The 144,179-nt window shown below is 32.8% G+C and overlaps 1 protein-coding gene across 5 annotated transcripts; it reads right to left on the minus strand.

The window, feature by feature from the left end:
- Positions 1 to 36,531: 36,531 nt before the first annotated feature.
- Positions 36,532 to 63,784, minus strand: LOC124361812 (UDP-glycosyltransferase UGT5-like). Of its 5 annotated transcripts, none has more exons than XM_046815801.1 (7): positions 63,626 to 63,783; positions 61,604 to 61,842; positions 57,030 to 57,634; positions 56,642 to 56,864; positions 55,767 to 55,875; positions 53,650 to 53,760; positions 36,532 to 36,560 (listed from the first exon to the last, which is right to left on the minus strand). In XM_046815801.1, the coding sequence occupies exons 2-7, from the start codon at positions 61,830 to 61,832 to the stop codon at positions 36,557 to 36,559; spliced, it is 1,281 nt and encodes a 426-aa protein (XP_046671757.1). In that variant the 5' UTR covers positions 61,833 to 61,842; positions 63,626 to 63,783; the 3' UTR covers positions 36,532 to 36,556. The 5 variants fall into 5 exon arrangements, with proteins under 5 accessions (XP_046671757.1, XP_046671755.1, XP_046671756.1 ...); XM_046815799.1 differs by lacking the exon at positions 36,532 to 36,560 and adding an exon at positions 51,234 to 51,709 and having other exon boundaries at positions 63,626 to 63,784; XM_046815800.1 differs by lacking the exon at positions 36,532 to 36,560 and adding an exon at positions 52,266 to 52,425 and having other exon boundaries at positions 63,626 to 63,784.
- Positions 63,785 to 144,179: the final 80,395 nt, after the last annotated feature.

Here is a 144,179-nt window from a genome sequence, read left to right on the forward strand (position 1 = left end):
TTAACATACAATAAATCAATGTTTGTTTCAGCGTCATATTTTTCAGAAATTTGTAACGGAAACAATGTTAATATTTTCATCAAAACTGTAGACATTGATAGACATTGTTGGATACTTATACTTGGAATTGTAGCTTCGTTTTTCAAATATTTGTATATCTTTCAGAGACATTGGATACTCAAAACCTGAAAATATTTCGTCATTCACAAATTTTTCGTATTGCTTTACACGTTCACAGTCTCTTTCTGGTTTTTCAATAGCACATCTTATTGAGTAAATAAAGCAAAAATCATCTCTATTTTTTATATTTATACAAGCTTTTTTTATCTTTGATATTCTTTGGTAAATCGATGTATGATCCTGCATTCATCATTTCGTGTTTGTTAAGGCTCAAAACTAGTTGTTTACAACTTTTAAATGTCCATCGTGCCGGAACCTTTTATTTGGATTATTCGTTTGTTCTCGATGTGTTAATTTATTAAATTGCTTAGTAATAAAGTCGTTTACGTCAAAGATTTCGTCTGCTTTGATAGTAAAATACATTAGACATGTTTGCGGTTCACCATTCACTAAAGTTCGTTCGTATTTACATTCCAAAGAGAGATAGCCCTTCATATTTTTAACATTTTCTTGAAATTTCTCGATTAAACTTTTAATTTCTGACCGCATAATTGAAAGATATTTGTAAATTGACATGGAATTGTCGTTCAAGTTTGTTAAAATGTATTGCTTGAAAAGACCGTGTATTGAGGATAAAACTTCTACATCAATGATATTTTCGGATTTTACTTTAAGAGTTTTATCAATTTCTTCGATCATTTCAGACTTGGTTTTATCGTTAGTACCGATAGCCAACTTTTCAGCTATTGAATGAAGTTTTTCATCATTAAATAGGTCGAGATTTTCTTTTCAACTTTGAAATTTCTCTTTAATTCACGTAATTTCTCAATATTAAACATGTTTTCGTGATCGGCAATTTTATTTTCTCTAGCCCATTGTCTTAAATAATTTAGTTCATTATCGTAAATTTGCTTGTTTTTTTCGTGACTTTTAGAATTATAATGGCGATCATAGTTTTTTCTTAAAATTTCTTTTTTTCAGAACGGACATGATATTTTTTCGCGCTCCATTTAGATAGAAAAATTTATTTAACTAAATGGTGCTTGTAAACCAACGATTTGCGCCTCTCACGGCGTGATATCACTACGGATATGACGCAGGCGAAGCGATTATCGTGATGGTCGGTCTGTAGTAGCACACCTCGACTGTCATTGAAGATTTTTCCTTTATTCGTAGCAGATTTGACAACATTTTACAAAGCACAGCTTAAGAAAGTAGAAGCAAACAGCTGTAGATTTGGTTAATTTTTCATTCCACAGAGTAGATAGTAATGTACCGATCGCTTTTGGAGACGAACGACTGTAGATTCGGTTTAATTTTTCATTGAGATTTGCTGTGTTATTTCTCAGCTTCCTTTATGGTACATTGAACAGTATTTTACATTGCTTTTCGGTCGGCTCCGAAAGTGCGCCAGGAACCCCATATTACTATCTACTTACAATTAATAACACTGATTTATAGTATTGTTGACCAAATTTCTTTGTTTGGACAGAACACTTATTTTGTAATATTTGATAGATTGTATAACATCTAAGGTCTTACAAGAACATCCAGGAAAAAACCCTACTTATTTCATGTAAAATAAGTTTATTTATAATAGCACAATAGTTCTGACCTAATTTTAGTGGTTCTTCATGGGACAAATTTATAATAAATTAATGTATATTTTAAAATGTAAAAAATTTAATTTTTACTAACTAGTATTTCTCCTTCTGCATTTAAGTAAATAGATGTTTTAAAATAAAAATTTTGGTAAACAGCATTCTAAAGTATGTCTTATGATTAATATGAAAATCAAGGATAGATAATCGCACCATAAATCGTTGAACAGAATTTAAATCTAATCTACCAGGGTGCACGCTACGCTGAGCGGAGTATAGGGCGTAGCGTATTTATGATTAACGAACTGAAGGCTTTTTTATTCATTTACCAACGGCAAGCAGCCATTTTAGCATGTGAAAATGTGAGCGTGTTTAATATAAAAATAAAGTATTTCCGAAATTATTATTTGTAAAACTAAAAATTAATAGTAACAGTAGGGAAAAAATATATACAATAATATAATTAAATGCAGCAAGAATAAATAACGTAATATATAAATAAAACAACGATGGAAATGGCAAGGAATTAATATACAAAGAAAGTAATAAAAATATATCTAGTAAAAACAATATAAAATGCTATAATAAAATAATTATAATAAACTTTATTTAGGGTCTTTTCTAATATGTCCCCGCATTCACAAAGATCGTAATTAAAGCGTTTAATTCATTGTCAATTGAACAGAATCGCGAGTTTTGGCCACCTCCTACCTATATAAGATGCATTTTCCACTCGTCTTATCGTATCAGTGATAAACGCGCGCCCGCTTGATCTGGGCTTGGACTTTGCAAGATCGAGTTAATTTCTTTTCCAAAAGAGTAAGCAGCGCGAAGCGCTGCGCAGCGGCGAGCGGAGCATCGCGCGTGATCTAAACCATTCTGAAAATTTTGTTGATCCTACAACAGGAGCACACACACAGAGAATCGAATCGCTCTGGGCGTCGGCAAAACGGCGTAATAGGAAACGAATGCGGTACAAGTCGCAACTTGCTAGACTCATACTTGTGTGAGTTTCTGTGGAAACATCGCCAACAAAACACAGATTTGTTCGAACAAATCCTAGAGGACATAAAAGCGTTCTGGCCATCAGAATAGTATATTATTTTAAACATCTTTCATTAATAATTTGTGTTTTTTCGTACAAATTAATAAACTCGTTTTTTCAATTTGTTTTTGCAAATTATTGTCAAAAACCTAGCTTATCCTAACCTCAATTACCTTTAGAAATTACATTTGTAGCTCTAGTAACGTAATCTAACTTATAGAAATTAAAATAGAGAATGCGGGGACATACTAGAGAAGACCCTTTATTTATCTCATTAACTGGAGGATGCTGCAAGGAAAACAGTAACAGATTAATTGCTTACAGGTCACGTGATACAACGTCAATCAGCTGTCCACTACAGACACGCCACCATGACGTCATTGTCCCTTTAAACTCTTCACTTGTGTAAATCTACAGTTCTATGTGACAAGTGTCAAACGGTCAATACACACCTGACGCTAATCAGATACAGGCCGCTTAATAGAACGGCAATCAGCTGTTTAACTGAAAAACACACCACTATTACGTTATTGTCGTAGGAATTGTCCTCTTCACTTGTGTAAGTACAGTTCTATGTGACAAAGTGTCAACGGTCACTACACACCTGACGCTAATCAGATACAGGCCGCTTAATAGAACGGCAATCAGCTGTTAACTGAAAACACACCACTATTACGTTATTGTCGAAGGAATTGTCTCTTCAATCTCTTCACTTGTGTAAGTACAGTTCTATGTGACAAGTGTCCAACGGTCACTACACAACCTGACGCTAATCAGATACAGGCCGCTTAATAGAACGGCAATCAGCTGTTAACTGAAAAACACACCACTATTACGTTATTGTCGTAGGAATTGTCTCTTCACTTGTGTAAGTACAGTTCTATGTGACAAGTGTCAACGGTCACTACACACCTGACGCTAATCAGATACAGGCCGCTTAATAGAACGGCAATCAGCTGTTAACTGATAACACACCACTATTACGTTATTGTCGTAGGAATTGTCTCTTCACTTGTGTAAGTACAGTTCTATGTGACAAGTGTCAACGGTCACTACACACCTGACGCTAATCAGATACAGGCCGCTTAATAGAACGGCAATCAGCTGTTAACTGAAAACACACCACTATTACGTTATTGTCGTAGGAATTGTCTCTTCACTTGTGTAAGTACAGTTCTATGCGACAAGTGTCAACTGTCACTACACACCTGACGCTAATCAGATACAGGCCAACTTAATAGAACGGCAATCAACTGTTAACTGAAAACACGCCACTATTACGTTATCTTCATGGGAATTGTCCCTTCAATGTCTTCACACTTGTGTACTTTACTCTTCTATGTGTCAACAGTCACTACACACCTGACGCTAATTGGTTATATCTATTGTTTACCTGATATAGAGAAACATATTTGGCAACAACTCAATAGAAAAGTATATAACGACGGGCAATAACCGTTCTCTCGGTAATAAATATATTGAAACCCTTTTTATGTTTTAATATGTTACATTTTTAAACCGATATATTTATTTTAATAGCGTATATTATCAATGTTAACTGAAAAGTGTTAAATATTTATATATTAATAATTGTTTATATATGTAATAACACTGGACGACACGTTGCAGTAAAATATGTTAAATTCTAAGCTCTTCCAGCAAACACATAAACAGGATTTTTTATGGTATGTGATTAACAGTAAAGTGAATTCAAACTTTTAAAACATGTTTTTGGTGCAGTCCACAGGTAACATGTACATAATTTTCTTCGTTTTAAGTTAACTTCAGAACTTTGAAGTTATTATTCAAAATATCGGTAATAAGTAGCATAACTAAATATAAAGTTCAAGAAAAATTCTTCTCTGCAATACACTAACCACTCTTACAAGTATTGTAGTCAATGATAACGTTAAATAAAAACTAATGCAATCTTTTAGTCCACAAATATTGTGTTTCCTAATAGTTAAGCCGTAACTAAAATCTGTTGCAATAAATAAAAATAAAAAATTTCAGCTTATGCAACTTTACTTAATCAATTAAATCTTTGAAAATGAAAAATATCTGGATAACAAAACAACCAGTTTTTAATTTTAACGCGAAAAATGCTTTATGTTTTGTGCTTTCTTTATTTCCATCGGTTTAATAATTTTGGACCGCTGTTCCAAAAATAATGTTTAAATAAAGTTTTTTATACTTTCAAAATTCTGAACATCCTTCGATTAATGCTTAAGGTCAAATATGAAAGATACTTTACAAGACTTTGGTAATAGTTATGGGTATGAGAAGCGCTTTAGAATGTCACATTGAACTAAATTATATTAGATTTATATTTTTTTTTAAATTCGAGTACCTCTGTAACAATGGTGGATGTGTAATATAAATGGCATATTATAAGATAAGTAGTCCCCATAAGAATATGTTTAAATCATAAATTCCATATAAATTGAATAGTTCAGCAGAAATATCCTGTTCGTCCTTTCCACTACAATATTCCTAGGCTCCTTGGTGTTGTGTGTTCTGTGTACTTCTTCTTCATAACATGTCAAGCATGCATACCAAGAAAACTTAGAAAATTCTCTGAACGGCCACTAATGAGTTAATACACTAAAGCCGCAATCAAATTGTATGAAATACAAAAGGTACCGATTCTTATAAGTAGATCAAATCCATATTTCTGTTGATTTTTATTTTAGAATAGAAATGCATTTCTTAAAGAAAAACTATGACACAGAAACTATTAAATATAAAAAATTAGAAAATCGAATAAAATATAAATTCCACCAACTATTTTTTTAAACGCCTGGATAATGACTACTCTAATGTAGTATAAATTATATTATAGGAATTTTTATGTTTACTGTTATATAATTTTTCAGATAGAGAGACAACTACCTGCGCACACAAAAGAATATTGTCATACTTAAAAATTAAGTCAACAACTCTGTTGCAAATCGTGGGTAATCCAAAATAACTATTACTGATCAAATTAAACAGTTACAGGTTTCCCCTGCTGTTAACATTAGCAGGTAACACGCAATACAACGACTCCGAGGGGCTGTTGAAAGTTAAGTTTGCTCTTTGCAAAAGTTAAGACCCCCAGTGGCGTATCTGTTCCTTAATTCGATTATAACTTTGCACGTTAACTGGAATAGTGCATAATGATGTAAAGAACTGTTTCTAACATTGTTTTAAAGTTCCATTTTACATAATTATTATAACTATAATTCAGTATATGATCGCAATATGGGAACTTGTTTGTCGAGTTTTGTGGAAAGTAAGTGGAAAAATGAAACCAATGTATTTTACATAAAATTACAGGGTTTAAATCAAATCAATTAATTCATTTTGCAAGCACATAACAAAATGAATAACAGTATTCAAAGTACTATATGTAATTATAACTTTTGTTAAATATCCACACCACATTGAAACCTCACTCAAACTTACAGTGCCCTCGCTCATACCACATTCATCTTTGGCAATTTTTCCACTTCTAGTGCCGGTTGTCAGTGTGCTGATTTTGTAGTCACCAAGTTCTATGCCATACACCATTCAACGAAGCATTTTTAATTGATTGTGGTAACTTTATCACAAAACGAAATCCTGCTTGTGAGGGTAAGTTTTCCTAAATTACAGTCCTGTATCTGTCAGTTCGATAAATATATCTGCCTTTTGTTTCATACGCATATATGTCTCGACCACTTATCATGGTACATTTAGACATGCAAAATAAAGAGGCTCGAAAGAGTAATCATATGCATTTTTCATAGTTTCCTTGCAAAATTCTACATTGAATTATGCGTACTGCTTGCTTTTGCATTTTAAATTCTCTATAGAACTGGCTATTTGCGCTAGCTCCCCAGAATTCTAAGCCGTAGGTGGGATGCGGGTAGATCAGGCCGTAATACGCCGCCATCAGAACCGGAATAGAGCAGTATTTGGCTAAGGACCTCAAAACGTAACAGCTTAAGGACAATTTATAGCAAACATTATCGATGTGAACGTTCCAATCCTCTATCAAGGACTATTCCTTGGATCCCTTCAGACAAACATGACTCCAAATTTCAGGAGTCAGGTCTGCAACAGCATCAGATTGTAGATGCTGCACGCAAGAGAAAGGTGAGCTTAGCTAAATTCAACATGCATATCGAATCAGCCTTTCCAACCATAGCTGCTTTATGTGTATTCCTAGGAACATTGAACAGTTTGGTAATCATCTTTTTTACAGTTTTGAGTTATACTCTCATGATCTTTATAAAGCATACTACAATTATGGAACATACATACATACTTTATATGGGCGCTTCCAGAAATCTATATGGCAAAGCCTTAAAACTCTTTAGCTCACACCCTCATCCCAAAAAGTTTAAATTTGGTAGAAAATGTGTAAAACTAAAGAATTTTCATTAAGATCAAGATCCATAGAGATTGAACTGGGGTTGAAACACTAAGAGAACTATATTTTGGTCTTCAACTTATTGATTTCATAGAAGGATAGGATTTTATACACATGTGTATTGTCCTCTCAAAAGACTACCGGCATCACAAATACCTCTCACCGGAAGTGGATTCAATGGCCAGAAAGCAAAGAAGACACTTCAGACCTCTTTTTTATATATATTTTCAATATGTATAATCTTTGGTAACTCATAACCTTTAACTCAATTTATATCAATGAAATTCGAACACTGTATTACTATATTATATACTAAATTACTAAATTAAAAATATTAAAATATTACTAAATTTAGCAAAGAGTTCCATAATATGTCCCGCATAGCGTTTTGTTGATCATTAATCTGTAATGTATCACCTATTTTATTAAATAATATTGTTATGTTATGTAAATACTTATCGTTATTTACTGCAATATTTTATAACATATTTATCATAATATATTCCAAGCCCTTGCCTTCACTAATAAAGCTAATTGAAATATGAAGTATTAGTCTGCGTTAAATAATATGGCATAGTTTGTTTACTAGAGTCAGTCAATTGGACCAAATTAACGATTATTCCAAATATAAATTTTTTTATAATGAATTATTCATACACGACTGTATTTATTCTTTATATTAAACTGAGTAATATATTATTAAACCTGTATTTTATTTTTAGTAAAACTAATTTATGTCATAAATAGTGTTATAACTCATTTACTCAGACGATATATTAAAAAAAAACTCAAAAACTTTCCATCGATTTGAAACCAATCAGTAATTAAAATTCTTATTTTTTTGTATTAGTTAGGAAATTAACTGAAAAAAATGATCGACTCCTTTAAGACTTTCTACGTTCTCCATAGTAATAAATGAAATATGTCTCATGTCCTTCAGTAACGAGGATTTTATATTGCATACTAATTTTAGTAACCTTGTACTACTCCAATGCACGCGGTTAGTTCGCATTGCGCCTAATCAAGTGTAGTTCCCAGTGCAGAAACAAAATATTGTAACGGGTCACGCAACCCTGTCAGGACTTGTGATGTCACAGTCACGTTGACAAGACACGCACATGCTGGTGGTATGGCTCTGTCACTCTCTTGTCAGCAGTTAAAGAGAAAAATTAATTAATTAATTATGAATACAATTTTAAGTATAAGATAAGACTCTTTCCTTTATTTCGTTTATTCGATTTCAGAATATCATGTTTTTGGTATATTTTATATACAAAATCGACCTATTGCAATAATTATCGTAATAGCACTTAAGAAACTTTCCACAAAACTTCACCCAACATGACTCTGGAACACTAACATCCCCAGATTACAAATTTTGTATATGTACTTTACATTTACCTTATAGCACGACGTGTGAAACGATAACTGTCCCAAAAAAGCCAAACAACTTGAAACTTTGTACAAAAAATTAACTTCTAAATATGTGGGATAAACTCTTTAGCCAGCACAGTACGTAATTTCCTTCCAATACGGTGCCCGATTAAACTTTTAACAAATCACACATTGCTCATCCCCTCAGAGAAAAATAAAAAGCGTTCTGGAATTTTTATAACACTTCCTAACCGTAACGAAAACGAATTTTTTATTTTTTAAATTTTTTACCTAATTCTTCTGACTGATCCGGAATGAACATACTATTCAGAATACTTTTTTTGTAAATAAAGAAAATATAATAGCACAATTGGATAAATTAATAAAGAAACTTAAATATGAATTATTTCTTGCATTTGAGTGAATAATCCTGATTTTATTCTTTATTTAATGAAAGTATTTCACATAAATTACTTTCACCATCAGCTATTAGGTAACAGTACATCTTACTCCTGCATCTAACGTATAAATATTCCTCCCAGCCCACTCAATCACCCTATTGTTACAAATATTCTCAATATGATTGCGCCCCTGGGACCAGATTGATCAGTACTAGGTTTCACGTCTAGTAAAAATAAAATAAAGTATATCATAAAATATTAAAAAATAAAGTTACATAAATGGTACTACATTTGCACAACTAAATTAGAACAATAATATAATTAAGGATTACTTTATCAATATATGTTTTAAGTTAGCCGAAAACAGGAAGTAATTAGTAAATAATGAATCAGTCAGATAATATTAATACTTGAGATAAATATTTGTGCCTTACTTTGTCTTCAATCTGGTTTATTTTATACAAATAGAAAATCTGATCATGTTACCTCAAAATAGCTGATAAATAATTATCACATTTGGTTTCACGAAACGATTGACGACTGGCTAGTTTATATACCTTCCAGTTGAACCCAACGCTGGATCTATGTTTCAGTTATATTTTGACAACTCTGTGGATGTCTAGCAGCGGCTCATCCACTAATGTAATTGTCAGTATATTTAAATCTATTTTACTGCTGAAAGTAACTAACGGAGCTCGCTTAGTGTTAAAGGATGTTGCTACGCGCTAAACATGATCGACTTCTTCTTCCTTCCCCGCTTTGACCGGAAGATGCTAGACAAAGCCTTCCCTGTTTTCTAAAGTGACATGACTGAGATATACAGCCCACGTATTCCTCCTTCTGGGATCTCGACAGGAGGTGACATCTACGCCCAACATTATCCGTTATAACTAAGAGCAATGAGAGGTTTCCTCGGGTTCTTTTCCTGAGTGATATTTATCCCTACTAAGAAATTACACATTAGGTAGTAGTACGAGCTATTGACTTCTTACATTCGTATGAAACTAACTTGTAAACATACGCCCGGCCGACTGCTGTTAGCAGAAATTGGGGTTATAACTTCACTCAAGAACATTAACAAGAATTAAAACTCTTATGTAAGAAGCTATATTTCCGGATTATTTTTATCGTAGCATCTGTAATTGTTTTAAGTACTCGTACATATATGTTTTGCTTATTTCCTTTAACTGTATTAATGGCTGGTCTAATGTAAACACGGTAGAATACAAGTGTTATGAATCTGAAAGGACAAAATAGTTACTTGTTTATTCCGATAAAAGTTCCGTAATTCCGTTATATAATTGCCAGTAATTACTATTTCAGGGTAGGTATTAAGTTTGACATGTGGAGTATAAAGGTCACTATTTTAAGATATTGTATCAAATTTTTTGAAATATTGGGGCTTGTTCATAGGATACATACAGCAATGTTTTGCTGTACTGTGTACATACTATCTTACACATGTACTAAACTAAAATAATCAATCATAACTACCGCCAAAATTTATTTCCAAGTATATGCATTTTAGCAATTTTATTAAACGTCTTTCTCAGATAAAACAAATTTGGGGGGGGGGGTAAAACGTAATCATTGTGGTTCGCTATGTGAGCTGGCCCGTATAAAATACACCAAATATGCTATAATAGATATATATAATAAATTAAACTATTCTAGAAATTATCAATATGTAACTGCTGGAAAATAATGAGATAATCAAATATATCAGACATAGGTCACGTTAGAAATTATTTATTATAATAAGAAAATGTTTTAGGACTTAAATAATAACTTGTGTGTGACTTTAATCTCTGGTATGTTTTGTTTACTTTAAACACCTAGATTGCATTCATGCATTTGTTTAGTCTTTTTACCTGAAGAAGAGATCAGATTGTAGATCTCGAAACATAGTGTTTCTGATTGTATTGTATCACTGAACGATGGCAAATGTGCTGAAAATCCTCTTTCCTTCACAATACTTCCATCGTCAAAATCAACTTCAAACAAAGAAAAAGGTTTTTATAGTAAAATCGTATACAGCAGCATGCAAATGTTTGAGGTTTAAAAGTCACACAAGTTACCATAAATATAAAATTTCACTATCTGCAGGGCAACAACTTTGTGTAAGGAAGTAAGCATTGGTGAGACCCCATTCCCAGATAACCCCATTTTATGTTCAACAACATTTACATACAGGTCTCTCCCTCCAACAATTGCAGGGGTCTTACAACGATAAGCCGAGATATTTCTGGATTGAGATTAGCCATTCAAACGTGGCTCTTGTTATTTATTACTATCGTGTTTCACGATACAACGTTAGTTTTTATAACCTCTATATACACGACATATATTTTTTACTTAAATAATTGTTATAATGTTCTTAAGAATGACAGTACACAACATTTCAGTTATGTTTTAAATTGAGTAAATTTCATTCAAATGTATAGAATATTTACTTTATTTATAAGTAGAGAAATTACATATTTATTGGTTTAAGATTTAAATTTATGATAATTTTATTCCATTGATACCTTTCATTTTCACTCAGTGTACGATATCGTAATAGTTGCCATAGTTAAACAGGCTGAGAATTCGTCCCCTTAACATGTCAGTGTTTATACCTAGCTTTTAGTTTTAATAAAAAAAAAAGTTATTTTGGATAAATGTTGTTAGTTTAAAATAATAACACAAATGCAATATCTCAGATAATTATAATTTTACTAATGACTATCAAATATAATTTCAATGTTATACGTTTAAAATTTATGCTCGTTAACAATAGCTTCATATATTGAAAAATGAAGATGGAAAAACGCGACCGCCCTAAGATGATATGATACATGGGATGCTGCACGAATTACCTGACATGTTGCCTTCATGAGATCCTTCTCTCCACATCTCGTCTTCTTGAGAAACTGAATTGTTTGGGATTTTATGAGTTCCAAAAGGAATTTACTCTTGTTTGGCTCATCTAGCCACCTAAAAAAAACCTCAGGCCATTCGATACCTCTAGCTTCTGCAATGATATATATATAATATTTGTTTCTTAAGTGCTTTCACCAATTACAATAAGAAAATATATTTCACTTTCTAAATCAAACTTGCTTCAAAAACTCTCTTTCGTCTTTTCCTAAACTTGGCCTTGGAAAACCTCCGATCACTAAATCTCTCTCCCTATATGAAAAGCTTAAGCAGTTAGGAGTAGGTACTCACTACCTTACAAAAATTATAAATCTACATTTTTAGATGTCATAACAGGAAGATGTTTTAGATGTCTTATCAAAAGAAGATTTAACATTTCCAGTCGGGTACGAATCTGCCAAAATCTAAATTTAGCAAAACGTACCAAATAAGTACTAAAAGATTCTATAATTATCTGGGAGATCAGAGGTCGGAATAAACACAAAATATTCCATACACGAAGTTTTTGTACACAAAATACCATAGAAGGGTAGAGGGGATAGATTCAAATCTTTAAAGTATTGTATTTTTGTAAAATATAACTATGGAAAATGTCCGAAATCCTGTTATCCTTTCATTACATTCTATGAAGAGAGTCCTTCAAAGATTTGCAGCTGTTGACCCTGCCAAGGTCATTACATTTGCGAAACATCTCTGTTTTGTATTCTAAATGTGTCCAGATAAGTGACCAAGCCAGATTCGTATAAGACCAGATGCAGGGAAAACTACCGAACTGGCCAACACAGAATATTGGTCTGTGAATGCCTGCTGTCGCAGGTAGGTTGTAATTTTTTTTTAAACTACTACACTGGATACAAAATGCACCAAAGCATCACAGGCATTTTACAAAGTAAACGAGTTTTCTTTCTGCATAAAACTGAGAGACCATCAAATCAAGATAACACTCCAGTACCTATAAATAAAATTGGACAATGGAAGAAAACCGAGTCAACGAAATATTGTTTGTTTGAATGTGGATTTTGATGAAGAGTGGAACAATGTTAATATAACGAGTAATTAAAGCATGGCATAGTATACCCCATGTTTATGTAATAAAGAGCTTGACTATTGACTATAGATTCCTTACTAAAACAACCAAGTAAACTGCTATGAATAGTTTATTCTAAATGAAATACCGTCAAATAAATTAAACTATAATAATAACTTAAAGTGGTTTCAAAATACCGAAAGACATTGAAAAGTGACTGTCAAAATTGTTTTTAATATATACGGCCCAGCCACGTAAACTCTCTCAGTCCAGGAGCACATATCTGCTGTAAACTCTTTCAATATATATGTAAATATTCTCCACTTGTCATGTCTGAAAGTTCAGCTCCTACCTACTTTTAGGCTTAATGCTTGATTTTATTAATTTCCCCTGTTATAGGTCTAGAGTATAATGTAATACTGTGAACATTATTTTTGGTTTTGAATATGTAAATTTTATAATTTAGTACAGTTTAAATCTGGAAATATCATCCTTTCAAAGATTATAGGATAATTTGATGATATGATAGTATGCAAAATATTATGAGACGATTAAAGTTTTTTCTATTTTATTGTCTTTGTAACCTGTTGAACATTATTTTATTTAAACCAGCGTACAGCTTTTTTATGTATTTATTAGTCGTTGTTTATAATGTAATATAATATACACCGGATAGTTGAATGCTATTAGTTTCTCTGCAGTATTTATGGCAGACCGCTATCATTATCTATATATTCTGATATATGTCCAGTCGAAAATAAACTCGTCAAATTCAAAGATTAACAGCAGAACTAGATGTACAAAAATAAAATCAAAATGCAACAAAGCATATTCTACAGACCAGAGAAGGTTAAATAGGATACATTGCAATTCAGATAATTGGTTATCATTGCACAACCATTGTTTACAAAAGTTACAATTGCTTGTGTTTACTATTATTTCAAATTAGAAAAAGTTTCCAGTAGCGTACAGTAAAAGACAAAAGGATCGCTACGTTATTAAATTGCCGTCTGAAACATTACGACAGTCACTCTGAAAGCGGAGCTCAATTTCCAAGAAACGATATATTTTTTGTTATATTGCAAAACATTATATACAATAAAAAATTATATTTTTTTCTGAGAAATACTTTAAAACCATTAAAATACATCTCAAAACAGCGATACATTTGTATTTCAATTTGTTATAGAATCGCTGTTAAGCACATAGTTTATTCGTGTAAGTTAATTAAAAGTTCTATGAAAAGTATGGTTAACTAAGTGAAGTTTAGTTAGGTAAGTAGGTTAACAGTACTTTTGTAGCAAATAATAAGTGTGCAATGCTTTGTTAGCATTGTAATGTAACTGTTTGATGAATTTGGATTTTTTACAATGTAATTAAGATTTTTTAATTCGTTGAAATGAGAAACGATATAACTTTATTTTCCAAAATGGGTTAGATTGATACAAACCGGATGTATGTAGTATTAGTTTTTAAACTTCAAATTATATAGTAAGAATTAAATTTTATCCATTGTTAAAGTGACTTTGTGTAGATCGAATATTAAGACAAACCCTTCTGCCTTTGTCACGGAATCTGAGATTGATGAAAAATAAATTATTCAAATATTTACAAAAAAAACCATTGGTTTTCATATTTGGGGCGAAAGCTTTCATTAAAAATGCCAGTAATAAAGTGTATATAACTCTTTGTTTCGATGGAATAATAGGTACTTGTTATTTATCTTTATGGACCATTGAGCCAACCTTTGTAAGTGATAATTGCAGTATTCATCCCGAGGAAAAATTATGAATATCCTGTCCTATGCTTACGTTTACTATTTTAATCGTATCCCTTGTTAACCATCTTCCGTTGGATGAGAAGAGTTACTAAGCGTGGTCCAGTACCAAATGCACACCCTTTATCTTAAAATGTCTTCACACTATACAAACAATTTAAAAATCGATTAAATAACGGAAAGCAATTATTTTGAATGTGTTTAATTAATTCATTGACACTGTTTTATGATTAAACCTTATTTTGAAGACACACTTTAGTTTTGGACATTCATGGTTTCACAAAACTTGCAATAAGTCAGTTATCTATTACATCACAACATATAGATGTATTTGTGTCATTGGGTAACAAGTGTTATCGTATTTTTAATAATTATTTTACAAAAAGTTATTTTTTTACGTCATTGTAAATTGTTTATTTTTAAAATATTGTAAACGGCAGTCACAAGAAATATTTAAACTACAATTTCGAACTGTTTTATTCATCTTGATACCACAGGTTTGACGAAATCTTTGCAATAATCACAATGAACCACACAAAAACAACATTAAAAGTGTTTTCGTTGTCAATTATTGGAGAAAATAAGTGGAAATTGCGTCATAAGGGTCATTGCAATCGGCATATTTATATAGAATCTAGTTAATATATGTATGTATATATAGTTACTTCAGTATCCAAATTTTAAAAGTGCATGTTCTATACATTATGCTTCTAATAAACTAATTTGCGAGATTTATTGTGTGTTTTATCCGTCATTTGTAGCACATTAAATAATTGTGTTTAAAGGAAATGTTCGTAAACTATTCTAAAACAAATAATAACATTTTGGTTAGTTTTATTAGTTGTTACTATTTTAATACTTTTTACCTATTATTACTGTTTTCTTAAGCATTATTTATCATGGTTTCCTATTTTATGTAACTTACAGGTTTACTATATAGTTTTTCAAGTATTCAATTAGGTTATTTACTTAATAGTGTTACTTAATTCATGGCTTATTTAGTTTTAACTAATTTTATCTTGCGTACAACTTTGTATAAAAAGGCATTGCCGTTGTTCGAATTAATAAATAAATTCAATAGAAGAAGAAGAGTACTCAAGATCAACTTTACATAATTTTAGGTCTATTATAAGTTAGAGGTTATCCACTACACTCTTGGTTTAGAATAACGGTTAAACTTTGACCTCGGCCTATCAGCCCAGACATTGATACCCGTGTAATGCGACTGCTTAAGGCTAAGGTTTAGGTTATTATAAATAACATTATTAATGCCAGTCCTATTAATTTCAATATGTTACGTCAAATACTTCACATAGAGGTTATCGATTTTACTTTGGTGTGTAATAACGGTTTTAAACTTTGACCTTGCCTATCAGCCCAGACATTGATACCCGTCTATTGAGACTGCTTAAGGCTAAGGTTGAGGTTGTTTATAAATAACATTATTAATGTGAGTCCTATTAGTCAATATTTAACGGTGCAAATACTTCACATAGAGGTAAGCCTCTGTAACTCATTTTGTAATATCAGCTCTAATGTTGTCAGTTAATAACAGACCAGCTTTCAGCTATTACTGCAGGTAAATCTCTCTAGGGTGCAACAGCTGGTAGTGACAGTAATAACTTATAAGTCCTTGACGGCTTTTTTGCCTTAACTACTTTCTGCATTTTCTGATGGATTACTTTCTATTATAACTGGTTAGGTAGTAAAGCTAACACTTCTAGATCACTACAAACATTTGGAAAAATTAAACACTATGCCACTGAGTAGCAAAAGCTTTGAAAACTATAAAAACCAGAAGCAAAAAAGGTTTGTCTAGTAGTATGAGACACGTAGATACTCTGCTGCTGTTGTGTGTAATTTTGATTGCTGCCCTTCAAAAATTGTTAACTAGCCTCTCACTCCACTGATGCAGGTCAAAGCGCTCGCCTTTGCTATGCCTTATTATATACAGAGTGAGTTTTATGTCCTGGCACACCTGGATATAATTTAAACGGCCCGAGATATCTATGTGAAACCTTGATCCTACCTATTAATTAACATATTTTTTTTTATTTTTCAAGTTGTTGAAAATTTTGCCCCCTTTTCTAAAGGGGGGCAACTAAACATTTTCAAATGCAAACCCCTAACATGTGACCCCTCATTCAAAGGGAATATAAAAAGAAATCCAATAATGCAAACTAGAGGTCCTCTACGTTTATTTTTAAACAGATGTTAAGACAAATTTACAATTATAAAATCAGTAAATGTCTTGTCCTGTTTATCGTAACATGAGTCAACACTAACGCAAATTCTAAAAACATTTACCTGTTTTAATGTAGCAGTTGTTCAATCTGTTCACCTTCGGCTGTTTGACAGTGTGCTAGATGTGTGAAAAAACTTGAGACAGCATTCACTCATTAACTGTCTTGTCCTGTTTATCGTAACATAAGTCAACACGCTTTGGAATTTCCCTTGTTCTTATCTTACCGGTTGCAACAATTTTACTGTTTGACTTTCTCTTTACTACTCACTTGCATTTCATCAGCTGATTGGTTAAGTTGCTATAAACAGCATCAGTTTTAAGGTTATTTTTCTGACAAATAGTGCTCCTTATTTTATTTTGCTGATGTAATACGGCTGATACCTATCTAAAAGATAAAGTGTTTACTTCTCCCTACTTGTATAAACCTAACTGTAAAGTGGTTAATTCATTTATTAACGGATTTCGTTAAATAAAAGAACAAATAGTTGGTATCTAGTACAATTTGTATAACTATACTTTTTTTTTATTTCTCTTTAAAAAACTTTTCTACAGACGCCATTTTTTTTAATATAATAGAAAATAACACAACTATTTTTTACTGTCCTCTTATCTATTCAACCCGGATGTGCAAAATTTAGTTTCTTTTGCTTAACAAGTTGTACCGTATATATAACATTTTTTATGCAATGAAGGCCAGTGGTTAATCGAGACATTTCTCTACTTAAATTAATGACATTTTTTTAATAATGAGTAATATTAGACAAAAAAGTAAGTGACACCCTTTTATGAAACCCTTGAAAAAAAAACTATATATTTTCGTAAATGCCATTTTTACAGTTTTTTATATTACAAGAACTGTGGCCGTGATGATATAACAAGCCAGGTATTAAATTCACAGTTGGTCACATAACGTTAATCCCTAGTATAGAGGATAACGTATTTTATAGCTATGCTGGCAAACATTGTTCTGTAACTGTAATTCTTCAAGCAATTCTCACACTCCAACAACATACCAATTTACACATTGATTAATAAAAGCATAAATATTACTTTGCTAATGACCAAAATCTGCTGAATGGTTTACTTATGGGATTGCCAGGGAAGTCACTGGTATGACCAGGTTAAATAAATGTTAACTCCTGAAGCTACGTACCCAACCTTGCAACAAGTGAAGAGATTGGACAGACAATACCCTGGACAATTACTGGATTGGCGTGAAACCTCGATTAACGTAACCAAGGATCAATGGCTTATCATAGGCAAACACAAGGTATTCTGTTTTTGAAGTTCTTTAATAAGGACAATTATTTCAGAAGCAGGAACTAAATAATCCCACAAAGAAATTGTCCCGTATTATGGTTACTTTCTAATTTTTTTACCAGATACCTTGAAATCAGTATTGTTCATTTCCTTCTAGACAGCAGCCAACTTTGAAGACTAACTCACTTTTTACAGCTTTTTCCAATTAACAGTTTTTGTTAACTAATGATATCTACATGTAATGAAAGTTATATAACTACCGTTTACATGATATATGCAGTACAATATTATTTAAGCATTGTATACTTAATATTTTTAATCTAAATTTTAAAGTAAAAGCTTCTTTTTTATATACTAAAAGCTTTATGCACAATATTATATGTATATAAATCTGCACTATGTGGGATATGAACATATTTCTAAACAGCAATTCACCGATCGCATCATATCAGTGTACAAACCTAATCGTCAGCCCCACTACTAAGTAACAGGTTTTCTTCAACATTGAAACACACATTATTAACGAAACATTACATAAATATAATGTAATTTTCCATTCTACTATAGAATATTTTGTTTTTTTAATTTTTTTCAGTACTGAGTACAATATGTCATATGTTAAAACAAGAACAGGAGTTTTTCCATAGATAAGTTAAAACTAAAAGTTATGCGCAAGGTGAGAGAGTTTTACTCGCTTCCATCAGGACCCTTTATCCCTTTAATGAAAACATACGAGTTATTACAATTGGATAGCGGGCCAGTAAAGGGAAGTGTCCCATCTCGCTCTCTGACCTTCTTGATTTGTTTCATTAAATGTTACACTGTCTTGCTAGATTTTTATTTTATCCAACAGAACGTTTCGAGGATTTGAATCTATCCTCTTCGAATCTATCAATGAAACATGTGTACTAACAAATTCCTCAACATACCTGAGTGATGAAAGTGGTCTAAAAGAAACATAATACAAAACTGCACAGACGCTTCTATACACACCATAGATGGTGAAAGGGGTTATATTCCAATCCTCGAAGCATTGAGCTATACTTTTAGTAACCATAACGATGGCAAAATGTCCCGAAATCATGTTATCCTTTCAAACCTCATAGAAGTTTGCAGTTATTACAGTGATATGGTTTTCTTTTTGTAAATACATACTTTATAATCTACAGCACCGTGATTTATGATCATACATGAGGCTTTATATACTACATATCTATCAGCATTACGTTAAAATTATATTTGTCTTAAAAATGTTTTTATTAATCAAATGTATTGTAATACTTAAAATAAATAATTTTCAGGAAAGTCGATATTATTTTCTCTTATTAGTTTTGATGAATAAAATGTATTACTGTTTTATTTTGGTATTTTTCACGCTAAATTATATAATGGTGTTCCGTCACACGTATGATGCTTGTTGCGCAATTTTTTAAATGAAAGTCAACGGTGTAACATAGGATAGAACACAATAGTCTTACATCGTCCCTTGGAGATCATGAGGTTGGCAAAAATGTGTAGAAAATGTGTATCTAAATCCTTTAGGTCAAGCTCAAGATTTCTTGATGAATTAAATTCTAAAAGTATATATGAATATTTGAGTATAAAAAATATATTGCTTTGCTCCTTTTTACTTGCAAGTTGTACCAAACTGTTTTACATATACTTGTTTGATGATGTTATTTAGTTTGATAATGAATATTAATATTCCAATCTATTTTTCATGGTCATTTACTATTCACTATGCCCACCAACCACACTTAATTTTCAAAGGTAAACAGGAATGTATTTGTGAATAAAGCATATTTTATGTATTACTGTACCGTTTTACGTCTAAACTCATTAAAAATTTAACAAGTGCATTTCACCTACGCGTTTATATGAGTACAATTCAGGTGTCACACGTGCGTATGTAACATTTTATGGGTCAAGAGTTGTTTGCAAACTTCCAACCTCAATCGTTAAAATTACATTTGCCTTCGTGCAGTAAATATATTGAAACTGGGTTCATGTTTTACATATAAAAATGTCATTTAGCTCCCTAGTATATTTTGTAAAATTTCTTTAAATCTATTTAAATTGCATAGCTTTACCTCATAACTAAGATTGTAGAGGAATTCATAGACAAATAAAATTACCACTAATTATAGTTTTTAAATTTTAATCTTTTAATTACGGACTTGACCCATCCATATATTTTAGCAGGTTTAAAAAATATGTATTTTCCATCGCATAACATTTACAGTTTCCCTGTGGTTTCTAAGTTTGATATTATTTCTTTAACAAATGGAGGAGTTCCTCCTCGGTTTTACAATTACATGTGTATTCATCTAGGCGAATGTAAGAATACTTTCACAACACATTGATACGGTTTACAAAATCAGTCAGTAAGGAAAGAAAATGAAACAGTCTAGTGTAAAATTTTGAGATTATCCCTGAGCAGTTAACCACGGCTTTCGCACCCGGATTAACAGGTTATTCCGTTAGTGTTAGGGGCTGTTTAGAACTTGCTCTTCTAATCAAACTCGAGATAATATTTCACCCTCGTGTAAACAAAACTAATAACATTCCCCTACATGGAGAAAATTAAACTGAACTGTTACACTATTTATTAGATAACAATGATATAAAATAAATACTTACAAAAAAACTATCTTACAAAAAATTAACAATATACTAAAAAAATGGTTAGATTTATATAGAATATGTGTAAAATAACATTATTGTACCATAAAAATTAACTAAAAAACTTAAATTAATTAAATTTATTAATTCCAATTTATTGATAATTTAGAAAGAGGTTATCATACTTATGTATATACTCACTCATCTTAACCATTCATGCCCCCCAACACACACGCAACCCTTAGGCAGCACCGACCACCCCCTACACGAACCCACAAGTCCATAGTCCCGAAGCGGTTACGTTCTCCCCTCAATAATCCTAATACAGTTAGGGGTGCGAATTTCATAGACGATAACAAACTTTGAACAGCACGTTAGCTATGCAGGTGACATAGTGTGCGAAATTGATAAATCGATAAGGCAGCATCAGGGTCTTGTCTAAGCCGGATTTAGTTGGTCACCAATCAACCCCAGGTGAGCAAACACACCTCTTCTTTACCGCCGTCTGTATCCGTTCAGTAAAGGTTTGTTTACCCTAGGATCAGTGTGGGCACTGGGTAAAACATCAAGATTAATTTTATCCTTAACTTTATAAGTGAATATCTTAAAGCCAGAATAACACTAGTAATATTTAAGTACAGACATGTTATTATATTTTTGATTACGTATAATGGTGGAAAATGTCAAAAAGTTCTTATTATACCTTCTCAAATAATCCATCTTACGATATCTAAAAAAAAAATCTGAAACAATTCAAATGATCTGTCAGTACAACCACCTGGTGTCAAGAGCGTTTTTTACACCGTTCAAGAGTTCGTGGATGGGCCATTGGTTAAAAAATAATAATATGTGGGCAAAAATATAAATTTATATTTAAAGTAAACCCTAATATTTTGTAATTATATAGAGAGATGCACTTTGACTTATTTAATAGTTTTAATATTTCTAGGATTTTTACTAGGGATAGATAGCGTGCTATGGAGATTACAATATTAAAATGTTCAATAAAAACCAACGGGCTATGTGATTTTAGAGACATGAGGTTATACGCGAAGGGACCAGATATTGCAGGCGAGTGGCGTGGCAGTCCTGATCGCCTCATTTCTTTATCATCGTCCAGTGTTTAGTTTATACTCGATTCGTTTTTCAAAATTTAAACCAATATTAAAAAGTAATGGCGGCAGTTGAGACAACTCTTACCATATTATTACTCACGCTCCATTCTTAGATCGGTCCAACTTTAAAGAAGTGTTGAGGCACTCAAGTGATCTGAGCTTCCTATGCATTCTATATTGTGCACGAGAAAGTACCGAACGTTTTTGGTCCTTGCTATCCCCCCCCCCCCCCACCCCCCCCCCCCCCCACCCCCCCCCCCCCCCACCCCCCCCCCCCCCCACCCCCCCCCCCCCCCACCCCCCCCCCCCCCCACCCCATTTTTATCAAAAATGAGACTTTGCGTCTTATATTACTAGAATAAAAAATTAAATTTACATGCAAAAAATTTGAAAACCAAATATTTTCCAAATTCTTAGTCCTCTAACGGGTGTTTTTTTTATAATAATTACAAAATGGTTTTCAGATGTTTATAGAAGTAAATAAAACATTGTAACGCTTGTTGGAGTAAAAAACAACCTAAATAAATAAAATAAACATAAACGTAAGAATTTCGGAACAAGAGCTAAAATACATAATTATAAATATAAGGAAGTAAAAATATTTCTATGAGGAAAAAAAGACTTGTATCGCCATTCAAGAAACTGTTTATTTCAAAAGTTTATAAATATATAACTTTCATAAAAAGATGATCATATAACACATAAAACTACACAGTAGTTTACCGATCAACTATTTCGCACTGCTTCAACAGGATATGAAAGAAGAACACAAAACTGCCAGGCGCGCTGCGAGGCAGTGACGTACGCATAAATGCGCTTGCGGCGTTGAGCAATACTACCAAACTGCCGGCTGTTCAACAAAACCGGTTCAGTATCGATCGTTAAAACTAAAAAGATTGTCAGGTGATGTGGTACAGCCCCTCTACACTACTGTAACATACACCCCTCACAGTCTAGTGGACAAACTCTGAACTAACAGTGCAAAATAGTAAAAACAATTTATATTGGCGTCTACGCGCTTACGGCGTTCAGAGCAAAAGTCCGATCCTCGCGCGCATATGCGCTTACGGCGCTTTAAGGGTTAAAAATCTTCAAAAATTACCGAAACTATGATTATTTTATATCCACGTTTTTTCCGATAAAAACTTCAATTCAGTTTCCGGTAAAACTACATTAATTTTGGCTTGCATCGCAAATTTATATTTGAAGTGAAAACAAGAATTTGTGTTCTAATATTTTTAGTGATATAGATTTTTAAATTAAACATAAGTATCATAAAACATCTTAAACGTACTGGCGTGTGATAAGTTAGGCGTTGCCTAATAAGTCTAGAGTTGATAAAAACTATGTATTGCATATATCAAGGTTATTAATAGTGTACCTTAACAGTTAAAAGTTTAATATTAATACAAAAAAACCCTTCGAGAGAAAATACTTTAATGTCTTTAAACCTTAAAAAGAGTCACACATAAACGGTTTTATCTTTTAAACTTCCATGGAATTTTAAACCGCAATAACTTTTCAGCAAATAAATTGCGAAAAAAGGACAAAAGGTGGAAAGGAAATAATCAGTTTGCCACGCAAATTTCCCAAGGGACGGAGACCAATCGATGAGTGAGATAACTGCATTGCTGTTAGCGTATTCATTACCGTTTAGATTACTTTGTCGAACAAATTAAAAGAAAAGGACAAAAGGTGGCAATGACATAATTAGTAACCGTGAAAATTTCCCAATGGAGAACAATCGATGAATGAGATAACTAGATTGCCGTTAGTCTATGCATTATCGTTTAGATTACTTTTTCGAAACAATTATCTAGAAAAGCACACATGTTGGAGTGAAATAATCAGTTTATCGTGCCAAATTCCCCAAGAGAAAAAAATCAACGAGTGAGATAACTACATTACTGTTAGCCTATTCATTATCTTTTTGGTTGCTTTATAGAACAAGTTATTTAGAAAAGCACAAATGTTGGAATGAAATATATCAGTTACCGCGCAAATTCCTCAAGGGAAAATAATCCATGGATGAGATAGCTACATTGCTCTAAGCCTATTTATTATACTTAGATTACATTAACGGACAAATTAATAAGAAAATCAGATAGAAATTACATTATTTAAAAGCAAAGATCGATTTAGTTTTGCTAAAACCGTATAAGACGGTAAAAGAGAAAATAATGTATAGTATTTGTTATTATATCAATTTTACAGCCAATTTCCCTGTAATTTCTATAGATTTTTAATTTGACCCAAAATTTGGTTTATGGTGTAATCAATATCAAATAATCCAAAACTGGTCTTGAACACCCCTTAATGGCGATTGAGTGGATTCGACAGTTCACAAAGACTAAAAAAACAAATCAGAAAACAAGTGCCGTTTTTCAGACATTTCTACACTGTGTTCTAAAGACTCACTATTTGTAACCAGTATTGGATACTCATCCTTTTAGCCTTAGTGGAGCAGCTGAAGGGTGTTAATAGATTTCGCTACTAACAGCGACGTTTAAAAACCGGACGGTTAGCGCACCAATTTTAGAGCTGGCAAAAGTTGTAACTAAGGATAGTTCTGTGGCGGTACAGCAAAACAAGGCAGGCCTAATGTGCTGAAGGTCTACGCTACTAACCGCGACGATAAACCGGACGGTTAGCGCACCAATATTAGAGCAGGCAAAAGTTGTAACTAAGGATAGTTCTATGGCGGTACAGCAGCAAAACAAGGCAGGCCTAATGTCTGAAGGTCTGCGCTACTAACCGCGACGATAAACCGGACGGTTAGCGCACCAATTTTAGAGCTGGCAAAAGTTGTAACTAAGGATAGTTCTATGGCGGTACAGCCAAAACAAGGCAGGCCTAATGTCTGAAGGTCTACGCTACTAACCGCGACGATAAACCGGACGGTTAGCGCACCAATTTTAGAGCTGGCAAAAGTTGTAAACTAAGGATAGTTCTATGGCGGTTACAGCAAAAACAAGGCAGGCCTAATGTCTGAAGGTCTACGCTACTAACCGCGACGATAAACCGGACGGTTAGCGCACCAATTTTTAGAGCAGGCAAAAGTTGTAACTAAGGATAGTTTCTATGGCGGTACAGCAAAACAAGGCAGGTCTAATACGTAAAGGTCTGCGCTACTAATCGCGATGATAGGTAATATAGGAATATAGGTAAATAGCACTTAATTAAACTGTCGAAAAGTATTGTATCGTGCAAAGTTACATAAGTTTAGATTCTTTATCCGCAAAAACCAGACTACTGTCGACCATGTTCTGCAACACTCTAAGTTTGTTGATGCAAGGCAACATTGAAGTTTCTGGCCACATACCAGTTTCGACATGAAAGATTTAGTAGTACTTTGAATATTCTCCTTTGAACGTTACAAGCCCATAACTAGCTTGGAGCTTAAGCAAGCATATATGTTCAAAAAGTTAAAATCCTCAAGGGATTGAAAGCTCCTATAGGAATAAAAATGTTAAAATTGTCTGCAATATGTAAATTACAGGGGCTGACCGTGATTTGTACCTCACATAGACCGAAGCCTTCAGTGAGCCTGATGCTTCCATGTGCGTGGAGCTAACAAAGACGAGAAGCTTTCAGAGATAAAACGTTGAAACAGGTCTACACTACTGTACAATGAAATGTAGCTCTCATATTATTATTTCGCTAGAAAACTGAAAACTTCCAGAGACATGGAGCATTGAGAGGGTAGGTGATGCGAAATGTCAGATTACTTCTAGAGAGAGATCACACAATCCGAACTGTTAGAAGTTGACGGCCTATGACAGTTTGGACCGATTATGATTTGAAGAATGTTATTTGATTACATTTTCTAATGTCGAAATACTTGTATATTTTACTCATTAAATCATAAGATATGGAAGCTCATTTAATTCATAAGTTCACAGTAAGAGTAACAGCGTTAGTAGAATACAAGTCACTTCGTCTATAGAACGTCAGTCACCTGTCACCTGCAGGCACTCCACCATGACCTTTCTGCCCTGAGTATTGTCTCTTCAATCACTTCACTTACGTGCAGGTCTATGTTGCAGTCACTGGACGTCTGGTTGTAACAGTTAATTATCTAATCTATGTGACTCAATCTATAAATCATTAGGACCACAAAGTTAAAAATCCAGTAGGTAGTTCCTTTACCAATGTTACTGAATTACTTTACGTTTTGCGTTGAAGTTTTAAGAATGCTTCCAACGTTTTAATTGTTTGATGGTATGCATTATATAGTTTGATTGAAAAAAAGCAAAATTTCGATTTGTATCCATTATTATTTATGAGCTTAGAATTTTGTTGTGTAAGTTCGAACGTACATAGCATTTAAAATTAATTAGCACAATTCTACAAAACATACAGAAGTTATAGTACGTGACCATGGTTATAGTGAATCTAAGTGCAAGTACTGACTCACAGTCACAAGTACGAGTATTTTGTATAGGAGTCTAGTGCATAGTTACTTCTCCTGATTTTTGTAAAAAGTTTTGGGTATATGTATATTCTACTAGACCAACCTTTAGGAATACTTTCCGTTTACCAAAGCCTAACTGCACCTTGTTTTAAACGTGTTTTGTCTATTTGTCATACATTTTTTTCAATATTGTTCCTAATTTTTTAATGGGCAATAGTTCATTTGGTGGATTTAAAAAAATATTTAAAACGGTTATTAACAAAAAAATTGTCCTGGAGTAGAATTATTTTATTGAATATAATCCTGCTTGTATAAGTTGTATTTTTCTATTTCTCTGCTTATATTTTGTCGTCATTTGCTGGTTTTCTATGCCATTTCGATACTTTTTTTTTCTTCGAACATGTTTTCCAAATTCTTTATCTTGCAATTTGAAAAAGTGAATCGTTTTCATGGTTGAAATTATGCTGGTTTGCTTGTGGTTAAATATATGTTTAACTGAGACTCCCGTCCTAACATAGTAGGTTAATCCTCAGTTGGGTGTTGTATTATTTTCTCTATTTGCAAGACATTATTTAATTATATTTTTAAATAATTTTTTGTTTTGGTTAATTTATAGATATTAAAGGAATATTAATTTTGTATAAATATATTAAGCCATTTCATCTATGAAATTATAGTAAATGTTTACGAAGAAAAACAAAGACTATTATTATTCTTATGTATAAATTTTTCCATGAACTTCAATGTTGCTGGGTATTATAAACGTAGTTCATTTATTAAAATGTTGTTAAAATTTCATGTATACTTAATTTTATGTCTTAGTTTAGGACAACCAAAGAAGAAGAAAGTTCACGTTTTTGAAACGTAGTATTTTATAAATATAAGTATATTTTGTGGGATTTTGTTGTAATATTATTCTCTTTGAAATTATCGATGAGGAATAATTTTGCATTATAAAAAGAATCATATCTCACTTATTAAAACGTTTAATAGTAAATCATAACGTTTTCCAGGAGTGTTCAGGCTTTGTACTCATCGTTCTAATATTAGCCTTTCCTCATTTTTTTCGTTTGTGAGCATATAATTATGAAAAAAATATAAACAATGACGTCAGTGACCACAGCTTTACCAATAACATGATACAGTATATTGCAATCCCACAACAGTAGCCGCAACAGCAGCTCATTACACGTTTATTGATGTCGAGCTGATAAACACTGCTGTAAGCAATATTACACGATGTGGTCAAGTGGCTAACCTCTTGTTGCAATATATTACGATATATCGTTAAGTGGCTGTATCTTGATTTCCGCCATTATACAACAAAACGTTTCTGACCACGATGATTTTTTTAAATTAAGCAGTATGACACTGGAATAAATTATACCATATTATATTATAATAAACAACTAATTATACAGGGTGATTAAAAAAGAATACGACAACTTTAAAAATGTGTATTTAATGGAAGAAACATAATAGAACCTTCTTTTATACATCATTACAAAGGGTATTACAAAGATTGTTTTAATTAAAAAACAAGTTCAGAGATGTTCAATATGACCCCCTCCATACACTCGAGCAAAACACCCGATACTTCAACTCATTCCACACTCTCAGTAGCGTATCAGGCGTAACAGTTTGGATAGCTGTTGTTATTTCATGTTTCAAATCATCAATGGTGGCTGGGAGAGGTGGCCAAAACAACATATCCATAATATACCCCTATAAGAAAAAATCACAGGGGGTAAGGTCAGGGCTTCTTGGAGGTCAGTGATGAAGTGCTCTGTCGCGGGCTGCCTGGCGGCCGATCCATCGCCTGTCGTTCAGGTAGTCACGGACAGATAAGTGCCAATGTGTTAGCGCTCCATCCTGCTAAAATATGAATTGTTGTTCTCTTTTTCGTGCTGAGGGAACAACCAATTCTCCAACATCTCCAGATACTGTAGTCCAGTTACAGTAGCACCTTCGAAGAAAAAGGACCAAAGACTTTATTGGCTGGAATTGCACAGAAAACGTTCACCTTAGGCGAGTCACGTTCATGCTCAACTGTTTTCCGCGGATTACCAGTGCTTAAAACACGGAAATTGTGCCGGTTGACTTTCCCGTTGGTGTGGAAAGTAGCTTCACCACTAAACACAAACTTCAAAACGAAAAATTCATCTGCTTCCATTTGAGCAAGAATAAACTCACAGAAATCTATTCTTTTGATCTTATCAGCTGCAGAAAGGACTTGAACCAATTTCAGACGATAAGGTTTCATTACTTACCTTTTTTGTGCGACTCTCCATGCAGTTTTTTTGTGGAAGTTGCAGCTCTCTGCTAACTCTTCAAGTCGATTGACCTGGACTGTGAACAAATGCTTGCTGTATGCGTGCTACATTTCCATCACTCACCGTCAAGAACATTTCCCTTTGCACAAACACCCATTCTATATAAACTGTTTATACCAACGTTTTATGCACCACCTATCAGCAGGTTGAACACCATACTTCCTTCGAAATGCACGCTGAACAACTGTCGTCGATTCACTTCTGCCGTACTCAATAACACAAAAAGCTTTCTGTTTTAGCAGTAGCAATCTTAGCATCAACTGACGCAGCCACCTTGCCAAAAGCGCCTCAAGCTAACAAATGAGCAACTAAATTAAACTTTAAAGCTTCCTTAAATTCGCCGACATATAGTGTTTAGCTCTACTTTTACTCTCTGCAGAGTTATAAATTTCTAAAGTTGTGGTATTCTTTTTGAATCACCCTGTATTTTCTCCAATTTTAGGATTATGTAAACTGTTCTAAGAGCCACCATGAATGGCCAATTTTTGATAAACCTTGACAATACCCGATAATATATCTTGCACTTCATATCTTATATAAGTCTGTATTTGTGTATAGTTATCTTAGGCGCTAGTTTGCTTGGCTTTCACTACGCTGTTTTTCTCAATATATGCCATTTTTATGCAATACGCTCGTATTTCCAGGCAAAAAACTCATCATAGATAACTGCTATCTACAGAATAATTGTATCTGTAAAAAGATAAATTATAGTAATATTTCCTTATTTCTTGGCTCTTCTAAAGATGCAGCTACAGAACAGTTCTGAAAATTCATGGTGTCACTGTTGAGATCGATCAAGCAATCTCCATGATGTTTGACATTATGCATCGATATCTGTGATACAACAATATTTTGACCTTCTATTACCTCCCGTTGGTAATTCAATCTGTTCAGTTTTACTTACAATTTAAACATTTATATCATAAGATATATACATGTTGCCAAATGCGTCAGTTAATTTCAATTGAATAGCCATTTTTTCGGTATAATAATGTAAATAATCCGCAACTACAGTCCTTATATATTACGCTACTACATACACACACCCACTAAACTACACTTTTGAACTGCAAAGTTTACAGAATTTTCCAACTAATCCGTAATAGAAAAATAATGGCCCAAAGCAACGTAGAGACATTCCACCAAATTGCGCTAATTTAGAGTGACCCAATGGCACGTACAGTCTACAATGTTCATTTTGCATTTTGTTTTAGGAAAGATTGTTGTAATCAGTGTCAATAACGAACTTCCTTAAGGCACAAAATGCTTATACCTACATTCTCTCTTAGCATGCATTTAAATTACGTGTACTAACACAGGTCTAATCAAGTAATAATACTAGACATCGCCTTACATGTCATTCCAATAAACTTATTTCTCAGAAGAGACCCCTGTTTTCTGTCTACGTCTACATCTCTCCGAACGATATTTTGAGGACGAACTGTCCTATTGATTTTGACTTTTCCACGAAGTTATTTTCTATATTAGCACCCTTGAATTTAATGATGGTGCATGCGACTCTATGCGGTTTTAGTGTTTAAATTGGCTGGAGAATAATGCAAAAAATGATGTTTTTTAACAATTACATTTATCAGCAAACCATAACTTACTACTTGTGAATTACAATTCGCTCCAGGCTGCAGCGTTCACTGCAGATACTTTATTACGCTTTATATTTAAGCCAAACATCCTTTTAAGAGTATTAGTTTTTTTAAATTTCATTTCAATTTTGAAAGAAAAAAATATACTAGTAAAATGTAAACAGAAACCCCGTGAGGTATGAATACTAATCCCATTATCAATAAACCAAACCAACTGCAGTATCATTACCACTTTTTCTTTTTCTGTACTCCCTAATTTTACTTCAGAGAAATAATTATTCCCAACTTGCCGCATATCATCTTCATAAATCTACGTGTATTTTAAACGCTTACCTCTCATTTCACTATCACAATAGTTTATTTTTCGTTTTTCTAATGACACATTAAGTTCGTCTTCAATTCGACCAATAATTTATATCCTTGTCCAGTTCATCATTACTGACTTGACGTTGTCCTACATTGTATATATTAGAGTTTATTTGAGATAAAAAAGGATAAATGTACGAAATCCTTTGCTTTAAGTTCTTTAAAGTGGAGTAAATTGAGGAGCGTAAGATTATCAATGAAGAATAACTTCTTGAAGGAGCATTAAGTGAGCTCCTGGATCCGGACAATCTCATTACAGTCACAGCACCACTAAATGTGTCGGTCCAAGTGTAATAGGCACACAGGACACAGGACTGCGGCAGTAGAAATGTCGGTCATGGCATTACCCTGCTGCCTTGCCCTATTTATAACATTTCCTAGCCCAACATGTATTATATATTCATAAATTGTGATAAGATATATACAATAAGATTGTTATACAAATATCTCCACATACAGCAGATCAAGTACAACATACAGTGCTAGCAGATGTTTGTCAAATCAAATTATTGTGAAGCTTACAAGCTAAAACCTGTCTAATACAGACTACATGTAAGAAACTTCACATAATGTTTTCATCAACGCAGCTTCATACTAGCAGGCGTTCCTAAGTTTAAATGTACAATCAGTTTTGGTACTAATGCCATGGGTTTTGACTTATTTCGTGCTCTTTTTCGTAAGGAATTAGGAAATATTCTGAAATGTTCTCAATAAACTCTTGAAACCATAGAGGAATCAGCGTAGAGCCTCCGGTGCGTTATATAACACCAACTTCGAATCAAATATGGGGTCACTTTTCTAACTGTTTTCCATGTAACATTGCATGTCAAACTTAGCCTAGGAGACTCTGGTTGGTTCTTAAGTATTAATAAAATAAATGCGGGTTACAGTAAAATCCGGCGTGTCTACAAAAACCAGAACCAGAAACGCTCCTTCATCCACTAAGGATGAGTAAGGCAGTGCTCGTTATTTATCCTTACGGAGGTGGCTCCTACCCCCAACCTCACCCATCCTGAATATATTCTAACTCCAGAATAAGCACTGGAGTCCTTTTAAGACTGTAATGAAATGAAATGAAATGAAAAATGTCTTTATTTACAGAGGCGAAGTTAGGACTTAAAAAGTCCTCTCTACCACTGAACCTCCAAACAAAACAAACAAAGTAAAATATAATCATACCTATTACAACATTGTAACTGACACTTAAACTAAATCACTTTAATAATTAATTAAATATTGGATTTAACATAATAATGGTTATTTTATGTTGAAAGTGAGGCCTTTGTGGTGTAATGGTAGCACATTCGCCCGGCAAGTGAGAGATCCGGGTTCGAGTCCCGGTGGAGCAAGTACTTTTTGCGATTCAATATTTTTGTTGAAATTAAATTAGGCTATTGCCAGTTATACAAATTTAATGAATGTAAACAGAAGTCATTTGACAGGTATTTGGTCTTCCGATCATATGTTAGTTTGGTTATTTAAACACATATGTGAAAGAAACGGCCAAGTACAAAATAATTGAATCGTTTAAAAAAGTGAGGGCTCTGTGGTGTAATGGTAGCACATTCGCCCGGCAAGTGAGAGATCCGGGTTCGAGTCCCGGTGGAGCAAGTACTTTTTGCGATTCAATATTTATTGAAATGTTTTATATATATATATATATATATATATATATATATATATATATATATATATATAAATTATAATTAAAATTAACCATTTCGATTAAACTCTAACATAAATCTCTTTAATGCAGCAGGCAACTAATAAAACTATACTATCCTAATCAGCATTTATTCCCCATCCACGCAACTTACATACAGTTACCCCAAGTGTGACCACAAGAACCACCAACCGTCACTCCCGGTTATATATCGGCGGGAGTGACGGTTGGTGGTCAATGTCCGGAAAAACATCCTGTTTCCTTCACAATCCTTCCATAATCAATTTAATAAACTAATAAGAAAGAAAGAATCAAACTTTAATAAAATAATAAAATTTAAATAAAATTAAAATAAATAAACTTATTATAATTAATCTTGTTGCTTTTATAATATTGTATAATTATCCATCGTCAAAAATAACCTTCAAACAAAGGGTTGGTGGTTCTTGTATATTAAATCAAACTTATATTTTAATGTTAATAATTATTAAATTTTGTTAATTATTAAAACATGTTCAATAAGATTAAAGTGGGTTTCATTTATAGGGGTTGAAGTAGGGCTGTAACCGATAAAATTACTACATTTCCAGCTTCCCAATTTCCCAGAAAGATATTACTTGACACACACATTTTTCATGACTTACATAGAGATTCAAAAGCATTTTTATGAGTATCAAACGATCCAAGGGGATTGAAAAGGGGTTTCAACCATTAAAAGATTATTTTGTTTTATTCTCGATGTGAAAAAAAGATTAAATTAAACATACAGTCTAAAGATCCATATTTAACGAATTCTGTATGTCTTGGAATGATGAAATTCAGCTCACACGTCCTTCATGACATAGAGAATGAAAATCCGTTCTTATAAAGATCAAACATGTATGAGTGTTGAAACTGAAATTGAAACCTTAGAAGATTTATATTTTCACCTCCCCTTGTCTTAGAAAGAGGATATTCAACACAAATATGCATATATAAACTACACTTGCCTAGTGCTGCCAACAGAAAAAGTAAAATTAATAAAATACAATCACTCATAGGAGCTGAAATAAGTAAGCCTCAAGAAGCTAAATATTTTGTTTAATAAATTGCTCCTCCCCTACAAATAATTACAAATCAATCGCCCATTCTTTCACTGAATTAGGCTACTCAGCCTTTTATATATTTTTTAATTAAAGCAACAAACAAACTCTCTACTATAACTTCTGAAATATAATTTAATACAACCAGAAATCCCTTTTCACATGCTAAACTCAAATAAGAGCAAGATGTAACTGTTTACCATTAAGAAGAGGAACACATTAAGAGAGGGGTTACTTAACAATGAACGCAGAAGTAATACGTACCACAAATATGTTTACTTCAGATTCAAACTTATTATATACCTGCAACACATTACAGTACTTTGTTTGAAGGTTATTTTTGACGATGGAAGGATTGTGAAGGAAACAGGACTTTTCCGGACATTTGCCATCGTTCAGTGAAACAAGAAATCAGTAACACTACGTTTCGAGATCTGCAATCTGATATCTTCTTCAGGTAAAGACTTTACCTTCTTTACCTGAAGAAGAGATCAGATTGCAGATCTCGAAACGTAGTGTTACTGATTTCTTGTTTCACTGAACGATGGCAAATGTCCGGAAAAATCCTGTTTCCTTCACATTACAGTATATCATAAGTTGCATGATTTCCTAACAATGACATTAATAAATTTCCTGCAATTATATATTTGATATTGCTCTCACTCAGATCACTACGGCATAGCTCTAATATAGCTTAAAACATTTTAAGTGATACTGAAACTATTGGAGCTTTTCCTTCAAATATTATAAATTTGGAGAGAAATTTGTGTATATCATTTATACTAATAAACAATGTGCTCTCTCCGACTCAGGACACCAATACATTGTTTTTATATTAAATTCCAACTATTCTGAGGTAGATCAGGAACTGGAATATCTTCCAATGACCATTTAATCAGGGCTGTTCATTTGGCCGTTTAAAAATACATACCTAGTAAGTACTTGTTATTCAATAGGCAATCGCGTGTAAAACTACAAGTAAATGCTACAAAATCTGTGTAAGTCTAAATCCGATGAGTTGATGAACAATGTCCACAACCACCATGATTGCAGCGACAACGGCCCGATAGCAGAACAAACGTAATTGTGGAAGCACTCGTGGATTGTGTGATTACTGAATTGTGTTTGTTTCTAACGGATAATACGTAAAGTAACACACTACTATCATACACAGCACTACTAATCAATATAAAAATTTTAAATATCTAGAATATGTCTTTAGTATAAAATGATGTAATAGTGATGCGACTGTGAATTTTATCGTATGAAATTGACGATGAACTTAAATATAAACTTTTATCCAGCTCTTGTATGCAGAAAATTTTGAAAAATGTTTCGCTTTCAAAACACCCAAAAAACATGTCACTTTCGATTATAGTTAAACTTGTTTACAAAATAAAGCTATTTACATATATACACCTTTTCTAACTATTCTTTTGTACTAATGAAATGGGTTCAAAAATCACGAGATAAATGAGTTGAAATGTAAAAATAGAACCTTTGAAACAAGATAACACATAAATCCATGTACCGTTTTGCATTTTTTGTATGTAATAAAATTAATGATAGTAATTTTGCCTTTCAAGAGAACTTATTAAGTTAAATATAGTCTAGCGTAGCGTTGATTTTTACTGTTCCACGGATTTTGAGAACATGACAAAGCACAGTGACGCTCGTTAGCGGCTGAGGGTTCAAAGTAAACAGCTTGAGTTAAGGATAACGCAGGATCTAATTTTCTTTGTCTGGAGGTTTGTTCCTTTATGTACGTTTATTGGTGTTCTTTATTCGCGCTACGTTTCTTATTTTACTCCATTATAACCTTTTAACAATAAATGTTGTACGTAATTTAGTTACAATCAATTCCACTCTTTCTGTAATTCTCTGAAATAAATATTCTTATGATACTTCATGTGAAATATTTTTATCAAGACCAACGAGGCTTGGCCAGTTGGCAATTTATTAAGTTTGCAGAAAGGGCTATTTATTTCATATTATGTTTTTTTTTAATAAAAATAAATAAATATGTATTTGTATTTCTGAACAATGATGTATGATCGCCAAGATGTTATTAGTGCTACTGCTTATGTAAAAAGAAATATACAAGAAAGAGGAATCTACTTTACTTGGATGAAATACGAATTAATTGGAAGTAAAGAAATTAAAATTACTCTATACTAAGGCGGGGTTTGGACATTTTATCCCTCTCTTCCACTCAACCTCGAAATGCCCATGCTGACAATACCACTCTTGTCTAATCGGCACCAACACCGGGGTTTTTTTTGTCAGAAACTTTCAAATTGGTCCGCAGACATTGTTTAAGGTTAATAATGTAGCAACATAGAGATTGTAGAATAACTTCAGGTTAATTAATGATAGACCATATTATTTACTATTATGATCGGTCTTAAAGCCTGAAAAGGCAACGCTTATTAAATCAGGTTAATACAACAAGCAGACTTGCAAATCGTCAGCTCATGTATGAGTGCAGTGCAGCAGAATCCATCGTGCACGACGCTGATACCAATATTCCATACGACGCGACGTAGCTTCGGTGGGAAATTGAGGATGTTTCAGGCTGTGGATGTGAAGCGCAAGACGAAGCAGAGATACGAGATACTGTAGCAGCAACTCTGGAAGCCGCCGAGCCAGAGTGTATTAGTGCGCAGTTGTAAGACTGTAGTAAGTGATCGGGGTACGGAGTACGCGTGTGAGTGGGTCTTTATTCAGATGATAGCAGACAGGTATCCGAGCCAGTATTTCCAAAAATTGGACTTTTTTGAAGACAATGTTCTCAAGATTATTGTTTGGGGTACAGGGTTAGTTGTCTACCAAGCGATAGTTGTCGAGTGATTGAATTATTAATGTAATTAGTAAAGGTCTGTTACAAGATTATATAGAGGGATAGGTAGATCAATCAGTTATGTAGGGCCAGGCCTAAGAACCTGTCAACGATAGGTGATTTCACAATCCCATCAGACGGAAAACTGTGTGTACTGCGATATTTATAAACGATTGCAAAACACGGTGGAGCAACCAAATTTGCTTCTAAAAACATATTAAGGTTATATTTTAAAAGGGACATGGAATATATTTTGTAATGGAGAGTTAGGAAGAACGAAAGTGTAAAATTAGTTTAAACTCACCTACCTGAGAATCAGTGAACACATCAAATTTCGTTTTAACCATGCACGGTGGTCATCTAGAACAATGTGAATCAATCACTTAACAACAATACTTTAATTTAATAAATAAAGAAACACAGAATAGTATTAATTATCACTCAATTAGTTTCGAAGAAAAATTAACAGGCATTAAAAATCACACTGAAGAGGTATGTATATAAGTACATATATAAAAATATATACATATATAAGTATATATATATACAGGGTGATTCATAAAGTTCTCCCCCCACTTCTACAGCACATTGTACTAGTAAAAATAATGAAAAAATGTCATATAAACATAGGTCCGAAACGCTTTGTTAGCGAGTTACAGCTAGCGAAAGATTTCGCCTGAATTCCTGGGTAAGAGTAAAATAAAGCCATACTGAACTTTTGGAAAGGTTAATTAAGTAAGAAATATCGTGGATTCTTATGTATTTTACCTGATAAAGCTAATAAAATAGGTTTCAGAACTGTACCTGTAGTAGTTTTGGAAGGGTTCAGGGTTAAAATGCAAAAAATTTGGGACACGAAACAATGTTTTTTTTAAGTTTGATGTACAATAACTTTGTTAAATTGGTAATAAATACATAAAATCAACAAACATTAATTGTAGAGAATTTTAATTCTGAGAAAATTGATATAATCAAAGTCTAAAATAAAACAGAAATAAGTACCAAAAAATCGATTTTATTCAGTATAATACATTAACTAGCTGTAAAGAAATACCGTACGGCATTTAGTTAAAATAAAACAAAAGCAAAATGTTTGTTCCTTAATGATGAGATAAATTGAGAAAACAAGATTAACTGTTAAATAAATTTGTTTTGTAAATAAAAATATCATGTTTTATTACGTTGTATTTTTTTTTTTTAATAAAAATTTACATCAAATGTTCGAAAATAAATGAAGCAAACATTTTCCCATTATTGTTTACTAATCATCGAAATGCAGTTTTTTTGTTTTATTAATTTCTAAGTTGGTAACACATGAATAACAGCTGATCAACAATGTTATATTCTGGACTGTTACGTTAGAACTGTGTATTAGTGGTGTTTTTGCAAAGCTACAGCAGGAGATCGGGTTCTGTGAATCGTGTTATTAAATGCAATTTTTCTGTGAGTTATAATTCGATTGTTTATTTAGCGAAAAAATACCTTACTTATTTACATCAGAGGAATATGCTGATATGGTTTTTATATTTGGTTACTTTAATGGTAATGCTAGAGCTGCTGTAGAAGAATATGAACTACGTTACCCTAATAGGAAGATTTCCAGATACCAAAACAATTTCAGGAACTTTTCGTACTCTTCGGGAAACAGGATCACTACCAAGTACTAGAACCAATTATGAACGAGCTGTCCAACTTGATGATGATATTGTTATTAATGCTGTTCATCGCAGTCCAGGTGTAAGTACACGACGTATTTCTAGGCGGAATAGGAGTTTCGCAGTCAACGGTGTGAAGGTCACTTAATCGAAACAAATTTTATATCCGTTTCATAAACAAAAGGTTCAACATCTACAGCTAGGGGATGGTCCGCTTCGCTTGGAGTTTTGCAAACTTTTTTGAATATTAATAATCAACTCTACAAGCGTATTTTGTTTACGGATGAGGCACAATTCATTCGGGATGGTTTCAATAAATTGCACAATGAACACTCATGGGCAGAAGAAAATCCACATGAGGTAGTGGAACAGAAACTTTCTTCAACACCGATTTAGCGTCAATGTCTGGTGTGGCCTTTTGCACAATCGCTGATTGGACCTTTCATATTACCTGGACGCCTAAATGCTGAGTTCTATTTGCATTTCCTTCAAAGAAGAGTTGCCGCAGCTGTTAGAGAATGTTCCTTTACATCTCAGACAAAATTTGTACTTCCAGCATGACGGAGCACCTCCCCCACTTTTCACGTGCCGTTTCTGCTTACTTAAATCATCAATATCCTGGGGACACTGGATTGGTCGTGGAGGCCTCACCCTTGGCCACCAAGATCACCAGATCTATCTCCATTGGATTATTGCATCTGGGGATGGATGAAAGACAATTGTATACAAGACAAAAGTGAATACTCGTGATGAATTAATATTTGCCCGTATTATGGATTCGGCTGTGCAGATACAGGGAAGTCCTGAAAAATTAAGAAACGCAACAAAAGCAATACACAAACGTGCTGCAAAATGTATTGATAATGATGGCCTCATTTTCGAACATCTATTAAAAAAGGTGCGTACGGTTGGCCCAACCTGATTAATTTTGCTTAAAACTAGCAATGTATTATACTGAATAAAATCGATTTTTTGGTACTTATTTCTGTTTTATTTTAGACTTTGATCATATCAATTTTCTCAGAAATTAATTCTCTACAATTAATGTTTGTTGATTTTATGTATTTATTACCAATTTAACAAAGTTATTGTACATCAAACTTAAAAAAACATTGTTTCGTGCCCCAATTTTTTGCATTTAACCCTGAATCCCTCAAAAACTACTACAGGTAAAGTTCTGAAACCTATTTTATTAGCTTTATCAAGTAAAAATACATAAGAATCCACGATATTTCTTACTTAATTAAGCTTTCCAAAAGTTCAGTATGGCTTTATTTTACTCTTTACCCAGGAATTCAGGCGAAATCTTTCGCTAGCTGTAACTCGCTAACGAAGCGTTTTCGGACCTATGTTTATATAACATTTTTTCATTATTTTTTACTAGTACAATGTGCTGTAGAAGTGGGGGAGAACTTCATGAATCACCCTGTATATATATATATATATATATATATATATATATATATATATATATTAAACGTGTTAATTAATCAAATGTTTCAAATGTTAAGACATAATATATGTTAAGTATACATGTCAGCAAAACATCATATCTAATCTATTCCCTATCCTAATATCGCACTCTGAGCTTGTTACAATGAGGTCCCTAATCCATCCTAATTAATTAAGTGAAATAGATGGGAACCTTGGGGATGGGGGTATTGATGGGGTCAGCTAGCAATATGGGAACATGGAGTTACTTAGTGAGAGGGAATGGTTAGTGTTAACAGTCTAATCTGAGCCTGTCTTCCCCTATGTAAGTGGCCGGATAAAAACCATTGACATTATCCTGTTAAAGGAAACCTACTTCAACCCTTTTTGGCCAGGCGTCTAGAATGGTACATATATCCGCAAACTTTGCCTCGATGTCTGGTTTGGTCGTCCCTGGTACGTCTCGAGGTATCTCTGTCCCGACCTGAACATAGGCTTGATGCCTCCATCCCCGTTGACCTGATATTCTTTCGAAAACATCCCTGGCTCATTGGGCTCCAGGCCCCTCGGTACGACGTAGATCATCATCTTCGAGAGAGTCTTCTTCGGACCCGGCTGTTGCTACAGACCACAAGATTCTCTGCTTGTTTCCTATCTTCTATTTCTATCGTTACCCACCTTTCAGAATCTTGGAAAGCTCGTAAATTCTGAGACCTAAGGTCTTTGGTTCCACAGTGCATCTAATGAAATGGCGGACTTCCTCAGACATTGCACCTCCCATCTTGGCTTAGACGAGCACGGTCTGAATAGCCTAGCTGATGAGGTGCGTTGATGGCCTGGCTGCAGTCTAGGCGTAGGAGAGTCCTGGGTGCGTAGCTGGTATATTCGTCGCTGGCGTAGCTGATGGTGTTCGTCCTCTCGTCCAGGAGGGCCTTAAGCGTCAAGTTCTCTTTATAAAGCGTTTAAACGCATCAGAGAGTGACTATAAGTTCACCCTCGGTGTCGTGGACCTTCTCGGAGGAACTTATCTAAGACTAGGTCGATGAACTCTCTACATCGTCGTACGAGGAGGTATGTTTCGGTGTGAAGACTCGCTTATCCATACCGGAGTCGTCAGAGTCTTCGTTGGATGTCAGACATAACCGTAGCCTTGGTTTCTTGACCTTGTCCTTCTTCTTGATACGCGCTTCAGTGTCGGAGTTTGAAGATTTCTTGCGCTTTTTGGAGACAAAGTGTATCCCTTTGACTTGTCAGTAGTTGTTGTCTCCATTTCTATCCTATCGGTTGTTTCCCAGGAGGTAGGAGGACTTACTCTAAGTCTGCCCCCCTCCCTCTCACGGCAATTGTCCCGGTTGTTTTCCGAGTGGAAGAATTTGCCAATATTGCATTAGTCAATTTGTTCTTATGTGGTAGTAATTTCAACAAACCCCCTGGATTTAACAAGGTTCTTGGGGAGTGGCTTATGGTGGGCGTTACAGTGGACCCGAAGGTTCTTCATTCCACACTCTTCTTGGGGTACACTGTCGCATTTGATCCAGTCTCCGGAGGTCTCCTTCTGACATTCTCTCGGCGCTTAAATGGATCTAGATCCATGTCATATCAGCTGGCTTAGGTAGTCCGATGTTTCTCTTTCACTAGCCTCTCTAGGAGGTGGTGGGACCCAGTTTAGCCGTGCTCCAGGAAAAACCGTACGGGACCGTGTCGTATAGATTCTCTTATTTCTCCCCTGCTACCCAGTCGACCTAATCTAGCAGCTCTCTAGACCTTATCCGTGGATATCAATCATGCGGTTTGACTCTTCTTAGACATCAAGGGTGCGTTTGACGGGGTATGGGGGCCCGCGGTCTTTATAAAACTCCGCTAGATGGAAGTTTCCCAGAACATCTACCGCATCATCAGCGTGTATCTGTCATAACTGACTGAATTCACGGAACACAACGGATACCAGGCCAAATCCCTGTCGAATATGATTGCTTACAAGAGTCAGTTGCCTGAATTTGTGTTAACCAGTTGCAACTGCGTCAAGATAGAGAAAGCATTATGTTCAATATATTAGATATAAGAGTATATAGGTGGATTGAAGCCTATACATCAGGGCAACAATGATTTCAGAGCTATTTAGGAATTGTGTCGGATGGATTAAGATCAAACTGTTTGTTCAAGAGTCATTCAGGAGGCTCATGAAGCCTTTTTAAAAAGACAATCCAGTGGAAAAACCTTCATTATTCAGTTTATTAACTTTCAAAACTGAAGCTAGGCAAAGCTGATATAAATAAGACCGAACCAAAGACTATATGCAAATTACTTAAATGATCATTTCACAGCTTCGATAAGAAACTTCATTGTTCAAACGTAAAATCTTAGTGATAAGGACTTGAAATACGTGTTATTTAAGTATCATTGTTGTCAGGACGTTTAAGATGGTAACATGTTATCAATTCTTTTGCAAGCTAATGGAGACAAACTATGTACGAAGGTTAGTTATAGAGAAACTCCATATTGTAATAACTAGATTGATTTCGAAATCAACCGAGAAACCTAGGTTGGGTATTACTAGGAGAGCATTTAATTACCATAGGTGGTGCTACAAAATTCGCAAAATGAAAAATAGTTTATTTACTTGATTTGATTATTACATTCATAAAAATATATATTATACTAGCGTGCATTAATTTAAAACAACTTTATGAGGAGTAACCAATTTCGAAAAATGAACGGCAAGCTGAATAATCTTTATACAAAATTATCCAGTCATCAAAATATTTTGTTGCAGTTGGATGGCCTGCATTAACAATTTCTTAAACATCAGGTACTTAGAGCTGAAAAAAATCATATGTAGTTTCAAACTATATTCTTTGTATATTCATATGGAAAAAAATTAATCTATATGACTTATTAGGAAATGTAAAAGGTAACATTAATAAGATTGCTATAATGTAGTATTTAAAAGTCCAACTTGTCCCATTTGTCAACATTGTTTTTCAGCACTATCTCTTCATTCCATTTAAAGAGACATGTCTAGCTTGACAGCTTGACAAAAAGACAATGCACAAATTCCCCTATTCTTCACAACGATTACATGTACTTGTCAGTAGTCAGATGATTTAGCTGTTTCACTTCATCCGGAACATTAAAACTACAGCTTGGAATATATTTAATTTTGGAATATTTTTAGATTTTTAAATATATTTATATGGTAGCAAATATTTTTGTAGTAATTATATTAGTCGAATAGTATGAGATAGTACAAGGTGTAATTTAAGCCCTGATACGCCTGATTATATTCCAAATGGATTGAGATATCGATGTAAAATCTTCACTGTACCTATTAAAATACTTATTTGGACTTTTTGGTGGATAAAAATATTTTCCCCTCTCCCCATTTTTAAATGGGTAGAGGGGATTAACTTTATATGATCAAATCGCAACCCCTATCTTGTGATATGTCATTTTAAAGGTCTATTCAATGGAAACAAAATTAAATGAACAAAAACATCTCTACGGTGATTCTAGCAAACGTTATGGGCTAATAATCCCTTAGATTGTAATGCCACCTAGAAAAAGACACCTCTTACCAATATATGCACACAAGAAACATTATATACTACATAAAAGGATATTCTGGGCCCCTCAACGACTTAATAAAAGATATCATGCATGCTTTGTGTTGATATGCGCTAGACATTGGCATTGCCCTTTTTTTCATTATTTGCCCATATCTTTTGCTAGAAATAGCGTAGAGGTGTTTTGTTAGTGGCATTGTGTTTCTATTGAATAGGCATTTAATATGGAATGTCACGAGATAAGGGTTGAAATTTGAAAATTTAAAGTTACCCTTTTCTATCCCCTTTGACAAAGGGAGGGGGAAATTTTCTTACCCTCCAAAAAGTTCCGACAAGTATTTTTAACAGGTATGGTATACATTTTAGATCAATATCTCAATCTGTTTAGAATATATCCAGGCGTATCAGGACCTAATTTACACTCTGTATGTTAGTATATGAGCTAATGGCAGAAGTTGCAGTCAATAATGGTAACATAATGGTATGCTCACCACGTGTTGGGTAACAGACATCACTGTGGTTGCATGGAAAATTTAAACTCTGTACTTAATTTTATTCCAACTGTTGACTAAATGTGTTACTATGCCACATTTTAAAATCTCATATGATTGTAATCAGTTTTCTTACAAATTTTAAACTCCCAATCACATCTTGGTTACCAAAAAGACAAATTTTAAACCACTCGGTAAAGCTCAGTTGAATATCGGGGGGGGGGGGGTAGATTCCCACATCGAGCCCAATTTCGCCGATAAAGAAATGAAGCTTCGTGCAAACTTTGTATAAAGGTCTTTGAGTTATTTTGCTCTCAATATATCATGTGGACAGACCAAAATAACGTTTATCCAGCCTCTGCAGTGATAGGTACACTAACGCTCAGCAAAACCATATTGCACAATGATAGTAATATTAATTATAACCCTGAAATATTTATTAGAATTGTTTATTAGTATAGTAGTAGTAAGTATTATACAAAGCTAGGACATCAAAAAGCTTTGGGTCTGTTTAAAAAAAAACATCAGGTATTAAAATGCTAGTTCAGTGCTATTTCTGAAGGACAAACCTAAACCCATCCCTGCCAAGACCAGAAAAAATGCACCACTGGTTTCAATTATATGTATAATATAGTATTATAGTTAAAATGGCCCATATCTATATCACAGCATATAACCTTGAATAACGTGCTTTGTCGTACACACGAAATTAGCAGAAATATAAGAATTAATAAATACGAAATACGGATACATATAGAAACGAGATCACGCAATGATAGGTGACGTCATCCACTTTTGAAATTGATACATACAACTTTAATTAGTTCTCATTTACGCAAATTATTCAAAAAGATGAAAATAAAAGTTTAAAAATAAAATCGTAGACATAATGGATAAAATTAGCAATAGTGCAGACAAAAATGTATCTTGAATATAACACTTTTGCCAATCTAGTGTTTTTAGGATTAAATGTTGATAAGGAATGTAACAATGGTAGATCTATTTGCTACTTCAGCAAACATTAGCGAGGGTAGAGCCACGATAATCTGCATTGCATCCTGATTAAGAATTTTTTATTTATTCGTGACTGATTATTTTCTTAAAAAAAACAAGAAATTTTCCAACAGAACAAACGTAATCATTGTTAACGCAATACGAGCAATAAGATTTACAATAGTTTATAATTTCTGTCTGCATGCTAACTTTGTGAATCTAAGACTATCAATGGATATTTTATAATGTATTTAGTATAATGTTTTTAAAATTTAAAAGATTTACATAGCAGCAATTTGAATACCTATACATGCATAAGCTTGTGATTCTATGGATTTTCTTTCAATACTTAAGGTAAATCATCTTATATCAGTGCAATTGGGTTTTATTTTATTTTTTTCAATTCAAAGGCACAGGTCGTTAAGATTTCCTGAAGACAGACAAAAGCTTGTTAAGTCTGTATATAAATGATTAACTCCCTATTAATTTGGAAAATTATTGGTTGCTTTGTTGCATTGGATAGTCTGATTTATGTTTAATCGGGTTCTTCGATAATACACTTTATCAGCCTATTTTCCTAAACACATCGTACTAATATCGATAAGCGTAAACTGAAATAAATATTGCATTATTTAAATATGTTTCTACCTAGTTTAATTAGTTATTCTAACTAGAAAAATTTAAATTAATAGACCACCCCGTTAATATAACTAAACTAAAAAAATAGTTTCCTCATAAATATCCACTGTTTTAAATTGCTAGGTAATTTAATAGTTGACCCTTCCGTTTTGAATAGTAACTTAATCAATCCTGTGTTATGCAACAGGTCAAAACATTCAAAGTTGTGAATAGAGTAATGAAACTTTCAGGTTACGTTTAAATTTAAATATGCAGCCGAAAATATGCAGCCATGTAAAACTCTCTCAGTCCAGAAGCACATAACTGCTGTAAACTCTTTTAATATACATGCAAATATCTCCACCCTTTATCTTCTGTACTGAACTCCATTACTCCGCTTCTAAGTTTGGTACTTGGTTTTATATTTTCATTATTTTTTGTCAACTGATTATTGAAATCTGAATATAGAACTTTGACTGTCCGATAACCGATAGTCTAAACTTTTAATAACTTCTGAAAGACATCGTTACATATCCTAGACTTACATTAGCACCGTATGCAATTATTTGCATATACATATATTTTAAGTTTTTACTTTACTGTAACACTAATGTTTAAAATTCATTCTTACGTATAAAAACCCATAAAAAAGTATACTTAAACTCTATTACACTAAAATTAGTACGTATTATTTATTCTTTGACCAAACTGTGCCTCGTAAATGCGGAAAAGCAAATTAGTTTTATTCGTTTATACTATTTGTGAATTATGCCGCAATCGACTGTCAAAGATATTTAAACTGCGTAAGCTTTCTTTTATTTTAAATTAAACAAGGTATCAAGCCCCATATAACAAGAGACAAAGGATCGCCTGGTCCTCATTAAATGCATAAAGAGATGTTCTAGAAGAGATAGGCTTTGTCGTTGTCGTGTAGCGAGCTACATACACCCTTCCGGCTCTCTTCTGATCCCTTATTACGATATGCCTTAGGTTAATTGTCCCCTTTGTTCTACAGCATTGTACTTCTTTTGGCCTTACGTTTGTCAAGTTATGGATAAGAGTACTTTTTGCAATGTAACGGTTAAAGTGGAGGCTTATGAATAAAATTACAATAAGGAATGTTTCAAAAACGCTGTAACAGCGACTCTGAGATTGATCAATGCAATAAACTGTACTGCCACAAGTAAAAACTGTAAGTGTATTGCTATACCCATACTTTAAAAACCTGACAGTTTTTTTTTTAGTTGTGTTCTATACTCAAATTGTACGAAAAAATATGTTAAATACCGAAAAATATTAACACTATATAAAAATTCAAATTTGAAACGCTCCTCGCATTAAATAAATAAACTGAAACCTGGAAATTCTTGTGTTATACTCAAATAAAATAAAATTAAGCACGCAAAGCTGAGGTTACCTCTTTAAATAGCAGTACATAGTGAGTCACTCGCCTACAGCTCACTGGGGGCTAGGCCCCTAGGCTCCTATTCAATCGGGTATAAGTGGAATTAGATGATTAGTTGAATTCGGAGATAAGGTTTGACTGGGAGTTTTAAGTAAATCGTATTGTTTACATATTTTATGGATCTAAGCAAAGCTTTCTCTTTAAAGGCGTTTTGTGGCTTAACCATTGGAGGTACAACAAAAATTGAGTTTTTGTAGAAAATTTCATTCTGGTATTCGATTTGGCCCGCAGATGTGAGATATAACCTCTCAGTAAGACTTAGGAGTTCCTCTGCCACATTTGTTTATTTGATATACATTAATGGTCAATCAATGTTAAGGAAGTTCATTCAGTGGCCTTTATAATAGTAATTTTAATAATGAACCAACTTTAAAATAGTAATTTTAATGAAACTATTATACTAGAAAGTTATTAACTTTCAACTCTTTCTTTGCCAGTATATAGTGAGTGAGTCACACTAATGAGTTAGTAAAGATTCGCTTAGCTTTTCATTCAGATAACTAGACCTAACAATAATGTGTTTCCCTTAGGATAAAATACATAGAGACTAAATGACTAGTTAGTCTCTCATTATGTAGATTTTGTCTCTAGATAGACGAATAAACAGAAAGATAAATGTTTACGTAAGATAACGAAAGATAAACGAATTTATTCAGCTCCAATGAGCCCTGGTAGAATACAAACAGAAAGGTTGTATTTCAGTACAAAATGGATAAAGGATGACTGTAGCCATTAAGCAGCAGAGTTAAACTCTAAATTAGCCCAATTTACTGCGTCAACGACCTAAGGCTGGTTTACATTCCTTCCCTGTTTTCTTTCTTTCGAGGAACTAATTACTGAAAACACTACAAAATAAATTTCCCTCGTAAGGAGCTAGGTATATTTTACCTTAGTTGATTGTAAGTTTTGGACCAGTGATAGGAACTTTGACATTAATTATTATTATTAAATTATCTGCATTAAAGTAATAGACCTCTACAAAATTATATTTAAATTAAATTAAATTAAACAGACGATAAGGATTTTGAATTGATATATTTGCTATCTGTGAATATAATAAGTTGTTACAATTAATTAAGAATGAAACTAATATGAAATGCGCATATAGGCAACAAATACGCATTATGCATGGCGTATTATACCCTTTTGTACATTTAGTAATGATTATTATCTTGCAGGTACTCAGACAAGGAAAACGCAAGGAGAATATCCATTATATGACCAAACTTAAACATTTCATGTCAGCGTGTTTACATCGTTGATGGTCTTAGCTCTGATAGTTGCTGTAGAAGTCATAATTTTTTATTTTCTTGTACACACTCACGAAAACGTTCATTAGTCCTTATTTCATTAGTCATGAAAACTTTCTCTTCTCACCACTCACTCTTCTCATAACCAAATAGTTATTAAAGATGTGCTGCTCTAGTATTATATTGAAATATCCCATTTTATTGCCTGAACCACATTTAGACATATTTAATTTATATTAATTAGGTTGAATACTATTCCTTGAAGTGTAGTTTTATACAGTAGTCTGTAAAAAATATATCCATATAAATCGTGTTTTTCAATCATTCGATTGGGAGTTACTTTACTTCGACTGAATTTTCGGATACAATTAAACTCCACTGAAGGCAATGTATCGTGGATCATAAAGACATACAGAATTACAAACACAAAATAACAGACACAAACACAAAAATAAAGGGAATTATTCTGTTTTATAGCAGATTCTTCGCAAATAGCAATCCCTGTAATGTTTAACTTCTAACTTAGCTTCTTTCCTAACGTTAGGTTGTAAAAACATTACATAACGCATCAGAACAATATAGAGTAATAATTATAAGAGGTGTAGGGCCTTAATAAAACTTCTAAAAAATAAACTACAATACAATAATTTTGTATCTTGTTTACACAAAGTAAAGAAGAACTGCTGTAACCTCATTGACACAATGTTTTTAATTGAACTTTCACATCTGGAATAATTGACTTTCTTTTATCCATCGCAGGGTGGATGAAGATGTCTATAGCGTTACAAAGAGATACCTATAGTATTATTATGAGTAATTATACCTCCTGGTTTACCAATAAAACCAAGGGTGTTTGTACAACAACAAGTAGTGAATATGGACTTTTATTGGAATATGGAATATGGAATTTTTTATACTGGAAAGATTTATTGCATATTTAATTAACTAAGTATTCCACATCTTTTTTAATCAATGATTTTTTTATCAAAGAAATTAATTTAGGTAATGTTCTTTAAAAATTTTAGCAAATCGAGGGTAATTTAAAAATTATTCACTGTATTTTTTCCGAAGCCTAGTAACGTTAGTAATTTTAATCTTTGAATTCTCAAAAAATAATGTTCATTTTTCATAACACGGCTCTTTTAAGTTGAAACAAGTAATACTTTTTGAAACCAGGTAATGTTATATTTTAAAAGTAGAGCGTAAAAAATTAGGACGTAATACAATAATTTGAATTCATTTCTGGCGAAAAATATTTTTTTATATTATACGTAAAGTACTTTTTGTATTAAACAAAAACATGCCGTCCCAGAGAGCGCGCGAGAGGCGTTTTGTGTGTCTTGGTTTAGTAATTTTTTTTTTATTTATTGAGAACAACCTTTAATTTGTGAACATCCTTTAATTCACTACACTGCAATTGCTTGGTTACTTAGGTTCGTCTTGAGAGAACGCAGAAACAGAAGAATCGGATGAGGATAAAAATATTGGGGAAGCTAAGCCGACACGACACATTCTGAAGTTTTGTGGCAGGAGTGACTTTGATGGCGTGGTTTGAAAAACAGGGTGAAAGAGCAATAAATCAGCATATTCTCCTTGCAGAACTTTACTACAAAATACGAACGAACAAAGTGGTTCATAACTCCATAAGAGATTATTTTTATTTAAAATGTTTCGTAATTTCATACATGTTTTTTTTAACTAGGGGGAATACATTTGCGCACGGAGTGTGGGACTCCCGTGCGGACTACCCACTAAACCCCCTACGGGCCACGGAGGACCGAGGCCGGAACCCTTTCGGATGACATCTTGTCTGGTCCGTGTGTCTTATGTCCCATCCAGGACAAAACTACTTGTTTCGAAAGCTAAGGGTCAGCCAGGCATCCGTCTTCACGCTTCTGATGAAGGATCGCATGTACATGAGCGGTGACTGCATTCCAGGCGTCCTCACTCTGCAGCATCAGCTCCACAATAGTCTCTGCCGAAACATCGCCAACTGTGGTGGCGAGCGTTCGCCTGGCCTCGGTGAAGCGCCCACAAGCGAAGAAGGTGTGATAAACATCATCATCCTCCTCCGGAAAGTAAGCACACCGAGGCGACCTGACTTTTCCCATCCTGTAGAGGTACTTCCTAAAGTAACCGTGCCCCATCAGGAACTGACACAGGTAGAAATCTATCTCCCCGTGGCCACGATCTATCTAGGGTTGAAAGTCTCGAATGAGACGGAAGGTCCAGCGACCGTCCGATCCTTCCGTTCACCTCCGCTGCCAAACCTGCAGAGTCTCCACCTTGGCAGCAGCCAAGGCATCCTCTCTACCCCGCTCGGCAGCCTCCCGAAAGACGGTCTGTCTCTCGTTGGCCAGCAGATCAATAGGAATCACCCCAGCCACGACCACCACGGTCGAACCGGAAACGGTGCGATAGGAGCAGGTGACCCTAAGTGCTGCTCTTATCTTTACAGCCTTGGACTGTATCGCCTTATCCTCATGACACCCGCCCAAACCTCTGCGCCATACAGAAGGGTTGAGTTTACAGTAGACATGAGGAGGCGTCTCTTACTTGACCTAGGGCTTCCTACTTTTGCCATCAGCCTGCCGAGAGACATAACCACCTTAGAGGCTTTGTCGCACACCGCCTGGATGTGCTTCCAAATACCGAAGACGGTAGTCGAGTAACACATCCAGGTACTTCGCTGCAGTCCTTGTCCGAAACTCGACACCCCCCACATTCATAGAGATCAGAGTGGGGATTCTCCGTCGAGTGAGCATAACGATCTCGGTCTTGGCGACCGCCAGCTCAAGTCCGTGGCTTGTCATCCAGGCATTGACCCGAATCATTATTTCATTACCTCGCCGTGATGACTGCAGCTACGAAATTGGCATAACCCACAAGGAAGACTTCGTGGGGCATCTCGAGGCAAACCATCGTATGAAACATTCCATAAGTCTGGGCTGAGTGAAATTTCATACACGTATTAGTCACAGTTTTACATTGATTACATTATTTTAGTTTTTTATAACCTAGATTTACTTTACTCAAAATATGACTAATGTGTTTTTTTTTTCTAAAAGTGAAACAATTAAGCTTTTATTAATGCAGTAATGAATAGTTTTATTCATTCGCTCCATTTCCGTAAACAACGGTGAGATTTATGCCCAATTACACATACATTTTCATAAGCTCTTGGTAATTACCTCTTATTTTGTTCATTGAGAATATCCGGACATTTCAAAAATACGGATGAGGTCCGAATTGATCCGGATTACTGACGCTCATATTAGCTATTGTAGACAAATCAATTTCGGCTGTTTCCAATAGCCTTTCCAGCTAAAATAATAATTGGCAAATTCGCTGTCATGTATATAAAATTATTAGTACTTAAGACAGTACTAACTAATAACGTTTATTATATGTATAATAACTTGCAACTCTAACTAAGCGTAACTTAACACTGAACGCGTAATCACTAAGAGAATTTGAATACCTATTTAAATAATATTTGTAATTTAGTAATATTTATAAAAGTAATTAATTATGCAAAAATAAATGGGGAAAAATAACAACAAGCCATACAAATTAATTCATTTTCTTAGTACTTGAAATATGTCTGGTATTACCAAAACAAAGACTTGAAACTCTCCTTATAATAAAGTAGCAAATAAATAAGATCAATGACGTAATTACAAACATAACCAAAATAACGTCCACCATTAATAGCTCATACCACCGAAGATACACAGAGGCAGGCTTGAGATGTGGAGCTCCGCCGTGTCTCAACACGTACTCTACCCAGAACACGACTGTGTCAGCTGGAGACATCGGCTGGTCTCTCACAATACTGGACACTCTCTTGGCGTTCTCCTGGTAACTGAAAGAAATCATCCGTCAGTAAAGATTTGTACTATCTACGATACACAGAGGCAGGCTTGAGATGAGGAGCTCCACCGTGTCTCAAAACGTACTCTACCCAGAACACGACTGTGTCAGCTGGAGACATCGGCTGGTCTCTCACAATACTGGACACTCTCTTGGCGTTCTCCTTGTAACTGAAAGAAATCATTCCGTCAGTAAAGATTTGTACTATCTACGATACACAGAGGCAGGCTTGAGATGTGGAGCTCCACCGTGTCTCAACACGTACTCTACCCAGAACACGACTGTGTCAGCTGGAGACATCGGCTGGTCTCTCACAATACTGGACACTCTCATGGCGTTCTCCTTGGTAACTGAAAGAAATCATCCGTCAAGTAAAGATTCGCACTATCTACGATACACAGAGGCAGGCTTGAGATGTGGAGCTCCACCGTGTCTCAACACGTACTCTACCCAGAACACGACTGTGTCAGCTGGAGACATCGGATAATCCCTCACAATACTGGACACTCTCTTGGCGTTCTCCTTGTAACTGAAAGAAATCATCCGTCAGTAAAGATTTCGCACTATTTACGATACACAGAGGCAGGCTTGAGATGTGGAGCTCCACCGTGACTCAACACGTACTCTACCCAGAACACGACTGTATCAGCTGGAGACATCGGCTGGTCTCTCACTATACTGGACACTCTCTTGGCGTTCTCCTTGTAACTGAAAGAAATCATCCGTCAGTAAAGATTCGCACTATCTACGATACACAGAGGCAGGCTTGAGATGTGGAGCTCCACCGTGTCTCAACACGTACTCTACCCAGAACACGACTGTATCAGCTGGAGACATCGGCTGGTCTCTCACAATACTGGACACTCTCTTGGTGTTCTCCTGGTAACTGAAAGAAATCATCCGTCAGTAAAGATTCGTACTATCTACGATACACAGAGGCAGGCTTGAGATGAGGAGCTCCGCCGTGTCTCAATAGGTACTCTACCCAGAACACGACTGTGTCAGCTGGAGACATCGGCTGGTCTCTCACAATACTGGACACTCTCTTGGCGTTCTCCTGGTAACTGTAAGAAATCATCCGTCAGTAAAGATTTGTACTATCTACGATACACAGAGGCAGGCTTGAGATGAGGAGCTCCGCCGTGTCTCAATAGGTACTCTACCCAGAACACGACTGTGTCAGCTGGAGACATCGGCTGGTCTCTCACAATACTGGACACTCTCTTGGCGTTCTCCTGGTAACTGTAAGAAATCATCCGTCAGTAAAGATTTGGTCAATACCAGATAAGATTTGGGCTGGACATACTATCAAAGTGCCTGAACATTTTTCCCAAGATTTCAACACTATAAGCATATCTCATAATCACCATACCATAAAATTTTTGCAGTTTTCATGGATTTTTTATGGTTAGTATATTTTGGGAAATGGACTTACCGTCAGCAAGTTATCCCCCTTGCTTTTTGTCAATTTGAGACCTAAATTGGGTTCACAGCCTCTTTTTGACCCATGGATAAACATATATATTTCCATATAACTATCACAGGGTTGGGCAGTAAAAACTGCTACGTGATCATTCGAGTCTCCATTAGTAAGATACTTGGTGTAAAATTCTAGTAAAAAGTGTATGCAAGGGATTTTTTAATGTACTATATAAAGACATTTTCTTACTGTTTTAAATCTGTGGAAGAAGTTTTTCATAACTAGGAATCTATATTACTAGATTACTAGGATTAATAGAGGAATTTGAATTATAATAAGCAAAAAAACATAAATTCTTTTAAAGTTGGAGTGTCCAAAGAAACGATGTAAACTAAATTTATCCCTCAGTGTAAACTTTTAATGGTTCTAAGGTTGGTTGATCTTAAGTAGTTTTGAAAGACTACCACTATATTTACCACCGCTTAACTTTTAATACTTTCAGTATAATTATTCTTATATATATTAATTCTTTTATACAGCATCCAACAAATATGAAAATGTTTCACTTTTTGAAAATTAAATATCTCCTTACCACAAATTAATCTTTAAATAATTACAAAATAAATTATGTAAACAAATATATATTCATTTAAAATACTTATATATTAATAGTAACTGTTACCGCCTTACCTTGGATTATTTAGTATTGTTGTTATTGCCTTGTATACAGCTTCCTCTGTGACGTCGTTTAGTTCTAATTTGATTCCGACCCCAAGACTTTCGTAAAACTTCATGTTAAATCTGTCAACAAGTTTCACAACAATGAGCAGTTTATGAGTTCATGATATCACGCCTTTTGAAACTGTAACAGCTACGCATAGCTCAAAATTATTGTATTAATAATTTAACTATACGCATTTAACCATATCCTTAATCTTATCTCAAACCTACCTTAAAGCCTTCTCTCAAAGAATGCATATAAGTAAAACCGTTCCTACTTTACTGGAAAGTTAGAATGATGATGTTTTATATATTACTTATATATTTGTTTTGAAAAAGAGCAATTCACGTTCCGGTTCCTGCGCGTTAGTTTTAATGCATATTCCAACCCCATTTAGTTTACACCTGTGAACAAATTTACGAACCCCTTACAAAAAGCAGAAGGAAGTAGTTATTAAGACTTACTAAACCAATTCCCTTTACGTGAACGTTCAAACATCCTAAGATAAAGAATTGAAACTTGTACGATTGAGGCTCCTAAAACAAATTTAATGGTTTAATTTTGAATTTATACAGACAGCTCTTTCTTAAAGACTACTTATATTTTAGACATAGGACGTTTCACAGCTGTCCCTGATTTATCCAGTACGCCAATATAAGAAAACAGTTAATTTTGCAAAGCTGTTTATATCGTTCTAAGTAAAATGTGGAAAATACACATATTAAAAGTAATTCTTGAAGATACAATGTCAAAATGATCGTTTTCTAAACCACTATTTAGATGTATCCCCAGATAGATGTATCATGTTATTAAAACACTCAATAATATGTGATAATGAACTTTTATTTCAAGTTTATCTAGGTAATAATTTAATTAAAAGAAATAAGGGCTGTGATAATTAGACTTTTTAAATATTTTATTATAACGAGACATATCCACTGTTTACTAAACTATTTTACGGTTCTATATCATTGAGTTCACTTAATTCACTAATAAGGAACGGGAAAGGTCCAAGAATTAAAATCTGCAGGATAATAAATGTTAACTTTACTTCAATCCTTATAAATATAATATTTGAGCAAACTTTGAGATAAGATGGGATCCATGTATTTTATACCATGAATATTGGATCTAGATTGTGCAGCACACAGTCAGCACTGGAAAGATTTAGAAAATATGCTGAGGTCACATTCTCATCTTTCCATACTATCGACAGTTGTTCCAAAATATTTTTGACTCTCTCAATAGTGATCTACTCTTACCGGTGATCTACAGATAATTAGGTACTTGCGTTACTTTGGCAATCCCGTTACTTAAAGGTTAAAAATCCCGATTTGAATTGTGATTTGGATTATTTAAGTAATTTTAAAATGTTTTAAGAGTTTATTTATTAATCCGTATATCTGATTCTATGAACTTTTTCAGTCTCTTTATGGTGCAAGCCACCTCATTCTCAGTGGTATGGTAATGTCTCGTTGAGTTTCTCGCCTTAAGGACACGATTATACACGAAACCTAGGAAACTTCAAAGCAGCAAAACTTGTGTTCTATTAAATTAATAGTCACCATATCAATGTGCTACATCTGCAATTTGAGTTTTGACCAAACCTCACACCTTAGGGCTACATGCAAACGTTAACTATCCCTTAGATGATCGTTCCCTATAGAATGAACAATATAAGTACCGTAATTCCGATAATTTCTTCACTATGGAAACAGAATTACCTTTTCTTAAAGCTCAATGCCTAAATTTAAATCATTTTAAAAGGTAAAAGCTTTTGGGATATTTACCATCACTACCTCTAGTGTTTGGATAATCATTCTAAAATTATATGCTCTAGTGCGTGTATCCGGTGTTTTTTGTGGTGTGGTGATTTGTTTGTAATATTCTGAATATTTTGACTTTAGTAACGGATCTCAGGATTTTTTTAAGAAGACCTATTTGTTAGTAAGTATGACTTTGGTGTCTTCATTGCCATGCTATGTTTGTACATGTGTTACTCATGAAAAAGATAACCGATACTATTCTTGAAACACAGTGTTTCAGTACTGTATTGGTTTTGTTAATTAATACTTAAAATGCTTACCTTTGTTCAGTAAAGAATGGTATCCCAACCACAGGTACTCCCGCATAGAAAGTTTCGTGTTGGCTAAACAGTCCTCCATGAGTCAGGAACAGAACACAGTTAGGGTGACCTGCACAACGTAAGGGTTATTTTGGTTGTATCAACTGAACAAGCTCTAACTGATACGTATTTTTATAACAAAATGTCTTTCGTTAAAACTGAGTCTTGGAGAAACTGAGATGTTGAAAGTGACAGACTGGTTATTACAATAACCAAGAAAGGTTGGTAAAAAATAAAGCGTAACTAAAGAAATGTGTACACCAAATAACAAACAAAAAGCCAATTGTTTCTATTTTGACTTTCCTGACAGTTTTCATCTCTTTTCGTTCAATATTAGTACGGACGATAACCTTGACTATACAACGCCCGTAAATAATTAATATCCCATGTAACATAATAGTTGTAATAAATGTAAATATGAATTTTCAAGTTTTCTTAAGGTGTAGGTATTTATTAGCTCATAATTATTCATATAGAGTGTTTTATTTCAGTGGGTTCTAATACAATACAATTTTCCAAATTTTTGTATCATCTACTTGAAGAAATAATAATTTATAAATTATGATAAATCTTTTTATTATATAGTCTATCCTTTCGATCTTATTGGAGAACATTGTTTCTCATAAGAATTTTCATGTATTTTAATAAATATATTTGGAATTTCTAAATTAAACAAGTAACTATTTTAAAACTTTGTCGAATTGTCCGTTATAAAACCCATTACAATTGTTATGTTTACACATGGAAGCAGTTTAAGGGTTGCTGTTTTCATTTGGGAATTCTTAAAATTAAACCTTGCAGTTCTAAAATTAAAATATAGGCTTCTATTTACCTACCCAACACTGTGGGCTGAGGCACCCATTTTGTGAGCTTCACGTTTTCAGGAAGGCCAGGAATATTTTCAATTCCAGTTTTCCACAGAACTTTTTGCGGAAGCCGTTTAAATGCATTTACGAACGCCTGAATGTATTTACTGGGCATGTTATGTTCAGGAACAAATGTACCCAAACTGAAGAAAATCAATCCTTGTTTAGCATTGTCAACAAATGTTTTTATGTCCTGAAAATAAAACAAAAAACTTTGAAATAAAAACTCTTTTACAAATATTGATAAAGTGATGCGGTTAATCGAAAAATAATGTATATTAAGCGCTTTGAATGAACATAAAAGTTTTTCTTTAAATTCTTAAAAACCAAATGAAATATAAATTTCATATATACGTACCTTGGGTAAAGGAGTCATATGAGTAGACATGTGGGCCCCTCCAATTGGTATCATATTAGGTGTGTATGGCCTGGGATATTCTAGGCTTTTTTGTGAATTTATAAAAGTTATTGAGATCTCTTTCAGCATCTCTGAGACATGGGGCATGCTGGGATCTTTGTAATATTGTTCCACTAATCTCTGTTGGTTGGGGAGGTGTTCAAAGTGATACGAGAGAAAAGTAAGAACTGTCGATAGAAAGTTCTGTAGCCTCTCCTTAAAGGACATTTTGTTTGTAAATGAAAAGGAACTCGCTTCTGGGATGTGTGAAATGGATAAGGAGTTTCCGGCAACCCAGTCGATAAGACTCCAGGTGGTGAATCCTTGGAAATTTATGATAGGAGCTTTAAACTTGTGGCTAAACACGGAGAGAGATTCTTGACCAAACGTGAATTCTAGAAAAATGAGGTCAAAATTTTGATCTGATTCAAGCAGCTCTTTTATATTTTCGTTCTTAAATACGTCTTCGCAAGCCGCCGTTGTTAAGGCAAAAACGCCCAATGCTGTACATCCATAAAAATTAGTGCTTCCAGCTATCTCATGGAACAGCTCTAACGTCCATGAATCTAAAAATGAAAAAATGTGTTACAAATTCAAACACCGTTATTAATAGCCTACTATTTGATACATTGTTACCCTACTAACCGATGTACACGTTTGGAGACATCTATAACCAAAGTGACATCAACTCTAGGTAGTTGGATATTGTGAGCAATTTTAAAGGTCAACGCTTTTCTTTAGTAAAATTACATTTCTTTCAAGGTCGTTGAGCGTTTAAGTAGATTTTGTAGTACAGTAATACTAATGGGATAAACAGACGACTAGTTTATGTTGCTGTACATAATGTGTACTTTTATCCCGGAAATGCTAAGAACCCTGTAGATCCCTGTTGTGTGGGGCGCCCTGTTTTCTAGAATTCCACGAAATAACAAATTACTAAAAGTGGTTAAAAAGAAACATCTATGAAAATATTTTTACTATTTTCGAACGCAATCCGACCATCTATGTGGGATAATAAATCTTAAGTAGCACAAGTAACTCAACATATTTTATTTATTTCACATTCCTCTGCCTGTTAATTTCAACGATAGACTTTCAAAATAAATCCAAAAAGAACTTAACATTGAGGAGAACACCTAATTGATGGTAAAAATTCATCATGAGAAATATAAATAAATTTTAGATTAATGTTTGTTAATTTTTAATATAAACCCTTCCTTTCTGCTTTTACCAAAGATACATTTTCCTAAAATAATTTCAAATCCTAATGAAAAAATTTCTCCTAAGTATGAAGAGATCAGATTTTGCAATTAATTACGCAATATTTCTTAAAAAATGTATAATATAAAGCAAATGTCTTCAGGAGGCAAAAATTATTTGTGATAAACAGCATGGTTTTTTATAAAAATAATAAACTACTAGATTTCGTCGATTTTTTAAAGAAGAGCTTAATCTGCCAAAACAACTTTTATCAGTTATTATTTATTAGCGTTTCACTTTGAAAGCATGACAATTTTAGAATTGAGGGCAAGTTATTTTAAGTGGCTTGAGAATTAATTATAATATAAACCTTTTACTTTAAAGTTGTCACACTAATTGAATGGATAAAAGTCACAGAACCAAGGAGTTCATTAAGGAAGTATTATAGGTTGAATTTTATATAGTATTTATGTTAATGGTCTTGAAAATTCCAATTATCCCCCATAGTAATCTGTATATGTATGCTAATGAGACTGAGATTGGTTTGGACCATAAGGACCCTGTTATCGCTGAACGTTATATTCAGAAGAATTGCACCAATTTACTAAAATGGGCTTATTGCAAAAATCTTTAGTTTTGCATTTTCATTAAACTCTCGAATTCGCCTCCTAGATCACCAAGTATCTGTAGTATTTATTTTCATTATAATTTTGTCTATGCGGCTAAGGTAAACGATTGTCAATATATAAAATTAAATTTTGTTCCTAACACAAGATATCTAGGGATAATCTTAGATTTTAATATGAAGAATGTCAAATAAATATTTTTTTAGATATATTAAAATCTATAGTGGCAAAACTGTCTTTTATAAGACAATTACTGCCAAGAACAGCTCTAAAATTCATCTATACATCTATGCTTAAATACTTAAATTAGGTACGGTGTTGAAGTGTGGGATAGCGCCTCTCAATCTGCGCTTGATCCCGTTGAAAGTTTCGAGAAAAGTACACTCTTCTTGATTTTGGTTTTTACCCATCACTCAATATTTGATGAAGGAGTACTTTTCACTAAAAATTTATATCGAAAGCTTATGTATGAATACAAATATCTTTCAAAAGTTTTATATATTCGTAATCTAAAAATTAGAGTTTTTCATAATTTTAGATCTTTATACAGTATAAATTTCTGCAATAATAATACACTTACGGAAAAGTTAATTGAGCTACATCCTTCCTTTGAGGTTGAGTGGTAGAAGGGCTTGATAGCCCTAACTCCGCCTCGTTTTAATAGGCATTTTTCATTTTATTTCATTTAATTCCGAAAATATTTAACAAATTACGGAACAGTCTAGAACATTGTTGCCAGTTGTACACTGTGAATCTTATTTAGTTTCTTCAGTTATTTGTAGACAGGACAAATAAACCCAACTAATTCTGATGTATTCAATTTATTGAAATGGACATATAGTATTTTAACTATGTTTATAAACTATACGGTAATTTTTGCGTAGTGTAAAAGTGATTTAAAATTTTTTTTCCTTTCAGTTGAGTTTTCTGGGATATTCCGCATATATTGTGTAATATTTTGGTAATTCTTTGTGTTCGCTAATTTTCTGATAGAGTATTTACCTGTTCTATCACCTGGATTATAAGATATAATATATGACCGCGTCGCCTAGAACCCATGATAGTGCTTAGTATTAGATTTACTTCACTGCTAAATTTATCAAACTAAAATTGGACACCCAATAATTGTTTTTTTTTTTTTGTTTTTTTGGGAACCCATTCTATAAAATTTCAAACGTTTGTTCGATTGATTATTGGTTAGCTTTTATTATTTAACTTTTTCAATATCTTTTGAGGTTTGAAGAAGGCAGCATTTCAACATTTGGAAAACCATAAGTCATTATTCATTATAGCGCACAACAAAAAAAGTGTGGTATAATTCTCAGGTCATTTCTAATAATGCTTTCAATACGTTTATTGTTACGTTTATATTTTCGTACAAAAAAATTTCAGGACTAATTTTGAACGAGATAAATGCCGTATTTATTAATGGATACTGACAAACCTTCGTACAGAGGCAGTGTTTTATATAGTTTTGATGTGTTTGTTAGCCAGTTTTAACCAATAACAATTTTCGACAAGATATTCCTACTTAATTTTAACAACTATTCAAGTTCAAAAATGACTGTCAAAAGTTATATAAGTACACAATTAAACCGTTTTAAGTGAATATATTTACACATGTAATTTTGGATTTAACTTTAACTAAATCAAGTCTAATTTTCTAAAAAGAAATATATATTGTCCAAGCAATTTTCGTCTATTAAGGTTTCTAGATTATGGACTTTCCATATGTTTGGAGGTTATACGATTATAATAACAAAAGAATGTTTCCTTAACATTAACAGCGCATGGAAAACAATGCGGCCTATGATAAGTATTAATTAAATATCTGTAACTGATAAGGTAAATACTACTACTTCGTAAAAACATACTATTTCTGTAACACTAACTAGATCAGATTTACCAATTATTTTTGTTATCATTGTCAATTATGTCTCAAATAGCACTTCAATCAAAGTGGCTTAGTCAATTCTATTTAGTTATCAACCTTTATTTATTCCTACAGCGACTCCTCCTCCATTTTAGGACTAAATAATTTTATTTGGGATACAAGGAAAGCTGGGTATTAAAAGTATTTTTAAATCCAAGAAAAAGCTTGAAACTTTAATAATCTTAATAATTGATCCAATTATTTTTCTTCGTACCTTTTCAAACTCCATAGAGTGGCTCCAAGAGTGCCGCAGGAATGAAATTTTATATTCGACTTATTTACTTTTATACAGTATATAATACGCTTTAGACTATTATCGTTAACACTTTTATTCACTTAAAGATATTTTCAAAGTACGAGAAGATACATAACACATTTGTATGTATTATACGACATCAGTTAGTATTAAAATGCGAAGTACTCTTTGGTCTGAACAAAAAATTAATTGCATTCATTACGTATTCACATTTCTCTAAATTATATTTTTCTACTTTACAACTATTTTACCATTGTCTCTTCATGAATAGTTTTTTCTCTTGAATTTCAATCATATGTTCGTAAATTTCTGTTTCTTCACGTTACTTTTCTTAGTTCCAGTTATCATACATACAATGTTAGCTAATATATTTCGTCAATACTTTTTGATAACACAAAATGCCGAAATACTATAATTAAATCAAAGTAGTTTAGTCTATTTCTACATGACAGCATTTGTGCATTTGTAGAACTTTGGAGTATAGTAGTAAACTGAACTACTGAAATAGTACTTAACTTACTAGTCATTTCTGTGAGTCCAGAAGGTAGATGGGTGTACGTCAAGTTGGCTATACTGTACGGAGGAGGGTAAACACTGTATACGACCACCTCATGTCCTCTCTGAGCCATCAGGTTGAATATTGTGTAGTGCATTATACTGTGGCTTTTGCTAGGAAATGGCAACACTGCTAGGATCCGAGCTCCATGAGCGAGAGATCCCAGGCTCATCAATATCAACAGTATCTTCATAGTTGTCCTGCTAAAATTTATTTCATTTACAATGTATCTCTTAACCATTAACGCTTAATTAATAATATTTACTTTAGTAGGGAATGACAACACTGCGAGGATCCGAGCTCCATGAGCGAGACATCTCAGGCTCATCAAAAGCAACAGTAACTTCATAGTTCTCCTGCTACGATTGATTTCATGTATAGTGTATCACTTGACCACTAAAGCTGAATTAATAATATTTAATTTACTAGGGAATGGCAACACTGCCGACCGATAACATGCTACAGGAGCCGGAAACAGACGACTTTTAAACGAAGTATGTTTCCTAGGGCTACATACGTATATAGCTTTTTAAACGGAGCAATAACGTCAGCTATACTGAAAGTAGGCACTTTTAACTGAAGTAGGCTATTCCGTCCTACTTATGTATATATGTTTTCTTTCGAATAACAAGGCAAACTCAACTATGAAATGCACTGGAAATATGTAGACCAGAATTATTATGACAAGGGCTGTAAGTAAAGACTTTTTGACCGAAGTAGGTTTCTAAAACCTGTGTATTTGTATTTTTACTCGGGACAACAAGGCAGACTCAACTGTGGTGTTAATGTAAACCACATGTATTCCTACACGTGCGAAATCTGATATAAGAGTGAACACTAATACTCTTAACGATGAACATTGAAATAATATCTATCTTGTGTATGCCAATGTTACATTTGAACATTTTCACAAAATTTTATCATTTCACATTATATAGGGACTTAGAAAATTGAGTGCAAAATCAACGGTTACAGCTACTCAGAAATAAATGTGAATATTTGTAAGCCAATTTCAGGTTAAAGCAGGTTACATGGTAGAAACAGCTTGAGAATTGCACAAAACATTGAACAAAATAATTCGTGTAAAATAAATAAATATATTTTTACATATATACAGCTATTTCAAATCTACAATATTTTATAACAGGTAGGGATAAAAATAATTTTAATTTGCTTACAGGTTATTGAAAGATATGAGCATTGTCGCCAATAATATGAACATATGTGGTAGATCTTATAAATAGGTTATGTATCTTATATCCTTAATATTTAAATACTACTAAATGTGCTTTGTGTTAAAATATTAATAATAATTATTATTAATATTTTAACATTATCTTATATGATTTTGAATATAATATTAATTAAAAAATATATTATAAAAAAAATAATAATATTATTATTTTTTTTTAATAATCATATTATTTTTTATTATCTTATAAATTAATATTATGTATAACATTATCTATTATACATTTAATATTATCTTACTTTTATATGATTAATCTCATTAAAATTTGGTTCTTTTTAGGAACATTTCAATGATTTTGAACAAATGTGTGTTTCTATTTAAAGCTGAATTTAAATAACTTTGTATTTACATTACAAATTTATCCGTTATTCATTGATAGTTTTCAGTTGAGGAAAAGCTTTAAAATTAACATTTTTATTCAACTTTCTTTTCTGGGAGAGGTGCAAACTTAACTATAGCTAAAACACAGCAAATGTACTAAACACAGAGTTTCCGATACACAAATACTATTTCAATAAGCTTATCATTTCCAGATGTTCGATCCTTTTGTCAGAGAGTACAAGACGAATCGAGTTTGTTGTTTAATTTACTGTCAATAAAACAGTTCATTATATCCCGTACTAACAATGTATAAGGTTATCACAGCATAAGAAATGTTTATAATGTTGTAATTTAAATGTTTATCACAAGCTGATATAGTGATATAGTGAGATATTTGTTGGCTATGAACTTACGTGAGCTGAAGTCATCTGACGGTGTTGAGAGCACTCACAGAATGGAGAGCTCTATTTGTGTACAAGGTCACAGTTGTTGTCATGGTTCCCCCACTTCACGTTCGAGTACGCGTTCCGCAAGTCACTGCCTCTTTCATATCAACAGTTTAGACTGTTTACATATATTTAAAACTACAACGGAGGCCTTATCTTAAGCTTTTAAGATTAAGATTAATCTACTTCTTAGTTGTCATTTAGTTCCTAACAAAGAAAATATTGATATCATTGTTTACAACAGCTGAGTTTGATACAATTTTTTAAACTATTTACAACTCCTTGTTTGATATCAAAAGATTTTATTTATGAGCACATATGTATAAATGCTTTTACTAATCAAGTTAAGAACTTATATTTTGGGGTTTCTTCACAATGGTATTAAATTGTTTCAAAATTGTAAGAACTTTTCAATAAAATACATGGAATGTTAGGTGAGAAAGTTCAAGTATGTATTGATATAAAACTGATACAAATTAGTAGTAGTATATGAGTAAGGCTTTCTAATTGAAAATCTGTCTAGAAATTCCACATCTCACTATTGTAACAGGCATTCCCTCATTAGTCGATTAGAAATCGGGAAAAGTTTCTCTAAACTAATTGTTTCCACTGGTCTGATAGATGACTTTTAAGATAAAATATAAAGTTTACAACAATATATATAAATGTTAACTTAATATTTTGTTTGTACTAGTGGTAGCACATTCACCCGGCAAGTGAGAGATCCGGGTCGAGTCCCGACGGAGCAAGTACTTTTTGTCATTCAATGTTTATTGAAATTAAATTCAGTGTGTACTGTTATATGTACAGTGTGTTATCTTTTTCAAAACGGTAAAATCTAAACAGTATGGTACTAAAATGATGCCATCCTGGTAATCACCTAATAGCTGATTACGCTTATCACTTATCACGTGGCCATAATCTTAAACGTATGTTATTATCCATGATAAGTCTAAAACTATGCATTTATGTTATAAAGTAGAGGGATTTGTCTCATGTAGGAGACTCGACTGCTACTTCTACCAGAAATAAGTAGTAACTATAGTATCTAAATGTAAAATTTAAAATTTTTAAATATATGACCTTTATTTTCTATTCCTAACGACTCAAATAGCTAGAAATACGAGTATCATTGTTATTGGCTGTTAAAATAAACACTTCCATTTAATCCTATAAAAGATGTGGTTACTCAATTTATCTGGCATTTACTTTTATTGCAGGTTTTCTTTCACTTTTAACTAAATATTTGTATTATTTTCATTGTAAGGTGATGACTTTTTGTATTTTTTTTTTTTATTTTAGTTTTCAAATTTTGTATGACAATTATTAATATAATTGTCTAACAGACATATCTGTCATTTTTTTATAGTTTTGCGATGTTAGTTTTAACATTTATTAATACAATTATTGTAATAATTATCTAACAGAAATATTTGTAATTTAAACATTGGTTGGCGATTGATTAAATAATGATTCTAAGAATTGGTTTGAGAGTATAATTCGTTGAAATTATTGAATGGGAATGTTAAAAAAATTGTTCATGCTAGGCGTTTTTGAAAATTTTGAGTTACAAATTTTTATTTATGTATTACCATTTTAATACTTTTAACCATGATATCAAAATTAACATTTACCAATAGCCAAATTTTAGTTTTAGCAATCCTACCATATTCTTAATATAACTACTCTGTATAAGAGAGCTTTGTTCATCAAAACTGAAAAAAATCATCCACTTTGAAATCTTTGAGTTGACGATCATACGAGTTGTAGTTCGTAAAGATGAGGGAAAGGTAGAAACATGTTTTGGAGGCAGAAAAGAAACTATATCACTTAAAAAGATGAGGATATCTTCAAAAATATATAATATTTAGTATGTTAATTAGTATGTAATTTAATATGTAGCATGTTTTTATAAGCAAATTTCCCCTTTACATTTACAAATGTACTTTATGTATTACAAATAACAGTGTGAATACATAATAATTATGGCCGATGGTTTTTTTTGTATTCACCAAATTTTAATAATACTCTTTAGTGACAAGCTTTATTGCTTACTATTATCAAGAGAGAGACACTATACGAAATATTACATAAATGTGTCTGGGATTTCCCGTATTATAATAATTTATGTCATGCACTTAAAACTATATTAAGTACGTCATATTTTGAAATACACAACGGAACTTGCTCAAACCTTCAAATTTATTGTGTAAGACCAAGGCGAGGGATTTTGTTCTCACCTCCATCATGACCCTTTATCCCCGTAATGAATAAATACGAGATATTACAGTAGATAGAGGCCAGATAAGTAAGTGTCCTACCTCACAATATGGCCTTTCTGAGTTACTTTTCCACACATTGTTTTAAGGCCATCGCTTTATCTGCTTCATAAAACTTCCATTATCTTTCAAGCACTTATAAGTGCAACTCTAGCGTCACTGATAAAATAAGTAAATAAATAAATATATATATGTGTGTGTGTCCCCTATTTTTGAGTCTATCAATACTTAGACAATATTGTTAATTTAAAAATGACAGTTTCTACATATTAATCAATTTTTTGTACAAAAATGTCTAGGGAAAATTAATGTATCACAATACAGACCTTGTGAAGTATTTACGAGTAGTGGACTGTATCAAAGAAATATAAAAATTAGTTAAAGGAAATATTTTTGCGTGAGAAGCACTAACCTAAGACTGTAAGTGGCGGCAGGTACACGCTTTCCCTGTAGAGCAGGTTGATGTGGGGATGACTAAAAACACTCGCGTTGTAATCAATTTTTTAAAGTTCAATATCATAAAATGCAAATAGAGAAATAAAATATTATTAAAATTGTATAAGTGTGTTAGCGGTAAGTAAAGTGTGCTATGTACATGGATAGCGGGAACGGGAATCACCGATTCGACTTGATAAGCCAATAAAAGCGCTTCTGATGGGTTTGTAAGTAACTATTGTTGCTTATTATGGCGATAGATAGCGTGATCAGTAATACTGGAAGGCATTAGTTAGACCGGCGATGTGAAGAATCATTTGAAATTTGTAATATGTTGCGTTCAATGCCTTAGTGTCTGAGGACGTTTTCCTTATAATCAAATCAGGGCATTTGATGTGTTTGAACACCAAATCCTGCTTAGCAGGAATTGAAAGATATGGAATGCGAGGAATTGCACTGAATTGGTTTCTTTGTTACTAAATTCGTCCAGTTCAGTGCGTCAAACTCTACTCATTTATCATAATTCTCTGTAGTCAAGACGGAATTCCTCAGGGCTCAGTGCTGGGGCCTCTTTTATTCCTTCTTTATGTAAACTATCTTCCTGATATCTACAACTAACTTAATAAGCTTTCTCTAACTCTATTGCTCTTTTTATGTGATTCTCAAACATTGGAATTATCAAGTTCATCCCATTATTTCCTTGATCCTTCCGATAAACTTCTACACCGTTTAGCTGCAACTAAACTCCATGTTGATCTAGCTCACACTCAACTCATGGACTTTCACTCTTAAAATACACATAATCTTCCACATTATTTTGTTGCTCATAATCGTTGTAAACTCTAAACAGGACACTTTCCACTTAGGTTCTTAGGCTTCCACGTATATTACATTCTTAAAAGTTATTCCCAAATTTATTATATTGTAAAGCAGCTTAATTCAGCAATTATTCCCCTAAGGTGTCCATCTTCATTTACCTACTAAAAAGATCTTTAAGTGGGTTATATTAGTTCATTAAAGTCAATAATTAGATACGGCATAGTGTTTTGGAGTTTTTGTAATCCTAGATAATTTTAAAAGAGAGATTCCTTGGGCTGTGAGAGTAGTTAAGGGATTAGGCGAACGGTTGAGTCGTAGGGAATTCTTCTGATCAAGTAGTACTCTAACATTTAATAAGCCCTTTAATCACAATTCTATTTTATATGTTTTAAAAACAGAAGTATGTTTTTATTTAAGGTCACTCTTACAATAAACAACACAAAAATCTTGTAATTAATAAATTTATACTATCTTTATTCAAAAATACTCTTTTTAAATCGGTTGAAAAATATTTAATTCTCTTCCTTAGTTCATTTAAAGGACCACTTGCCCGGAGAATCTTTATTAGATAGAGTGGTCCACGAGAGCCTCTAGGTAAGATCCTGATGTGATGCAGTCTGTGTACAATCGCTCTCTTAAATTTAGTTGCTTGTGTTATTTTTCTCGCTGTAAGTAGTCAATGTGAAGATGTGACTAATTCCATATGACTGTGCAACACAGATTGTTACCTGTCAGAGCGTTCCACTGCGCTTTGTTGACGAGCCGTAGACAATGTTGCCAACACTACCGCGACTGATAACCCGCTCGACGAAGCCACTCGCTGCAATGTTCCTTGGTTTAATTGCGGCTGGATTATCGTGGCACCTTCTGTCTATTGGCTGCAATACATAGCCTCGTTAGTTCAATATTCATTGTTACAACAATTCCAGGCGTAGTAGATTTATGTCATATTTATTGATGTTATTATACATTTCACCTTTATATAATTCCGCTTTAAATAAATTTGTTTATGTTTGTTTTTTAATATTGTTGGATATTTAAATTGTTTATGTAACTTTTTAATTTTTTATTGTTGCTAAATTATTTATTGTATATTGTTGATTTCTTATAATATAAGATTTCTTATTAAAACATGTTAACACTCCAAGATATTTAAATGCATGGGAGTCATATTACATTAATCAAACAAATACAGAAGATGTATTAAATCAAGAAGATGGACCAATACAAAATTCAATATTACTTATACGAAGACTACAAAAATAACATTCAAAATTTATATAGTATAATACCAGTAATAATTTAATTGTATTTACACACTACGCCACACAGGACATATTAATATTAAAGCACATATGTTAACTATTATTAATAATCAAATTTACTTTTTGTATTTACTTTTGTGATGTGTCTGAAGATGATAGCCTCGCTATCGAAAGGCCTCACAAAACAATAAAAGTTTTAAATATTGGTTTTAAATTACATTGTTATTTATTAGTTTTAATAAGTTATAATTAAAACCTTGATGCACTTTAGAAAAATTATTGAGTGAAGGTAGTATTATTTATTGATTTATTTGTTGTTAGCTTTAGTTGACGACAAATATTAATATTTAACTTGTTCATTAGAAATTATAAACTAAAATGCATCCAGTGCTCTAGGCGATCTTACTAACCATCATGACCAAGAGTTCCTTGACTACGCCTCATGTGATTATAGTGAACTAGAACTGAACTAGGACTAGCGGAATCAAGAGCGAGGGAGAGGCGCTCTTCAATTAGAAATGATGTTGACCTCCAAGCGGAGTGTAACAGTGCAAAGGTCACTCCGATATTCTCACACTCACCCACATGTACACCTGCACCTACTCTTGAACCCTAAGCACAAACTTAGAATGCATATGATTACAGGGTCCTCTCTACTATGAACACAGATCCCTCTTCGTCTCTACAAAATATGGTTAAAACTTTAAAAGATGTGCTTATAATAGGAAAATAACATTTTGAATTCATACTATCGAACATGATCTAACGTAGCTATTATAAACATGAATGTGTAGCTGTTTATAAACATGTATATTATTTATAGAAAATGTATGTGTATTTGTTATATTAACTTTAAGACATATAATCAAACATGAATCTAACGTAGGTGGCTTTTATAAACAAATATGTACAAATATGTAGATGTATATAAAAATGGATAATTAATTATAGAACATATATTTGTGTATTTTTTATACTGTCTTTAAGACAAATCATCAAACATGAATCTAACGTAGCTGTTGTAAACATAAATCTGTAGCTGTTACTAAACATAGATAATTATTTATATGAAATGTCTGTTTATTTATTTTATACTATCTTCAATACGTATTATCAAACATAAATTTAATGTAGGTGTTTTAAACATGAATATGTAGTTGTTTATAATCATAGATAATTATTTATAAAGAATCTCTGTTTATATTGTTTATACTATCAGTATTCATGCTCAAATAAAACTCTAATATTTATTTCATCCCATCTTGGTAGTTACGTATTGACTATTGTGATGTGGATTCTGAGATCACTGGAAGCTTGCCTTTTGCTGTACATCTTCAGAGTGAACTGCCCTGTGATGTTTGACTAATTAACATAATGTTGCGTATAACGATGTTAACCGAGAATACAACATTTCCGAAGTCCAACTAACTATCAACTGGCAGCTGTTATATTACAGCTATTAAAAATATTACTACAGTGACGTATATTTAGTCGTTTAGTGTAATATTCCAATGTATTTATGCACTAACGTATTATTAAATAAAATAATGTCAACAATGTACTATATATGAAGATAGTCCTAGTTGTTTATGTAAGAGTCAAATAAGCGCTTTAATGAGCCACTCCATACTACTTATAAAGTAGAGATTAAAAACAGCATAAATAAAGCTTAGTGGAAGATGTTTAAACCAAGCATTCATACATTGAGATTAAAGTACATGATTGGTTGTCATGATCTTCGTAGTTTATAATAAATATTGTACCACTTTATCAAGAAGAATACCAAAGTGGGGGGTGCATTGAGAGGCACGAGTAACATGAAAAATTTTGCTCTTCTTTAAGGCCCACTCGAGCCGTCCAACTCTCGAGCGTTACGCAGATTTACACAAAAGAAGTACCGATTTCAATGACGAAAAGAGCTTTCCATGTTCTTCAGCACATTTCTATGATTTTTTTTTACCTCTTAGAATTAAATTACTCATAAGTTGTTTTTAATATACATTTCAAACATCTACAGTAAAGAAAAGATAATATTAATATAACATATTTGGTATGGTGAAAATAAGATGCTTAATCTACAAGCTTCTTGTTATGTAAATTAGTGGACAAGATATAATAGAATGTTTTAGAAACAAGGTTTACTACGACGGTCTAATCTTGTAATGACAGTTGAAAGCTAAATATGTAAAGATTCTGCTTCTAAAATTAAGGGACATTCCGTGGTATAATATATTTATGACGTCAAAACAATATCCAACATGTGTTTGATTACGACATTTTAGAAACTATTTATCAGTAACAGTTTAACCTGATGTCTTCTGCAGGTAAAATTTCTAGTCTACAAATAAATATTAAAATCACAATTAATGAAAATGCGTGGCTTTCCACGATTCTCCACAGAAGGATTACGTAAGTATAAAAACCGTTCCTTATAAACACCTAAATTTTATACACATCTACGTAATAATTGATTTTATATAATATATTGTTCAATATAAGTAAGAGTTTTGATAATGATCATTTTATTGTTTCACATATATATCAAATTATTCCAAGAATAATCTTCTTCCTCGTAATTAAATTACTCACTTACGTTTAATAATATGAAATATCCTTGGTAAGTATGTTCTTTAATATTTGGTTCATGTTTATTGCCTACCCTAAATTAATAACAAGATTACTTATTAGAAATTATAAATATGATAAAGAAAATAATTGCCCTTTATAAAGTAGCTTTATGTTAGCTGTAAAGTTATCAAATTTGAGTATCGAGCACAAAGTGACCAAGAGCCTTTTAGCTGAACGTTTATTCAATACAAGTGCCACATTTCCGTTATGTTCCAACGGTCAAGGGTTTTATGCAAACATCTAACTTTGTAACCCTTGTCAATGTGTAATGCTGTAACCACGTGGTATACAGTACATGCATGGATTATTTCAACTGCAATTCATTCAAGTTTGTGCATTAGCATGCATTACAAGTTGTATTAGCGGAATTACAATAATCTGCTTATTGATGCTTCTAAACTTCCTGTACACATAGAAAGGTTAGAAGCATCAATAAGCAGATTATTGTACTTTCTTTTTAAATTGACAACCACTGATTAAATTTCGCATCAACTATAAATATTGAATTTTTATCGTTCAGCCCTGCACATACCAGACTGATAGTTGAATATCTGTAAAAACTAACTATTATCATTTTGTAACCGTATCAATACACTATAAGGTTTAACCTTCATATTAGTACTACGGTATGTGGTTATGGTTTATGGTAAATTTTATAACTAACAAGGACTAATGATGGACGGCTCAGAATATTTGCTTACCATATTATTTGACCTGTCGAATATTGACGCCATAAGATATTGTTACATCAGTTTGAAAAATAGAGCTTCTACGGCTACATTTTTGCCTCATTATTTAACTTAATTGTAAAGGGATTTTGGAAGAGATAAGATTTTGATATACAACTTGTATTTCTCAGGGCTTCATACTTGAGCCTCTTATTTTTGAAATATATTAGTTAATTTAATTCATTAATACAGCATAAGAAATTGGTCAATATTTTAACAACAATCTAGGTTTTAAAGATAAAATGACACAGGTTCGTAAAATAATCGTTTATGGAACTGAATTCTTGCCTTCAATTGTTCACTAAAACTACTTTAATAATTTGTTTTAAAATAAAGGTATTTATAATTTCATTTCAATCTAATTTTAACCATAGGAAACAATGCAAAAGTTGCATGCAAGCTAGGAACTGCCGTTCTTTATTTAATTTTACTTTTTGATAGTTCTTTTCAAAAGATTTTTCAAATATATAAGTTTTATATGGTATTAAAATTATAATTAATTAATTATATATATATATATATATATATATATACATACATATATAATTATTTATTTACACTATTATTTTTAAAAATTAACAATTCTATATTGTCACCTTCAAAATAACTTCCTTCTGAACCCTCATAACTTAATTACAGACCTTATCAATAAAAAACTGAAAATTGGTGAAAAATGTTTACAGTTCGGAGTGCCCTTAAAACTAATCATGTGACTTTTCCTGGTCGTATTATAAACAAGTTCAGAGACTAGAGATGCCTTTTTGCATGATGTCCTGTTATATTTAAATAGATCCACAAGTTATCTAAAAATGTTTCTTGATTGACAGATGACACGAGAAGATCATGCGGGTGAAGTCTATGAGTTTTAGCTCTAACGTATACCTGTAACACCCAAAGAAGTTGTTCCTCAAGTTTAGAAAATGGCATTCTTTAAAGATAATTCGCCCTCATTTAGTATTAATTCTAAAATGTTGGGGAAGAATTTATAAAAATAACAAAATATAACCAGATTAAAACTTCAAAGAGGTTACAAAAATAATAATATACAATGTGTAATTGTTCATAAATTCTTTTAAGAAGCTCTGATTGCTAATTGGTCACAGTCTCTTTATCTTTAAGATAATTAGATACTGCAGATCAGGATGTGTTTAATAGGCAGCAAAGTTTGAACTAACCACCATAGAATGACATTATTACATATTAAAAATTTGCTACAGGAGCCCTACCATAGAGGAATGCTATTCTCAACATCAAAAATCCAAATCTCGTCTTAAGTGCTTCTAGGTTTCCAAAGAGTTCTTCTTTTTTAATTATTTAAAAATTATCCGCTGGGATTTCTAAAACAACGGTTTATTTGAGGTTTTTGTAATTTGTTTTAGGAATTATTGGATACTTGTAAATATGTGTGTATATGCCTAGACAGGCGGTTTTATACTATGGAGGATTTCATAAAGACAATTATTATTAACTGACAGTCGTGTTGATACCATAATAATCTCTTATACTACCAGAAAAATAAACGGATATATCACGACGTAAGACACTCCATAGCAGAGAGATGTGCTGCCACCTGGAGCTGAAGTGTCAACTCAATCCAGTTTAGACAAGACCCTAAACTGCCGTATTGATTTACAATAATACCACACACTGTGTCACATATATGGCTATTATGATTCTGATTTACATGTAAAGTAATTAGATGAATTCATCATGTTATTAGAGCAGTTTCTTATATTTTCAGCTTGCATGTTACGTCTTTAAACTTAAAAATCGGAAGGTTTATCAAACAAATTTGTATTATTTTTATTCACAAAGAAACAATTAAAATTGTTTTGAGGTGGTTAAACTATAAAGTTCAGAGATATACTTCAGTATCATAAGTTCTAGACCAAGCGTCAAATTGGGGCCAGGTTCGGCAGACGAGTAATATCATGGAGAGATAATTACATAGTTTTTCGGAAATTATTATTAATATATTTGAGCCTACTCGCTTGTATGTATGTGTAATTTTTCCATGGAGAAGGTTTAGTCGCTATGCCCATTGATGTAACTCGCCACTAGGCGGCGCTGCAAAAGACAACAGTTTTAAAAACACCTACACATTATACACTGCAATTACTAAACAGTTAAGTATTCTAAATAGCCAATCACTATTTGCAGTTTCTAAGTTATGATTAAAATTCATCTTTAAAACTAATTTCTAGTGTTGAACTTAAAGCTTGAGTGTTAGACCACTTTATAATAAAATGTACGTGTACAATGGCTATAAACATACACTTTTGACAGATTTTCTTGATCGTGGCAACAAGAAAAACTCAACATCGGTATTCGAATTAAAATTCACTCGAACCATAAGTGCTCATATAAGGGCAACGCTTACGAAAAGCGTGCTAAGCCGCGGAAAACAGATAGTTTTATTTAAATTTTAAATTGATATTTCAAGACATGACTCAAAACGTGTAGCTCATTGTTCAGACCAAAATTATTATGCTCATTTTAAAGATCTGTTACCGTCATTGGGATACATTTATGCAGATATGGTCAATTCACTACAATAAAAACGAAAAGCTATACACCCTATTACCAACAATTAAATTAGTCTCGATTTTCCAGCAGTTTTCTGCATATTACTGCATATAAATAGACTGAATAATGACTGATAAAGTGTTATCATTTTTTCACGCAGTTTGAATCGTAACTTAAAATAGGATCAATAATTATGTTCTTCAAATTGTCATCTTTATTTTATCCACATTTTAATTAAAAAGTTGCTAAATTGCTTTAACATGAGCGGTGGCCTTAAAAAGCATGAGCGTTACTTAAAATGTATTGTTGAAAGGTAAGAAATAAATAAGTATTTATGGAATTAGCAGTTTGAAGAATCACATATGAAATAGCGGAACATGCATATGAGCAGTCTCTGCACGAACCAACCCCATTTAACACAAATCACCGAGAGTAATTTCAAGTAGCCCTTAGTCCAGTGGTGGGCGTTCCCTCCCTAATTAAGTCCAGGAATGTGCTATCTGGCAAAACGTACACCCCTCTGTGAATCATAAGCTAAAACAGCTTAAACCTTTGTTTTAAAATCACCTTATTACGAGATGTTATGAAATGACAAAAACATGAAAGATGACTTATTAGTATAAATGTTTGTATAAAAACGTATGTGCCCTCACATTTTGAATTCAGGAACAGTATTATTACTCAGGATTCTTAAAAAAATATTCTAGAACCTTTATTTAATTACCAAACATTTGTATTGAAAGGCGGTTTTATAAAGTGCCAAATTATCGTATCGTATAATATTGAATTATTTTTCTGATGTTAAACAACATAATATATGATTCCCTGTATAAACTAAGTCAAAAAACGTCATCATAATTACTCATTCTTGAAATTCAGCCTTGTGAAAACCCATTTTAAGACAATGATGTTAAACCGAACTGCTTATAATATATACCCACCTCTACAGAGCTATAGTAATTGGCCGAAGCTTATCCAATCAACTAATTGATGGCTTCTTTATCAGAGTCTGCCATCTATTTAACAATATGTTGCTCCGACTCTTGAAGGATCTGTTTTCTTTCTTGATTTTTACAAAAAGAGAATCTTACTAAGCACCTTACTAAGATACAGTAATGGTATATAATCTTTACGAGTAACTTTGTTTCGTTGAATTTTATTGCATGTTTGATTTTGTAACGTTTTGTGTACCTAATGTGTTCGTAACCAGAGTCAATATCATGATCAAGTACTGCAAAAATCAGCTGTTGTTTTGGATAAACTATACTTCAATTCATCCAAATTTTCGATGCAATTTAGCTGAAACACAGGGAGTACTATGAGGATTACTGGAAAATTCAAGACAACCTTTTCTATAACAAAACTCACTTACTATTATATTTCTCAATAACTTTTTACTATCATACCTATTTATAATAATACATCAGGATGTATTTAATTGCCTATCTTGGTATTCTTTTCTGAATAGGATTAACAATTCCATGCAATATTTATCCATTAATATGTACTTGCAATTGCGACGGCACCATTTCTGGTTGTTGCTAAAGTCTGTGCGAAATCTATTCACACAAGGAAGTAGTATTCTAATTTTATAGCAATTTTTATTATTGAAGTTTTAACGTCTGACACTGGTCTCTAATTCTCGTGTACAACTCTCCGATATTGGTAAGGCAGCTCTCGCGAGAGCCCTTTCTCCCCTTTAGTCTAGACTGTAGTCTTTAGCCCCTTTCACTGTCAGACTAGCCCGTGTAACCTTTATCTTGCTGTATCTCTTGTCTTATTATGTTCCCCTTCCGTCTGAAATATAAAATACATATTCAAATTAAATAAATTATTAATGTAGTCAATATTTAATTATATTTTTTTCTGGGACCTTGTCGTTAATGTTAATTGAGCTCATTCTCAGAGTTTACTACATCTTGATTACACTACCTTTGTCTAGCTTACTATGAAAATTATTTTATTATTGGATATAATGTTGATAGAACAGTACCCTGTTCATGTTTATCCATTTAAGAGTACTTTTTGTGAACAAAAATATGCATTCATACATTCATATTATTAATAAAGCGTATAATACAGTATAATACCAATCATAAATTTTAAGAAAACTTTCTCTAAAACAATGAAGTATATGATTCAAAATAGCTTTTATCTATTTGTCATCTTTACCTATTGAAGTTGTAAATATGCTTATAGTAAGGGTAATAAGGGAAGAAACTTCACCAATGGATGGAGAAGCGGTAAAATCCTTACTTCCAGTTTTACTAATACACGACGAGATGGAAAATTTACGGATAATCGATTATGAAACTCAGGCCGAAGCTCGTAGCCGGAGGCGGCACTATTTATCTCACATTTCACTGATTTTCTGAAGCATGAAATGAAAACTCGATCGTTCTGTACAACTTTTATATTTTGGATATGAATGAGTATTTGCATATTTACTCACCATTATAAATTATTTACCGTTGTTTATGTCCTCTATTTTACTGAAATATTACAAAAATAAACAATATTTAACATACCGAATGTATATTATGTAACAATTTACTTTATATTCCACTTAATGTAAACTAATTCATTCTCATAATAAATACACTGTACTTACTAACTTGTTATAACACCTTCTAAGCAAAGAAACAGGAACATAACAAGCTCCACACTACCACATACTTACATATAAATCCTATACTTTTTGTACAAACTATGTCATAAACACCACCATTGTTTGCGAGGTGTAAACTTCAAAAGCCTATCATATATGCATGGATTTAGATAAATAATGTATCAAAGAATTACATTTCATTGTTTTATATATTTTTCAACATTACGTATAATATTTTAAGTTATATACACTCAGATAAACATTCTTTTATGGTTTCCAACCTACAGACATTTTATAAAAACTGAAAAAATAAAAGGATTTAAATATGTACAGTATACACACTAATTCTTATTCTATTTTATACACACTATCAATATATTCTATTCTATTCTATTCTATTCTATTATTCACTTATATAATAAAAAAGTAAAAAAGCATAATCCAATTTTGCACCTTCTTTCAAGAGTTTTATAAATTATGGATTACATTATTTCCTATTTTGCTAATTTGCAGTGTAGCAGGTACAACGGTTATCGTAAGATAACCAGATCAAACAACTTAGAGCGTGGCTGCTGCTTGGATGGGTGACCGCTGAGCGATCCTGTCTTTGCAAGCAGCCCGCCTGCCCGGCCATTAGTGGTGGTTCGAAAGTCACCTTTAAGCCGTTGTTCCCCAGGTTGTGTTAAGAGAGGGCCCTAACTTCGCACGGTATAATAAGATATCTATTTTTTCATATTGTACGGTTAAAAAGAGCTGGGCGCTGGCCACTCTTCTATATATTTCCATTATACCCACTATTCTCTCGTTGTGCGCACTCCCGCATCAATATTACTGATCATTCTGTTCTTGCTGTACAGATCATATCACTAGCAGCAGGTTAACAGACTCCTGACTCACAAACCACTGTAGCAGATGGAACACACGATGCCGTGGGCAATGTTGGGTCTACTGTTAGAAGGGAATACATCCTTCGTCCGAATTGCCTTCCTTTAACCTACAGCGATCAGATGCAGCGCTTCTGCCCAGATCTCGAATACATACGTGTATTGAAGGTGTAATAAACAGATAAGCAATGTTTATTCACCACTTAAATCCCAATATATTTCATTATTATTCGGCACAGAGAGTTAGTGTTGTAAGTGCTTTAAGTTGAACAGTAAATAGCACAGAAGGGTTAGAAGTTCAGGGACAATAAGTCTATATACTTCTTCGCCATCTAACGATAGTAACCCATCCTTCACGCGTTTTTTAAACCAGTAAAGATTAGGTAATTGCAACACAGAAGCCAAGTTGTAACTCAAACACACGTTACGGTACAAAACTTGAGAAATATAATACAAATTTGTTAAGCTAAATAGCTTTAAACTGTGTTAAGTGCATGTTCATTGTATTATATTTTGTATTTATTTAATTTCTACTGTTATTTATTAAATGTTATATATTATATTTTAATTTATTAGCACTATTTATTTATGTTCGCTCTTATCAATCTTATAATTTCGTTAGCTAGTTGATTGCTTGTTCCTGTTGCACAGAGAGTTTTTATAAATATTTTTTCCTTTACGTAATTATTTATTATTCTACTTTTGTTGATATCTACCTATACTTTAGTTGTTTTTTATTGTTTTTTATGTAAAGTACAATTTATTTGAATCATTTTTCTGAGTTGTTTCCATACTTGAGTAATTATTGTTGTTTGTTAATATTTATTTTTATTTTTTGTTATGTTTTGGATATTTATGACATGTTATATCTTTGGATACTTATTATTTATTATCAAATTTTTGTATAGGCCTACCTATTTTGTTACTTTCTGTAGATTTTTCATCTGATTGTATTAATTTTTTCCCGCTGTATTCTACCATCTATGCTTGTCTTTGTAAATTGGCTGCTGCCGTTGGAAATAAATAAATAAAATAAAATAAATAAATAAAATGGAATCACCAGCACAAATTAAATTGTATTTATTAAAAGGGTTTTGTATTACAGGGTTATACAAAACTGCTGACGGGTGAAAACTGCAATTTATCAATATATCCATTGCAGTATATCCAGGAACTGCTGTAGACCCTCTCCCCCCCTTCAGATGTTTGTAATGGCAAAATAAATCACCCATTAGATACAATGTCCACATGTATACGAACAATCGTCCAGTCTGCACTAGGAGGAACTAAATAACTGAGACCCAATAGGTCACACGATGTCTAAACTATAGTTTGTTTTTCTAAAGAAGGTCCATGGCAAACTTCTTTAGAATGGTTCCCGGTGACTTCTCTGACGTGCTAAAAATCTCACATTTTTAAACGCTTACCGTATTAAAATATAGAATTATATTAAATCGGGAAAAACTGTTTACTGATTTTGTAGTATTCAGCCATGTATTGGAACGAAATAAAAATATTTTTTGTGTTTTTGTTAATTTTTATAACCAAATATTTGGAGAAAACAGAATTTTCTATTAAAAACGCAACCTTTCTCCAAATTAACTCGTCATTATTCAAAAGCTAGTGACAGTTACAAAAATTATTAGTTCTAGTACAGCATTTGTTGTACGTATCTTAAAGCACGACATATTAAAAATTGAGGGTTCTAAGTTATTATTTAATTAAAGGCGTAAAATTATTTTTTCTGTAAGCCCTTACTTTACGAAATCAGTTATTAGTTAACATTTTGAGATTGTTTATCTATATAATAATTGTTTTGTGTCATTACTTTTGGAATAATGATGACTTAAACTAGAGAAAGTGTCTACACAGAAAACAATATTTTTACTAATTTTTTGTTGTTATTATAATCCACAATAACACACAAAATATTTTTCACTTACTTGAAAACTTAAGTGAATATTACCCAAGTAGTCAAAAATTGTTTCTGATGTAATATAAATGTATATTTTAATATGGTACAAGTTTGAAGTGAGTGTTAAAGAGGTCATCGCGACCCGTCTCCGTCAGGGATCTTCTTTAGAAAAACAAACTATAACGTTCAGTAATAGATTAGCTATTCCATTTGAGACATGCAATCTGTTGATCGTACTGTAAACAGCCCAGACGAAGAGACAAGGGAGTTGAGAATTGTTTGTATGTCGTTTTTAATAACAATATATATTTTTGTTAATTTGCCTTTTAAAACGTTCCTAAATGTTTTCTACATTATAGATAGATTGACTAATTAAGTTTATTTCCATCGTTTACTCACAATGTAAATTTAAAAAATGTATAGGATTTTTCATCACATCGCGGCAGCTTTTTGGACGGGAACAAAAAATGCATTACTTTCCATTAACAATAAGCAATAAAGCTTTATAGATTGATAGCTCGAAGAATTAAATTTGATTAAGCATGGCGTAAAACCAGTTAGGGATTCAATTGTTTGTTTCACAGCCAAGTCTCCATGGAAATCTGCCTCACAGTCTACCTACTTGCAGCTCTACCTATAACTGTATAGCGTGTTGTATACATACAGTCTAGTTCAATAATCTAAGGCTAAGATACATTTTACCGGCAACTCTATGCATCATATTTTGTTAGCTTAGTCTCTTGTACAGAGTCAACGGTAGTGTTGAACAATTGGTAAGATAAGATACTCCTTTATATTCGGCCATATCTTCTAAATGGTTTTTTTGGAATTAAAAATGGGTATTTAAGTAAAATCTCTTTAAAGAAATTGTTAGAAATGGGTTTTCTGCATGTAGTAAGGAAACTCATAAACTTTGATAACTTACTTTCGTTTACTGCTTGTTCGGCTACATGTTTACTTTTTTATTTAAATTTTGATATTTTTAAACCTAATTAATGAACTCTAACTAAAAAAACCTTTTAATAGCTCGCTAAGGATCTGGCTGAACAGATATAAAGGTTTCGTCGTACTAGGTTTGCGGATGATAGTTAAAATTTAAATTTAAATTAAAATCATTTAAATCATTTCAACTGAAATATGTAAGAAAGATTCGTTTTAATAAAATTACTAAAATAATTGCGTATAGAAACTCTTATAAGTTACAAGATGTAATGACATTTTTCCATTTAAAATTCAAATCGTAAAGCATTGACTTATTCTAAGTTTAGTCCTACTTAAAGTACCTACCTTAACTACCTTAAAGTATAGTCCACCTTTTAAAGTTTCTTCACAGTAAAATCAATATTAAAACAAAACCTCTAATAGGATCTTATTACTATCTGATAGTAACTAATGAAAACTATCTCAACTATTACGACCAGATCAGGCTTTCTCGTATTTTAATGCTACTTTATATATATATATATATATATATATATATATATATATAATATATATATATATACAGGGTGTATATTATGTCTGGAAACACCCAAATATATCCTTTAATAATTTAAATATAAATTTGAAACCTCTTACAAATCGTGATAGAGATTGGGCATCTACTTTTTGGAACAATGTTTTGTTATGTCACACCAACGGGGGACGTCCTGCCGAGGGTATCGTGAATATTCTTAATGGAAGCCTATACCTTGTGATACATAATTTTAAAGGTAATAGCTTACTGAATTGAATGCCACAAACCGCATCTCAAGAGGAATTATTCTATCAGAAAATAGAGCATTTTTAGTATTGAAAATTTACTGATGTTCAACAATGTAATTTTAACATGGTTCTTGCCACAAAATGTGTTACACTAATTTTTTTAGCATTTTTTAAATGTTCAATTAAAATAAAATAAACAAATTTATTTTTAAGCTGGTTTCATTAGTACAAATTTACCAGTTTTTATTACAATGAATAAAACTTATGAGTCACTTTCTCTGATTACTTATGAATCTGTACTTGGTGTTTTCCAGTCAGCAGGAAGGTTTTAAAGAGACAAAGGTCACTAGCCTATGAGAAAACATTATTGTGTTATTAATCATCTGGTCTACAGGTTTTCAGTTTGTTGAGCATCGGAGCTTTCACTAGACAGGTCTAAGCTTGGGAATTACAAATGGACAAAGGTCATATCATTCCTGTCGAGTTAATCAGTGTCTCTGAAGCATTGCTGTCAACAAGTTATCTAATTACAGTAGTTCAGTTTTTATTTGGCATTTTAATGGAATTGTCTGAAAGAGAACGCATTAACTCTGTTGATGATGCGAGGATATGGCGATCGTCCAAAGATCTTATCGGGAAGTTTGTAATTTGTTTAATGACACTTTCCCAGAAAGGAATCCCATAAGTGTTTCAACAATATCAAAAACTATTGAGCGTTTTGAAATGACAGGGAGTGTTACGTAATCGGCCAAAGTCGGGTAGGATACAATCTGCAACAGATGAAGAACATGCACTAGATGTTTTGCAAACATTTATTGAAGACCCACATACATCGCTCAGAAAAGCTGCACAGCAACATGATATGCACCCTATGTCTGTGAGTAAGATTTTGAAAATTAATAAATACAAACCATTTAAAGTTCATTTAGTCCAGCAGTTAAGTGAAGGATGATTACGACAGAAGAGTTGAGTTTTGTGAACTTGTGATGCGCAAATGTGATGACAATAGAAATTTTCTGACCAACATACTATTTTCTGATGAGGCAACTTTTTTCCTAAATGGCAATGTTAACAGGCACAATTGCCGTTACTGGGCTAGTGAAAACCCACATTGGATTACTGAGTCCCATTCACAGCAAACCACAAAAACTGAACGTATGGTGTGGAATTTTTAGGTAACAAAATTGTTGGACCCTTTTTCATCAATTGGAAATTTAAATGCCGAACTTTACTACAATATGCTCCAAAATGAAAATAATCCCAGCTATTCAAATTGCATCAGGAGAATACTTTGATAATGTATGGTTTCAGCAGGATTGGTACTCCACCCCATTATGGGAGACAGGTAAGAGAGTATTTGGATTTAAGGTTTCCTCATAAATGGATTGGCCGAAGAGGAGAAAATCGAATGGCCTCCAAGATCTCCGGATTTGTCACCAATCGATTATTTCCTATGGGGTCATTTAAAATCCAATGTTTATAGAAGAAAGCCTCATAATTTGGAAGACCTAAGAAACAGGATTATAGAGGAGATTGCTTTGATAACTGAAGAAATGTTAGGCAACTCTGTCGAATCATTTTACACAAGATTGGCTCATTGTCAAAAACCGTAGAAGGAACACAGTTCGAACAATTGCTTTGGACACCAAATGCAGGTAAAACGTTTGTTGTAAGACTTTTCTAAACAGCATACATTATTTTTTTTATTTGTAATAAGAAATCAATAACATAAGTATTTCCATAATTGTACTGTAATAAAAACTGGCAAATTTGTGCTAATAGAACCAGCTTAAAATGAAATTTTTTGTTTTATTTAATTGAACATTTAAAAAAATGCTAAAAAATTAGTGTAACACATTTTGTGGCAAGAACCATGTTAAAATTACATTGTTGAACATCAGTAAATTTTCAATACTAAAAATGCTCTATTTTCTGATAGAATAATTCCCTTGAGATGCGGTTTGTGGCATTCAATTCAGTAAGCTATTACCTTTAAAAATTATGTATCACAAGGTATAGGCTTCCATTAAGAATATTCCACGATACCCTCGGCAGGACGTCCCCCGTTGGTGTGACATAACAAAACATTGTTCCAAAAAGTAGATGCCCAATCTCTATCACGATTGTAAGAGGTTTCAAATTTATATTTAAATTATTAAAGGATATATTTGGGTGTTTCCAGACATAATATACACCCTGTATATATATATATATATATATATATATATATATATATATATATATATACAGTATAATTGTTGACAATAATTATCAAAACACACATTAATTTTATAATCTATTATTCACTGAGAATATTTATCTGATTAAAGTGTCAAGAAATTAAATGCAACATAACGACTGAGTTATGGAAGAAGTTATAACTAACTTTGCAGATTACTTTAGGCTGAATTTCTTAACTCATATCTAAGCGCTAATATATTCCACTGACTTAAAAAAGATTACATTCTATCGTTAAGTTTAATAATTGAATATTGTAGCATAATATACTCGTGTAGTTACCAAATACTTTCGTATACTAGTATAATTAATAACACTGATTTATAGTATTGTTGACCAAATTTCTTTGTTTGAACAGAACACTTATTTTTTGTAATATTTGATAGATTGTATAACATCTAAGGTCTTACAAGAAACGTCCAGAAAAAAAACCCTACTTATTTCATTTAAAATAAGGCAATAGCACAATAATTCTGAACCCATTTTAATGGTTCTTTATGGACAAATTTATAATACATTAATGTTATATTTTAAAATGTAAACAATTTAATTTTTACTAACTAGTATTTCTCCTTCTGCATTTTAAGTAATTAGATGTTTTAAATAAAAATTTGGTAAATAGCATAATAAAGTATGCCTTATAATAATATGAAAATCAAGGAGAGATAATCGCACCGTAAATCGTTGAACGGAATTTAAATCTAATCTAATTTCCTTACCGTCCAGATCAAAATTTTAAAGGTTAAACTATTTAGAAATTTTCAGCAGCGCTTTTAATATCTTCTATAAATCCGAAAATGTGGTTTCATGAATTTAATTAGAATTAGTTATATAAAGGATACATTATGAAAAAAATACGTTATCTTTCATATTACAAATAATAATAATCATAATACTAAAAACATGTAACTAGTTGTCCTTAATATATATTAAATAACATATTAAATAACTTGTATATTTATGTAACATTTCAGAGTCATTGCCAACATGAAATTTTGGCATGACTTTGGCATGGCAAATTGGCATGACAGTTGCTTAAATTGTAGAGAAATAAATATGTTTAGAGGCCTTGTGAATGCAACTTATTAAATTATTATATACTTATAATTATTAATATTGAACTTCAAAACTTAATTAATTTTATATATTTATAGGGACCTAACACATTTACGTCCGGGCGAATAAATCAACGCTGTCCTGCAAATATCACGAATACGTTTTGGACAAGCTTGAAAGTAATTTTCTGCTTGAACGAGCGAGAAAAATCTGAGTTAAATAACGGCGCTCCGGGCCTGAGCCGCTACCCTCCCCCCGCTCCATCGAGACCAGGGTGCACGCTACGCTGAGCGGAGTATAGGGCGTAGCGTATTTACGATTAACGAACTGAAGGCTTTTTTATTTATTTACCAACGGCAAGCAGCAATTTTAACATGGAAAAGGTGATGATGTATCTTATAACAATACAGTATTTTTGAACTTAAACATTAGTAAGAGTATAAATAAATAGATACCGTCAAAAAAGTATAAATATACAGTAATAATATTAAAGATAAATAAATAAAGTGATACATAAATACAACAACTAAAGAAATAGCAAGAAATAAATATACGAAATAAGTAATAAGAAAAGAATATATATATATATATATATATACATAAAGTAAACATAATATAAAATAAGTATGCAATACTATAATAAAATTAATAAAATAATAATACACTTTATTTATTATATTAAAGGGATTAACAATAAATACTGAGGATAAAGATCATTTACAATTTGTGACAATCTAATAAACAATATATGCAACAGAAACAAAACAAATCAATATATGAGTAAAACAGGCAAGTATAAGGATATAAACTGTAATAGGATAGAATAAGAAAATTTGTATTTAAAAGGATAATACAGCTGATTACAAGGGTAAGTAAGAAAGGAGTCGATAAATAGGCAGGCAATTAAGAGCTCATCTTCTGACTAGCTGGAGTGAGTCATTGAAGAGATCTTACTCCGATGCAACTATATTCCCCAGACGTACTAATCTTGCAAGTGGACTATTTAAATCGAAGTTGGTAGCGTGGTGTACCCCTCAGGAGATGTATGGATCCTAAGGTTGATTTCAGCCACGAGTTCAGGACACTGCATATGACAATTGATAGTTTTTAATGGAAGTAGAACATCACCTACGTTGCGCCTTGAGGCGAGAGATGGAATATTGAGTTCGTGAAATTATTCTTGCATAGGAACCTCCAGATAGTCGTTTAGCCATACGGTTTCCAACCAGACAAATAAAGAAAAAAATAGTATATAGTCAATAGAAAAAATTTAATCCTCTAAATGTTTTCCAAATAAGGTACTGTGACTCAATTCATATTGAATACATTTCGTTAAATTGTGGATCACAAGCTGAGGAAGCTGCAAGGAAACAGTAACAGTATTAATTTCTTACAGGTCACGTGTCATAACGTCAATCAGCTGTCCACTGCAGACAAGCCACCATCACGTCATTGTCCTGGATATTGTCACTTCAATCTCTTCACTTATGTACTTTACTCTTCTATGTGTCAATAGTCACTACACAACTGACGCTAATTGATTAAATAAGATTGTTTACATGATATAGAGAACACATGTGGCAACAACTCAATAGAAAAATATATTACGAAGGCCAACATTTGATCTCTCGACTAATAAATATGTTGAAGCCCTTTTAATATGTTTTAATAATATGTTACATTTTTAAACCAATATATTGATTTTAATAGCGAATATTATCAATGTAAACTGAAATGTGTTAAATATTTATAAATTAATATTTGTTTATATATGTAATAATCCTGGACTACGCGTTGCATTAAAATATGTTTAATTCTAAGCTCTTCCAGCAAACACATTAACAGGATTTTTATAATATGTGATTAACGGTAAAGTGAATGCAAACTCTTTAAAATTCGTTTTGATGCAGTAGGCAGGTAACATGTAAATCATTTTCTTCGTTTTAAGTAAACTTCAGAACTTTGAAGTTATTATTAAAAATATCGGTAATACTGTAATGAGAATAAACATTTATTTCAGCATCTAAGATATTCAAAACAAATTCAAGAAAATCTTCTCTGGAATACACTAACCACTCTGACAAGTATTGTAGTCAGTGGTAGCGTTAAATAAAAACTAATACAATTTTTTAGTCCATAAATATTATGGTTCTAATAGTTAAGCCGTAACTAAAATCTGTTGCAATAAATCAAAATAAAAATTTCAGCTATGCAACTTTATTTAATCAATTAATCTTTGAAATGAAAAATATCTGGATATCAAAACAACCAGTTTTTAATTTGAACGCGAAAATTCGTTATGTTTTGCGCTTTCTTTATTTCCATCGGTTGACTGTTTATTAATTTTTGACCGCTGTTGAAAAAAAGAATGTTTAAATAAAATCTTGGATACTTTCAAAGTTCTGAACATCCTACGATTAATGCTTAAGGTCAAATATAAAAGATACTTTACAAGACTTTGGTAATAGTTATGGGTATGATAAGCGCTTTAGAATGGCACATTGAACTAAATTATATTAAATTAATTTTTTTTTTTAATTCGAGTAGTACCTATGTAACAATGGTGGATGTGTAATATAAACGGCATATTATAAGATAAGTAGTCTTAATAATATGTTTAAATCATAAATTCATATAAATTGAATAGTTCAGCAGAAATATCTTGTTCGTCCTTTCCACTACAATATTCCTAGGCTCCTTGGCTTGTGTACTTCTTCTTCATAACATATCAAGCATGCATACTAAGAAAACTTAGAAAATTCTCTGAACGGCCACTAATGAGTTAAAAATACACTAAAGCCGCAATCAAATGGTATGAATACAAAAGATACCGATTCTTATAAGTTGATCAAATCGATATTTCTGTTGATTTTATTTTAGGATGGAAATGGATTTATTAAAGAAAAACTATAACACAAAAATTTTTAAAATAAAAAATTATTAGAAAAGGATTTTGGTTTAAAAATTCAGTTATTGCTATAGAATAAACTATAAATTCCATTAACTATTTTTGAACGCCTGGATAATGATTACTCTAATGTAGTACAAATTATATTATAGGAATTTTATGTTTACTTTTATATAATTTCAGATAGAGAAAAAACTAACTGCGCACACAAACGAATATTGTCGTACTTAAAAATTAAAAGTCAACAACTCTGTTGCAAATCATGGTAATACAAAATAACTATTACTCATCAAATTAAACAGTTACAGGTTTCCCCTGCTGTTAACATTAGCAGGTACACACAATACAACGACTCTGAGGGGCTGTTGAAAGTTAAGTTTGCTCTTTGCAAAAGTTAGACCCCCAGTGGCGCATCTGTTCCTAAATTCGATTATAAGTTTGCACGTTAACTGGAATAGTGCATAATGATGTAAAGAACTGTTTCTAGCATTGTCCAAAAGTTCCATTTTACTATTTATTTTAAGTATAATTCAGTAGATGATCGCAATATGGGAACTTGTTTGTCGAGTTTGTGGAAAGTAAGTGGAAAATGAAACCAATGTATTTTACATAAAATTACAGGGTTTTAAATCAAATCAATTTATTCATTTTGCAAGCACATAACAAAATGAATAACAGTATTCAAAGTACCATATGAAGGGCTAACGGAAAGAACAGGCTAAGTCCATTTTGAGTAATTTTACAGGAGAGCGTTTTTTTAATGTTTAAATGTTAAATAAAACCTTACCAATGGGTAATAACTACAAGAATATAAATAATTATGCCTAGTAAATGTTGTTTTACATTGCTTTAAATTAACAAAAGCTTCATTATTGTATTGTTTATTCCCAAAACTCGTACTTAAAAGTCATAAGTACAAAACAGAACGGCAAAAAACAAGTTCAGTCCATGGGCTTACCCAGTTTTTTTACCAAACCTGGTAAAATAAAAGCCACATATAAATAGAAATTTATGTTTTTTATTCAAATGAAATAAAGATACAAGGTAAACTCTACTTAGGCAATCTTAGTTTGATGTCAGATTATTCATGAGGCAAACTTCCATAGTATTCTTGAGCTTGTGGGCCACAGAATTTTTTCAAGGCTTGCAAAATCTTGGTACTGGCCAATGGAATCGGTAGAAGACCTAGAACAACAAAAAACATGTATTTTATGTCATTAACCTAAAACTATAAGTTATAACTGAATAAGGAGGTTACGTCAGTGTAGATTAGGTAGCTACACCACCAGGTGCTAAATGAGTATTACTTTAATTGACATTCAAATGTATTGAAAGTATAATAAACTAAGTTATACAACCTTATATAATAGTTAAAATTGTGTCTAGTGGAAATAATATTGCTTACCTTCATATGAAAAGTTTGGTAGGTTGAATTCTCCCCAATGTTTTTCCATGTGGTGGCAGATCCATTGTGGTAATGGATGCAAGTTCAAAAGCACCATTAAAACTTGTTCTGAAACTTAACTTTCTTCTTGAGATTTATTTCAAATACAATTTCTCTGACAGGGCGGGTGGCAAAGGGACACTTTTTCTTGTAAAACGGTGCTAAGTGTGTGCAGTCCATTGACGAAATGTATCAATCGTGGCTTCGTGCACGATAAAGGGTGACGGATTTGTCCGAGCTGTTTCAAATACCTCGATCCAGTCATGTGGAAGCTCAGTACGAGTTTTTTGGTTGATTAACCCTAAGTTTTTGTCAGTCTCAAGGTAACTATGTCCTCTCACTGGAAAACTTGCTGTTATTAGTCAAAGCGTCGCTCAGTATGAACTAAATTGTGGAAAAAACGTACCAATGTATAATTTTTGTTCTGTCCTGAACATCCATCACAGAACACTTCCAGTTTCCTTACTCTTTCGTCAATTCATCGTAAACAAATTTGTGAAGCATTGAACATACGTCATCGCTTCCTTTTTTTCCTGAACATTCTGGGTAGATGAAAAAGACGCTTTTTCTACTTGCTAATATATGAACGTTGAAGTTGTAAACAGACAATTGCCTTTTATAGTACACATCGTTAGTAGGGATGTTGGGCAAAGACAGGTTTTTGCCAAAATCAAAAGCAATAGCTTCATAATCTGCATGAGTCTTACTAAACTCTTTAGCATCTTTTTTCTTGTTATAGAATGCGCTTGCTTTTCTTTTATGGACTTGGTTTTCAACATGTAAACGTTCGATTTCTTTATTAATTTTTGTCAAACAATTTTTGTCAGTTATGTGTTTTTTTTTCATTTTCTAATACCTTAACTTTGGCTGAAAATTCATCACAAGTACTGCACGTGTCTGTGCGAGGATATCCGAAAGATATGTTGAATTCACTTGAAATAGATTTCTCTGTAACACTGGTAAGAAAACTTTAACTGATGGGTATGCTTCTTTAAATAAATTATACATCTTTGTTGTATTCAGCTCTTCAGAAAGATAAGTTTATTCTTTGAGTCTTTTAATCCATAGTGACTGCCTCGTCTGGGAAAAGATGCAATGTGGGCCTTGATGGAATTTCTAGTTACGTCTGAAAGCCTCCAAGGCCTATTATCGTGTTTACCCCGTTTATCTAAAGGGGATTGACCACTTGACCTCAAACTAGACACTAAATACTCAACTTTGCCTTTAGTTATGCCATGAAAAGCAATGAAAGCTTTGCGACAAATTACAGTATCCTCAACAGTTCCATTAATATTCACCCTTACTCTATATTTGTAGAGGCATTGTTTTGTCGGGCATTTTCTGCATTTCTAGGCCGTCTACGTTGAATGGGCAAGACTGAAATTAGGCCACACAAGTAACTATTTTGCATGTCAACAGAGTTTAGTAAATTAAATTCCTTTAAAATACTATTTCTAGTCGCCTCTGGGACTTTCTCAAAGCACTTCAAGGTACATTGGCAATCTTCACCCATAGTATGTGAAGATAGGTTAAGTTTCTTTCTTACACTCTGACATCCTACCATACCTTTTCCCTTTTCTTCGAAGTTTCAAGCTTTTCATTGAGAACCATCAGAGGGAATGTCACCTTCCATAGTTATTAAAAAATATCACGTAATATTAATGATAATTAGATACTAAACTCACTAAGCATTGAAAACCACCACTCTATAACACCTTAATTTCACATTAATTCAGTATTCAAGTGTAAAGAAGTCAGGTGGTGCGCGTAGTGGCAGACACAAGCACTATGGACTGAGCTGTTCTTTCCAATACTGGATGGACTGAGCTTATTCTTTTCCCTTTGGTGTTTTTTTTAATTGTTGTTTTTCTCGGGACTGAGCATGATATTTCCCAAACTAGCACATGCTACATATGCCGCAACAGGAGTACCAACATATAAGCAAAAAAATCAAAATTGAGAAAAAATGGACTTAGCCTGTTCTTTCCGTTAGCCCTTCATATGTAATTATAATTTTTGTTAAATATCCACACCACATTGAAACCTCAGTCAAACTTACAGTACCCTCACTATACCACATTCATCTTTGGCAATTTTTCCACTTCTAGTGCCGGTTGTCAGTGTGCTGATTTTGCAGTCACCAAGTTCTATGCCATAAACCATTCAGCGAAGCATTTTTAATTGATTGTGGTAACTTTATCACAAAACGAAATCCTGCTTGTGAGGGTAAGTTTTCCTAAATTACAGTCCTGTATCTGTCAGTTCGATAAATATATCTGCCTCTTGTTTCATACGCAAATATGTCTCGACCACTTATCATGGTACATTTAGACATGCAAAATAAAGAGGCTCGAAAGAGTAATCATATGCATTTTTCATAGTTTCCTTGCAGAATTCTCTAACATTGAAATGTGCAATTATGCGTACTGCTTGCTTTTGCATTTTAAATGCTCTATGAAACTGGCTATTTGCGCTAGCTCCCCACAATTCTAAGCCGTAGGTGGGATGCGGGTAGATCAGGCCGTAATCCGCCGCCATCAGAACCTGAATAGAGCAGTATTTGGCTAAGGACCTCAAAACATAACAGCTTGAGGACAATTTATAGCAAACATTATCCATGTGAACGTTCCAATCCTCTATCAAGGACTATTCCTTAGATCCCTTCAGACAAACATGACTCCAGATTTCAGGAGTCAGGTCTGCAACAGCATCAGATTGTAGATGCTGCACGCAAGAGAAAGGTGAGCTTAGCTAAATTCAACATGCATATCGAATCAGCCTTTCCAACCATAGCTGCTTTATGTGTATTCCTAGGAACATTGAACAGTTTGGTAATCATCTTTTTTACAGTTTTGAGTTATACTCTCATGATCTTTATAAAGCATACTACAATTATGGAACATACATGCATACATTATGGCTCGTACTTTATATGGGCGCTTCCAGAAATCTATATAAAAGGCAAAGCCTTAAACTCTTTAGCTCACACCCTCATCCCAAAAAGTTTAAATTTGGTAGAAAATGTGTAAAACTAAAGAATTTTTCATTAAGATCAAGATCCATAGAGATTGAACTGGGGTTGAAACACTAAGAGAACTATATTTTGGTCTTCAACTTATTGATTTCATAGAAGGATAGGATTTTATGCACATGTGTATTGTCCTCTCAAAAGACTACCGGCATCACAAATACCTGTGACCGGAAGTGGATTCAATGGCCAGAAAGCGAAGAAGACACTTCAAACCTCTATTTTTATATATTTTCTTATACATATAATCTTTGGTAACTCGTAACCTTTAACTCAATTTATATCAATGAAATTCGTACACTGTATTACTATATTATATACTAAATTACTAAATTAAAAATATTAAAATATTACTAAATTTAGCAAAGAGCTCCATAATATGTCCCGCATAGCGTTTTGTTGATCATCAATCTGTAATGTATCACCTATTTTATTAAATAATATTGTTATGTTATGTAAATACTTATCGTTATTTACTGTAATATTTATAACTTACATATTTATCATAATATATTCCAAACACTTGCCTTCACTAATAAAGCTAATTGAATATGAAGTATTAGTCTGCGTTAAATAATATGGCATAGTTGTTTACTAGAGTCAGTCAATTGGACCAAATTAACGATTATTCCAAATATAAATTTTTTATAGTGACTTATTCATACACGACTGTATTTATTCTTTATATTAAACTGAGTAATCCATTATTAAACCTGTATTTTATTTTTAGTAAAACTAATTTAGGTCATAAATAGTGTTATAACTCATTTACTCAGACGATATAGTTTAAAAAAAAAACTCAAAAACTTTCCATCGATTTGAAACCAATCACTAATTAAATTCTTATTTTTTGTATTAGTTAGGAAATGAACTGAAAAAATGATCGACTCCTTTAAGACTTTCTACGTTCTCCATAGTAATAAATGAAATATGTCTCATGTCCTTCAGTAACGAGGATTTTATATTGCAAACTAATTTAGTAACCTTGTACTACTCCAATGCACGCGGTTAGTTCGCATTGCGCCTAATCAAGTGTAGTTCCCAGTGCAGAAACAAAATATTGTAACGGGTCACGCAACCCTGTCAGGACTTGTAATGTCACAGTCACGTTGACAAGACACGCACATGCTGGTGGTATGGCTCTGTCACTCTATTGTCAGCAGTTAAAGAGAAAAATTAATTAATTAATTATGAATACAATTTTAAGTATAAGATAAGACTCTTTCCTTTATTTCATTTATTGGATTTCAGAATATCATGTTTTTTGTATATTTTATATACAAAATCGACCTATTGCAATAATTATCGTGATAGCACTTAAGAAACTTTCCACAAAACTTCACCCAACATGACTCTGGAACACTAACATCCCCAGATTACAAAGTTTGTATATGTACTTTACATTTACCTTATAGCACGACGTGTGAAACGATAACTGTCCCAAAAAAGCCAAACAAGTTGAAACTTTGTACAAAAAATTAACTTCTAAATATGTGGGATAAACTCTTTAGCCAGCACAGTACGTAATTTCCTTCCAATACGGTGCCCGATTAAACTTTTAACAAATCACACATTGCTCATCTCCTCAGAGAAAAATAAAAAGCGTTCTGGAATTTTTATAACACTTCCTAACCAGTAACGAAAAACGAATTTTTTTATTTTTAAAATTTTTTACCTAATTCTTCTGACTGATCCGGAATGAACATACTATTCAGAATACTTTTTTATGTAAATAAAGAAAATATAATAGCACAATTGGATAAATTAATAAAGAAACTTAAATATGAATTATTTCTTGCATTTGAGTGAAAAATGCTGATTTTATTCATTATTTAATGAAAGTATTTCACATAAATTACTTTCACCATCAGCTATTGCAGTACATCTTACTCCTGCATCTAACGTATAAATACTCCTCCCAGCCCACTCAAGCACCCTATTGTTACAAATATTCTCAATATGATTGTATCCCTGAGACCAGATTGATCAGTACTAGGTTTCACTTCTTACTTCCAACAGTATACCAAAGTTTTAAAACTGCTAATAATGTATATCATAAAATATTAAAAGATAATGTTAAATTAATAATATTACATTTGTACAACTAAATTATATAAATAATCCTATTAAAGATAACTTTATCAATATATGCTTTAAGTTAGCCGAAAACAGGAAGGATTAGTAAATAATGAATCAGTCAGATACGAATAATACTTGAGATAAATATATATGTAGCTTACATTGTCTTCAATCTGGTAAAAATTTAGTTTATTTTATACAAATAGACAATCTGATCATGTTACCTCAAATAGTGATAAAGAATGATCACATTTGATTTCTCGAAACGATTGACTACTGGATTTATACCTTCCAGTTGAACCCACACTGGATCTATGTTTCAGTTATATTTTGACAACTCTGTGGATGTCTAGCAGCGGCTCATCACTAACGTAATTGTCAGTATATTAAATCTATTTTACTGCTGAAAGTAACTAACGGAGCTCGCTTAGTGTGAAAGGATGTTGCTACGCTAAACATGAGCGACTTCTTCTTCCTTCCCGCTTTGACCAGAAGATGCCGGGATAGACAAAGCCTTCCCTGTTTCTAAAGTGACATGACTGAGATATACAGCCCGCTATGTCTCCTCCTGGGATCTCGACAGGAGGTGACATCTACGCCCAACATTATCCGTTATAACTAAGAGCAATGAGAGGTTTCCTCGGGTTCTTTTCCTGAGTGATATCTTATCCCTACTAAAAAATTACACATTAGGTAGTAGTACGAGCTATTGACTTCTTACATTCGTATGAAACTAACTTGTAAACATACGCCCGGCCGACTGCTGTTAGCAGAAATTGGGGTTATACTTCACTCAAGAACATTAACAAGAATTAAAACTCTTATGTAAGAAGCTATATTGCCGGATTATTTTTATCGTAGCACCTTTAATTGTTTTGTGCATATATTTTTGCTTATTTCCATTAACTGTATTAATGGCTGGTCTAATTTAAAAGCGGTAGAATACAAGTGTTATGAATCTGAAAGGACAAAATGGTAACTTGTTATTCCGATAAAAGTTCCGTAATTCCGTTATATATTGCCAGTAATACTATTTCAGGGTAGGTATTAAGTTTGACATGTGGAGTATAAAGTCACTATTTTAAGATATTGTATCGAATTTGTTGAATATTGGGGCTTGTTCATAGGATACATACATACAGCAATGTTTTGCTGTACTGTGTACATACTATTTACACATGTACTAAACTAAAATAATCAATCATAACTACCGTCAAAATTATTTCCAAGTATATGCATTTTAGCAATTTTATTGAACGTGTGTTTCTCAGATAAACAAATTTGGGGGGGGGGGGGGAAAACGTAATCATTGTGGTTCGCTATGTGAGCTGGCCGTATAAAATACACCAAACATGCTATAATAGATATATAAATTAAACTATTCCAGAAATAATCAATATGTAAATGCGGGAAAATAATGTGATAATCAAATATATCAGACATAGATCACGTTAGAAATTATTTATTATAATAAGAAAATGTTTTAGGACTTAAATCATAACTTGTGCGTGACTTTAATCTCTGGTATGTTTTGTTTACTTTAACCTAGACTGTAGTCATGCATTTGTTTAGTCTTTTACCTGAAGAAGAGATCAGATTGTAGATCTCGAAACGTAGTGTTTCTGATTGTATTGTATCACTGAACGATGGCAAATGTCCTGAAAATCCTCTTTCCTTCACAATACTTCCATCGTCAAAATCAACTTCAAACAAAGAAAAGGTTTTTATAGTAAAATCGTATACAGCATGCAAATTTTTGAGGGTTAAAAGTCACACAAGTTACCATAAATATAAAATTTCACTACATTCAGGACACAGCTTTGTGTAAGGAAGTAAGCATTGGTGAGACCCCATTCCCAGATAACCCCATTTTATGTTCAACAACATTTACATACAGGTCTCCCTCCAACAATTGCAGGGGTCTTACAACGATAAGCCGAGATATTTCTGGATTGAGATTAGCCATTCAAACGTGGCTCTTGTTATTTATTACTATCGTGTTTCACGATACAAAACGTTTGTTTTTATAACCTCTATATACACGACATATATTTTTTACTTAAATAATTGTTATAATGTTCTTAAGAATGACAGTAAACAACATTTTAGTTATGTTTAATTTGATTAAATTTCATTCAAATCTATAGAATATTTACTTTATTTATAAGTAGAGAAATTACATATTTATAGGTTTAACAAGATTTAAACTTATAATAATTTTATTCCATTGATACCTTTCATTTTCACTCAGTGTACGATATCGTAACAGTTGCCATATTCAAACAGGCTGAGGATCCGCCCCTTAACATGTCAGTGTTTATACCTAGCTTTTATTCAGGTTTTTAATAAAAAAAAACGTTATTTGGATAAATTTTGTTAGTTTAAAATAATAACACAAATGCAATATCTCAGATAATTATAATTTTACTAATGACTATCAAATATAATTTCAATTTTATACGTTTAAAATTTATGCTCGTTAAATAATAGCTTCATATATTGAAAAATATAAAACATACAATTAAACTTTATTCATAATATTAGTTTTCGTCTTTTACTATTGACAAGTCAAATCGTGGATTTTAATTCATATTAAGTACAATATACCATGTTACATATATGTTATATTATAGGAAAAGTTTGTAGTAACTACAAATTTAAACTACTACAAATTACACCACCTTTATGACCTTATTTGTTAATTTTTAATCGTCATTAAGTTCTAATTAATCTATTTATTGGTAAAACGTTCCTTATAAATTATGATCATCCAGTTCTTAATCAACGACTCGACAGATGGAAAACGGCGACCGCCCTAAGATGATATGATACATGAAATAATGATTTATTTTCAATAAATAATTACACTGAAATTATAAACTACTTATTTGAAAATACTAATCCATCTTTATCCAGTTGCGATGGTTTAGCAATACATAAAAAGTACAGATCTTAGAGTCTACCTTAATAATATAGTAAATAGTGCGTGCGAGCCTGTGCAGCATCTTGTACAAAACATGGGATGCTGCACGAATTACCTGACATGTTGCCTTCATGAGATCCTTCTCTCCACATCTCGTCTTCTTGAGAAACTGAATTGTTTGGGATTTTATGAGTTCCAAAAGGAATTATTCTCGTTGGCTCATCTAGCCACCTAAAACCTCCGGCCATTCGATACCTCTAACTTCTGCAATAATATGTATAATACTTGTTCCTAAGTGCTTTCACCAATTACGATAAGAAAATATATTTCACTTTCTAAATCAAACTTGCTTCTAAAAGTCTTTCGTCTTTTCCTAAACTTGGCCTTGGAAACCTCCGATCACTACATCTCTCTCCCTATATGAAAAGCTTAAGCAGTTAGGAGTAGGTACTACCTTACAAGAATTTAAATCTACATTTTAGATGTCAAAACTGGAAGATTTTTTAGATGTCTTATCAAAAGAAGATTTAACATTTCCAGTCGGGTACGAATCTGCCAAAATCTAAATTTAGCAAAACGTAACAATAAGTACTAAAAGATTCTATAATTATCTGGGAGATCAGAGGTCGGAATAAACACAAAATATTCCATACACGAAGTTTTGTACACACCATAGAAGGGTAGAGGGGATAGATTCAAATCTTTGAAGTATTGTATTTTTGTAAAATATAACTATGGAAAATGTCCGAAATCCTGTTATCCTTTCATTACATTCTATGAAGAGAGTCCTTCAAAGATTTGCAGCTGTTGACCCTGCCAAGTCACTACATTTGCGAAACATCTCTGTTTTGTATTCTAAATGTGTCCAGATAAGTGACCAAGCCAGATTCGTATCAGACCAGATGCAGGGAAAACTACCGAACTGGCCAACACAGAATATTGGTCTATGAATGCCTGCTGTCGCAGGTAGGTTGTAATTTTTTTTAAAGCTACTACACTGGATACAAAATGCACCAACGCCCAAGACGCTTAAAACTTGTTTAAAACGCATGTTAGCATCACAGGCATTTTACAAAGTAAACGAGTTTTCTGCATAAAACTGAGAGACCATCAAATCAAGATAACACTCCAGTACCTATAAATAAAATTGGACAATGGAAGAAAACCGATTCAACGAAATATTGTTTATTTGAATGTGGATTTTGATGAAGAGTGGAACAATGTTAATATACGAGTAATTAAAGCATGGCATAGTATAACCCATGTTTATGTAATAAAGAGCTTGACTATTGACTATAGATTCCTTACTAAAACAACCAAGTAAACTGCTAGGTATAGTTTATTCTAAATGAAATACCTTAAATAAATTAAACCATAATAATAACTTAAAGTGGTTCAAAATACCGAATGATGTTTAATATTGAAAAGTGACTGTCAAAATTTGTTTAATATACACAGCCCAGCCACGTAAACTCTCTCAGTCCAGGAGCACATATCTGCTGTAAACTCTTTCAATATATATGTAAATATTCTCCACTTGTCATGTCTGAAAGTTCAGCTCCTACCTACTTTTAGGCTCAATGCTTGATTTTATTAATTTCCCCTGTTATAGGTCTAGAGTATAATGTAATACTGTGAACATTATATTTGGTTTTGAGTATGTAAATTATATATTTTAGTACAGTTTAAATCTGGATATATCATCGTTTCAAAGATTATATGATGATTTGATGATATGATAGTATGCAAAATATTATGAGACGATTAAAGTTTTTTCTATTTTAATGTCTTTTTAACCTGTTGAACATTATTTTATTCAAACCAGCGTACAGCTTTTTTAGGTATTTATTAGTCGTTGTTTATAATGTAATATAATATACACCGGATAGTTGAATGCTATTAGTTTCTCTGCAGTATTTATGGCAGACCGCTATCAATATCTATATATTCTGATATATGACCAGTCGAAAATAAACTCGCCAAATTCAAAGATTAACAGCAGAACTAGATGTACAAAAATAAAATCGAAATGCAACAAAGCATATTCTACAGACCAGAGAAGGTTAAATAGGATACATTGCAATTCAGATAATTGGTTATCATTGCATTACCATTGTTTACAAAAGTTACAATTGCTTGTGCTTACTTTTATTTCGAATTAGAAAAAGTTTCCAGTAGCGTACAGTAAAAGACAAAAGAATCGCTACGTTATTAAATTGCCGTCTGAAACATTACGACAGTCACTCTGAAAGCGGAGCTCAATTTCCACAAAACGATATATTTTTGTTATATTGTAAAACATTATATACAATAAAAAATTATCTTTTTTTCTGAGAAATACTTTAAACCATTAAAATACATCTCAAAGTAGCGACACATTTTTATTTCAATTTGTTATAGAATCACTGTTAAGCACATAGTTTATTCGTGTAAGTTAATTAAAAGTTTTAGAAAAAGTAAGGTTAACTAAGTGAAGTTTAGTTAGGGAAGTAGGTTAACTGTACTTTTGTAGCAAAGAATAAGTATGCAATGCTTTGTTAGCATTGTAATGTAACTGTTTGATGAATTTGTATTTTTACAATGTAATTAAGAGATTTTTTTAATTCGTTGAAATGAGAAACAATATAACTTTATTTTTCAAAATGGGTTAGATGGATACAAACCGGATGTATGTAGTAAATGAAACAATTAGTTTTAAACTTCAAATTATATAGTAAGAATTAAACTATAACCATTGTTAAAGTGACTTTGTGTAGATCGAATATTAAGACAACCCCTTCTGCCTTTGTCACGGAATCTGAGATTGATGAAAAATAAATTATTCAAATATTTACAAAAAAAAATCATTGGTTTTCATATTTGGGGCGAAAGCTTTCATTAACAATGCCAGTAATAAAGTATATATAACTCTTTGTTTCGATGGAATAATAGATACTTGTTATTTATCTTTATGGACCATTGAGCCAACCTTTGTAAGTGATAATTGCAGTATTCATCCCGAGGAAAAATTATGAATATCTTGACCTATGCTTACGTTTAGTATTTTAATCGTATACCTTGTGAACCATCTTTTGTTGGATGAGAAGAGTTACTAAGCTTGGTCCAGTACCAAATGCACCCTTTATCTTAAAATGTCTTCACATTACAGTAAGAGTTTGACAATGTATTAAATAACGGAAAGCAATTATTTTGAATGTGTTTCATTAATTCATTGACACTGTTTTATGGTTAAACCTTATTGTGAAGACACTTTAGTTTGGACACTCATGGTTTCACTAAACTTGCAATAAGTCAGTTATCTATTGCATCCCAACAAATAGATGTATTTGGGTCATTGGGTAACAAGTGTCATCGTATTTTTTAATAATTATTTTACAAAAAGTTATTTTTTTACGTCATTGTAAATTTGTATTTTTAAAATATTGTAAACGGCAGTCACAAGAATATTTAAGCTACAATTTCGAACTGTTTTATTCATCTTGTTACCACAGGTTTGACGAAATCTTTGCAATAATCACAATGAACACAAAAACAACATTAAAAGTGTTTTCGGTGTCATTATTGGAGAAATTTCAAGTGGAAATTGCGTCATAAGGGTCATTGCAATCGGCATATTTCTATAGAATCTAGTTTATATATATATATATATATATATATATATATATATATATATATATATATATATATATATATATACTATTGCCATTTATACAATTTAATGTTATAGAAGTCGTTTGACAGGTATTTGGTCTTCCGATCATATGTTAGTTTGCTTATTTAAAAAAAAATACGTGACAGATACGGCCAAATACAAAATAATTGAATCGGAAAAAGTAAGCGCTCTGTGGTGTAATGGTAGCACATTCACCCGGCAAGTGAGAGATCCGGGTTCGACTCCCGGCGGAGCAAGTACTTTTTGTGATTCAATGTTTATTGAAATTATATATATATATTATATGTATATATATATATATATATATATATATATATATATATATATATATATATATATATATGGTATTTCACTTATTTAAATTAAAAACAAAGATATAAAGCTTCTATAGTTCGTGGGATTTGATACCCACATCTTCTGTATATATATATATATATATATATATATATATATATATATATATATATATATATATATATATATTATATATATATATATATATTATATATATTAAATAATTGTGTTTAAAGGAAATGTTTGTTAACTATTCTAAAACAAATAATACAATTTTGGTTAGTTTATTAGTTGTTACTATTTTAATACTTTTTACCTATTATTACTGTTTTCTCAAGCATTACTTATTATGGTTTCCTATTTTATGTAACTTACAGGTTACTATATAGTTTTTTAAGTATTCAATTAGGTTATTTATTTAATAGTGTTACTTAATTCCTGGCTTATTTAGTTAAAACTAATTTTATCTAGCACACAACTTTGTATAAAAAGGCATTGCGTTGTTCAAATAAATAAATAAATACAAGAGAGTAAGTAGAGTACTCAAGACCAACTTTATATAATTTTAGGTCATGTATAAGTTAGAGGTTATCCACTACACCTCGGTTTACAATAACGGTTAAACTTTGACTCCGCCTATCAGCCCAGACATCAATAACCGTGTAATGAGACCGCTTGAGGCTACGGTTGAGGTTGCGATAAATGACGTTATTAAAGTGAGGCCTATCAATGTCGATATTCCACGTCAAATACTTCCAGAAGAGGTTATCGATTTTACTTTGGGGTGTAATAACGGTTAAACTTTGACCTCGCCTATCAGCTCAGACATCGGTACCCGTGTAATGAGACTGCTTAAGGCTAAGGTTGAGGTTATTATAAATAACATTACTAATGTGAGTCCTATTAGTCGATATTTTACGTCAAATACTTCACATAGAGGTAAGCCTCTGTATCTCAGTTTGCAATATCAGCTCTAATGTTGTCAGTTAATAACAGACCAGCTTTCAGCTATTACTGTACGTTAAAATGCTGCAGGTAAAAACCTCTAGGTGTAACAGCGGGTAGTGACAGTAATAACTTTTAAGTCCTTGACGGCTTTTTTGCCCTAACTACTTCTGCGTTTTCTGATGGATACTTTCTATTATAACTGGTTAGGTAGTAAAGCTAACACTTCTAGATCACTACGATATTAGGAAAAATAAACACTATGCCACTGAGTAGCCAAAGCTTTGAAACCATAAAAATCAGAAGCAAAAAAGGTTTGTCTTGTAGTATGAGACACGTAGATACTCTGCTGCTGCTGTGTGTAATTTTGATTGCTGCCCTTCAAAAATTGTTAACTATCCTCTCACTCCACAGATGCAGGCCAAGCGCTCGCTTTTGCTATGCCTTATTGTATAGTATTGGATAAGTTATCTGGTTATAAATAATACAAATCAAAGATATAAGTGGTTGAAATTTCATCTGTGAGTGGTTAACAATAAAAAAATAAAGAGGTTTCTAGAAATAAAAAGTGATTATAAATACATCTGCTTTTCATTGAGGAAATCAGTGGTCTTATTGCATATTTCTTACAAAGTTTTACAAAAAATTGCTTCTGCTTAGAATGCAGCTAAATAAAAATAATGCGAAACATAATTTTGACGACAGACAATACCCAGAAATATTTGGCGATGCTATTACATCCGCCCAGCCGTGAAATGCTCGTGAACATATCCTTACCAAAGTAAGGATGTACGACTAATTTATGAATTGCAGGCTTGATGGAGGATGAGAAATGTGATTGGATGCGAATATGTCGTATTCCCGCCTGTGACGATTGGTTGAATTAAAAGTGATACATACTGTATGGTATGTATTAGAGCCCTTTTGTAATTATTACCATTACTTGTTTTCTTATCCTTGCCGGTGTATTTACATTATGTTTTCTGCCAATTCAAACGATATATTCTTATAAAATTAAAATGTATATTAATTCAGTCTCTTTAATTAGTACTTAATTGTTAACTATTTAAATTAATATTGTATAGCTCTGTATTTAATAAAATGTTTTTTGCAATTACATGCTACGAGATTTAATGTAATAAAATGAATATCGTTAATATTAATATATGATACAATTTACCACCAAATGCATAGCACTCTTAAGAGTTGTAGAATATTAATATGTGTCTGTAGTAGTAAGTTCCTTGGCAATGTTGAACATCTTCATTGCTTTCGTATAAAGCTTCATTCAACAGCTGTTAATAATTTACTCAAGTATCAGTGGAAAACTTGTGTTACGCCACATCATTCATGCATTGCTCTGACGACCTTGACATAAAAATGAATGGTTTAGATGGCAAAAATCAAATCTTTGGATAATCTTGGACGTAACTTTGTGGCAGTTTTATGCTGTGAGGGGTTGGTGAGATTAAATGATTTAAGAGTGGCCATCAACCACTTCAAACATTTTTTTAGTAAGTTCCTTGGCAATGTTGAACATCTTCATTGCTTTCGTAAAAAGCTTCATTCAACAGCTGTTAATAATTTACTCCAAGTATCAGTGGAAAACTTGTGTTACGCCACATCATTCATGCATTGCTCTGACGACCTTGTCATAAAAATGAATGGTTTTGGATGGCAAAAATCAAATATTTGGATAATCTTGAAAGTAACTTTGTGGCAGTTTTATGCTGTGAGGGGTTGGTGAGATTAAATGATTTCAGAGTGGCCATCAACCACTTCAAACATTTTTTGGAACCAACTACCGCTGTAATGTGGGTATGATTATGCCATGAAGTTCCTAACTGACTAGTTTTAGATCTATTTATTTTTCATAATAATCACAACTAGCTTTACAGATGCATGGAGAAATCTCGTTTTATAAGGGATAACTACAGTCTGGACACTGAAATTTTACGTTTTGAGCTGCGGAGGTGCAGAAATATCTCCAAAAATCTTAAAAGTTTGTTAATTACTATGAAAAAATCTTTCAATTATACTGCGGAATAACGCAAGCAAAGCTCGCACCATAATAACTAATACGCTATTTGCATTAAAACTAAATTTTACAAAAGATTCATATCCTATTCATCATCCAATAATACATATAATATTCTAATATTTTGCATCTATTTTCATCTTAATATTAGGTATTTTATGGGTTGAATAACGAATATGGAGCTTCCATTAGTTAATAATTTTAGTTCATCAGAAATTTAAATTAGAAAACTATGATACTTTCAATGTTTTATCTGTGATCTTTCAAGAGCAAATATGAGTCCATAGGACAAAATTAAACTGTATAAGACGAATTGATTTATAGAAGCTGTGTGTTTATTGGTTTCACTTTTGATAAAATTAAGTTGACTTTTAATAAATATTTTTAACTGCAATTAAAAAATTAATTTATGTGAAATTCTGTGCATTGTTATTATTTTAATTTGTAATCTACATCAAAATGGTGTCACACATTTCTGTGGCTAATAGCACTCACCATTTCCAACAAAAATGTTATGTGAACAAAGGTTGAGAAATGACTCGTTTAGCCGCTAGACAACATTTTTTTTTTTTTTTTTTTTTATAAAAATATTGGCTCTAAGTTGAGTTAAAGAAACCACATGTGGCACATAGAATTGAATAAATAATATAAAAATAAAAAATAAATAATTTTGCTAATTTCTTTAATGTTAATATAACGGTGTTTGTTAAAAATTAAATAACAAAAAACCCAGTATAATTAGAAAACATGTGTTAGGCATCTGCTATGTGAAGACTTTTATTACAATTTCAACTGCAATTCTTTCAACTACATCCGTCAATGAACAAGCCAGGAACATTATTATATTGCTGTGCGAGCGAAAATTGTTCTGTAACTGTAATTCTTCAAGCATTCTCACACTCCAACAACATACCAATTTACACATTGATTAATAAAAGCATAAATATTACTTTGCTAATCACCAAAATCTGGTCGAATGGTTACTTATGGGATTTTATGGAGAAGAGCTGTTGACCAATTATGTCGCATGTCAGGGAAGTGACTGATATGACCAGGTTAAATAAAAGTTAACTCCTGAAGCTTGACGTATCCAACCTGCAAACAAGTGAAGAGATTGGACAGACAATACTCTGGTCAATTACGTCACAACGGCAAATGTCCAGCAGACAACTGGATTGACGTGTAACCTCGATTATCGTAACCAAGGATCAATGCCTTGTTATAGGCAATCACAAGTTATTCTGTTTTTGAAGTTCTTTAAGGTGGATAATTATTTCAGAAGCAGGAACTAAATAAACGCACAATGCAATTTTCCAATAAATGAATTGGTTACTTCTAATTTTTTGACTGGATATCTTGATTCATGATTGTTCTTTTCTTGTAGACAGCAGCCAAGTTTGAAGACTAACTCACTTTTACAGCTTTTTCCATTAAGAGTTTTTGTTAACTAATGATATCTACATGTAATGAAAGTTATATACTACCTTTTTAATGCTATATGCAGTACACTATTATTTAAGCATTGTATACTAAATATTTTTAATCTAAATTTTAAAGTAAAAGCTTCTTCTTTATATCTATTAAAGCTTTATGTACAATATTATATGTATAAAATCTGCACTATGTGGGATATGAACATATTTCTAAACAGCAATTCACCGATCGCATCATATCAGTGTACAAACCTAATCGTCAGCCCCCGTACAAAGGTTTTAACATTATACAGTCTGTATAAGGTTCAATGGTTACTAAGTAACAGGTTTTCTTCAACATTGAAACACGTTATTAACGAAACATTACATAAATATAATGTAGTTTTCCCATTCTACTATAGAATATTTTGTTTTTTTTTTACATTTTTTTCAGTACTGAGTACAATATGTCATATGTTAAAACAAGAACAGGAATTTTTCATAGATAAGTTAAAACTAAAAGTTATGCTCAAGGTGGGAGAGTTTTGCTCGCTTCCATCAGGACCCTTTATCCCTTTAATGAAAACATACGAGTTATTACATTGGATAGCGGCCAGTAAAGGGAAGTGTCCCATCCCGCTCTCTGACCTTCCTGACTTGTTTCGTTAAATGTCACACTGTCTTGCTAGATTTTGATTTTAGCCAACACAAAGTTTCGAGGATTGGAATATATCCTCTTCGAATCTATCAATGACACACGTGTACTAACAAATTCCTCAACATACCTGAGAGATCAAAGAGGTCAAAAGAAACATAATAAAAAACTGCACAGACACTTCTGAACACACCATAGATGGTGAAAGGGGTTAGATTCCAATCCTCGAAGCATTGAGCTATACTTTTTGTAACCATAACGATGGCAAATGTCCGAAATCATGTTATCCTTTCAAACCTCATAGAAGTTGCAATTATTACAGTGATATGGTTTTCTTTTTGTAAATACATACTTTATAATCTACAGCACCGTGATTTATGATCATACATGAGGCTTTATATACTACATATCTATCAGCATTACGTAAAATTATATGTGTCTTAAAAAATGTTTTTATTAAACAAATTTATTGTAATACTTAAAATACATAATTTTCAGGAAAGTCGATATTATTTTCTCTTATTAGTTTTGATGAATAAAATGTATTACTGTTTATTTTGGTATTTTTCACCTAAATTATATAATGGTGTCCGTCAGACGTATGATGCTTGTTGCGCAATTTTTTTAAATGACAGTCAACGGTGTAACATATGATAGAACACAATAGTCATACATTGTCCCTTGGAGATCATGAGGTGGGAAAATGTGTATAAAATGTTTATCTAAATCCTTTAGGTCAAGCTCAAGATTTCTTGATGAATTAAATTCTAAATGTATATATGAATATTTAAGTATAAAAAATATATTGCTTTGCTCCTTTTTACTTGCAAGTTGTACCAAACTGTTTTACATATACTTGTTTAATGATGTTATTTAGTTTGATAATGAATATTAATATTCCAATGTATTTTTCATGGTCATTTACTATTCACTATGCCCACCAACCACACTTAATTTTCAAAGGTAAACATGAATGTATTTGTGAATAAAGCATATTTATGTTTACTGTACCGTTTTACGTCTAAACTCATTAAAAATTGAACAAGTGCATTTCACCTACGCGTTTATATGAGTACAATGCAGGTGTCACACGTGCGTATGTAACATTTATGGGTCAAGAGTTGTTTGCAAACTTTCAACCTCAATCGTTAAAATTACATTTGCCTTCGTGCAGTAAATATAATGAAACTGGGTTCATGTTTTACATGTAAAAATGTCATTTAGCTCCCTAGTAGATTTATAAAATTTCTTTAAATCTATTTAAATTGCATAGCTTTACCTCATAATTAAGATTGTAGAGGAATTCATAGACAAATAAAATTACCACTAATTATAGTTTTTAAATTTTAATCTTTAATAACCGACTTGACCCATCCATATATTTTAGCAGGTTTAAAAAATATGTATTTTCCATCGCTTAACATTTTCAGTTTCCTGTGCTTTCTAAGTTTGATATTTTTCTTTACAAATGGAGGGTTTCCTCTTGGTTTAAATTACAGGTGTATTCATCTAGCGAATGTAGAATACTTTCACCACATTGATATGGTTTACAAAATCAGTCAGTAAGGAAAGAAAATGAACAGTGATGTTTAACTTTTTAGATTATTCCTAGCAGTTAACCACGGCTTCGCAACCGATTCACAGATATACGAATAACAGGTATTCGTTAGAGTTAGGGCTGTTTAGACCTCTCTTCTAATCAAACTCGAGATAATATTCACCCTCGTGTAAACAAAACTAATAACATTCACTAATGGAAAAATTAATCTGAACTGTACACTATTTATTAGATAACATTAATATAAAATAAATACTTAAAAAACGAACTCTCTTATAAAATTAACAATATACTAAACAAATGGGAGATTTATATAGAATACTAGCTGTTTCCCGCGGCTTCGCATGTTTTTGGTAAACTTTGCCCGTGTATTGCTTTGCCTTCAAATAGTGTTTGGCTATTTAATATACGTAACCGTCTCGTAATTGCAGTTTATAATATGCAGGCGCTTGGATAGTTTGTATATTTTGCAGCGCAGGCTGGTGGTGAGTTACATCAATGGCCATAGCATATAAACCTTCTACGTGGAAAAATACAAATAAATACAAATTTTTATAATGATCGGTCCAATATTTTCTGAGTCTATAAAGGACAAACACACAAACATTCATTTATATATATATATATATATATATATATATATATATATATATATATATATATATATATATATATATATATATAGATGTGTAAAAACAACATTAGTGTACATCAAAATAAATTAAAACTTAAATATATTAAATTTATTAATCCAATTATTGATACTTTAGAAAAGGTTATCATACTTATGTTTATACTCACTCATTTAACCATTCATGCCCCCCAACACACGCAACCCTTAGGCACCACCGACCACCCCTACACGACCCACAAGTCCATAGTCCCGAAGCGGTTACGTCTCTCAATAATCCTAATACAGTTAGGGTTGCGAATTTCATAGACGACAAACTTGAACAGCACGTTAGCTATGCAGGTGACATAGTGTGCGAAATTGTAAATCGATAAGGCAGCTCAGGGTCTTGTCTAAGCCGGATTTAGTTGTCACATCAACCCCAGGTGGCAACACACCTCTTCTTACCGCCGTCTGTATCCGTTCACTAAGGTTTGTTTACCCTAGATCAGTGTGGCACTGTGTTAAAAATTCAAGATTATTTTATCCTTAACTTTATAGTGAATATTTAAAGCAGATAACACTAGTATATTTAATACAGACATATTATTATATTTTTGAAACGTATAATGGTGGAAAATGTCTAAAGTTCTATTATCCTTTCAAATAATCCATCTTCGATATCTAAAAAAAATCTGAAACAATTCAAATGTCGGTCAGTACACCACCTGGTGTCAAGAGCGTTTTACCCCGTTCAAGAGTTCGTGATGGGCCATTGGTAAAAAATACTAATATGTGGCAAAATATATAATTTATATTTAAAGTAACTCTTATATTTGTAATTATATAGAAGATATGCATCGACTTATCGATAGTTTTGATATTCTAGATTTTTACAAGGATAGATAGCGTGCTATGGAGAATACAATATTAAATTTTCAATAAAAACACGAGCTATGTGATTTTAGAATCAGTTATAGCGAAGGGACCAGACATGCAGTGAGAAGGCGGCAGCCTGATCGCCTCATTTCATTCCTCGTCCAGTGTTTAGTTATACTCGATTCGTTTTCAAACTTTTTAAACCAATATTAAAAATAATGGCGTTGAGGCAACTCTACCATATTACTACCGCTGCCTCTTAGATCGTCCAACTTAAAGAAGTGTTGAGGCACTCAAGTGATCTGAGCTTCCTGATTCTATATGAGCACGAGAAAGTACCGATCGATTTGTGTGTCCTTGGCTATGCATGAGGATCGGTATTACCCTTAGCATCATCACGCATTGTTGGCATAAAGAGACGCTTTCCCCACTTTATTGGTAACGACGATAGAATAGGCCTCTCCCTGTCTTTCATAGTCCATATTTACGCTTGTTCTATTCTAAACTACTCGTATATCGCATGAGATCTTTACATTTTGATCTTTGTAGGTGAAAGGACGAACTGTTTAGGCTCTAATTCACTAATGGCTTATTAAATTAAATTCGCTGCAATGTGTACCATGTATTATGATTAAAGCCATTTATAAGGTGCCTGAGATCAAACTTTTGGATTTTATTCAATAACAAATAACAAAAGGCATTAAAAGCAAAAGCCAGAGAAGGACCTTCCAGGTACACTAGAAAAGCTTATCAGATTTAATTCACGTTACAAGTAACGAACTAGATAACTATGCTTGCAAATACCATGTTAACATTTTAATTTTTTTTGAAATTCTGAAAAATTATTAAATGCCTACAAAACATTGATTTCACAGCTACGTTCGAAGATATGTATCATCCGGTATAGATATGCAATTTTAAACTTGATCTTGGTATGACTTGGTAATCAACCAAATAAACCAATAAATCTACCAAAATTAATATTAGTTTTCTATTACTTACTTAAAATATTTTATTTTAAGCTTAAATTATTAAGGAGTTAAATAATTTTTATCGTAATAAAAATCTTAAAGCCATAGGTAAGTCAAATATAGTTTTCTTTTAAACTAAAATATTTACACTAAGTTATTTTTCAAAAAGATATTTGAATTGTTTGTCTTTAATAACAAATCAATATCTATTACTTATAGAATATATTTTTAAGCTTTTCATTTAGACACGTCTAAACCCTCTGTTTATATTGCTTGAAACTTTAGATGTACGAATTGTCTTAATCCTACTGAAAACACAGAAATTGTAGTTCAACCAATAACATTTTTTTAAAGTATTGAAGAAATAAATATAAAGTTTATCATCCCATGAATTTACAATATTAAAAACATAAAGCAGGTTTGATATCGAAAAATGATGACTCTACATCAATTATAAAACTCCAAGTCCCAAGTTCGTATCCAGAGGCTAAACTATTTCTCTCACATTTCACGGAATCCTTGAAGCTTGAAATGGGAACTCAATCGTTCTGTCCAACTTTTGTATTTAGGATATGAAATATTATTTATATAGGTATTGACATTTAAAAGTAATGGATATAAGTTGAAATTCTTTGTTATAAAAAGTGTACATATTGTTAAATACATTAAATCTGTGTGTACCAAGTCTCGTGTAAGATATATTATTTACAGAATACATTTCGTCCTACCTAATGTTAAAGGAGTAATTGTAATAAAGCAGGAACATAGCAAGGTATCGTATTACTAGATAATAATGCCATCTCTGGAGTATACAAAGATTTTCGACTTTTAGCTGTATTTTTTTACAATGCTTGTACATAAGCCGATTTCTTTACCAGCAGTTAGATACCTTGTGTGCTATTATTATTAATATATTTGTTACGTTAGCTTTGTTGTTGCAATATTGTACTTAATTCTTTGACTTTTAGGTTTATAATTAGTTTATATCTTAATGTTACTACTGCCAATCAATTATTGTTTAGTTATATTTCTATTATTATTTTATTTCTGTACAGCACATTGTTTTTCATAGTTAGATACCTCCTCAAACTTCTCCAAATTTATTTTTCAAGTAAGAAAAGATGTACTACTGTAAAAACTTAGGTATTATACCTTGAGTAACAGAAGTAGGTATAGCAAATTAAACCCATTTGACGTTATTTGCCAATTTTTAACACTATGCCATCCTGCAAAGGGCCGACTGATTACTGGTATTCAATATTGTCAGTGCAGTGTGTCCCAGGCCATGTCAATACGTGTATGTAACATCAGCACTAGTCATCCATTAGACACAATGTGTACAGTGGACGAACAATTGAACAATAACAAGAGTCAGAGCACAGCTGAGAGTCAAGATAGCGGCACTATTGTTCAATATTGTCAGTTCAGTGTGTCCCAGGCCATGTCAATACGTGTATGTAACATCAGCACTAGTCATCCATTAGACACAATGTGTACAGTGGACGAACAATTGAACAATGACAAGAGTCAGAGCACAGCTGGGAGTCAAGATAGCGGCACTATTGTTCAAATTTGATTGGTTATTCTACTATAGGGGTGTAATCTGCTGATTACCGGAGCACGACAAATGAGTTAAGAATTATGCTGTCTTCAACTTAACTATTTATTTATTTATTTATTTATTTCATTCCAACGGCAAAACCAATGTTTACAAATCAAATCTATAACATGCAGACACTTAAATATACTAGTAACAGAATACTAGCATGCAAGCAGTATAAATACAAGCAGTATGCAACAGCTTGAAAAGTATACTAAGTATAATAACAGCGATAAATATGTATATATAGTAACAAAAACAAAAACAATTAATAAATACTATCTGTACGTATGCAAGAAATAAAAGACAAACCAATGTTTACAAATCAAACCTATAACAAGCAAACAATAAGTATACCAGCAACCGAATACATGCAGATATAAATACGAGCAAAGTATGTAACAACTTGAAAAATATACTAAGAATAATAACAATCGAACTAATAACTATGAATAATAATATTAGTTATTATTTCGAAGAATAATAACTATGTTTATTTGTTTATTTATACGTATGCAATACTACATCAATTCACATTTTAACTGCATAATAATATTTTTATTCCTATTTAAATAACGTGGTAAGCTTAGTAATCATTACTGCTTTTCTATTTTTTATCTGATTCATTAACTGTGTTGTAACACTTTAAAATCGTCTAACTGTTGGAAATAAAATGAAATGAAGTAAAACACTTCACAACAATAAATAGCTGCATTATTACAATAAACAACACAAAAATTATTCGTGAATCAACTTTTTTCAAAAACCATATCAAAATAACGGATACATATTCATGTAAGTACGTCTCATTTTTTTAGGTTCAATAGTGGAAAATAATATTTATTGCTCACTAGGCCTACATGTTACATACTGTATATTGATTATCAATAAGTTCTAGCTAAGCTATGACGTTTGATGGCCAGATAATGCAGAGCAGTACAGCCACACGATGGTTAACAGACAGCTGACATAGACTGACTTAAACCCAGTCTAGGGAATCGAAGTGTTTGTTTCACGACCACGGAGAGCAGTATTTCACTTGCCCCACTCCCAGCTCTATCCTATAACTCTATTCTGTGTTTTATGTATCCTTTATTCCGTTCATGGATTTTATATATAAAACTTTTCGGTATCACTAGAATTTTTAACTAGATCAATATTTATCACGTATATATGTGTGTGTGTGTGTGTGTGTGTGTGTGTGTGTGTGTGTGTGTGTGTGTGTGTGTGTGTGTGTGTGTGTGTGTGTGTGTGTGTGTGTGTTCTTGATTAGGAAAAGTTATCAAAATTAACTATGCAACAAAAAAACTCAAGTAGGAGTATATCACAAAGGCTATAAATATTTATTTGATTTTCGAAGTTATGAAAGCCCAGACAAGGAATAAAACTCCATTATCGTGTCATAGATATAATGATTTCGTGTGTGTATATGATAAAAAAAACTTCATGGACATTGAGGATGCAGACACTGCAAGAAATTATGTGTTGTGAAGGTGGAAATGTTGACAAAAATCATCTCTAACATCATTGTTTATTCGTAGTCCTTAATGATTAAAACTCTTTCGGAAACCACATTTTTAGCTCTAAAGGTAGGGTGAAGCACGAATATTTTTTTAAATGATCCATACAGATTTTTTTGTGATTTTCGTGTCTAGATAAGATTTACTGATTATTAACGATAAAAACCGTAAAATATTTTTAATAACAGATAGCTGATTACCTTTATTGTCAATTAATCCATCATATACGTGGTTGGTTATGCAAAAATGTTTAGCTTAGTTAATTTTTTGTAGAATATGGATTACTAAATTTAAGTTAAAGCCTGTAGCATCATTTACTATAAATCAGATACTTACGCAAAGTATGTTCGACGGGCGGACTCATGTAGGACGCTTGTTTTATTTACCAAGTTAACTAGCAGTTACCCGCGGCCTCGCGCTAAACTTCATAGGTTTTGTATCTGTATGAGTACTTACGGTTTGAGTGAATTATATTTCCGCTGCCAATTTTGATTTTACCTTCTTCTCACGATCAAGAAATATGTTAAAACTGCGTTTCCATGGTAATTGTAATTTAACCATATTTGTTTCAATGGCTGAGATTTTCCTCTTTCCGATTAAGAAATATAGAAAACTTTTGTCAAATGACTAGTAAGTTATTTTTCATAACATTCTATAAAGGGAAAGTCAAATTTAGACTACTTTGTCTCTTATATCTGCACTGCTAGCAGTTACCCGCTCTTTTGCACGTAATTTAGTAGGCGATGCAAGTGCCTGACCACTGATGGTTCGAGTGAACTCGATTTCCGACACCATCGTTGACTTTGCCTTGTTGCCACGATGAAGAATCAGATTAATATTCCATAACTTTAGACCAGTAAGGTGTAGCCCAAAGGGATTTTCAAAATAAGAATAGGTATATATTTATACCAGAGACTGTAAGAATGTGCATGTAAAATTTCGGTACAATTGGTTAAATAGTGGATTCATTAAATCGAAACAAAAAAGCAAAGGCACTTTCGCATTTATAATTTTATTACGAAGTATCGAAATCCCTATCTCTGTTTTCCACGTATAAATTAGTTGTTAAACATTTTAATTAGTACGGTATTCACCAGAAAGAAGCCATTGCTTATAAGCTAATGGCAAGTCTATACTTTGTCTACTGAATTCCGGTCCCTAGAGTCAGAAATTTCATTATTGTTGACCAACTTCTCTCTATTTGACACAATCATTCTAAAACAATAGATTGTTAATTTAAACTCATCTTTTTATTACCAAAATTCCTATTGTTTAATTATGGTAATACACTATTTTCTCTATTATATCCTGAGCTTAATTTTTACACATTTCCAATTTCATTTAAAAATACTTATTAACAATCTAATAAAACATAAATTGAATAAGCGTAATTATACGTATAAAAATATAACCATACGTTTCATATAATTTTATAACCTATTTATCCACTCACAGTTTTAATATTCTATAATTTGAGTAGCCTTTGCAAAAAGTTTCTAAATAATGGCTCGGACACACGTTTATTAAATAGTTTATTATTCACTGAGACTTTATCTGATTAAAGTGTCAAGAAAGTAAACGCATTATACGACTGAGTTATGGGTAAAAGTTATAACTAACTTTGCAGATTACTTTAGAGAAAGGCGTTGTTAACTCGTATCAAAGAGATCATACATTTCGCCTCCTGAACAATATTATTTTGCTTCATTATATTAATAAACGTATTATTGTATCTCACTGTAACTTCTTGCTTATATAATTATGACCAGCTTTGAAATCTATATGGTGCGTTTGTAAAGTCTGGGATTGCCTTAATACTTTTTACAATCATTATACAGGGTGTCCCGTGATAACTTTAACCATGTTATTCAATAAGCCAAAACAAATCATTTTTGTCACATAATGTATAGTCCTATCTTGTTTCGTTTTTCGTCTGTATGTCTGTTTGTTGTTTTTATAAAGTATTTATATATCTGTAACTCTTGTTTATTAATAACGGTGAGATATTAAATTAAAAATTTGTAGGTTTATTTATTTTAATCAGTCTACATGTTAAATAAAAGTGTTAAATTTTACCACAACTAAGTTTTACGTTAGATTAACTTAAAACATTCAACCGTGTGTTTCCTGCTCCTTTTAACTGAACGGGGATCCTTTCTATCCTAACTTTTTCGAATCTTGTGATCCCATACATGTCCCATCGGCTCCTCTATCAATTCATAAAATAGACATCTGATCATCATTAACTGCAAGCTGTACAAATACCGAGTGTAAATTATATACATAATTAATCTTTTGAGCTAATTAAACATATCTAAGTTCATGATTATTTTCCCCTTTTTCTAATTGCTTGAACCTAAAGGTTCCTACCAACTTTGCTAAAAATACTTTTATACCAGAACTATAGCAAGTATTTTTTTAGCCGGTCATATTTGGAGCGAATGCGTTTTATGATAACCGCAGCGGGAACAAGACAGTAGAAGTAAAATAGGTCTCAATTGATGTTTATCGGGCTGCGCTCCTCTTCCTTCAAGATAATAATAATGAGAGGAAGAGAGATAGATAGATAGAAAGAGAGAGAGAGAGAAAGAGAGAGAGAGAGAGAGAGGGAGAGGGAGAGAGAGAGAGAGGGAGAGAGAGAGGGGAGGGAGAGAGAGAGAGAGATTCTCGTCTCGTCTCCATTATATTCATCCTATTACCTCCAACTAGCTGACTTGACCTTAAAATCCCTCTGACTAACGTATCATCCGAACTGCCTTGTTCAATGTTAATCATTCCAAGTGTTGAAGATTTTTAGACAAACTTCTATCCAAGAGAACTATAACTATCTTTAGTAAGACCATTTCATCATTATAAACACGGCTCTGACATTTTCTACAATCAAAATACAACGATCTTATATCCTATGCAGCTCATTAATGTCACAGTCCACTTTCTCACCTTCACATTTGTTTCTTTGCAAAAACATTATTCTATGAGTTTTACCTTTGACAGGTGACTTTAATACATAAGGAGTATTGAGGTCTTAGCTCATTGTCGTCATCTTTAGCAGCCTGAAAGCTGTTTACTTGTTTACTCTATCTCATTGCGTCATTAAACATTCAAGATTCCTTTCATGTCTTAAGCTGTAGCTCTAAGCTGTAGGAGACTGTCTTTAGTGGTTTGGCTTTAATAATCACAACACCTTCGGGAGTAAAACAATGTTTAGACTATCAAAAGATATAACAATGATACAATGTAAAATAATTAAAATAACATCCATATAATGGCAAAATTTGGTATCTTCGCACAGTTTTAAAATCGCTGCATCATTTAATTCTTTTTATTGATTAATGGTGGCTTGTTAATAATATTAATGTATTAAACATAAGAAACAACTTCTTTAAAAGTGTTTGGGTTTATTGAACTTTGCAGTTTTTCTACTGACGATTCTATTCTAATTAACGATGAGAGTATTTATATAGGTATTTGGTTCACAAGAAAGCTCGTTGCAGACTGAAAATGACCTTAAGGTACGCATGTTACAAAAAATTTTTTTTTAGTTATTGCTACAGATGAAGAACTCCAAACCAAGAACAGTCTATGGCTTAATGAACTATTCTGCAGAATAAAAAGGCTTCTGACTTACCATTCAAAAGATTAAGGTGAATTTATGTTCGTGTTCGAATATTAGATTAAGGTATATGATACGTCTGGGCATTGAACCACCCACCCCTTGAAAACCAATTGTGTATGTACACTATATCTTGGGTAATACCCTTGCAGCGTATTGTACCCTTTAGAAATCTCCAGCCTCTGAAACCACCTTCTCCTAATCATCTTATTGAGTCTTTTAACCAATTTTACCCAACCATCCACAAGATTAGGTTGTAAAACATTGCAATCTAGATTTATAACTGCTTCTTAAAATAAAATAACATTTAACAAAATAAACATAACTATTTAGAAAAAATTTTCCTCTTTATATTCTTTTTATATCTTTATACAATTCAGCACACACCTAAAATTAGGTATAATGGTTAATAATAATACCCCTTCTAGCACTGTTAGACGAACGGTATATTATGAAAAGCTGTCAGATTGAAATATCAAACTTGTTTAGTTTGCACAACACTGTGGTACGATAGATATCAAAGTTGATATGTCAATATCCTCGTAACACATTCAAATGTTTAGAACTCATTCCATTATCTTGAAATCTTATACTTAAAATTGTTATAATCGTATACATTTGCTTATAAATAACTGGATTTTATTTAATGATAACCGTTTAGAAATTATGGTTGTAAACAAGTTTACATAATTAGATTTAATTGTATGCTTTAAAAACTTTAAAAGCTACATTTCTGAAAATATAAGAGTTATAAATGACACTTAAGTTTGTCATTTTAAGTCGTCATTTGCAAAAGTAAGACTAAGCTGCATTATTAGTTAAATTATTAATTGCACAACACTGATAGGGCAATAAATTATTTTAAGCTTCTTAATATAACAGTATCAAACGTTTAAAAAGTCCATAATATTGGTTTTTAATATTAATCATAATATAACTAATAAATTTTAGACTTTTATAACTTTAAACGGCCATCTTAAGTCTTAAGGGGTATAAGAAATACAGAGTAAAAGTTGTTTTTAATTACCTAATTTATTTCTTTAAATAAGGATCGTTTTGGATGTATGTTGGTAACTAGTAGAGATATAGATTTTGAAAAAATGTGAATAGCTGCCATTTTGTAACTTTTTTTGATTAAGACTGGCTAACGAACTCATCCAAGCTAAGTGTAAGTACAGTTTTTGCACCAATTATATTAAACGCACGTCAGGTATCATGAAGATAAGCTCGCGTGAGCATCAAATAAGCACATATATACAAAACATATTATATACATGAAATTTTGGATTATAATAATTTATTTAATTTTATTCTTACTGGAATAATTTAATGTCTGTCTGTCTATCAGCCCGTCTGTCCACACGACATTTCGACTACGAACTGAACTATAAACATTTTTTAATTAAATGTTGCTTCATTTCTGTAACAAGTGTGTTTCATTATGATGCATGTCACTTCACGGGGTTTGCCTGAGCGTCAGCAACAGGTTTTGTTTTCAATTAGTAACCATCATGGAAACGATAATATAGCCGGATAATGAAAGTTGAATGCAACCATATGATATTTTAACATGTGAAATATTAACACAAGTTGTTTATCCGCATGGTAAAAATGAAAGATAATACATTGCATAGTCAATTTTAAAATGTGGTCACATGATTTTATTTCAGCGCACAATTAAATTGTATTTATTAACCTTCTTAGCTCATCGGAAACTTTAATTATTTAAATACTGCTATAAAACTAAACTCAATGAAAAAAGTAAATATATCAGGTGGCTAGATATCTTGAAAAAAAACCATATGTATACACTACATTTAGCAAAACACTTATTTCATACATAAAGGGATTTCTATGATCTATTCACCCTCCAACTATAGAATTCTTCTGAGTGTCCATTCATTAGGTTAACCCAATTTCGTTTTTTATCTGCAGGATGGATGTAAAGATTTCTTTTCTGTAAGATTTTATGTCCGTCTGTCCGCAGGATATCTCGAGAATGACATAAGCAATAGACCAAATTTTGCATGCAGCCTCAGCCTGTTACACAACACGTGGTGGAGAGTACTCCTACCTTGTACAACAATATAAACTAACTGTAACACTAACACGCACACTAACAAATACTAATAATTGAGAACCAAAACACAGATACGTTGTAATTCGCGGTACAAAATAACTGTTACTGATCAAATGAACCAGTTACAAGTTTCTCCTGCTGTTAACATTAGCAGGTACACACAATACAACGACTCTGAGGGGCTGTTGAAAGTTAAGTTTGCTCTTTGCAAAAGTTAGACCCCCAGTAGCGTATCTGTTCCTAAATTCGATTATAACTTTGCACGTTAACTGGAATAGTGCATAATGATGTAAAGAACTGTTTCTAACATAGTTCTAGAGTTCTATTTTACATAATTATTATAATTATTGTAAGTTTACATTCATTAGATATTCGCAATATAAAAACCGTGTTTTTTGCATTTGTATGAATAGGTTAAACAAGAAGCTAATATTTTTTGTGCAATAAGATATTTATTACAAATGTAATATATATGAAAATGATCTTTACAAATCATTTTAAACTATTAGAAGATCCATAGTGTTGAATGAACGTAGCTATGGGGGGAAGAATTGATCTAACGTGAATTTAGCTCCATTTCACCTTCCGCTTAGTGTAGCGCCTGAAGTCACACTGTCACAGACGACTTTTGGAATCTGGATTCCACTCTCCTTTGAAGAAAACCAAAGAAAGTTGGCGGCAAAGACGTTATAAACTATTTAAATATTAACATCTTTTCTACATCAGGAGCACATAAGCAAAAGGGGATTGTCTGGTTTACTGCTTTGTATTCTTGATGGAAGTGAGTAGGTTTTAATGGAAAAGAAATTTTTCATACTTCCACATTTAATTTATTTAAAAAGCGCTTTCGTCGGTTAAGGCATCATCAGACTGATGATGCCTTAACCGAGGAAAGCGCTTTTTAAATAAATTAAATGTAGAAGTATGAAAAATGTCTTTTCCATTAAAATTGTCTGGTTTAATCAATAGTCTTCCACCCGTCTCCTATCCTTCTACGTGTAAAGATGGACGCAATGCAATAAGAACTCAGCTTTTACACCTTGTGAACAAAGACACACATTCAGTAGTATCATCTGCAGATTTCTTGTTTTGTTATGAAAACATAAGCTTCATTTACTGCCGTTAGTTAAAACTGGTGTTGGGCTTGAATTACAATAAAGCTAGATTTATAGGTGCAGTATAGATGTACCAAGTTTTATTGCTTTGTCTGTAATCTTTTGGGATTTATGAAGCCAGTGCGGGAATTTTTTCCACCCTGTACGATCTATTACAGTATACGACGATTAATTAAGTTATTGAGTATTATGTTAACCTTTCATATTGTAAGATTCGCAATTTTAATATCTCTGGCGTAATAGTATGCTATCATGTATGAAGTTTGCTATAAATCTAAAACCATGTCTTCGCAATAAATATTTTATTTATTGATTGATTCATCATAGTAAACAATATAAAAATAATGATTTTGTAATTTAATACTTAAATATCAAGTCTACATCAAGTCCTGGCTTTGCTAAAATTACTTTCAAACCCAGCTATTAAATTGGTAGCTAAAATATTTAACAGTAAACGTAATTTAAAAAAAAAACTGCGGCAATATTTTCAGAGAGAAAATCATTGAATAAACAAATATAAAAAGGTGAAAGTAATATTCGTGTATTCAACTTGGAATTGAATTTGCGAGTCACTTGTAAGTTCATGTTTCAATCAAACCCACCTGGGCTCTGTTTTGTTTGTCAAGAAGCATACGTTATGTCGACAAGCCACTATACGTCAAAGACAGACTGGTATTTCTCACAACATGTACCGCTATTGTTACAAAACACGCAACACTGTTTCATAGCAGCTGACTGCATTGAAATGATTAAGATCTTTACGAACCGGGTTTCTATTTATTTAACAAAAACATAATAGTGATTTGTGTACACTAAACTATTCACTTTCCATTTTTTTATAGTTAATAACTACGTATAAAATATTGTGATTTCAACCCATGTCAGTGTACGTAATGTCAATCACATAATTTAATCTGTTCCTTTTTGCACCTAATCATCTTTCTTTTCATACGCAATATTTTAAAAGGTTTCTTGGAACACTCATACTACGCTTATGTTTAACTATATATCACTTAAGTCAATAGCCGTGTATTTCTATATGTCACTTAGTGGAATGTATAGCAGTGACAAATGCTATTATTATAAATAACATGCAGTTTCTACGATTCGATCATTATCATGATGTATGTTTATTCTACTATTAGGTTGATTACAACTACCGCTTACAGGACGAGTGTAAGGAAGCCGATTGTGGTCGTCGTGCACTGATAAACAATAATGTTACACTTCTACTCCACTACAGCTCTCTACCGTTGTAACTTAGCAGTAAACCTTTGTTTGCGAACCGTACCCATTCTAACTGTCTCCTCTCTGGAACTACTACGGTTAACATTTACACGACCTCAAAATGTCGTGCACTGATAAACAATAATGTTACACTTCTACTCCACTACAGCTCTCTACCGTTGTAACTCAGCAGTAAACCTTTGTTTGCGAACCGTACCCATTCTAACTCTCTCCTCTCTGGAACTACTACGGTTAACATTTACACGACCTCAAAATGTCGTGCACTGATAAACAACAATGTTACACTTCTAGTCCACTACAGCTCTCTACCGTTGTAACTCAGCAGTAAACCTTTGTTTGCGAACCGTACCCATTGTAACTGTCTCCTCTCTGGAACTACTACGGTTAACATTTACACGACCTCAAAATGTCGTGCACTGATAAACAATAATGTTACACTTCTACTCCACTACAGCTCTCTACAGTTGAAACTTAGCAGTAAACCTTTGTTTGCGAAACCGTACCCATTCTAACTCTCTCCTCTCTGGAACTACTACGGTTAACATTTACACGACCTCAAAATGTCGTGCACTGATAAACAACAATGTTACACTTCTACTCCACTACAGCTCTCTACAGTTGAAACTTAGCAGTAAACCTTTGTTTGCGAACCGTACCCATTCTAACTCTCTCCTCTCTGGAACTACTACGGTTAACATTTACACGACCTCAAAATGTCGTGCACTGATAAACAATAATGTTACACTTCTACTCCACTACAGCTCTCTACAGTTGAAACTTAGCAGTAAACCTTTGTTTGCGAAACCGTACCAATTGTAACTGTCTCCTCTCTGGAACTACTACGGTTAACATTTACACGACCTCAAAATGTCGTGCACTGATAAACAATAATGTTACACTTCTACTCCACTACAGCTCTCTACAGTTGAAACTTAGCAGTAAACCTTTGTTTGCGAACCGTACCCATTCTAACTGTTTCCTCTCTGGAACTACTACGGTTAACATTTACACGACCTCAAAATGTCGTGCACTGATAAACAATAATGTTACACTTCTACTCCACTACAGCTCTCTACAGTTGTAACTTAGCAGTAAACCTTTGTTTGCGACACCGTACCCATTGTAACTGTCTCCTCTCTGGAACTACTACGGTTAACATTTACACGACCTCAAAATGTCGTGCACTGATAAACAATAATGTTACACTTCTACTCCACTACAGCTCTCTACAGTTGTAACTTAGCAGTAAACCTTTGTTTTCGACACCGTACCCATTGTAACTGTCTCCTCTCTGGAACTACTACGGTTAACATTTACACGACCTCAAAATGTCGTGCACTGATAAACAATAATGTTACACTTCTACTCCACTACAGCTCTCTACAGTTGAAACTTAGCAGTAAACCTTTGTTTGCGAAACCGTACCAATTGTAACTGTCTCCTCTCTGGAACTACTACGGTTAACATTTACACGACCTCAAAATTTCGTGCACTGATAAACAATAATGTTACACTTCTACTCCACTACAGCTCTCTACAGTTGAAACTTAGCAGTAAACCTTTGTTTGCGAAGCCGTACCCATTCTAACTGTTTCCTCTCTGGAACTACTACGGTTAACATTTACACGACCTCAAAATGTCGTGCACTGATAAACAATAATGTTACACTTCTACTCCACTACAGCTCTCTACAGTTGTAACTTAGCAGTAAACCTTTGTTTGCGACACCGTACCCATTGTAACTGTCTCTTCTCTGGAACTACTACGGTTAACATTTACACGACCTCAAAATGTCGTGCACTGATAAACAATAATGTTACACTTCTACTCCACTACAGCTCTCTACAGTTGTAACTTAGCAGTAAACCTTTGTTTGCGACACCGTACCCATTGTAACTGTCTCCTCTCTGGAACTACTACGGTTAACATTTACACGACCTCAAAATGTCGTGCACTGATAAGCAATAATGTTACACTTCTACTCCACTACAGCTCTCTACAGTTGTAACTTAGCAGTAAACCTTTGTTTGCGAAACCCATTGTAACTGTCTCCTCTCTGGAACTACTACGGTTAACATTTACACGACCTCAAAATGTCGTGCACTGATAAACAATAATGTTACACTTCTACTGCACTACAGCTCTCTACAGTTGTAACTTAGCAGTAAACCTTTGTTTGCGAACCGTACCCATTGTAACTCTCTCCTCTCTGGAACCCCTGCGATTAACATTTACACGACCTCTGATACTGATAATTTAGCAGCTAATACCTACTCTACACTTAATATCGCTGTTCTAGAATATAAGTAAGAAGCCACAGTAAACATTAATATATTAGGGTTTGTAAAAAGGAAAAAACAGAGAGCCCTCTTAAAGCTAATTTACTTTTGGTTTAGTAAGCTCGGGCAAAAAGAGTTGTCAATTAACTTATTATGTAGGTAGCTATTATGTTTTTAAGAAACCTTCGTTTACATTCAGTAAAACAATTACGACTGTTCGATATGAAATGGTGTATAAACTAATCTATAAATTTTCACGAAGGGTGGGGGTTGCTTTAAGAACTGCTTGAAACTGGATTATCATTAGTTGGTAGAAAAAGTAAACGAAATAGTAGAAAAAGTGTACAAAAAGGTAAAACATATCTAGTTAAGACATTTTACTGTGGGAATAGTATTAGGCCATCTGGTTTGACAGAAATAGTGTTTAAAGAACAGAAAATCGATCATTTGATTCATTTCTGCTGGAAAATTTACATAACTAATCTTATGATCTTAAGCGTTGTGGCACGTCTAAGTCAGGAATCACATCCTACCATAAGTGCATGTTTATAGAAATAGTGAAGTTGACAAACAACATGTTGGTCAGCTGTCACCAACATGTTGTCTGTCCCACAGGCGTCCCCACACCGCTTTGGTAAGATTTGTTTATTTTAACCTAGTTTGTAATTTATGTTAGGTTAGTTCTTTACCTGAAGAAGAGATCAGATTGCAGATCTCGAAACGTAGTGTTACTGATTTCTTGTTTCACTGAACGATGGTAAATGTCCGGAAAAATCCCGATTTCATTTGGTTTCCAATTTAACCTGTTTATTGATGACATATGTGAGGTTATTGTGTAAAAGCGTTTATAAATATAAAATTGTTTTTTTTTCTAATCAAACCATAGTTGTTATATCCATGGATTTCTTGAAACACCGTTTGTGGTGTAAACAAAGGATCTTGACACAAAACAAAGAAATGCCAATTTATATTGTAGTAGAGAAGAAAATATTGCCTTATGAGACTACAGATGATAACATTACTTTGAGTTATTTTCAATTAGGAAAAAATCTTGGTCGTTTGTGTACTTAAATATTTCTCTTTCCTTTAAACATCAAATTATTCACATGTGCACACAACAAACTTTTGAGCCTTTTATATCGTGTCTCTAGGAGTGGTTTCTCTAACCAATACCTTGTTATTCTGTATAAAATTGTTATTAGACTCGCTCCTGGAGGACAGGAAACCTTTTTATTGGTTACAAATTAGAGGCAATAGAGTATCCCAGAGGGAATTAAGTAGGCAGAATTACGCTTGGCTATAGGTTTTCTGAATGTTTGTGTATATGATCTGTATTATTATCTGAACCCCTGTCCTTATCTTGGGGACCTTATCTCATCTGACCATTATAGGTATTACAATCTGATTGGCTTCTGTCTTCATAAAATTACGACAGAGCTGCTTGCACGTCATCATTGTAGGATAGTTCATAAGGAAAATTATCCTTGTTCGCATTCAGCAATATTTTGGTACTTTGCCCTACTTGAATTTGCTACTTCACTCTGAGCTTGGTTAGATTCAAGAATTAGTGAAGGAAGGAGACTTCCCCTTTGCTCGATCCTTCCAACATAAATAACTTTTCCCCTGTATTCATATATATAAAATAAATATTGTTCATGCCCTCTTTTACTTAAAACTTCCTAAAATATTTAGTATTAAGTCCTAAAGTATTATAAGTTTAATTCATTAGATATTCGCAATATAAAAACGTGTTTTTTGCATTTGCATGAATAGGTTAAAAAGAAGCTAATATTTCTCTTTTACTATAAGATATTTATTATAACTGTAATATATATGCAAATGATCTTTAAAAATCGTTCAAAGCCATTAGAACATCTGTAACTTAGACAGAACGTAGCTATGGTGGGAAGGATTGATTTAAAGTGCATTTAGCTCCATTTTACCTTCTGCTTAGTGTAGCGCCTGAAGGCAAACTGTCACAGACGATTTCTGGAATCTGGATTCCACTCTCCTCTAAAAGAGAACCAAAGAAATTTGGTGGCAAAGACGTTAAAAACTATTTAACTATTAACATCGTTTCGACATCAGAAGCACATAAGCAAAAAAGGGATTGTCTGGTTTAACCTAACAGTCAACCACCCGTTTTTCTATCCTTCTACGCGCAAAGATCCTTTAGGACGAAATGCAATAAGACCTCAGCTTTTAAACCTTGGGAACAAAGACACACATTCAGTAGTAGTATCTGCAGATTTCTCGTTTTTGTTATGAAAAACATAAGCTTGATATACTACTGTTAGTTAATACTGGTGTTTAGCCTTGAATTACAGTAAAGCTATATTTATTGGTGCAGTAAGGATGTACCAAGTTTTATTGCTTCACCTGTAATCGTTTTAGGGTTTTATGAAGCCAGTGCGGGAAATTGTTTACACTCTGTACGACGTATTACAGTATATGACGATTAATTAAATTATTTTGTATTATGTTAACCTTTCGCACCCTAAGATTCGTAATTTTAATATCTCTAGCGTAATAGTATGCTATCATGTATGACGTTTTGCTATAAATCTAAAACCGTGTCTTCGCAATAAATATTTTATTTATTGATTGATTTATCATAGTAAGCAATATAAAAATAATGATGATTTTGTAATTTAATACTTTAAATATCAAGTCTACATCAAGTCCTGGCTTTGCTAAAATTACTTTCAAACCCAGCTAGTAAATTGGTAGCTAAAATATGTAACAGAAAACGTAATTAAAAAAAAAACTGTGGCAATATTTTCAGAGAGAACATCATTGAATAAACAAATATAAAAAGGTTGAAAGTAATATTCGTGTGTTCAACTTGGAATTGAATTTGCGAGTCACTTGTAAGTTCATGTTTCAATCAAACCCACCTGGGCTCTGTTTTGTTTGTCAAGAAGCATACGTTATGTCCGACAAGCCACTATATGTCAAAGACAGACTGGTATTTCTCACAACATGTACCGCTATTGTTACAAAACACGCAACACTGTTTCATAGTAGCTGACTGCATTGAAATGATTAAGATCTTTACCACACCCGGGTTTCTATTTATTTAACAAAAACATAATAGTGGTTTGTGTACACTAAACTATTCACTTTTCATTTTTTTATGGTTAAATAACTACGTATAAAATATTGTGATTTCAACCCATGTCAGTGTACGTAATGTCAATCACATAATTTAATCCGTTCCTTTTTGTACCTAATCATCTTTCTTTTCATACGCAATATTTTAAAGGTTTTCTTGGAACACTCATACTACGCTTATGTTTAACTATATATCACTTAAGTCAATAGCCGTTGTATTTCTATATGTCACTTTAGTGGAATGTATAGCAGGGACAAATGCTAATTATTATAAATAACATGCAGTTTCTATGATTCGATCATTATCATGATGTATGTTTATTCTACTATTAGGTTGATTACAACTACCGCTTACAGGACGAGTGTAAGGAAGGCGATTGTGGTCGTCGTGCACTGATAAACAATAATGTTACACTTCTACTCCACTACAGCTCTCTACAGTTGTAACTTAGCAGTAAACCTTTGTTTGCGAACCCATTGTAACTCTCTCCTCTCTGGAACCACTGCGATTAACATTTACACGACCTCTGATACTGATAATTTAGCAGCTAATACCTACTCTACACTTAATATCGCTGTTCTAGAACATAAGTAAGAAGCCACAGTAAAAATTAATATATTAGGGTTTGTAAAAAAGGAAAAAACAGAGAGCCCTCTTAAAGCTAATTTACTTTTGGTTTAGTAAGCTCGGGCAAAAAGAGTTGTCAATTAACTTATTATGTAGGTAGCTATTATGTTTAAGAAACCTTCGTTTACATTCAGTAAAACAATTACGACTGTTCGATATGAAATGGTGTATAAACTAATCTATAAATTTCACGAAGGGTGGGGGTTGCTTTAAGAACTGCTTGAAACTGGATTATCATTAGTTGGTAGAAAAAGTAAACGAAATAGTAGAAAAGTGTAAAAAAAGGTAAAACATATCTAGTTAAGACATTTTACTGTGGGAATAGTATTAGGCCATCTGCTTTGACAGAAATAGTGTTAAAGAACAGAAAATCGATCATTTGATTCATTTCTGCTGGAAAATTTACATAACTAATCTTATGATCTATGAATATAACTTGCTATGGACATTTAAAACCACACAAACATGTTATGCAATTGATCATCACTTAAAAGTAGGTCATAAAACATCTACTTTCAAATAGATGAAAACCTACCTGAATATAGGTAGCTTTTCAATCTTTAAAGAGCAATGGTTTCCAAATGATTTCCTTTGTTCTTTGTTTGAAGGTTATTTTTGACGATGGAAGGATTGTGAAGGAAATAGGATTTTTCCGGACATTTGCCATCGTTCAGTGAAACAAGAAATCAGTAACACTACGTTTCGAGATCTGCAATCTGATCTCTTCTTCAGGTAAAGAACTAAACTAAGACATAATTACAAACTAGGTTAAAATAAACATATCTTACCAAAGCGTTGTGGCACGTCTAAGTCAGGAATCACATCCTACATAAGTGCATGTTTATAGAAATAGTGAAGTTGACAAACAACATGTTGGTTGTGATTGTCTGACAGGCGTCCCACACCGCTTTGGTAAGATTTGTTTATTTTAACCTAGTTTGTAATTATGTTAGGTTAGTTCTTTACCTGAAGAAGAGATCAGATTGCAGATCTCGAAACGTAGTGTTACTGATTTCTTGTTTCACTGAACGATGGTAAATGTCCGGAAAAATCCCGATTTCATTTGGTTTCCAATTTAACCTGTTTATTGATGACATATGTGAGGTTATTGTGTAAAAGCGTTTATAAATATAAAATTGTTTTTTTCTAATCAAACCATAGTTGTTATATCCATGGATTTCTTGAAACACCGTTTGTGGTGTAAACAAAGGATCTTGACACAAAACAAAGAAATGCCAATTTATATTGTAGTAGAGAAGAAAATATTGCCTTATGAGACTACAGATGATAACATTACTTTGAGTTATTTTCAATTAGGAAAAAATCTTGGTCGTTTGTGTACTTAAATATTTCTCTTTCCTTTAAACATCAAATTATTCACATGTGCACACAACAAACTTTTGAGCCTTTTATATCGTGTCTCTAGGAGTGGTTTCTCTAACCAATACCTTGTTATTCTGTATAAATTGTTATTAGATTCGCTCCTGGAGGACAGGAAACCTTTTTATTGGTTACAAATTAGAGGCAATAGAGTATCCAGAGGGAATGAAGTAGGCAGAATTACGCTTGGCTATAGGTTTCTGAATGTTTGTGTATCTGATCTGGAGTATTATCTGAACCCCTGTCCTTATCTTGGGGACCTTATCTCATCTGACCATTATAGGTATTACAATCTGATTGGGTTCTGTCTTCATAAAATTACGACAGAGCTGCTTGCACGTCATCATTGTAGGATAGTTCATAAGGAAAATTATCCTTGTTCGCATTCAGCATATTTGGGTACTTTGCCCTACTTGAATTTGCTACTTCACTCTGAGCTTGGTTAGATTCAAGCATTAGTGAGGAAGGAGACTTCCCCTTTGCTCGATCCTTCCAACATAGATAACTTTTCCCCCGTATTCATATATAACATAAATATTGTTCATGCCCTCTTTTACTTAAACTTCCTAAAATATTTAATACTACTGAATAGCTTTAACATAGGTGCCTTTTATGTACTTTTTAAATTATATCTACTCGTAGATTTTGGAGTTATTTTTTGTGAATTTAAAATTGTAACTTTTGCTTCGTCATGTTTTTTTATCATAGTTTATAATTTGACGTTGTTTGTGGCTGTGACTACATTTAATTATATGAGGACTGAGAGTGAAACTGTTTTTATAAAGTATCTCTGAATATCTTGAATTTCTCTTCAATATTATGATATTTTATTGAATATTTCAAAGATTTTACTATCAATACAACTACTTTTGGTATATTAATGTATTAACTGATAGCAGTTAACTATAATTTACTGTATTTAATTCCTAAAAAAACAAACACAGCAACAAACATGTTTATGCTCTTAACATGACATTTATAAATTTTAACTGACGGACAGATTAATAACAAACATTTAATATCATCTGCTTCAATTCTTGTAAATTATTATAATTATTATTCTTGGCTTTGATATATGATTGAAAACTAACTGTTGGTTAACCCAAATGGTAGTTTTCTAGAACAGTGAGGCGTAGCCCGGAATGGTTTTTGTAATAAGAATAGGCCTATACGTTAACCAGAGACTCTAAAAATGTCCATGTAAAATTTCAGCAAAATAGCTCCAGTAGTTGTTACGTGATTGAGCTACACACACTAGGTACACTATTATGTTTTATATAACACGTGGGCCATTATTAAAGTAAGAACCGATTTCACATTATTCCCGCCCATCCTGTCACGTGACTTCCGTTCAAGGTCAGCCATTCTTGGGCAGTCCCCCACTACGCTGCTACTGCGTTTCACGTATCTGCTGGAGTTGGTCATGTGGTTATAATGCGTTGTTTGTCGCCATGCTAATCATTACCCCACCGATTGTGAAGTGCGCTCTGTCATTCGGTTTTTAAATGCAAAAAAAGTTCGTCCTGTTTAAATTCATCAGCAACTTGTTGAAGTTTATGGAGAGGGTGCAATGAACGATTGAGATGTGTGAAAATAGTGTAGGCTTTTTAATGAACGATGTAAAAATGTTCCTGTTAAAGAATTATTTGGACGGCTTACTGTGATGAATGAAGGCTTGACACAAACACTTGATGACGAAATTTACCAAACCAGGTGCTTCACTATTTGAAGAACTGCACTTTGTTTCTGGTGATGAGGATTGTGTACTACACTCCAGAGACTAAACGTCAATTCAGTGAGTGGCATCACCCAAATTAATCAACGAAGCCACATAAATTCAAGCAAGAACTTTCAACGAGGAAAATCACGGCCGCAGTTTTTTGGAACAAGAAAGGCAAACTTTTTATATACTCTCTGCCGAAAAGGAATGACAATAAATGCAGAGAGATACTGTGAAACGTCATTGAAGCTTAGACGTGCAATTTAAAACCGCCGGCGAAGCCTGCTCTCTATCGGCGTCGTTCTGCTTCACGACAATGCTCGGCCTCACGTTCTGGTAATAACACAGACGCAGCCGACGAGTTTAGTTAGGAATTACTTAATCATCCACCATACAGCCATTACTTAGCACCATCAGACTCTCGTCTTTTACCAAAACTCCAGAAATTGTAGTTAGGGAAAAGCAGTTTTTTATATATATATATAAGGAGATACCGATCCCCTTTTAAGCCTTTTGGGCCACTGGCCTTTGCGAGGATCGTATCGAACAGAATAAGGGGGAGATTCGATACAGTACAAGGTCGATGGTACTGATAAAATGTTCAAAGGTTACAGACAGGATTTGAACCCGCGTTATCTCTAACTCAGACTCAAAGTCCAACGACTTAGACCGCTCGGCCATGGGCACTCCCAATACCCCAATAGTTATTAACTGGATTAATAGTCTAGTGGTAGAGTTCCTTGCTGATGGGAACGGAAACCAGGTGCCATGACTTGAAAAATGTTTAAATGTTCATTGTGGCCATGTTGAGATGTGAATAAATGTTCATAATTTAGTTTGTAATACACTTTACGTTCATACAGTTTCTATTTATCCATTTCAAAACTATTACCACTTAACAAAAATATCTTTCTTAGTATAGATTTATGATATGTCACAGTACATTTATGTAACTGAATACATATATTTATAGTTATTATTTTAATTTTTGGAATAATTATTTTGTATTTCAGTAGTTAATGGAATGTTGATGACATGTTACAATACTTAAACCTATTGTTAAATATGGTTAAAGATTGTTTGTACAATCTTTCTGTTGTTTTCCAGTTAATAACTGTTATTTAAGTTAAACAATCTACACTGCTTGTTTTGCTTGTTTTAGATTCTCTTAGTGCATAAAGTGGCATTGCAGGTGGGATACAAAATAATACATGCATGTTAAGTTTCCACGCCGAAACGTGACATTTTGCCGGACATCATTTGCCTCGCCCTTGTGTCCACACTAGGCTAGTTGAGTCATGTAACTTGCCTCTCCACCCTCGTACGTGACCAATACAAACCAGTATTTAACAGCGTAACAACATTAATCTCAGTATATACAAATTTTTTAGTAGTCATGGTTGTTATTCGTTAATCAAAACTTACATAGAATATTCAAATGAATAAAATATTCACTCTAGGCAGATTTACAAAATTATTTATTAACTAATTAGTATTTCATTAAATTTAACACGTTTTACTCGTGCTTATTGATTCCTTTACTGATTAAGTTATATTACATAAAGTTTTTTGTAGAGTAAATTCAAAATGTAAAATACTTATTGCCAAGTCCTGTCACACTGCAACTCACATATCCGGCACTTGAATAAATATGACTCGTGTTCCACTGAACGCTCCTGAATATGCAGTACCGGACTCCATACCGGTGTACGGGGAACACGTGATTCTCATGAGAAGTACCTTAATACGGCACCGTTACCACAGCTACTACGGATTGCCAAGTCCTGTCACACCACAACTCACATATCCGGCACTTGAATAAATCTGACTTGTGTTCCACTAAACGCTCCTGAATATGCAGTACCGGACTCCATACCGGTGTACGGGGAACACGTGATTCTCATGAGAAGTACCTTAATACGGAACCTTTACCACAGCTACTACGGATTACCAAGTCCTGTCACACCGCAACTCACATATCCGGCACTTGAATAAATCTGACTTGTGTTCCACTAAACGCTCCTGAATATGCAGTACCGGACTCCATACCGGTGTACGGGGAACACGTGATTCTCATGAGAAGTACCTTAATACGGCACCGTTACCACAGCTACTACGGATTGCCAAGTCCTGTCACACCACAACTCACATATCCGGCACTTGAATAAATCTGACTTGTGTTCCACTAAACGCTCCTGAATATGCAGTACCGGACTCCATACCGGTGTACGGGGAACACGTGATTCTCATGAGAACTACCTTAATACGGCACCGTTACCACAGCTACTACGGATTGCCAAGTCCTGTCACACCACAACTCACATATCCGGCACTTGAATAAATCTGACTTGTGTTCCACTAAACGCTCCTGAATATGCAGTACCAGACTCCATACCGGTATACGGGGAACACGTGATTCTCATGAGAACTACCTTAATACGGCACCTTTACCACAGCTACTACGGATTGCCAAGTCCTGTCACACCACAACTCACATATCCGGCACTTGAATAAATCTGATTCGTGTTCCACTAAACGCTCCTGAATATGCAGTACCAGACTCCATACTGGTATACGGGAAAACGTGATTTTCATGAGAGCTAACTTAATACGGCACCTTTACCCTAGTTACTACGGATTGCCAAGTCCTGTCACACCACAACTCACATATCCGGCACTTGAATAAATCTGACTCGTGTTCCACTAAACGCTCCTGAATATGCAGTACCAGACTCCATACTGGTATACGGGAAAACGTGATTTTCATGAGAACTACCTTAATACGGAACCTTTACCCTAGTTACTACGGATGTACCTCTTTTGTTGTCTGGTTATCACTTTGAGGGAAGTTCAATTACACCAGATTGACCAGTTAAGCACACTTAATATAGTAATAAATAATCCAATTACGTTTTAACACTCAACCAAAGATTAATGTGTTCATTTATAAATGATTGACAAACAGCAGGAATTACGCACGTACTGTAGTAAATGCTAAATGAAATATTATCAAAACTTTCGTTTAGTTATTTCTTTCTATTTCACCAATGAGCTTCCGTGAATGTTAATTAATTTCGATTTGTGAAATTGCAGATAGCTACCGTAAATATGGGGTAAATTATGCATTCAAATGCTGATATCTTCAACTTTTATATTTGTTTTAGGAAGGTTTAGAAAGTAATAATGAGCGCACTTAGAAATGTTATATATTTCCGTAAAATACCTGTTCTTTAATTTAACTTCGCTAATGCAGTATCACTATTTTTAATTTGCTAGACCTTAAATAAATTTGTACCGTACATAATCAACAATAAGTAATATTTCATGTTAAGTTGTACTAAAATGAACATGATTTTCCTTAAAAATAATCTGAAGCGGGATTGGTGTTATTGTTTTTAATTTACTACTTCATTAACATACCTCACACTGTAATAAATTTATCATAAGGTATATTCAATTATATTCTAACTTTATGCCTTAAAAATCTAGAATTTATGCGTGACAATACTCAAGAAATCAAATTTACCACGATTGTTGCTTGGTGCAATTACGAAGTTTAATAATTATACGTAATATTAAAATTATAGAAACTTTTATTTCTCTTAATATTAATATTCTACGGACAAAAGAGAACGCAAAAACAAAATAAAGTTAAAATTCCAAACTAGTAAATGTAGTAACAATTATGTTTCCAAATAAAATTTCATAGCAGAAAAATTACTATGCATAGCAAATCTATAATATAGAAAATATAATTTTTAATTTCACTACTTTTCATCATAATTTAATACTTAGAATAAATATTGAGATTTTAGTATAGATATAACAATCGTATTTGCTCCGAGATACTCTGGTATTATTTTCAATATTTGAACATGAAATTATAAAGGCTCTTTTATACGAATGTTATGCATTATGGAACTAACTTAGATATATTATATTCTAAAATTTCTTCCAAAATGTAGTACTTCCCATGTTTTACAGTCCATCTAATTTTGCTCTTGTTCAATGAACTCATTTTATAGATCATTGTCGAGAAAGAAATACTTAAATATGAGTAAAGAATATAGCCTATCCATAGACTTGTGCATTCAATTCATGAATAACACTATTATTTATAATCCATGGGACATGAATTATTGTGGACTGTCTCAAAATCAATCTTCGAGTTTGTTTCTTACTTAGTAGAAACAACCTGTTTAAAGTTTTCTCAAATAACTCTATATCACGGTTGCTCTTGCAATCACGACTGCTGTCCCAAATTAACGTCATAAAGATAAAACATTTTATAACAGAAGATTTGATGCAGCAAACATTTGAATTCTTTGGCAAAAGATTTACAAGTGAACAAGGGCAAAAGTCTTAATCTAAACTTTTATACATTTTTAGTTTCAAATCTATGAAATTGAATTAAGAAACTTTTTCGAAATCATCACTTATAATGTCTATCTTAGGTGTTTATCTATAAGATCGTAAATATAGATTCATTTTTATAGCATTCAAATAAATCGTAAATTGTAGTAACATTACATACATATCAACATATCTTATTGAACGAACCAATATTTAATGTTAATTATACCTTATCTTGGTAAGGTAATGTCTCATAGACCGCACAATCATTTCTTTTTAGCTTTTAGAGTTATTTGGAATAAAAACTTTTTAAACAAATATTTTCAAATGAATAATAAACATATTTTAGGAAAACAATAGTTTTATAACCGTAACATAATATGGCAATAATTCAATAACTTTTTAATTCACTAGTAAAGATTCATTTTTTTACACAGCTGTAAATACATGTATATTGAGTTAATAGTACCTCTGTATATTTTTAGACATAAATTAGACCATTTTCTATTACAATTTTTGTGTGTTCGTTGATAAATAAGCAACCTATGCACACTTCGATTTTCATTTAAAAACAGAACTTATACAATTAATGTTACTACGTCCCTCACATTAGTCTCTGACATATCATAGAGAAATCATCCAAAGATTAAGGATATATCAGAGTTCCAAAATAAGCAAAATTGCTTAAATCATTATCATTAATTTGTTAATAACATGCCAGGAAGCTTTGCACTTATTAAAACCGGCTTAATATTGCATGCAAATTTAGCCTCAAGACTTCTCTTTGTTGTTCACTTTAATTAGGTTAATACTGTATTAGTTTTAATTTGAACCTCCTTATACTATAGGGCTCCAATTTTTTAAATAATGTAACAGTGAATGTAATATTAATACGTTATTTTTAGAAAGATGAGCAGGAAATCAACGGAGCAATGATATAGCTATCAAAAGGATACTACGAGTGTATACCTTGACACATTATGTTCCTATGAAAATTACGTATCTTAATGCCCAATTCTAAAGTCAAGAGTATGACCACGACGGTTATACAAGTAGTATACAGTATATGTAATAGACAGAAACAATGTTAATACGACACAATTTTGAATGCATAGGAAGCGCGGTGTTGCATACGGAGCGAAGCAGAATATTATGTATAGGCACACTTGAGTGATGGCAAATCGCACCTCAGTCCTGGGAACACAGGAACACCTCAGTTGCCAATATGTATGATAATGTCTTCCTAACAGTGATGAACTGTCCGGTGTAAGTGGTGGCGATGTTTTGTTTCTTCTACAGTGATGGCACATCGCACCTCAGTCCTGGAAACACAGGAACACCTCAGGTGCCAATATGTATGATAATGCCTTCCTGACAGTGATGAACTGTCCGGTGTAAGTGGTGGCGATGTTTTGTTTCTTCTACAGTGATGGCACATCGCACCTCAGTCCTGGAAACACAGGAAGACCTCAGGTGCCAATATGTATGATAATGCCTTCCTGACAGTGATGAACTGGCCGGTGTAAGTGATGGTGATGTTGTGTTTCTTCTACAGTGATGGCACATCGCACTTCAGTCCTGGGAAAACCTCAGTTTCCAATATGTATGATAATGCCTTCCTGACAGTGATGAACTGTCCGGTGTAAGTGGTGGCGATTTGGTGTTTTCTTCTACAGTGATGGCACATCGCACCTCAGTCCTGGAAACACAGGAACACCTCAGTTTCCAATATGTATGAAATTGCCTTCCTGACATTGATGAACTGTCCAGTGTAAGTGGTGGCGATGTGGTGTTTTCTTCTACAGTGATGGCACATCGCACCTCAGTCCTGGAAACACAGGAACACCTCAGTTTCCAATATGTATGATAATGCCTTCCTGACAGTGATGAACTGTCCGGTGTAAGTGGTGGCGATGCGGTTTTTCTTTTACAGTGATGGCACATCGCACTTCAGTCCTGGGAACACAGGAACACCTCAGTAGCCAATTTGTATGATAATGTCGTCGTGATAGTGATGAACTGTCCGTTGAAAGTGATGGCGATGTGGTGTTTCTTCTACAGTGATGGCACATCGCACCTCAGTCCTGGGAAAACCACAGTTTCCAATATGTATGATAATGCCTTCCTGACAGTGATGAACTGTCCGGTGTAAGTGGTGGCGATGCGGTTTTTCTTCTACAGTGATGGCACATCGCACTTCAGTCCTGGGAACACAGGAACACCTCAGTAGCCAATTTGTATGATAATGTCGTCGTGATAGTGATGAACTGTCCGTTAAAAGTGGTGGCGATGTGGTGTTTCTTCTACAGTGATGGCACATCGCACCTCAGTCCTGGAAACACAGGAACACCTCAGTTTCCAATATGTATGATAATGCCTTCCTGACAGTGATCAACTGTCCGGTGTAAGTGGTGGCGATGCGGTTTTTCTTCTACAGTGATGGCACATCGCACTTCAGTCCTGGGAACACAGGAACACCTCAGTAGCCAATTTGTATGATAATGTCGTCGTGATAGTGATGAACTGTCCGTTGAAAGTGGTGGCGATGTGGTGTTTCTTCTACAGTGATGGCACATCGCACCTCAGTCCTGGGAAAACCACAGTTTCCAATATGTATGATAATGCCTTCCTGACAGTGATGAACTGTCCGGTGTAAGTGGTGGTGATGTGGTGTTTTCTTCTACAGTGATGGCACATCGCACTTCAGTCCTGGGAAAACCTCAGTTTCCAATATGTATGATAATGCCTTCCTGACAGTGATGAACTGTCCAGTGTGAGTGGTGGCGATTTGGTGTTTTCTTCTACAGTGATGGCACATCGCACCTCAGTCCTGGAAACACAGGAACACCTCAGTTTCCAATATGTATGAAATTGCCTTCCTGACATTGATGAACTGTCCAGTGTAAGTGGTGGCGATGTGGTGTTTTCTTCTACAGTGATGGCACATCGCACTTCAGTCCTGGGAACACAGGAACACCTCAGTAGCCAATTTGTATGATAATGTCGTCGTGATAGTGATGAACTGTCCGTTAAAAGTGGTGGCGATGTGGTGTTTTCTTCTACAGTAATGGCACATCGCACCTCAGTCCTGGAAACACAGGAACACCTCAGTTGCCAATATGTATGATAATGTCTTCCTGACAGTGATGAACTGTCCGGTGTAAGTGGTGGCGAAGTGGTGTTTCTTCTACAGTGATGGCACATCGCATCTCAGTCCTAGGAACACAGGAACACCTCAGTTGCCAATATGTATGATAATGTCTTCCTGACAGTGATGAACTGTCCGTTGTAAGTGGTGGCGATGTGGTGTTTCTTCTACAGTGATGGCACATCGCACCTCAGTCCTGGAAACACAGGAACACCTCAGTTGCCAATATGTATGATAATGTCTTCCTGACAGTGATGAACTGTCCGGTGTAAGTGGTGGCGATGCGGTTTTTCTTCTACAGTGATGGCACATCGCACTTCAGTCCTAGGAACACAGGAACACCTCAGTTGCCAATATGTATGATAATGCCTTCCTGACATTGATGAACTGTCCGGTGTAAGTGGTGGCGATGCGGTTTTTCTTCTACAGTGATGGCACATCGCACCTCAGTCCTGGAAACACAGGAACACCTCAGTTTCCAATATGTATGATAATGCCTTCCTGACAGTGATGAACTGTCCGGTGTAAGTGGTGGCGATGCGGTTTTTCTTCTACAGTGATGGCACATCGCACTTCAGTCCTGGGAACACAGGAACACCTCAGTAGCCAATTTGTATGATAATGTCGTCGTGATAGTGATGAACTGTCCGTTGAAAGTGATGGCGATGTGGTGTTTCTTCTACAGTGATGGCACATCGCACCTCAGTCCTGGGAAAACCACAGTTCCCAATATGTATGATAATGCCTTCCTGACAGTGATGAACTGTCCGGTGTAAGTGGTGGCGATGCGGTTTTTCTTCTACAGTGATGGCACATCGCACTTCAGTCCTGGGAACACAGGAACACCTCAGTTGCCAATATGTATGATAATGTCGTCGTGATAGTGATGAACTGTCCAAAGTGAGTAGTGGCGATGTGTTGTTTCTTCTACAGTGATGGCACATCGCACCTCAGTCCTGGAAACACAGGAACACCTCAGTTGCCAATATGTATGATAATGTCTTCCTGACAGTGATGAACTGTCCGGTGTAAGTGGTGGCGATGTGGTGTTTCTTCTACAGGATATATTTAATTCAAGTCCATTATTAATTTATTTATTATGGAACGCTTTGAAATTAAATATTTACTACTGTAATAGACTTATAAAACAAAAACTTGACTTCAGTTAAGTTATAAATGAAATCTCATAAAAAAATGATTGGTAATAACTAATATAGAAAATGGCTGGATTAATTTGGTACAGTACTCGTTGAAATCGGAGGAAGGTTTATATGAAGAGAGCAGTCAGAAAGCTTTCCCGGAACACTTTTATAGAACTAATTTAACTAGTTTCAAACAGAAGTGACGCTTTCAGCTGAATTTCGTTAAAGAGGGTGAAACATATTTTTACATCTATTGTATCACTTTACTTAAATTAAACTGGACATGAATATTTAAGCAGCTGATAGTAGGCGCTTGTTGATCAATGTAGACTTTTCAGACTTACGTATGTGTAAAGATTTTTTGTGTCATTGGAATTATAACTCACATAGATGCTCGTACTTGCGCTAATTCTGCCATAAGAATCCGTGTAAATTGTGCTTAACCTCTGATCCTTATCTATGAACACTGATAAAATGTGTACCTTATGTATGACTACTTACGCTTAAAAATAATCGTAAAATTGATCATAAGTAATTTTACTAAGGACACTACGAACTTCGATTTTAAAGGGTACCTAGTAAAGGTTGTTTATAGATAAATGTTTATAATGACAGTCTAAACAAAATATAAATAAAAAATATGCAGTTATTGAAAATGGTTAGTTAAATAATCTAAAATAGTGTCGTATACTAATGTGCACAGTTTTATGAAATGTATCATGTGTAGCTTTCATGGAATAAAGTGCAGTTTACCTACGCTTACAACAACTCATGGTGTGTAGAATTCATCATGGCCTTTGGATGCTTCCACCCTTTAATGCATCCATCGCCTGAGGTTCGATGGATGCATCGCTCAAGAATTTTTGACTCTCTTCTATTATAGATACTGGAATTGTTAGGAGGTCTAGTAAGGTTTTCGAATTTTCGACCTTTATATGTTCTCATTAATGAATTATTCTGGGTTCACACCGAATCGACAGAAAATTTCTTCCACATACACATATTTTTGTTTACATTTTGTGAAGCCTAAACATTGTTTATGTTAAAAGTTCATAAAATTCTTTGTTTCAGTTATTTAGTTGTCATGAAATGTTAGGTATTGCTTTAATATTATTACATTTCTATTTTCGGCAAATTTTAATTTTTTATTTAAGTATATTGGATAAAATCATCAAGTTCAGAGACGCAAAACCTCTTCTTATAATGATACTGAACAGATTTCGTAAATTCAGGTTTCATCGACTTCAAAATCAAAAATTTAACCTACAAAAATACTTTGTTTAGCATGGAATAAAACCGTGTCCAATACAAAATTCTCTACAAAACGTAACTCTTCTATTATAACATTGTAAAATAGTCACTCATCCGTTTACACCTGATTACCGACTGTTTGCATATTTAAAACCAATTTCACATTGATTATATGAAACCTGCTGTTTTGGCTTTAATAACAGAATATGATTTGGCAAAAGTAACAAACCCTAATAATTATTACCTCGACGAATATATAGTGTGGTCCGAAAGGAAAGGAAAACATTTAACTTGTGATTTTAGACATAAATACAAGACCAAAAGTTCTTATAAACATATTTTTAGAAATGCTTCGTTAATTAGATAAGGCTAGCAAAACGTTACGCCTAATTTAAATTCCGAGGATTACATAAAACCGGACTGAAACTATTACAACGGTACTTACAATTACAATTTTACGGTAATACAATTTTTATTTTTTCAAATGAATTTCATCCTGAAAAATGTATTAAACTACGCCCTAGAACTGTAAGTCTCTTATTTTGTAAATACCTTAATAATTAATAACAAAACTTTACTGTCAAAAACAGGTTTTTTAGTGCTATAATTTCGTTAAATGGCTGACAAATGTGTAAAATCCATGGACATACAACAGAGAGAATTTAATCCTGAGAAAATTTATGTAAATAAAGTCAATAGCAAACAAATTTATTCTTAATTCATAGCTTAAATTTAAAGTTCTGAGATATAATGTTATTACATTTTCAGGTGAAAATTCATTTGAAACGATAAAATGTTTGTCTAAATTACCATTTAACGTTTTCAATCTAGTTTCATTTAATCTTGGGATTGGAAATCTGGGCGAAATCGTTTCCTAGTCTTATTTCAGTTACGAGGTATTTACAGACATATGTTTACATGAACTTGTTGTCCTATATTAATTTCTAAAATCACATGTTAAAATGTTATCCTTTCCTCACGGACCACCCTGTATGTACTACTTCTCAAGAGATGCTGTCCTACCCGGGTCAAACAGATTGGAATAATAGTTCTGATGTAGTTTTATAAACTAAAATGTTAAGTAGTATACTGCACAAAACACAAGTATCATAATACCTTGGGACCTGGCCAAATTACCGTTTCTTTGCATCTATGCGTATCCTCACACTTATAAGATGTACAGAAATATGTATAATATTAAGAGCTCTGTTTAATTAGTATAAGAATTTATTTAAATTTTTAAATTAATTTGGTTTATATTAGTATTTTCTATCTAATAATCAATGAGCTGCTTGCGCTACGATGACGTATAATGATAAAAAAGTAATTGCTCCCCTTTGGGCTAAAATTTTAATTATCTATGTACTTTAATTACTTTATTATATTTAATATTCAAATTAACTGCACATATTCAATATTGTCAATTCAAAAAGTAATTGCATTGTTTTGTGGATAAATCTGCTTTTTATTGGATGTTTTAAATTATTAATGTTCTACAAGTATCACATCAAAATAATTACAATAATCGTACTATAAGAGCATTAATATTGGGTAAAATGTTTTTTTTTTTTTTTTTTTAAACATGACCTTTAAATTTTATCAACTTCTTCGATCGGTAAAAGTAGATCCCTGCATGTTTCTTCGATTTGAATGTTCATTTTATATTTTGTTTATTAATATACACAACAGAAATAATTTAAATACACAATCGCCTGGTATATAATCACTGCTGTTTCAGGAGAAACAGGTTGCAGTTGCTCCGATAGTAAATTTGTATAGTTAAGAGCATGTCTTGCAACATTGTAACCATTGCATGAGTATACACTAAGTTGCGGTGCTGTAATATTCAACACATCTCTCCAGCTTGTCGCAGTCCATTATTGTATACCTCCACACTTCCTGCCGTTTCTCCTTCCTCCAACCTTACAATATCAGGTCAAGGTATATTTGAAAACTGACATGTGAAATTTCGTTAAATAAATATGAGGCATACAGTAGTAGTGGAGTACTTAAAGCGTAAATACACTGTCAGTTCAAATTCAGAATCAAACTATTGGTCATATTGATAAGCTTCAAGATTACTTATCAATTTCTCATCATTATAATATAAATAGGTCGGCCTGTATGTTATTAAAAGTAGAGTTTTAAAGGTAAGTCTGTTATAAACTAACCCGTCCTGTACAAAGAGCATTATAAAGCTTATTTTACAGAAGAGTAAACCACTGCAATCTCACATTATTAATCGGTTATTCGAATCATTGTCAAAACTTCTGCCCCTTTGTCTGGCAGTTTTCTTTCACATCATCTTGGGAACATATACAAAACGTTAAATATTTTAAACTTAAACTTGTGCAAGACATTTGTGAACTTCGGGTTGTTTAAAATGTGACTACATCCTTTCTACACTGTGTACGAAACACACTAACAAACTGTGATAAGAATACAGGCTTTTGTGGAAACATCATGATGGTATGGAATAATTATGTAAGTCTGTGGGTCAAGTACTGAAATTTAAATACATCCCTTTTAATAAATTTAAACCAATATAGAATTCGCTTAAACGATTGGAGAATAAGAATAAGTTGTGGACTTAGTTTGATTGGCAATGATACTACAAAAAATGACCATTGTTTGAATAAAAATAATTAAATTAACATTATACATGTGAAATACTTAAAATAAAATAATTATGAATGAGTTATTCTTTAACAGTTATTAGGTAAAATAAAAAAAACATATATTTTAATGTACATTAATTAAAAATAACTGTTTTTATAAGTATTAAAACGATAATAATTAATGCTAATTACAGTATATTTGAATTTGTATATAAAGTTTTAAATTAGTAGTTCCACTGCTAAAAACACAAAAAATGTTTTAAAATTCATTTACATTAACCAAAATTTAAAACCTTCAGATAAATTTACCACACTAAATGATACTAACTTAATACAATTTTAAGTATTGTTTTCGGAAAGTATTATTTTGGTATTGTCGTAAACATTTAGGGATTGCAATCTGAAAATTTAAGTTATCCCCTTCTACCCTCTTTGAAAAGGGGGGGAAGAGTTTTTTCTCCTCAAAAATCCACAACATTATTTTAATAAGTATGTTGAAATATGTACATCGATATCTCAATTTGTTTGGAATATATCCAGGTGTATCAGGACTTAATATACACCCTGTGTGATTAGCAATATAGTTTAATGGAATAGTATTGTTCTCGTTTTTCCGCAGTGTGTGGGGAACTTTGTCAGGGATTACTGAATAAAAACTTTAAAATCTCAATTAAAAGAAGCATATCCGTATTTGAATCCGCATTACATATGAAAATTTCCTGTTTCCAAAATAATTTTAATCTGATATTCAAGTTACAGACTGTGCCAGTATTACTGTAGTTATATTCATACTTAGAGTACTACCAACTATTGCGTTTTTTTATCCAAAGGCCACATTCTACATTTCTGGTGAAGTACAAGTTAGCCATGGATTAGAGTTGATACTTAAAGAATACCAAAGAGGTGTTACACGATCAATACACGAATTGTTATCTGAATAATATTACAAATAATCTCGAATGTAATTTTACATTAAGTACATACATTTCTATTATTATGGTCCGGTCAATCAAGCTGTATAACTATGTAGTCCAGAAACGAAATTTTAGTAACACACAATATAAAATGTACATCGATACCAATATTAAACAGATAAAGGACTTACCTTGTCTTTGGTGCCATAAATATTGGCAATATTGGACAATATTGTTGGTTATTTCATTTGAATGTTGTGATAACTAAGCTTTCCATACAAATTCTTATCCCAAAA

The sequence above is a fragment of the Homalodisca vitripennis genome, chromosome 5, assembly GCF_021130785.1.
Source record: "Homalodisca vitripennis isolate AUS2020 chromosome 5, UT_GWSS_2.1, whole genome shotgun sequence".
Lineage (NCBI taxonomy): Eukaryota > Metazoa > Arthropoda > Insecta > Hemiptera > Cicadellidae > Homalodisca > Homalodisca vitripennis.

What these genes read in the sequence shown, in the direction of transcription:
- LOC124361812 (XM_046815799.1), bottom strand. Translation starts at nt 61,832, where the DNA reads ATGAAGATACTGTTGATATTGATGAGCCTGGGATCTCTCGCTCATGGA. An exon ending in GCCTCAGCCCACAGTGTTGG is followed by an intron (nt 55,876 to 56,641) that starts GTAGGTAAATAG and finishes TACGTTGTGCAG; the next exon opens with GTCACCCTAACTGTGTTCTG. An exon ending in CCATTCTTTACTGAACAAAG is followed by an intron (nt 53,761 to 55,766) that starts GTAAGCATTTTA and finishes ACTTGTTGACAG; the next exon opens with ATTTAACATGAAGTTTTACG.